General features: G+C 43.0%; 2 protein-coding genes across 4 annotated transcripts in view; one reads left to right on the top strand and one right to left on the bottom strand.

Moving 5' to 3' along the window:
- taf1 (TAF1 RNA polymerase II, TATA box binding protein (TBP)-associated factor) overlaps positions 1 to 41,942 on the bottom strand; it is a 240,835-nt gene extending 198,893 nt beyond the window's left edge. For both annotated transcript variants that reach the window (XM_084319907.1, XM_084319908.1), the window contains exon 1: positions 41,632 to 41,942. The gene's annotated coding sequence lies outside the window, so the exon portion shown is untranslated. The remainder of the gene's footprint in view (positions 1 to 41,631) is intronic.
- A 33,369-nt stretch (positions 41,943 to 75,311) lies between these two features.
- On the top strand, positions 75,312 to 133,817 carry slc6a7 (solute carrier family 6 member 7). 2 transcript variants are annotated; one of them, XM_084320924.1, is made up of 14 exons: positions 75,312 to 75,476; positions 83,690 to 83,900; positions 97,204 to 97,335; positions 98,218 to 98,428; positions 101,351 to 101,489; positions 104,096 to 104,230; positions 105,053 to 105,156; positions 105,249 to 105,373; positions 116,033 to 116,145; positions 117,052 to 117,189; positions 119,069 to 119,168; positions 126,838 to 126,956; positions 128,033 to 128,206; positions 132,487 to 133,817. In XM_084320924.1, exons 1-14 carry the CDS (start codon positions 75,342 to 75,344, stop codon positions 132,655 to 132,657), a joined length of 2,007 nt encoding a protein of 668 aa, XP_084177050.1. In that variant the 5' UTR covers positions 75,312 to 75,341; the 3' UTR covers positions 132,658 to 133,817. The 2 variants fall into 2 exon arrangements, with proteins under 2 accessions (XP_084177050.1, XP_084177051.1); XM_084320925.1 differs by lacking the exons at positions 75,312 to 75,476; positions 83,690 to 83,900 and adding an exon at positions 94,939 to 95,071.
- Positions 133,818 to 144,179: the final 10,362 nt, after the last annotated feature.

The following is a 144,179-nucleotide window of genomic DNA, read 5'->3' as shown; positions in this document are numbered from 1 at the left end:
TTAGCGATTTTTTTTGTCTGGTAAAAAATCTGTTTGGCTGGTAAAAAAAATCAGATACTCGCCAGTTGGCTGGTAAGCCAAAAAGTTTGTTTCCTCCCCTGGGTGCGCGTCTTCTGAGTGCTCGCTTTGTTGACAGTGCCATGAGAGCACTGCACAAGACCTGCGGACATATAATGTTTAATAAAAGTTTGTGTGATACTGGCCAACCCGCGGACATATAGAATGTTTAATAAAAGTTCCTGCAGTACTGGCCAACCCGCGGACATATAGAATGTTTAATAAAAGTTTGCGCAGTACTAGCCATCAGTCAAGGGAGCACTCGCAAACAGATCACGTTAAACACAGCAGAAGATGGAAAAGAGACAGTCTGACCAACGGGGAACTGCATCCAACCCTAGTACAACCCTCGAGTATAAGCAGGGAACAAACTTAACTTTTTGACTTACCAGCCATTTGGCTAGTACATTTTAAAAACTAACCAGTCGGGCAGATTTTTCACCAGCCAAAAATTATAAATAGCTTTTTAGTATATCGCCATGTGTTATTATTACTATATAATACTCTCATATGCTATTAGGGCTGTCTTAAATACTTCGAAGCTTCGAAGCTTCGTTCGATGGCACAAGCTTCGAACATTAAAAAAAAAATCGAAGTTAAAAATAAATAAAAAAATAAATAAAAGTTTTATTTTTTTAACTTATTTTTTTTTCTGTTCGAAGCTTGTGCCATCGAAATAACGTGTATCCATTCAACTAGCTGCTGTACTGCTATGGTAGCTAGCCTAGCCGCAATGCTATGGCCGATCACATTCACGTTAGCATGTAAGCTAACAACAAGAGCTTTACTGTAGGTTTAGTCTCTCGCTTTTTGAGAGACATAAACTCTCTGCTCTTGGTGGTAGTACGTGGTACATTGTGTTGATGACTCTGCACCCCCCCTTAACAACCGTTTGTATTGAGCCGTATTGTATTGTACCCATTCTGCAATGTTAAATAACGTTTATCCATTCAACTAGACAGTTAAGGAAGTTCAGAGTATCGGGGAAGATACTCCAGTCCTTCTACTCAGGAGCTGTAGAGAGCATCTTGACCGGAAACATCACTGCCTGGTATGGGAACAGCACGGCACAGGACAAGAAAGCCCTACAGAGAGTGGTGCGCTCAGCCGAGCGTACCACGGGTATTGCGCTACCTCCCCTGCAGGCTCTATACAACAAGAGGTGCAAATCCAGAGCCTGCAGGATAATGAAGGACCCCCACCACCCCAATAACAGCCTGTTCCAGCTGCTGAGGTCAGGCAGACGCCTGCGAACTCCAGCTACTAGGACGGAGAGGCTTAGGCTAAGCTTCTTCCCCCAGGCCATCAGAGCCTTGAACAATGAACATTGAGAGACACAGAAACTGAACTATCCACACACAAGCACATACACGACACGCACGCTGAGCACGCTCACACACTAGCAGCCACTTTAACACTCATGCCGCACACACGCACACTTACGGCCAGAGGAAAGGCCACTTAAAGTAGTATAGCATCAGGAACAGTGTATTGCACTACTAAAGCTACCTAGCATGTCCTATATGCTCTGTAAATACTAATGTACAGATACCGAGATGGCACACCATGTACCTGTTTATTGCACTGTTTTATTGGATTCTATTAATATGTTGTACCACTGTATTTTATTGGATTCTATTATATGTTGTACCACTGTATTGCACATCGTCGCGGGCAAGACCAGCCGCATTTCATTGTATACCTGTATGCCGTGACAATTAAAACTCTTGACTTGACTTGACTTGAACTAGCTGCTGTACTGCTATGGTAGCTAGCCTAGCCGCAATGCTATGGTCGATCCCATTCACGTTAGCATATAAGCTAACAACAACAAGAGCATTGGGTCTCTCGCTTTTTGAGACATAAACTCTCCACTCTTGGTGGTACATTGTGTTGATGACTCTGTACCCCCCCTTAACAACTGTTTGTATTGAGCCATATTGTATTGTACCCATTCTGCAATGTTAAATAACGTTTATCCATTCAACTAGAGCTATACTGCTATGGTAGCTAGCCTAGCCGCAATGCTATGGTCGATCCCATTCACGTTAGCATGTAAGCTAACAACAACAGGTTTAGTCTCTCGCTTTTCGATTTTCATTTTTTATTTGTATTTTTTACTTCGATTTGTGTGTGTGTGTGTGTGTGTGTGAACAATCCACTTTATTTATAGAGCACATTTTAAAACAACAAAGTTTACCAAAGTGCTGTACAAGTCCCACAACATAAGATAAAAAAATTAATAATTTTTTTTTTTTTTTTAATCGAAGCTTCGAATTAAAATCGAAGCTCGGCCCCGAAGCTTCGATTGCCAAAAAAAGCTTCGAAGGTCAGCCCTATATGCTATTTTCAATTAATATCATAAACAACATAAGGAATATTAGCATAATTTTGAGTGGACTGAAGGAATGAGTCAGCGTTAATAGTTTTAAATGCAAATAATTTATTGAAACATAGAAGTGGGGTCGGAACACACACACACACTGTTTCAACTCACCACCCCCGCATGATATTGTAGTCTGTCTTCAAACTTCCACTCCTCTCGAAACTTTTTTATATTTGAATATCAACATTATCTGTCCATCCTCAGTAATCCTCAGTTTACTATAATATACTCCTGTCCTGAGTCCTGACTAGTGACTTCGTCGTCTTTCCAAACGCACGCACACACACACACAGGGAGGGGGAGAGTGCCCCCCCATTTCCCTTTCCCCTATGGCTCTGCGCCTCTGCCTCTGATCAGGATTAGCTTGTTAGCTTACGCTAACGTTGTAGTGATTGTAATGGTACATAAATGTTAATTTCGGGCGATGTGGGCATAAAGGAATGACGACGGTGCAAAGCATGTAGATGCATTTGAACCGTTGTGAGAAGAAAAAAAACACCACAGACTTATTTCGAGTCTGTAGGCGCACTGCTGTGTTAACGCTGCTCTGCTTTCAGAAACACGGACTGGGCGGATATCATATGACTCGCGGAGTTGCTACAGGTTTTTCAAAATAAGAGTATCATATGAACCTGAACGTTGCTAGCTGCCAGAGCCCAGATATTATGACTGGAGCTGCGCTTGGGGCGGAAATGAGACCTGCACAGGATTTTCAAAACAAGAGTATCGATATGAACTACATGCCAGATGGCGGGCAGACCTCTCATTGTTAGTCGCCAAACAATTAAATCTACAGGCCATTGGCGCTTGGTGGGTGGTTATTTTGTTCCCTGCCTAGCTAACATGGGGCTCGCTGCTTTGAGCACACACACGCGCACACAGGGCTAACGTTAGCTAGCAAGCAGCTATAGCTAAAACACTAACTAGAAGCTAACCACTGTATACAGTTCCAATAGACTAACATTACACCTCTGTGATTTAAATGTGTCCTTAGTAACTTATAGCTAGGTGTATCTGTTATGACTATAATGTTTCCAAAAACGCACCGGACTACGACGTAAGGTTAGACATTTTATTTCATGCTCAAAAGCCCCTGGCTTGCACATCGCAGTCACGAAAGGGGCTAGCTCAACCAGTGCACAACAGCACACCAACCCAACTGACGTTACCACAACACTTGACGGTACTTCACAGCACTGTCGTAAGACCACTGTGCCGTCTTAAAGGCACAGTGAACACTGTTGTGATGCCACTCATGCATACACAACATTGACCCGGCTTGACAACCGAGGTTCAAAGTTAACTTGATTGATTGAAAACTTTATTAACAGATTGCAGAATGGGTACAATTCAGTACGGCTCAATACACACAATTGTTAAGGGGATGTTGCAGACCAGAGAAAGACTTTAGTCTTGTTTACATCAGGGTCCCCCATTTTCAATTCATAATAACATATGACATACACGACATACAGATAGACAGTACTGCTACATCTATACATTTCACATCTATCTATACACTTCACAACATACTTCGGTTTTTTCATTCACTGCCCAACCCAGTCCAACCCAGAATCTTTCACTGCCCAGTTCAGCCCAACCCAGTCCAGAATAGATCCCTCTTTCATGTTAATATGTTTTATGCTAATATTGTGAAGAGTAGAGACACTGTTATTAATGTTTTATGCTAATAAATATTTGAAAGAGTAGAGACACGGTGTGATTTATTACTATGATTGAAAATCAATTTAGACGAAGACATACAAAGAAGTAATTATCACAATTAGCGATACATTTTTGGCTGGTAAAAAAAATCAGATACTCGCCAGTTGCCTGGTAAGCCAAAAAGTTAGTTTCCTCCCCTGCTACCTAGCTAACGTTATTGTTTAAACAAAAATGACCCAGTCAACTATTCACTTTTAGTTTAATACATGAGGCATTGTCTAACGTTATCTAGCTGGCTAGCTACTGATGGCTCCTGATATCAACAAATGCTCCGGCAATAGTCGAGTGCATGGTACCTCCGTTAGCTAGGTAGCTAACGTTAGCTCACGTTAGCTCACTTTTTAAACGAAATGACCCAGTAAACTAACTAGTTCACTTTAGATTAATACATGATGCGTTGTCTTAACGTTATCTAGAACCAGGGGTTCTCAACCTTTCTGCCCTGTGTTCAATAAAATATTCCAGGGCACCCCTACATACGATAAAGACTTTTCTGGTCCTGTCTTTTTTGCTACAATGATGACAAAAGTGCTTGCTTTCAAAATACTGTTTGTTTAAGAAACCGGGAAACACATTTGTGTGTATATGCAGGCTATATAATGCATTATTAACAGGTGTTTCAGGTCTAAATGGCTTAGTACTGTTGACATTACACTGCTTGTAGTAAATCAAATAGCATATTTCTTTAAATAAAATTACAGAAAATTATCACTAAAGTGCTATCTGTTGCAGCTGCACACTTTTCCATAAAAATAGCATATTTGGATAAGTGTGACCATTTCTCAAAAACTGAAAATCATATATATTTTTTTAAATACAGAAAAGGATCACTAAAGTGCTATCTGTTGCAGCTGCACTGTTCTCCATAAAAATAGCATATTTGGATAAGTTTGACCATTTCACAAAAACAGAAAATCATGTATTTTTTTTAAATACAGAAAAGGATCACAAAGTTACCATTTCTCCAAAAATATAAATAAATACAGAAGATAAGCACTCATTCACTCAGTGGACATTTCTAGCTCAATGCGAGGTCTGCTGCTGCTGGCTAATAAATAATACGGTCAATACGTGGGGAGATCTTTGACAACAACACGCATGTCATCCTCAAAGCTCAACTTGGCCCTACATTTTGCTTTCAGAGCTGTCATGGATGAAAAGCCAGCTTCACAGATATGTGGTGCTGAATGGTATTATCAACACCTTAACTGCTGCATCATGACTCATGAGATACTTGGCACACAGCACCACACTACTAGCTCTCCAGGTGGAGGTGGTATCAGATGAGATTTCAATGAGTTCTTCCAAGAGTTTGGATGGAGATGTGTCAGGAAGCTTTGTCTCAATGTTGTCTGTAAAGTTTTTTTTTTATCCAGAGTAACATGGTAATCCTTTTCTGTGTTTTATTAAATAATGATTTTCAGATTTTGAGAAATGGTCAAACTTATCCAAAATTTCCAAATATGGTATTTTCATGGAAAACAGTGCAGCTGCAACAGATAGCACTTTAGTGATAATTTTCTGTAATCCAAAAAGAAATAAAAAAATATATATATATATTGGCAGCTATCTGCGGCCGCGGCACCCCTGTTGAGAACCGCTGATCTAGACCAGGGGTTCCCAAACTTTTCAGGCCGCGACCCAAAAATAACGGGGTCAGAGAGCCACGACCCCCACTATTCTCCACTTGCACAACCTAAAAGTCGGCACTTCCGGCTGACTTCCGGTTGCCAATGGTACTTCCTGTCCCATCCAAATACATTGGTTTTAGCTACTTTTCTCCCCTTATTTAAACAACTTTGTCGTCACAGAGAGGCAATGAAACGTTTGTATTATTATAGTATAGAATGTATTTAATAAGCAAACGTTTGTCAGCAGGGTTTTTGGGCTGTATTTCATGTAAAAACGTTCACTGTTAGTTTACTTGCTCACGCTAATTAAGGCTAATACTGGCTAACAGAAGCTAGCGCAAGAAACGACGCCGCAAAGTATTGTTTATAGTGCATTTCTTGCCACCTTATAGCATTTGTACATTTGTATGACAGTCTATAATGCTCCCGTGAGGTTTTTCCGGACGTTTTGGTAATGATTTTCACTATAAAATCATATTTCTAAATGACAGGAAGTTGATAAACTGTCCGGAATAGCTTTGAGCTAACTATCTTTGCCGATGCATTGCAAGAAACGACGCCGCAAAGTATTGTTTATAGTGCATTTCTTGCCACCTTATAGCGTTTGTACATTTGTATGACAGTCTATAATGCTCCCGTGAGGTTTTTCCGGACGTTTTGGTAATGATTTTCACTATAAAATCATATTTCTAAATGTAAAAAAAATCAGATACTCGCCAGTTGCCTGGTAAGCCAAAAAGTTAGTTTCCTCCCCTGCTACCTAGCTAACGTTATTGTTTAAACAAAAATGACCCAGTCAACTATTCACTTTTAGTTTAATACATGAGGCATTGTCTAACGTTATCTAGCTGGCTAGCTACTGATGGCTCCTGATATCAACAAATGCTCCGGCAATAGTCGAGTGCATGGTACCTCCGTTAGCTAGGTAGCTAACGTTAGCTCACGTTAGCTCACTTTTTAAACGAAATGACCCAGTAAACTAACTAGTTCACTTTAGATTAATACATGATGCGTTGTCTTAACGTTATCTAGAACCAGGGGTTCTCAACCTTTCTGCTGCCAAGGCACCCCTGTGTTCAATAAAATATTCCAGGGCACCCCTACATACGATAAAGACTTTTCTGGTCCTGTCTTTTTTGCTACAATGATGACAAAAGTGCTTGCTTTCAAAATACTGTTTGTTTAAGAAACCGGGAAACACATTTGTGTGTATATGCAGGCTATATAATGCATTATTAACAGGTGTTTCAGGTCTAAATGGCTTAGTACTGTTGACATTACACTGCTTGTAGTAAATCAAATAGCATATTTCTTTAAATAAAATTACAGAAAATTATCACTAAAGTGCTATCTGTTGCAGCTGCACACTTTTCCATAAAAATAGCATATTTGGATAAGTGTGACCATTTCTCAAAAACTGAAAATCATATATATTTTTTTAAATACAGAAAAGGATCACTAAAGTGCTATCTGTTGCAGCTGCACTGTTCTCCATAAAAATAGCATATTTGGATAAGTTTGACCATTTCACAAAAACAGAAAATCATGTATTTTTTTTAAATACAGAAAAGGATCACAAAGTTACCATTTCTCCAAAAATATAAATAAATACAGAAGATAAGCACTCATTCACTCAGTGGACATTTCTAGCTCAATGCGAGGTCTGCTGCTGCTGGCTAATAAATAATACGGTCAATACGTGGGGAGATCTTTGACAACAACACGCATGTCATCCTCAAAGCTCAACTTGGCCCTACATTTTGCTTTCAGAGCTGTCATGGATGAAAAGCCAGCTTCACAGATATGTGGTGCTGAATGGTATTATCAACACCTTAACTGCTGCATCATGACTCATGAGATACTTGGCACACAGCACCACACTACTAGCTCTCCAGGTGGAGGTGGTATCAGATGAGATTTCAATGAGTTCTTCCAAGAGTTTGGATGGAGATGTGTCAGGAAGCTTTGTCTCAATGTTGTCTGTAAAGTTTTTTTTTTATCCAGAGTAACATGGTAATCCTTTTCTGTGTTTTATTAAATAATGATTTTCAGATTTTGAGAAATGGTCAAACTTATCCAAAATTTCCAAATATGGTATTTTCATGGAAAACAGTGCAGCTGCAACAGATAGCACTTTAGTGATAATTTTCTGTAATCCAAAAAGAAATAAAAAAATATATATATATATTGGCAGCTATCTGCGGCCGCGGCACCCCTGTTGAGAACCGCTGATCTAGACCAGGGGTTCCCAAACTTTTCAGGCCGCGACCCAAAAATAACGGGGTCAGAGAGCCACGACCCCCACTATTCTCCACTTGCACAACCTAAAAGTCGGCACTTCCGGCTGACTTCCGGTTGCCAATGGTACTTCCTGTCCCATCCAAATACATTGGTTTTAGCTACTTTTCTCCCCTTATTTAAACAACTTTGTCGTCACAGAGAGGCAATGAAACGTTTGTATTATTATAGTATAGAATGTATTTAATAAGCAAACGTTTGTCAGCAGGGTTTTTGGGCTGTATTTCATGTAAAAACGTTCACTGTTAGTTTACTTGCTCACGCTAATTAAGGCTAATACTGGCTAACAGAAGCTAGCGCAAGAAACGACGCCGCAAAGTATTGTTTATAGTGCATTTCTTGCCACCTTATAGCATTTGTACATTTGTATGACAGTCTATAATGCTCCCGTGAGGTTTTTCCGGACGTTTTGGTAATGATTTTCACTATAAAATCATATTTCTAAATGACAGGAAGTTGATAAACTGTCCGGAATAGCTTTGAGCTAACTATCTTTGCCGATGCATTGCAAGAAACGACGCCGCAAAGTATTGTTTATAGTGCATTTCTTGCCACCTTATAGCGTTTGTACATTTGTATGACAGTCTATAATGCTCCCGTGAGGTTTTTCCGGACGTTTTGGTAATGATTTTCACTATAAAATCATATTTCTAAATGTAAAAAAAATCAGATACTCGCCAGTTGCCTGGTAAGCCAAAAAGTTAGTTTCCTCCCCTGCTACCTAGCTAACGTTATTGTTTAAACAAAAATGACCCAGTCAACTATTCACTTTTAGTTTAATACATGAGGCATTGTCTAACGTTATCTAGCTGGCTAGCTACTGATGGCTCCTGATATCAACAAATGCTCCGGCAATAGTCGAGTGCATGGTACCTCCGTTAGCTAGGTAGCTAACGTTAGCTCACGTTAGCTCACTTTTTAAACGAAATGACCCAGTAAACTAACTAGTTCACTTTAGATTAATACATGATGCGTTGTCTTAACGTTATCTAGAACCAGGGGTTCTCAACCTTTCTGCTGCCAAGGCACCCCTGTGTTCAATAAAATATTCCAGGGCACCCCTACATACGATAAAGACTTTTCTGGTCCTGTCTTTTTTGCTACAATGATGACAAAAGTGCTTGCTTTCAAAATACTGTTTGTTTAAGAAACCGGGAAACACATTTGTGTGTATATGCAGGCTATATAATGCATTATTAACAGGTGTTTCAGGTCTAAATGGCTTAGTACTGTTGACATTACACTGCTTGTAGTAAATCAAATAGCATATTTCTTTAAATAAAATTACAGAAAATTATCACTAAAGTGCTATCTGTTGCAGCTGCACACTTTTCCATAAAAATAGCATATTTGGATAAGTGTGACCATTTCTCAAAAACTGAAAATCATATATATTTTTTTAAATACAGAAAAGGATCACTAAAGTGCTATCTGTTGCAGCTGCACTGTTCTCCATAAAAATAGCATATTTGGATAAGTTTGACCATTTCACAAAAACAGAAAATCATGTATTTTTTTTAAATACAGAAAAGGATCACAAAGTTACCATTTCTCCAAAAATATAAATAAATACAGAAGATAAGCACTCATTCACTCAGTGGACATTTCTAGCTCAATGCGAGGTCTGCTGCTGCTGGCTAATAAATAATACGGTCAATACGTGGGGAGATCTTTGACAACAACACGCATGTCATCCTCAAAGCTCAACTTGGCCCTACATTTTGCTTTCAGAGCTGTCATGGATGAAAAGCCAGCTTCACAGATATGTGGTGCTGAATGGTATTATCAACACCTTAACTGCTGCATCGTGACTCATGAGATACTTGGCACACAGCACCACACTACTAGCTCTCCAGGTGGAGGTGGTATCAGATGAGATTTCAATGAGTTCTTCCAAGAGTTTGGATGGAGATGTGTCAGGAAGCTTTGTCTCAATGTTGTCTGTAAAGTTTTTTTTTTATCCAGAGTAACATGGTAATCCTTTTCTGTGTTTTATTAAATAATGATTTTCAGATTTTGAGAAATGGTCAAACTTATCCAAAATTTCCAAATATGGTATTTTCATGGAAAACAGTGCAGCTGCAACAGATAGCACTTTAGTGATAATTTTCTGTAATCCAAAAAGAAATAAAAAAAAATATATATATATTGGCAGCTATCTGCGGCCGCGGCACCCCTGTTGAGAACCGCTGATCTAGACCAGGGGTTCCCAAACTTTTCAGGCCGCGACCCAAAAATAACGGGGTCAGAGAGCCGCGACCCCCACTATTCTCCACTTGCACAACCTAAAAGTCGGCACTTCCGGCTGACTTCCGGTTGCCAATGGTACTTCCTGTCCCATCCAAATACATTGGTTTTAGCTACTTTTCTCCCCTTATTTAAACAACTTTGTCGTCACAGAGAGGCAATGAAACGTTTGTATTATTATAGTATAGAATGTATTTAATAAGCAAACGTTTGTCAGCAGGGTTTTTGGGCTGTATTTCATGTAAAAACGTTCACTGTTAGTTTACTTGCTCACGCTAATTAAGGCTAATACTGGCTAACAGAAGCTAGCGCAAGAAACGACGCCGCAAAGTATTGTTTATAGTGCATTTCTTGCCACCTTATAGCATTTGTACATTTGTATGACAGTCTATAATGCTCCCGTGAGGTTTTTCCGGACGTTTTGGTAATGATTTTCACTATAAAATCATATTTCTAAATGACAGGAAGTTGATAAACTGTCCGGAATAGCTTTGAGCTAACTATCTTTGCCGATGCATTGCAAGAAACGACACCGCAAAGTATTGTTTATAGTGCATTTCTTGCCACCTTATAGCGTTTGTACATTTGTATGACAGTCTATAATGCTCCCGTGAGGTTTTTCCGGACGTTTTGGTAATAATTTTCACTATAAAATCATATTTCTAAATGACAGGAAGTTGATAAACTGTCCGGAATAGCTTTGAGCTAACTATCTTTGCCGATGCATTGCAAGAAACGACGCAACGTTAGTTGTTCAAAACATTACCCGTCTATATAATTTGTTCCTCAACATTAGCTTCTAACTGTAGCAGGCTGCAGCTTGCTGGCTAACGTTAGCTTCTAACTGTAGCAGGCTGCAGCTTGCTGGCTAACGTTAGCTTCTAACTGTAGCAGACTGCAGCTTGCTGGCTAACGTTAGCTTCTAACTGTAGCAAGCTGCAGCTTGCTGGCTAACGTTAGCTTCTAACTGTAGCAGGCTGCAGTTAGTTTACAAAACATTACCCGTCTATATAACGTTGAGGAACAAATTATATAGACGGGTAATGTTTTGAACAACTAACGTTACGTTTAGAATGGAATGTATCGGCAAAGATCGTTAGCTCAAAGCTATTCCGGACAGTTTTCATCAACTTCCTGTCATTTAGAAATATGATTTTATAGTGAAAATCATTACCAAAACGTCCGGAAAAACCTCACGGGAGCATTATAGACTGTCATACAAATGTACAAATGCTATAAGGTGGCAAGAAATGCACTATAAACAATACTTTGCGGCGTCGTTTCTTGCAATGCATCGGCAAAGATAGTTAGCTCAAAGCTATTCCGGACAGTTTATCAACTTCCTGTCATTTAGAAATATGATTTTATAGTGAAAATCATTACCAAAACGTCCGGAAAAACTTCACGGGAGAATTATAGACTGTCATACAAATGTACAAATGCTATAAGGTGGCAAGAAATGCACTATAAACAATACTTTGCGGCGTCGTTTCTTGCAATGCATCGGCAAAGATAGTTAGCTCAAAGCTATTCCGGACAGTTTTCATCAACTTCCTGTCATTTAGAAATATGATTTTATAGTGAAAATCATTACCAAAATGTCCGGAAAAACCTCACGGGAGCATTATAGACTGTCATACAAATGTACAAATGCTATAAGGTGGCAAGAAATGCACTATAAACAATACTTTGCGGCGTCGTTTCTTGCGCTAGATTCTGTTAGCCAGTATTAGCCTTAATTAGCGTGAGTAAGTAAACTAACAGTGAACATTTTTACATGAAATACAGCCCAAAAACCCTGCTGACAAACATTTGCTTATTAAATACATTCTATACTATAATAATACAAACGTTTCATTGCCTCTCTGTGACGACAAAGTTGTTTAAATAAGGGGAGAAAAGTAGCTAAAACCAATGTATTTGGATGGGACAGGAAGTACCATTGGCAACCGGAAGTCAGCCGGAAGTGCCGACTTTCAGGTTGTGCAAGTGGAGAATTATAGGAGGCAAAAAAAAAGAAAAAAAAGAAAAAAAAGAAAAAGAAATTAATTTTAATTTTAATTTTTATTTTATAAATGGAAATGTATGGTTGAAACATGCACACATTCAAACGCACACACACTAATAAGCATTGGAGGCTTTTAACCAGGGCCGGACTGGGGAAATCATTCAGGCCAGGAAATATAGTGCAAAATATAGCCCCAGTCAGGCCACTTTTTAAGCAGGGGGTCTGGGGGGCGTGAATATTTTAGGCAACCAACTTGCGTCTAGCCATGCCCCCGCGGCAGAGCGGAGCGGTAGAGCGGAGCTCTGCCGCGGCAGCATTATGTAGCCGAAATTCCCCCTCTTTTAACATCGACGACTAGCTCAACTGGTTCACCGCCTTGCTGTGGATCCTGCGGTGCGTTGGTAACAAGTTCGAATCCCTTAAATTTTTTTTTTTAAGGTGCATTCTTTCGCCGGTTAAGTTTAGGCATTGTTTCGGAGTTGGTTAAGGTTAGGGTTAAAGGGGAACTCCAACATTTTGGGAAATTAGCTTATTTAACATCTTCCCTGGAGTTAGACAAGAAGATACATACCTTTTTTGTCTCTGTGCGTGCATTTTAGCTTTGGGAATAGACGCTCTGTTAGCATAGCTTAGCTTCATCACTGGAAGTGAGGCAGGACAGTAGCCTTACAGTGCCTTACAGTGTATTGCAAGGTCTGACATTGACCAAATTTGATATGCATGACCTTGGTGGGCTCTAGGTCAACTCCTGAAAAGGGGGTCAATGTCAGACCTTGCAATCAAAAGTTAGGGGGCGCACTGAAATTATGGCAATGGTTATTAGCCCCCTAACTTTTGATTGCAAAGTCTGACATTGACCCCCTTTTCAGGAGTTGACCTAGAGCCCACCAAGGTCATGCATATCAAGTTTGGTCAATGTCAGACCTTGCAATACACTGTAAGGCACTGTAAGGCTACTGTCCTGCCTCACTTCCAGTGATGAAGCTAAGCTATGCTAACGGAGCGTCTACTATTCCCAAAGCTAAAATGCACGCACAGAGACAAAAAAAGGTATGTATCTTCTTGTCTAACTCCAGGGAAGATGTTAAATAAGCTAATTTCCCAAAATGTTGGAGTTCCCCTTTAAGGTTAGGCATTGTTTCGGAGTTGGTTAAGGTTAGACGGGTTAAGTTTAGGCGCTGTTTCAGAGTTGGTTAAGGTTAGAGTTTGTCTTAGAGCAGTGGTGCCCAACCAGTCGATCGCGATCGACAGGTAGATCGCGGGCTGATTTCAAGTAGATCTTGATTAATAAAATTTGATTATTTAAAAAAAAAGCAAAAAAAAAAAAAAAAAATTTTGCTGAATCAACTCTTCCTCTCCTTGTTAACTACAACAAGCAATGCTGTTTGTTATTTAAGATGAGGTCGGACTCGGCACTGACAGATTTGTGTTCATTATGCTGCTTTTATAAAGCCTCAAATGACTGCTTACAATATACAATTTTGGCTGGTAGCTCTCGGGCTAGGTGGTAAATAAAAAAGTAGATCTTGGTTCAAAAAAGGTTGGCCACCCCTGTCTTAGAGCATGGCAATATTCTTTCGGAGTTGGTTAAGGTTATGGTTAAGTTTAGGCATTGTTTCGGAGTTGGTTAAGGTTAGGGTTAAGGTTAGGCATTGTTTCGGAGTTGGTTAAGGTTAGAAGGGTTAAGTTTAGGCGCTGTTTCGGAGTTGGTTAAGGTTAGAATTTGTCGCAGAGAATGGCAATAGAATGCAGCCTATTTCCGCACTGCAGCTCTCTCGCGCTGCCGCGGTCACATGGGCGTAGTGGCCAATCAGAGAAACGCTGAACACAAGTTGGTTGCCTAAAATATTCACGCGTCTGGGGGTCCCCCACCAGGATATTTCTTGTTACAAAGACTTCATTTCCTGCATTCTGGTGCAGGCATTTTTTTATTTGTACCCTTTAAATGCCAGTGTTTGTGATGGCATCACAAATGATTGTTAACACTTTAAGTGCCGAAAACGTGTTTAGGCGTCTTTCCTAGCCATGCTAAAGTTGCCGAGGACGCCCTAACTCGTCTTTAATATCATATTTCCCCTCTGCAGCCTTCACACACAGTTCTGAGCTCCTCTCAATCCTCTAGCGGTTCAAGAACGCCATCTGGTGGCCGATCGGCAGAAGCGCCAAACAGGAAGTCATGTGGATGAAGTGGTGATCACCCATATTACTTCCGGGCACTCGCTATAGGTCCCGGGACTCGAGCTCGACACAATACATAGCGATCCGTTGCCAATAACTCGATAAACAACATGATTTGGACGTATATACTATTATACAACCTGGAAATGGACCGGGTATTTCGACATCCCATAATGGAAAACTGTCTACCCCACGCTGATCGCCCAACGGCCCGAGAAGACTGGGGTGAGTTTTAGCGTGTAATATTACCGTGTTCGATACTAACTGATCTGATGAACATATGACCCACATTAGATGAATGGTATAACGCTGCCCACGGAATTATAAACGCCCCCTCGCCCATCCGGTCAACATCAGATGACGTGTAGTAACTTCCAGAAGTCCGTCCAGTTGGAATTTTTTATATCGCGCCGATTGCTATCAAACTGTATTTCATCATCAATATAATGCATTTGGGGCTATAAATCACGTTCTGGAGAAAGCTGCAGAAAGAGATGAAAACATACTTATACCTTAGACCATATTTTAGTATGAATATGTGAATGAAAAAGTTTAACGTTGCTACACCATGAACAATACATATAGGACCTTGAATGGGCCCTAATAATGGCAATCTAGCAATAGAATTTAAAAAGTTATAGCCCTGCAAAGAAGGGGAACTTCTCCATGTTAAATAGAGCTGGCAACGGATGGTATATCATGAATTTAGCCTTAGGCAATCAAAACAGGCTAGCATATGTATGATTAGCAACAACACTGATTTTTTTTCTTTTAGCATTTTTACAGCTTTATTGGTCACACAGGGCCAGAGGAGAGGGCGAACGGGAGGAGAGGTGGGGAGGACATGCGACAAATAACGACGGGAGCTGGGATCGAACCCGGGTCGGCCGCGTAGGTGCGCGAGGCACTATGGTATGCGCCACAAAGGCGCCCTAATAGGCCTGCCACGATAACACATTTTGCTGGGAGATTAATTGCCCCCGAAAATATCGCGATAAGCGATGTTATTGCGACCGGTTAGAGCAGGGGTGTCAAACTCATTTTCACAGAGGGCCACATCAGCATTATGGTTGCCCTCAAAGGGCCAAAGACCGTATAAATGTTAATGTAATGTAAAATAAATGTAGCTACACATTTACATATTGTTAAACATGGTGTTTCTGTATTTATTACTTATTCAAGTTATACATATTGCATATTCATTTGCATAAATGTAAAAATATATGTTAGCTTATGTTATTTTAACAAATAATTTTAGTTTATCAGAACCCCATATTACTCCACCAATCAATGATCAAACCATTCAAGTAAATAACAAAGAAGAATATCATCAAATACAAGCTATGACAATAAGTTTGTTCAAAACCTTTTTGTCACAGTCAAGATGGGCAGAACTAACAACTGTGAGCTGCAAAGAACACGTGGGACAGATGTAGCAGATGTTACAAAAACAAATGGCTGCACACAACCTTGCAGAGGCCATACATCCAACTAATGGAAGATAGTTTAATTAACTTTATCGACTTGTTTACATCAGGGTCCCCCATTTTCAATTCGTAATGAAATTGCTATTATGTGTCTGCATGAACACACAACTGTAACTGTACTCAAAAATAACAAAATAAGGGTTGTCTCAGTTCACAACTATATTGGTCAAGTTTTGGGTGGGACTTGTTTGCGTCCCTACAGCTTCTTATTCAATTGAGCGAGATGCTCGGTTATGTCACACAGCCAGTTTGCATCTGACAGTTCAGACAATATTTCTTCAACCCTTTGTTACCTATTCCGCCTGGATCTTTTTTGTATTTTGGGCTGTAAAATTGTCAAAGAATGTCTGAGGAGTAAGTGCTTTTGGCTTTTTTCCTTTGTTACCTCAGATGTTCAACATACATGTATGTGTAAGAATGTGTAATAACTAAGGCTGTCAAAGTTAAAGCTTTATTAACGCATTAACCCACAATTATTTTAACACTGCTATTTTTTAACCCAATATTAATGTAAAAAAAAAAAAAAAAAAAAAATTTTTTTTTTTTTTTTTTTACCTGAGCTCTTGGGGGGCCACATCAAATGACGTGGCGGGCCGGATTTGGCCCGCGGGCCGTGAGTTTGACACCTATGGGTTAGAGAATTTTTTTTTTGAGAAATTTATTTCCCAAAAGTTCTCAATTTTCTTTGAAAAATTCACTAATATAATGATAATAGCATAATAATGCAAGGACAGTTTCAAAGTGCAATAAACTTTTATTTAACATTGGAAGACATTTTAAATATCCTAAATAAAAAAATTCTCAGTTTGATTGTTTATTATAAAACAAACTGAAACTGGAAACAAGCCCTCTGTCTGGCTTTTTGTGTCATCCTTTTAACATGTACATGTATTATTAATGTACCTTGCGCCGCGGTACCATGTACAAAATGTTACAACAATAGATCGCTAACGCTGTGGCGTCCTTGACGAAGACGGACAGGAGCACTTGGATTGGTCCCCTGGCGCGGCTCACGTTGACGCCTGTCTGCTCCTGGCTGCCCTTGGGGGGGAAGGACGACGGGATGGGTTAATCGCAGATACGAATCGCATGCATGCATCGCATGCGTGCCGATTGATGACCTCTGAGCAGGTCCTAAATTATTATTATTATTATTATATTAATAAAGTGTGAGGAAGAAACTGGAAACGTAATAAATAAAAAGGCAGTGAAACAATAATCAAATAAACAACAAAATATATACGATCTCTATTGGAATGGAGACTTCAGCACAGGATAAACTATGGATGGGCAAAAATAATCCAGACCGATTGATCACATGATGTACTCGAGTACTCGTGGAAGGAAAACGCTGTACAAAATAAACGTATTTTCCGGTGTTTTAGACTTTTATTTTGAAGCCAACCGCTCCATCTTTTCCGGTGTTTTAGACTTTTATTTTGAAGCCCACCGACCGGAGCGGAAGTATTGTTGTTATTATCCTAGCAGCCAACTTGTCTCGTCCGGTTCTGTGTTTTTGAGCTAATGATAAAACAAATGTTGAGATTGTTGGTGAACAACTAACTTTAGGTTAGTTTTAACGTTAGCTACTAACGTTAGATGCAGCTACTACAGGCAATCAACGATGAGGAGGAAGCGTCAAAGCCGTATATAATAGAATAGCCGTGGTGCGTAGGCACGGGAGCGCAACTCGATTACCTGTTATAATACATTTATTCATGTTTAACTTGTCCCCGTGTCGACGACGGCGTGTCGTCCTTTGACTAGCCCCACCCGTTCATTGTAAACAATGATGCATGTAATTGTATTAACGTTATTCTGTGTTGTAGCTATGCTATACGTTGTACTTCGTTTGTTAGCTATTTAGCTAATGTTGTTAGCATTGAATGAGTGGTGGTGTAGACTGACTAGGGGCAGGTTGGTGTAGACTGACTAGGGGCATGGTGGTGGTGTAGACTGACTAGGGGCATGGTGGTGTAGACTGACTAGGGGCATGGTGGTGTAGACTGACTAGGGGCATGGTGGTGGTGTAGACTAGAGCCATATGGAATCCGCAATCACGGAATCGCGGACAGAATCGCGGAATTGAGCAATAAAAATGGAATCAACTAAAAAAATAATAAAAAATGTCGTGGGACTTGTACAGCACTTTGTTCAACTTTGTCAGCGCTGTAAAGTTTAAACCTTTTTAAATCTTAGACAAACAAAACACTTTGCTTTCATGAAATATTGTAAGCCGTCATTTGAGGCTTTATAAAAGCAGCACAATGAACACAAATCTGTCAGTGCCGAGTCCGACCTCATCTTAAATAACAAACAGCATTGCTTGTTTGTAAAAAAAATTGTAAACCCAGATTCGTTTTGGCAGTCTGAGATTTGTATGTTGAGTTGTTTTTTTGTGGAGGACATCTTCGGTTTTGCAGGATTTTTGGAGAAGGCATGGCACGTGAGACAAAACACACTGTATCCTATATAATTGTATTTGAATTCACCTTGTTTTTCTGTTTATTTACATTGAGTACAGCTTGTGTTATATTACGTTTTATTGTATTTTCTTGTATTTTTTTATGGCCATCTTGGTCTATGTCATTTGTTAAGTAATTGGTAAAGTATATTATTATATACTTATTGTTATGTGTCTTGTAAGCCCATATGGGCTGGGCATACATCTGTATGTAAGACACGAAAATAAAAAATATCAAATCAAATCATCAAATCGCTTGTTGTAGTTAACAAAGAGAGGCAGAGTTGATTTTACAAAAATATATATAATTTTTTTTTTTTTTCATATTCGAATCCCATGCCCATCGAACGAAGCTTCGAAGCTTCGAAGTATTTAAGACAGCCCTATTAAATGGACTGTTATATCTTATTAAATTGTGGACATTTATTCATTCCCACTTATTAGACACTATTTCTGATGGTAAAATGAGCGTACAAAGCAAAATACAGAATTCTGAAATATTAAAACAGAAAAAACGGAATTTGGAAAAAAATTAAATGGAATTTGGAAAAAAATAAAACGGATTTCATATGGCTCTAGTGTAGACTGACTAGGGGCATGGTGGTGTAGACCGACTAGGCGCATGGTGGTGTAGACTGACTAGGGGCATGGTGGTGGTGTAGACTGACTAGGGGCATGGTGGTGGTGTAGACTGACTAGGGGCATGGTGGTGGTGTATACTGACTAGGGGCATGGTGGTGGTGTAGACTGACTAGGGGCATGGTGGTGGTGTAGACTGACTAGGGGCATGGTGGTGGTGTAGACTGACTAGGGGCATGGTGGTGGTGTAGACTGACTAGGGGCATGGTGGTGTAGACTGACTAGGGGCATGGTGGTGTAGACTGACTAGGGGCATGGTGGTGGTGTAGACTGACTAGGGGCATGGTGGTCATGTAGACTGACTAGGGGCATGGTGGTGGTGTAGACTGACTAGGGGCATGGTGGTGTAGACTGACTAGGGGCATGGTGGTGGTGTAGACTGACTAGGGGCATGGTGGTGTAGACTGACTAGGGGCATGGTGGTGGTGTAGACTGACTAGGGGCATGGTGGTGTAGACTGACTAGGGGCATGGTGGTGGTGTAGACTGACTAGGGGCATGGTGGTGGTGTAGACTGACTAGGGGCAGGTTGGTGTAGACTGACTAGGGGCATGGTGGTGTAGACTGACTAGGGGCAGGTTGGTGTAGACTGACTAGGAGCATGGTGGTGGTGTAGACTGACTAGGGGCATGGTGGTGGTGTAGACTGACTAGGGGCATGGTGGTGGTGTAGACTGACTAGGGGCATGGTGGTGGTGTAGACTGACTAGGGGCATGGTGGTGTAGACTGACTAGGGGCATGGTGGTGGTGTAGACTGACTAGGGGCAGGTTGGTGTAGACTGACTAGGGGCATGGTGGTGGTGTAGACTGACTAGGGGCATGGTGGTGTAGACTGACTAGGGGCATGGTGGTGTAGACTGACTAGGGGCATGGTGGTGGTGTAGACTGACTAGGGGCATGGTGGTGTACTGACTAGGGGCATGGTGGTGTAGACTGGCTAGGGGCATGGTGGTGTAGACTGACTAGGGGCATGGTGGTGGTGTAGACTGACTAGGGGCATGGTGGTGGTGTAGACTGACTAAGGGCATGGTGGTGGTGTAGACTGACTAGGCGCAGGTTGGTGTAGCCTGACTAGGGGCATGGTGGTGGTGTAGACTGACTAGGGGCATGGTGGTGGTGTAGACTGACTAGGGGCATGGTGGTGGTGTAGACTGACTAGGGGCATGGTGGTGTAGACTGACTAGGGGCATGGTGGTGGTGTAGACTGACTAGGGGCATGGTGGTGTACTGACTAGGGGCATGGTGGTGTAGACTGGCTAGGGGCATGGTGGTGTAGACTGACTAGGGGCATGGTGGTGGTGTAGACTAGGGGCATGGTGGTGGTGTAGACTGACTAGGGGCATGGTGGTGGTGTAGACTGACTAGGCGCAGGTTGGTGTAGCCTGACTAGGGGCATGGTGGTGGTGTAGACTGACTAGGGGCATGGTGGTGGTGTAGACTGACTAGGCGCAGGTTGGTGTAGACTGACTAGGGGCATGGTGGTGGTGTAGACTGAATAGGCGCAGGTTGGTGTAGACTGACTAGGGGCATGGTGGTGGTGTAGACTGACTAGGGGCATGGTGGTGGTGTAGACTGAATAGGCGCAGGTTGGTGTAGACTGACTAGGGGCATGGTGGTGGTGTAGACTGACTAGGGGCATGGTGGTGTAGACTGACTAGGTGCATGGTGGTGAACCCTAACTCAGGTGACCAGGAATACCTGTTTTTTCCAAAATTCAGTTCAAATGCCATCTTGAATAACAAAACAACGATTGTGTGCAGACAATTGAAAATGTTGGGTTCCTTTCCACTTTCTTGAATATAGAAAAAATTTAAATACTTGTTCTAGAACTGTATTTTTTGCACTTGTTTGTTAAGTTACTGGGAATACCCTTTCCTTGTTTTTGCTCATTTTAACAGACAAAACACAACACATTCTAGTAATTCTGGTTTACACCTAACCCTTATTATTGCTGTTATGATTTCCAAAAATAAAATCTCACCAATCTTTAGTAAAATAGGAGATTTAAGTGTTTATCTGGAATTGTGAGGATAGGTAACCTGCGATCAATATGTGAAACGTAATTATCTCCTAAAATAATTGGCCACAAAAGACGAAACTCATTTTGGTTGTTCATTGGGGTGCCAAGATCATGCCCAAAACATATCATGCATCTGCCATGAAAATTAAGCCTTTTATGTTTGTTATCAATTGAAGGCCATGAACTATGTTGACTCATATCTAGGCCTGCCGCGATAAGCAATAAATCGATTAATTGCTGCGATAATTAAAATGAATGCAATGATTTTGACGGGCGCGATTAATTGCTATTTGCGCGTTTGTTTTAATGAGGCGGAACCAGTGCCTTGTCAGTCACTGTCCGTGTTGGGAGGCGGGCCGCTGACGTTACTAGAGTACAGCACGGGAGCTCCGTGGGGCAACGCCACATAGACATTTCTCAATAGTGTTGCTCCTTTTAACCAAGTAGCATTATTTGTAGTGTAACGTTAGCTATTTTTAGACCCAAGTAGTTACTCGCTACTGCCCGGAGAAACTGGACTGCTAAATAAAGATGAAAGATAGAGCTTTGATTCTAATTCCATGCTAACAACATTAGCTAAATAGCTAACAAACGAAATACAACGTATAGCATAGCTACAAGTACAACACAGAATAACGTTAATACAATTACATGCATCATTGTTTACAATGAACGGGTGGGGCTAGTCAAAGGACTGGACACGGGGACAAGTTAAACATGAATTAATTTATTATAACACTCCGGTAGTTTCGAGTCATGCTGCAGTGCTTACGCACCACAGCTATTCTATTATATACTGCTTTGACGCTTCCTCCTCATCGTTGATTGCCTGTAGTAGCTGCATCTAACGTTAGTAGCTAACGTTAAAACTAACCTAAAGTTAGTTGTTCACCAACAATTTGTTTTATCATTAGCTCAAAAACAGGGAGTAGGATTTTGCAGAACACCGGACGAGACAAGTTGTCGGCTCATAGTTTCTGCTTAGGATAATCACAACAATACTTCCGGTCCGGTCGGTGGGCTTCAAAATAAAAGTCTAAAACACCGGAAAAGACGGAGCGGTGGGCTTCAAAATAAAGGTTTTGGGAAATACATTTCTCAAAAAAAATTCTCTAACCGGTCGCAATAATATCGCTTATCGCGATATTTTCGGGGGCAATTAATCGCCCAGCAAAATGTGTTATCGTGGCAGGCCTACTCATATCCCATACCCGGATTTTTCCTTCAGATTCAGCCAAATTAGAATTCTCTAATAGAGAGAGAGAGAGAGAGAGAGAGAGAGAGAGAGAGAGAGAGAGAGAGAGAGAGAGAGAGAGAGAGAGAGAGAGAGAGAGAGAGAGAGAGAGAGAGAGAGAGAGAGAGAGAGAGAGAGAGAGAGAGAGAGAGAGAGAGAGAGAGGTAGATAACAAATTTAGCTTTTGTTGCTGGTTGATTCTCCTCAGCTTCGAGTCTGGTACTAAGAGAAGATAAATATAACACTTTTAAAACCCTTTGTTTATCTTTAGATCACACATTTAAAAATAACTGTTCATCTCACTTCAATCATTTTTATTGCAAATGCAGAACATGGTATTTTCTCAAGCAGACAGATGTAAACACTGTAATCTGTGTTGCATGTACCTCACAAACTGAACAGTTAGTAACAGTTTTTATTTAAAGATAACGAGAGCAAGCGAGAGAGAGAGAGAGGTATCGGTAGATAGAGAGAGAGAGAGAGAGGTAGCGGTAGATAGAGAGAGAGAGAGAGCGAGAGAGAGAGAGAGAGGTAGCGGTAGATAGAGAGAGAGAGAGAGAGAGAGAGAGAGAGCGAGAGAGAGAGAGAGAGCGAGAGAGAGAGAGAGAGAGAGGTAGCGGTAGATAGAGAGAGAGAGAGAGAGAGAGAGAGAGCGAGAGCGAGAGCGAGAGAGAGAGGTAGCGATAGATGGAGAGAGACAGAGAGAGAGAGAGAGAGAGAGGCTATGCTCGGAGCATTTTAGTAACGTTACATTTTCAACAAGATTGCTGCCATTTAAACACTTGATGGAAACGGGGTAACGTTAACCTTATGTCGACTGTAGTATTGTATGACCTCGACATAACGTTTAAACGTTAACGTTACTCCGTTTCCATGCAGTAATTATAACGGTGGCCAGCTAAGCTAAGGGAGCTAACGGCTAGCAGTAGCTAACGTTAGCTGGTAGCTGTAACGTTACAACGAATCAGCTGTTGATATTATGCGCCATCAGTAGACAACGTATCATGTATTAAACTAGAGTTAATGGTTTAATGCTTCAGTCACAGTGACGTTGAAAGAGCAGCTGTCACGAACCTCTTTCATTTATTTATGGAGATCCGCGCTGGCACTGCTAAAATGTTTATTTACAAACTGAAGACGGCTCTGTGACTCTGTGAGGGGGAGGGCTGGAGCAGGCGGAGGGGCAAGCGCGCTCTGAACAGCGTGTCAACAACTTGCTGTAGAACACTCGCCAGCTGGTACCGATACTGCAGAAAGTATCGGTATTTCGGGAAATGAGTATCGAAGCCGCTTTAAATATTCGGTATCGATATGTATCGATACTTCGATATTTTTGACAACACTACGCCCTAACAACACTGATTTTTATGGATTTTCAGTTTTTTTGTAATGTCAGATTGGAAATAATACAATCTTTTATTCAACTTCAGCCCTGATCATAACACCACATATTGATTTTATAATTCTGTTTGCAGATAGCGAGCATTTTGACTTGTTGCGTGGTGGCAATGTCTCGCAGATAATACAACTACAAGTATAATTATATAATATATATATATATACATTTTTTATTTTTTTTTATAAAACCAAAAACGATCGGTTTCGGCAGTGTATCGGCCGATATGGCTCATAGACGATCGGTGATCGGTGGCAAAAAAAACATGATCGGGGCATCCCTACTCTCAAGTGGTACTTGGTGTAAAAAGGTTGAGAACCACTGATTTAGACAACTCCAGTAGGGCCTGTGCTGACTGCCCCACTTGTGGGATATCCTCTTGACGTGGAAGCATTGTGGCTTAGGGAGCCCCGAGGCATTGATTTCTGGTTTTAAATAATCTGGTTTTCTATTTAAAGTGGCTTTTTGACATCTGGTTTGAGGTGGTTATCGTTTTAGAGGGCGATAAACAAATGTTAACAAATATCCAGCTTCTGCAAATAGTTTTTTTTCTTTTATGTTATTTATGTAAGCCTGGGGGGTGTTCAGGATGGCGTGGAATTGGGGAGCAGGGGTGATGGGTGGGGTACTTACTGGAGTGTAGCAATATGATTTCATGTTATAATTTCTTGTGACATTTTGATGAAATTAAGAAATTATTATTTGATGAAATGCATCTACTGTATGTTAGTCCCAGTCAGGACAACACTGGTAAAGTTAGTAGCCTAGACCAGTGTTTCTCAACTTGAGTGGTTCGCGGATGTGTGTAATAAAAATCTAAAAAAATCGAAATAAATCTTTTTTTCAAGATGGCCCCGTGACCACCAGTTGAGATTTATGTAGCACTTGTGTCACTAACAGTAACAGCTGTTCGCCACGGGCACAGTTCTAGGTTCAAATGAGGAGAGGAGTAATATGCACAATTAAAAGAATAGTAGACCAGAGACAGAGTTATAACAATGACCGGTGTTTTAATTAAAAGCGTGCTAGCTAGACAGTAATAATACATACAGACGTAAAGTACAAGTAGTAGTGATGCACCGATGTGAAAATTGTGGCCGATACCGATAACCGATATTAATATTGCTGTTCTGGCCGATACCGATATTTACCGATGTCGATATCTCTGTATAGAAAACACTTTTTTATGATAATCAAATAAAGAGCTATTTTCCAAAACGCATAATTTTTTTACTTTTGTAACTTATTTTCAGAAATTACTGATATTTTGAAACTATTTAAGGCCAAAACATGTAAAAAGAAAAAAAAAACATAAAAAAAAAAAAAAAAAAAAAAAAAATTTAATATCGGCCCTATCTTGATATCGGTCCGATACCGATGTGTAAAAAAACGGCCATATCGGCCGATATTATATCGGCGGCCGATATATCGTGCATCACTAACAAGTAGTGGTTTGAAGTATCCCTTTTTGGTTCTTTCAGTAACCTCTCCTTTCGGGAGGGTTAGTTCGATATCAAGTCCTAGGTTGATTGGATCAACACATTAGGGTTGGTTCTGACGTCTCTGAGGTTCTTTCTAGCTAAAAGCTAGGTTCAAGGTTGGATATTGGATGTATCCTTTTATCATTAGTAAACACTATATCAGTTTATCATTTCAATAGGTAAATGTTTAAACATATTAATTTAAACCTTTAAGTGTGCAGGGAATGCAAATACCTTATTAGGTGAAATGCTCCTTTAAACTCTTCCTTTGAAGGTGTAACACAAACAAAGTACCAATAGAAATATTCTGGGTTATAGGAATGCAAATACCTTATTAGGTGAATTTACCCTTTAAACCGTCTTTCTTTACAGGAGAACCATCAGTGATTCAACTATAATCAATATGTCATCAATGGGATTCAAGTATGTTACTGGGTGTATTTACCCTTTAATTCTCCCTTCTTATAGGAGAATATCAGTACCCATATCAAATTCAATCAAATCAAATACAAAATACAATATCAAAATAACAAAAGGTGAACGGGGTCGAAGCCCTTGGAAGTCCTTGTATTCTCGTTCAATCAGTTCAATCCTACCGGACTGTTGGTGTAACAGGAGTTGAGCAACAGGGGTATTCACATCAGGCTGGCATTAGCCTTGAGCTATATCAGAGGTTCAGGGGTTGGCTTGCCATCTGGTATCGGTCCGGCACACCGCCTCGTCCCACGTGGGCACACCAGCGTTTCCGTTAGCCGGTAATTACCGGTATTTGACCGGCAAAATCTGTTGAAGTCCGACATATTTAATCTCTCCGGTCATAATGTCCGGTGAAAATAATTCCCTCTAAACACAATTAGATTATTTGAATTGTATTAAAATAGGCTAAAATTAAATAGCCTATGCGATGAACGAAACAATCATTACATTTGTCGTTGCTTCACCAAGCAGCCGGTCTAATAATGACATCCTGTTGTCAGCGCGAGCTGGCTGCTGATATATTTGCGAGAAGCATGGCTTGGCAGGGTGCAGTACTCCAATTCAGCCATTGGCAATTCAGCTGTTGGGTGGGGGCGCTGCTGACACCGCTGCTCTGCTCTGCCTGCTCCATGCTTCACGTAAATATATCAGCAGCCAGCTCGCGCTGACAACAGGATGTCATTATTAGACCGGCTGCTTGGTGAAGCAACGACAATGTAAATGTAATGATTGTTTTGTTCATCGCATAGGCTATTTAATTTTAGCCTATTTTAATACAATTCAAATAATCAAATTGTGCTTAGAGGGAATTATTTTCACCGGACATTATGAACAGCACCAAGTCGTTGGGAGGTGGAGATATACATCACGGCGCAAACCCACGATAATGTTGCCGTCTCTCTCTGCCAAATTTCTCAGTTCTTCGCTTGATATAATTAATACAAATGTCCAATATAACGGAATTCGTTAGCTCATAAAAATGTGATTATAACAGACTGCTGTTTATTAAGGTCGGGCAGACTGCCCACCGACACCTCAAGTCGGCAGCAGCACGAAGTCTCGAGGGACTTATTTTATTTGGAATATATTAATGACTGTTAGGCCTGCCACGATAACACATTTTGCTGGGCGATTAATTGCCCCCGAAAATATCGCGATAAGCGATATTATTGCGACCGGTTAGAGAATTTTTTTTTAGAAATTTATTTCCCAAAACTTTTATTTTGAAGCCCACCGCTCCGTCTTTTCCGGTGTTTAGACTTTTATTTTGAAGCCCACCGACCGGACCGGAAGTATTGTTGCGATTATCCTAAGCAGAAACTATGAGCCGACAACTTGGGCTAATGATATGATGTTTTTGAGCTAATGATAAAACAAATTGTTGGTGAACAACTAACTTTAGGTTAGTTTTAACGTTAGCTACTAACGTTAGATGCAGCTACTACAGGCAATCAACGATGAGGAGGAAGGGTCAAAGCAGTAATATAATAGCTGTGGTGCGTAAGCACTGCAGCACGACTCGAAACTACCGGAGTGTTATAATAAATTAATTCATGTTTAACTTGTCCCCGTGTCCAGTCCTTTGACTAGCCCCACCCGTTAATTGTAAACAATGATGCATGTAATTGTATTAACGTTATTCTGTGTTGTACTTGTAGCTATGCTATACGTTGTATTTCGTTTGTAGCTAATGTTGTTAGCATTGAATGAGCATCAACGAACGCTAGATCTTTAATCTTTATTTAGCAGTCCAGTTTCTCCGGGCAGTAGCGAGTAACTACTTGGGTCTAAAAATAGCTAACGTTACACTACAAATAATGCTACTTGGTTAAAAGGAGCAACACTATTGAGAAATGTCTATGTGGCGTTGCCCCACGGAGCTCCCGTGCTGTACTCTAGTAACGTCAGCGGCCCGCCTCCCAACACGGACAGTGACTGAGGGGCACTGGTTCCGCCTCATTAAAACAAACGCGCAAATAGCAATTAATCGCGCCCGTCAAAATCATTGCATTCATTTTAATTATCGCAGCAATTAATCGATTTATTGCTTATCGCGGCAGGCCTAATGACTGTATATACGCAAAAATAGCCTAGTTTTAAGTTAAAATATTATAAATGCCTTGATGATGTCATTCTTTATATAGGCCTATCAATTGTTTTTAAGCTCAATAAACTCTGACCGGAATTTATCCCATTTGTCCGGTAGATTGAAATCTACCGGACACTCAGACCTGCAAAAAAAAATTCTAACGGAAACCCTGGGGCACACGTGGTGATGGGTGGTCTGGAACTGCTCCCAGGGTGGAACGGGGTGTTGGAAAACCCTGGCCTTTCCACAGCAAAACGGTAGGCAAGGCACCTTGGTTGAGAAATGCAGGTTTCAGTCTATGTTGTTTAGTCTATGCAGTCTGTTGAGTACTGTTTCAAGATGCAAAAACTGCCGTTCTTCTTCTTCTTTTGAATTTCCGGCAGTGTAGACGCATCGTGGCGTATTACTGCCCTCCGCAATTCTTTTGATGGGCTCTTCTTCTTCTTCTTCTTCTTCTTTTTCCGCAGTCTACTGGAACCCGTCATCCCCTACATTGTCCATTGGAGTGCAGCTATTGCTGCTACTTCCTGTCTGAGCCCCCCTTTGCGGGACACTCCTTGCCCCCTGCGATCTTATCTGAGGAAACGCCCACTTATATTAGAGACCCAAATGTTCTAGAATGTTCGGTTATGACTAGGGGTGGGAATCACCAGTTTCATCACAATACGATACGATATCGATTCTTTGGACAACGATACGATATTTGCCGATATCACAAAGTCTGCCACGATACGATACGATTCGATTCAGGTGCCTGCGATCGATATGAGGCGATATTATGTGCCCATTTAACACAATCAGTAACATTTAGATCAACTAAAAAAAGGCTACGGAAATATCAATTGATGTTTTTATTTTTGAGCTCTTCCAGACATTTAAATGAAAAACAATCTATTGTTTTTAATACAAATAGACCTCCTGTTAACTTTTTATATATTGAGCTTTAAACTTTAAGTAAAATGTTTTGGAACTCACAACACGCAAGCTAAAACCCTTTCCTCTCCCAAACTTCCTACAATTGTTTTATGTTGCATGATGATCATGTTATGTATTCATGTTTAAATATCAACATTATCTGTCCATCCTCAGTAACACACACACACACACACACACACACAGAATGCCCCTCACGCAACCCAGTCCCCCACAGAAAGGTAGACTGCCCAGTGCCCCCACCCTTGCTCTTTCCCAAGTCCCCTCTCCTCTCCTCTCATGGTTAGCTGCAGTGCTTAGCATAGTTAGCTCACGCTAACGCAACGTTCATTTCGGTATTTAACGCGACATATTGGGCATAAAGGAATGGAGAGGATGGAAAGCATGTTAGATGCATTTAACCCCTTGTGGGGAAAAAACAACAGGCACTTATTTCGGGCAAAATAGGCGGACTCTGAAGCAATACTATCTAACGTCTACACTAGGGATGGGTACCGAATTCGGTACTTTTGAGGTACCGAACTGAAACACGTCGGTACTACCGAGTATCGAATCAAGTGAGAAACCAAAAAAAATATTAAAAGAAAATTAAAACAAAATGTTTTTATTAATTTTTTTTTTAACTTTTTTAACTTTTTTTTTAACTTTTTTCTTTTCATGTCAACGTTCACACGCACAATATATGCTTTCCTAGGATTTGACTTGATTCAACAACAAAGCAGTCGGAGCAATGACAAGCCGAAAACTGTCGAAATTGTAGTTATTTGAAGTTTGGGTTTTTTTTTTACGACTGAGGTAGGTAAATTAAATTTCTTGAGACTAAAGTACCGAAAAAAGGTACCGTTGGGTACCGGTATCGATTCACAGGTACCGGTATCGGTTCAAATGTGAAAGGTAATAAGTTATTTAGGAGGCTTCGCGCAGTGGGCGTGTCAACACGCAATTGTCATTTCATAATAAACACATATCACCGAGGCGCACAGCAAGTTTCAATTTCAGTTCCTGGCATTTTTAACCAGTGGAGAAAGGTAAGAGATGTCCCTATCGTTTTTCTTATATGAATTATTCTATGTTAATAAAACATACCTGGTGATCAACTACAGTTTGCTGTAAACATTATGATATGCGTGTAGTGTTATGATAACGACGGCTGCAGCGGGAGCCGGGAGGACGGCAGTCCTCCACAGTGGATTTGCGAATAGCATGCAGCTGCAGAGCCGCAGAGCCAGCGGCGCTTTCAGGTCAGGTCCGCTCAACAGCGCCCCCCCACCCAACGGCTGAAAGCTGTGACCAGACCTGAAAGCGCCGCTGGCTCTGCGGCTCTGCAGCTACATATGCTTCTAGCAAAATCCAGCATCCAGCCTGGCTGTTTGCAATGGGAGCAGCACGGACTCGGGACTTATTTTATTTGGAATATAATGACTTTATACGCAAAAGTAGCCTAGTTTTAAGTTAAAATATTATAAATCTACATGCCTTGAGGATGTCATTCTTTATATAGCCTGCCTATCAGGCAAAAAAAATTATTCTAACAGAAACACTGATACCGTGATATATACCGTTTATACCGTCTATGCTTCAAATTATACCGTGATATAAATTTTAGACCATACCGTCCACCCCTAATGCCTCATGTATTAAACTAAGTAAATAGTTGACTGGGTCATTTTGTAACGGTAGCTAACGTTATCGCCACCACGCAACAAGTCAAAATGCTCGCTATCTGCAAACAGCTCCACTGTCTGTGTGTATGTCGAGTAGCCTCCAGCTCCAGCAAGGATTCTCCGGCGCTGCAGCTGGACCCTACTGGAGCTAACGTGTACTAGGTAGCTACCTATCCAACGGAGGTATTATGCACTACTAGAGAGCATTTGTTGCTATCAGTAGCTAGCCGGCTAGATAACGGACAATGCTTCAGTATTAAACTAAAAGTGAATAGTTGACTGGGTCATTTTGTAACAGTAGCTAACGTTAGAGCAGTCAGCAGACTGCCCGGCCCGACTCTAGCCTCTCTGTTTACATGGGGTTGGGAGGGGCTGGAGGAGGGAGAACAACAAGCTGAGAGACTAGGAAGGCCAGTCAGATCGCCTGTCACATTATCCGCTTCCATACCCTCAAAGAAAGTTAGGAAAGGATCCCAAATATTGTGGACTTTTTCGGTACAACCTCTGACAGTATACCTGATCTTCTCCAGTTTAATATGATACATGACCTCTCTCATCCAGTGGCCGTATACTAGGGATGTGCATCTCCTCACTGAGGCCGATGCGATGCGCATCTCGATACGGTGCCAACGATACAATACATTAACGATACATTTGAAGCACCGGGCGATGCGATGCGGATGCGATACACCCCCTGTTGAGATACTATACGATTCGATTTGATTCAACATAATGCAATTCGGGGCGATGCGATTCAACACGATGCAAAATAATGATACAATTTTATGGTATGACAGAGGATTTGGTTGTATTCCTTATATGCAGCTTATATTATTATTAAAAATAAAATAATCTACTGTAAGACAATTTATATAAAAACTCTTGGGTGCCTAAGAAGACTTTTGCATAAACTGTCTTTTCTATCCACTTTAGCTAAAAACACACACGAGAGAGAGAGAGAGAGCGAGAGCGAGAGCGATAGCGAGAGCGAGAGCGAGAGCGAGACCCTCCCCGTCTGAGTTGCCATCGACAGTTGATGATGTCACACACACTAGGTCACTAGGATGCGTCTATACTTTCCGACCGTAGCCGCATCAACAACACGGAGCCAGGCTGGATGGATGCATGAAGGCAGCGATATAATTAAGAAACGAATAACCAATAAATGTGAAGTTATCTTTGTCAAGCGTCTTCAATATACCCCCCCCCCCCTCCTCACTAATGGTACTGGTGTTGCAGAGTGACGTTAGTTAGTTAGTTAGACATAGGGCTGGGCGATATGACGATATTATATAAATATCGGGTACAGTTCATTAACGATACACTTTTTAAACGTATCGTGGATATCGTGATGTTTTGCCCAAGAGGCTTGTGTCGCGTCAATCTGGTCCACACGTTGACACTTTTGAACAGCGCCGCCCCACACACACACTAGTCAAAAGTTACTACTTATGATTAACAAAGGCATTCGTTTTGTGGCATTAACGTTATATAGTTACACTTTCAATAACATCAGCGTATTTACATAGCAACGTCCGAGGTCGACCTAGATATAGCAAGCATTAGTCGTTCATATCTCAGCCCGTGCTGACTCAGTTGTGCCCATTCTGCGGTCTGTTAATAAAGTTTTCAATCAGACAGATGTATGGAAAGGCTTTTATTATAACATCCGTTGCAGTAAAATCATTATGCCTCCAGTCGTTTAGTCATTCTGCGGAGCTAAAAGCTAAACGTCGGCCGCGGCGAGCTACCGCTGCCATTGTTGTTGTCATTGAGCTCTCCAATGGCGGAAGTAAAAAATGAATACGCGCTTGCCGATTGGTGCTAAGAACAGCAGGGCGGGTGCAAGCGATGTGACGTAATTGGCAGACGCGACTGTCAATCAAAATGATTCTGTTTGCCGTCTGATGAATGAAAACGTTATTAACAGATTGCAGCATGGGTACAATACAGTACAGCTCAATACAACAACAGTCAACAGTGGACTGGAGGATGCAGACCAGAGAAAGACTTTCGTCTTGTTTACATCAGGGTCCCCCATTTTCAATTCATCATATTTCATATCTAAATCATATAATATCTCATTGGCGTTGGGAGGCGGGGATAGTCATTGGATTTGGCAAATCACGCTACGTTTAGACTTCATTTGACAGCAATATATATATGCGCGCACTGACAGTCAGCCAATTGACATTTCCTGTGAAAAAAAAATCGTCTCCGTCCCGGATGTCCCAGCAAAGATTTCTGTTCGACCCAAATCAATATTTGATCGTCCCCGGGACGACGGGACATCGTTAGTCTCGGGCCCTGCCTTCGTTGTTTACTCAAACCCGAAGTACCTCCAAACAGCACTTCTGCTGTTTTCTTTATCCACAAGCACAAGTTGCGGAGGCTCTGCATTTGCCATCTACTCAGCTAAAATGTTTATTTACAAACTGAAGACGGCTCTGAGGGGGAGGGCTGGACTCGGAGCAGGCGGAGGGGCAAGCGTGCTCTGAACAGCGCGTCAACAACTTGAGGTAGAACACTCGCCAGCTGGTACCGATACTGCAGAAAGTATCGGTATTTCGGGAAATGAGTATCGAAACCATTTTAAATAATCAGTATCGATATGTATCGATACTTTGATATTTTTGACAACACTACAAGCTACTGCATCAAAGTTACTACTAAATATTCAACATTCTCTTTTGAGACTCCGCTTCAGACTCTTATCATTTGGCACTAAAAGCTAAACATTGTCACCGATATGGCTGTCCGCAACATGTCATTAATTGTGTACGCGAGGTGGTCGCTCAGTGACGACGCTAACATGAGCTAGGTTAGCTAGCATGAGCTACCGGGAGATAGAAGACTAACGTTACTGGTGAAAATGTGATTTACGTTGGAATACTCCTTTGCCAACTTGCTGTACTTTGCTTGCAGGTCTGCAGCCATTATTGCTGGATTATGAATAGCCCCAACTTTAGCCAAGGTAACGTTATGGCTAAACCTTTAACGTTAGTTAACGCTAGCTTTCGGTTAGCTGTTCAATGCTATTAATAACACAACCAAGCGAACCCATCACAGCTCCCCGTCAACACCCCTCTCTCGGGAAGATGGCATTTAAGAAAGTATCTGCTGTTAAAATGACACAAACATTCGTTTTGTGGCATTAACGTTATATAGTTAGTGTTACACGTTCAATAACATCAGCATATTATTTACCAGAAGATAGCAATTAAGCAGGGCATTACTCCGTTCATAGCTCAGTTCCATTCCGTTGCTCATTCCGTACCCAACTACCCATTCTGCAATCTGTTAATAAAGTTTTCAACCAGACAAATGTATAGAAAGGCTTTGTTTTATTATAACATTTGTTGCAGTAAAATCATTGTGTCTCGTTTGGTCATCCTGTGGAGCGCGCTGGTCGTTAAGTTTGTTGTGCTCTCGCAAGCAGATCAATGGCGGCATGCCCGGAAGTAGAAAATGAATAAACGCTTGCCGATTGGTGGTAAGAACAGCAGGAGGTGGGTGCTAGCGGTGTGGCGTAATTGGCCGAATCGACTGTCAATCAAAATGGTTCTATTGCATTGGTTGAAAGCTCTGGTTGAGAGAATAGTATCCATCTGCAGGCCGCCAGACGATACTGGGAGAGGGATAGTGCTACATGGCATGGCTGAATTAATACCATAAACATATTTCTTGATGTTAACTTTTTTAAAGTAAGTAAAGAGGCCTACAAATACAAACATACAAATATACAGTAGTTTAATAAAAAAAAAATTAAAAAATATTAAAAAAATATATATATTAAAGAAAATTACAAATACTTATTTTTTACCACAAATATCGGTATCGGTATCGGCCGATTGTGTTAGTTGAACAATCGGTATCGGTGGCCAATTTTCATATCGGTGCATCCCTAGTAGTAGCGAAGCAATAGTATCTGCTGTGTGTGTGTGTGCAGTCACAGTGTACTGCTGACAAGTGGATGAGAGGAAATTATATGAATGCATCGGTTTTTGACCGATGCAAAGACGCTACAACAAGATGCATCGCGAGTTCAGCCTGACATTTTGCCGATGCGCACTTATTCCACCGGTGCACTCGCATCGTGAACGTGTATGCCGGCGCACCGATGCAAATCGATGAATCGTCACATCACTACCGTATACAGGTGGACCTGGGTCTTTCCATTTGAACAGTATTAGCCTTCTGGCCAAGAGTGAACAGAAGGCCAGCATTCTAGATTACCACCATCTAAAGTGGATGTCCGTTGGGGCCACTCCGAAATAATGCAATATATGGTGATGGCTCCACTACCTTTCCAAATATCTTAGAGAAGGTGTCAAAGATGGCCTGCCAATAGGTGTGCAACTTTGGGCACGTCCAGAATAGGCTTTGGCGATATGACGGTATTACGGTATACCAGGATATTTCTAAATCCCGCCGGTATGATTCTCAATACCGTGACGTCAGACTGCTATTAGACTGACACGGAGTTGATTGTAGTGCACAGCACGTGCCAGCAGAGGGTTACGTGGCTATCGTTCTGGGAGCTAACGGTAGTAGCTGGCTGGCGCTGGCTAACTAACGTGGCTATCGTTGGGAGCTAACGGTAGTACCTGGCTGGCGCTGGCTAACTAACGTGGCTATCGTTGGGAGCTAACGGTAGTACCTGGCTGGCACTGGCTAACTAACGTGGCTATCGTTGGGAGCTAACGGTAGTACCTGGCTGGCGCTGGCTAACTAACGTGGCTATCGTTGGGAGCTAACGGTAGTACCTGGCTGGCGCTGGCTAACTAACGTGGCTATCGTTGGGAGCTAACGGTAGTACCTGGCTGGCGCTGGCTAACTAACGTGGCTATCGTTGGGAGCTAACGGTAGTACCTGGCTGGCGCTGGCTAACTAACTGGCTATCGTTCTGTGATTTGTTTACTTGGTAACACGGGTAGCTAAGGAATTTAGGTTTGAGGTTGAAGAAAGTGCACTTTTAGGTTGAAAGAACGGCCCTAATGTCAACATGTTTCAATATAAGCGTTATGTATGGTGATAACGAGTATATTGTTAGCCCCCCCCCCTGATGAAATGAAAGTGATGAAAAAAATTATACCGCCCAAGCCTAGTCCAGAACATGTGGAGCAGAGTGGCTGGAGCCTGTCTGCAGCGGTCGCATAGAGCAGTGGTTCCCAGTCGGGGTCGCGACCCAAAGGTGGGCCGCGAGCAGCCACGGGAGGGCCGCGAGATGATTTCACCCAAAAAAAAATAAAAATTAAAATTTGGTCAGGCCACTGAACTTAGAAGCAGGCCAGGACAGTGTTTATAGTTGTATGAAAAAATTCTATTCTATTGTATTCTAAAATGTGACTATATGGTTTTATATTAACTTAATAAATAAACAAAAAACTTATTTCAACGAACATTTCAAACTAAATAACAGATTATGCACATAAAACACTGAAAACAACCGAAGCAACAATAGTATTTTAATGAGGCTATTATTATTATCATTATTATTTTGCAACAAGTTAGCCCTCTCATAAATAGCACATATAAATGAATAACTAACTTGAACTAACTTAATAGGATTGAAGTGATATTTGGCTTAAAAAATCGGTCGCCTGGCAAAAAAAAAGAAAAAAGCCTGACGATGTGCATTGGGCCGCGGCTCTCTGACGCCTTATTTTCTGGGTCCCGGCCTGAAAAGTTTGGGAACCCCTGGCATAGAGGGTCTATGTCGGGATATATTTTAGAGATCCTGTCTTTAGACCAATGCAGTCGGTGTAAAATGTTTTATTGGATAACAGCATGTTTAAGGCATATGGAGGAAGAGAAAATCCCCTGTATTATTTTGTCCCATGTGTCTTCTGTGATTGGCTCATCTAAGTCTGTCTCCCATCTGCCCCGAAGGAGATCTAGAGGTAGAGTTGCTTCCAGTGTTTCCCCTAACCGCCCCGCCAACGGGACTCACCCGCACCCCCTGAAAAGATTATAAAGAAAAAAAAAATGTATTAGCTTTAATCACAGTAACGTTGGCGAGCTAGCTAAATAATACATAAATCGGTTTTCATATAAATCAATCTTCACTAAAACTTTAAAACAGTGGTGCGGCACGGTTCTCTCTCTCTCTCTCTCTCTCTCTCTCTCTGATGGTGTAAAATGAATTAGGTATATTGTTAGTAAGTTAGCCATGTAATAAGCGGGATAATGTATAGCTATACTCTGTAATTGTCGCAAAATAATTGACCTTCACTGACTGTTGTGAAGGGCCAGATTAAACCGAATATATATATTTATTTATATATATATATTTAATTGTATTTGTATATTCTCTAATATTCCCTGATATCCCTTGTATATTCCTTGTACAATATGCATTGAATATCCATTCTAGCCTACTGAACATCCCATAATAGTCTCCATTCTACTATTGGTCGAGACCTTGGTGCCAGGCTGCCATACCCCTCAGACCCAGTTCAAACGTACCGCTCAACATGTACGAACAAGTCCTAGTTCCGCGTAGGAATCTGGCTACCGCACCACTAATGGGACTATTTGTTCATAGTGCGTATATATACTGCGCTACTAAAGTAGGACTTCCTTTTCAGTCCAGTTTCTTACCCTCCAATAGAGTCACAGACGTAAAGCCTCCCCGCGACGCCACGTGTGGGAGTAAGGCCAAGTTCGGCTTACCATCGGTATTGAGACATCGTGTATATTAATATTTGAATAGTCATATTTGGCACTATATCGTCGAGTTGGACGTAGTCTATTAAGCTAATAATAGTCTGTTAATATATAGTGCTTCGTGCGGTGAGAATACTACCGTAGTCAGTACCCCATCGTTTCGGGCAGAGAACTGGCTGCTTATCCAGGGTGGTTGACCCCACGTGAAGCTGCACCCGAGGAGCCCCAGAGCCGACGAGCGAGTGGACCTGTATACCGGATTATTCTACCGACGACAGCCCGCCTTCCCAGGCACGGATTATGCTTTGTATACGTTGATTATTCCATGGATAAAGACCCCCGACACTGCCGTGTGTTGGAACCCCCCCCCCTGGAGAGGACGCAAGGTGAGGAGACGCTCTGCAAGACGAGGTCGCTTCACGTCTCTCCTCCGTGGACCGGAGGATGCCGGCCCACAAAGAGTCCATCTGCTTTCATCTGTGGTCCAAGGATCGCCGGCGCATTGAACGGCACTACAGTGGGTTCACCTGGGATACCCTTGGCCGGATGAGGCAGCCGGATTCTACCCCCCCCCCCCTTCCTACTCCTGTCGGCTTACAAGCGACCGGATTAACCCCCCCTAGTGTATCCAGCCTATAATCATTAAAGTATCATTGCTGTTATTCCTTAACTATTCCAGGTCGTATATGTACCACCTGCGCCTTCAGAGATTGGACATTCTCTATTGATATACCGACGAATACTCTTGCCATAAAAGTGCATACTAATTCCCATTCATAAATGTGATTGATTTGATTAAGTGCTTGCTCTACACACCATCGCTGTGTAGAAATAAAGACCTATTTCTAATTCGTACATTTGTGTTGGATCCGTTTCATCTACGTGACAGTGTTCATCATAATATATTTATGCCGAGTACTGGGTGGCCGAATATTAAGTACAAAGGTAGGGCCTAACAAAAATAATAGTTGGTTTCAGGTTGGTTGTCAGTTTGGCCATGGGTAGGTAGGGAATTTATTTTATTTTATTTTTTTATTTTATTCTTTCCCACGGCGACTATGGATAGGGAATTTCTTTATTTAATTAAAATGTTCACAACAACATGGATGCATGTACTCTGCCAGCATGTTTAATATCCATAATACTAAATGTTTGACTAAGATTTCTATGAAACTTTATTATATAAAAAAAAAAAAAAAAAAAAAAAAAAAAACATTTTTTTTTTTTTAATATATAATTTTTTTTTAAAACTCATAAAATATATTGGGTCGCACCTAAATCGGCAGGGTCGGTCGGCAACCTGAAACCAACCATTATTTTTGTTAGGCCTAGTGGTAGTAAGTATCATATCTAGTAATACAGTCAGGGAATTGTACCCCTCAGTTACACTGACGTTTAAAACACCTCTGCGAGGCGCCTCTGTGTTCTAAACTCTGTCGGTCAATTATTTTGCGACAATGACCTCGTAGCTATACATTATCCCTTACATAACCCTCTTAAATTATACTTTCCTTCTCTTGGTTTAAAGAGACATTGAATACAAACTGGTAGGCTTTACTCTTAGCACGAAAAAGGATTTCCAATTTTTTTTTTTATGTACACCATATCTACACATTTTAATGTGCAGGACTTTATGAATAATGGATTTGTCGATTCAAGGTAACTAGCTTTGTTTATTATTCTAATAGCTATTTTCTGTAGTTTAATAATCTGTAGATCCAAAGAGGACAAATGTCTAAAATATCCTGACTTCAAATTGTCTGAAGATTTTCTTGGGGTCTGTGAAAATGTAAAAATAATATCTTGGACATTTTATAAATGACAGATGATGATATATACAGGCAATGCCGCAGGATGTATGCACAAGCGAACACTCACGCAAGTTTAGTACATTGTGTACAGATTAGTGATGCACGATATATCGGCCGCCGATATAATATCGGCCGATATGACCGTTTTTTTACACATCGGTATCGGACCGATATCAAGATAGGGCCGATATTAAAAAAAAAAAAAAAAAAAAAAAAAAAAAATCTTTTTTTTTTCTTTTTACATGTTTTGGCCTTAAATATCAGTCATTTCTGAAAATAAGTTACAAAAGTAAAAAAAATTATGCGTTTTGTAAAATAGCTCTTTATTGGATTATCATAAAAAAGTGTTTTCTATACAGAGATATCGACATCGGTAAATATCGGTATCGGCCAGAACAGCAATATTAATATCGGTTATCGGTATCGGCCACAATTTTCACATCGGTGCATCACTAGTACAGATGGAGTGAAACGTGAAAGTGTCTCTGTTCAGAGCATATTGTACACCACTATATACTGCACACAAGTGGTCAAACTACAAAAAAAGCAAGTTTGCAGAGACTTCAAGTAGCTTATAATGATATCATCATGAGAATATTACTAATGGTGTAGTGCAAGTGAAATGTTTGTGGCTGCACGTGTCAATCAATACCTTCCAAGTTGTTTTAAGAAATCTCATGTGGAGTCATTTAGACTCATGTGCGGCTAAATGACTCTGGAAATTAGATCATTCTGGTTTTAACAGACATTAGGTTCATTGCCACACGTTACCACTCATCTATGGAGAGTGGAGACATTGGCACAGGCTACAGCTGTATATTTGTGGGACATTGATGTGTATTTTAAGTTATGTTATTTTTGCCTGTTGTGTGTACTTTTATATAGGTTGTGTATGTTTTATTTTTTTATCTGGACCATGAGTCTGTATTAAAGTTTGAATTGAATCTGCACCCCTTTTTAACAATAAAAAAAAATAGCATGGTCCATATTGTCAAGCAAGGCATTGCCTTGCTGTTAATATCCTGTCAAGCAAAACCATTGCCTCAGTTGGGTTATACTGGTCATGCACTGGGTACCTTTTTGGACCAATGTCGTAGAACAACATTGTCCAAGGAGTTGTCCCAACATTATTCCATTGTTTACATTGCAACTTCTTGTTCGCAATACAGATTCTATTGTGAATTTTGCCCAGTGTCTCGCTTCAGTTCCTGTTGGCAGGCACACTGACCCTTTATGTTCCCAAAAGATTCCCTGCTACGGCCTATAACACACAACAATAAACTATGATGGGTAGCTGGTGCCCTTGAACAAGGCATTGAACCCCCTGGCAGGAGCACTCATTCAAGGGTACTACGACTATGCCTGCACCTCATGGTACAAAAGCACCTCAAAGGCACTAAAAACCAAATTACAAACATCTCAAAACAAACTAGTCGGACTACTGCTTGACCCGACTCCTAGAACCCACCTCACCCCTGCCCACTTTGACAACCTAGGATGGCTTAGAGTAGACTACAGAGTACAGCAACTTGCAATGGGCCTGGTCTACAAGATACACTACACAACCAAGGTACCCATGTGTTAAAATACTTCCCAAAGGTCAGTGAATACCACGATCACAAGACCAGAGAGAGCTCCACAAATCCTGTTAAACCCAGATTCGGCTCAAACAAGGGACTAAACACGTTTCACAATTATGCCACATCAATGTGGAACACCCTACCCAAAGCTGTAAAGGAATGTGAATCACTACCCACTTTCAAAAACACTCAAAGAACACCTACAGGAGACTGCAATTCGAAACTGGCCCCTACAAATGTCCTAACCCAGTTGTACAGTAAATGACCAAGTATGGCTTTGTCAGTATTCCAATGTAGTGTCCCCCCCCCCCCCCCACACCTACAATGTACAGCCCCCACCCACCCACCCACCCAACCCCACCTACCCAATGTACAGTTTTTACGTCAAATGTATATACACTCTTTTTCTGGACACTTTTTGTATCACAAACAGTACTGTATTTGCAAATCTGGTATGTCATAAATGTATAGATGTAGCAGTACTGTATCTGTATGTCGTGTGTCGTATATGTTATGATGAATTGAAAATGGGGGACCCTGATGTAAACAAGACGAAAGTCTTTCTCTGGTCTGCATCCCCTTAACAATTGTATGTATTGGGCTGTACTGTACTGACTGTACCCATTCTGCAATCTGTTAATAAACTTTTCAATCAATCAATCAATCAACCCTGCACTGCCCTCTGACCTCTCTGAAGAGATGCATCAAAGTGTGGGGGGGCTGTGTGTGTTGTAACATAACTTATAACTACTGTAACTAGAATGCAAAAAGACAAGTTTAAATTACCTTGAAAATATAGTAATATGTCTACTTTATAAAGCGGAAATGTATTAGACTGATGCTATACAGACAGATGAGTAATAATATTACATCGTATGTTAGTAAGCAGCTATATGTAGGCAGTATGGTGAGGGTCATTTGTGACTTGCAAAAGGAACAGAGAGTGGCTTGTAATATTCATGCCTTGAAATAGGTTTAAGCCTAAAATGCAAAAAACTAACGATTGAGACATGTGTAGCTAATTCTGTTTCACATGCCTCTCTGCTAACGTGTTAGCGTTATAGCTAACGTAAACACATTAAGATATCTCTAGAAATTGTTATAATGCAGAGATTAAGCGAGCTTTTAATCTAAATTAATAAAAAGAAAGAAACGCACCTTTGTCGACTTCTGTTCAGACGCAGTGTCCTTAGTTGTATGCCAGCTTGATATTTCCTGAACGCTCTGGCAAAGTTCTTGGTCAAGCTAACATCACTGTGTTGATCAGATGCATTCGCTTGCTAGCCAGAAGCTAACATCTCAACATCTCTTTTCACAGAGCCAAAGTGAGCATGCTCGCATCGTTACGTTAGCTTATCCAGTTCAGTGTGTAAAATGTTAGCTAGCTATAGGCATTAAACGAAAATAAAATAAAAATGCAATAGTTAAAAGTCTTGTTTCAAAAGAAATGCATTTGACTGCTGCTACACATCGCCGCGCAAACAGGACACAACATGGGGCAGATGAGAGTAAAAACTTCCGGTAGAGTTGAGTTCTCAGACTTCAAAATAAAGGTCCTGTTTGGGAGAAGAGGGGGGAGAGGGGTCTTCAAATCAACATAATTCACTTCTGGGTACTATTACAGAAATAATCCAGCAGCACAGACAGATTGATTGATTGAAAATGTTATTAACAGATTGCAGAATAGTGAAGTTTGCGGACGACACGTGGTGGTGGGGCTGATCTCTAACAATGACGAGACGGCCTATCGGGAGGAGGTTGATGAACTGGCACGCTGGTGCCGGGATAAGAGCCTACTCCTGAACATTGGTAAAACCAAAGAGCTGATTGTGGAATTTAGGAGAATACAGCAGGGGACACACACGCCACTGTGGATAAACAGGGCTATCGTGGACAGACAGGGTGAGCAGTTTCATGTACCTGGGAGTCCACATCAGATCCACACCAATCTGGCTTCAGAACATCCCACTCCACTGACACATGCCTTCTCTACTTGAACGACCACATCAAACAAGAGGTGGACGCGGGCAAATACTGCGACATGGTCATGCTGGACCTACAAAAGGCCTTCGACACTGTCAATCACACCATTCTGATTGACAAGCTAAAAGCAATTGGTTTTGATAGTTTATCAGTGAGCTGGATACAATCCTACCTAGAGGGGAGGGAACAGATGGTGGAGGTAAACGGTACCCTATCCCCCCCCCCCCTCACAGTGAGCTGCGGTGTTCCACAAGGAAGCATACTAGGACCGCTACTATTCCTAATTTATGCAAATGACATGTCGTCAGCTTGTGACTGCAACTTGTTCCTGTTTGCGGACGACTCAGCCCTGCTGGTCTCTGACAAGAACAAGTTACAGGTTGAAAAAGCCCTCAGCTCGGAACTAGGCAAAATCTGCATATGGCTCGCCGACAACAAACTATCATTACACATGGGCAAAACAGAGTCCATTCTCTTCGGTTCAAATAACAGACTCAGCAAGACCGACGGCTTCTCGGTTACAGTGGGTGACAATATTGTGACAAGGAAAGATGAAATTATCTACCTGGGTTCCATCCTAGAGGCTAATCTTTCCTGTGACAAAATGGCATCCAATGTAATAAAAAAAAGGCAATCAACGAACTCGATTCTTTTACCGGATCTCCTCCCTGGTAAACAAGAATACCCTGAAGACTCTGGCAGGAGCACTCATTCAAGGGTACTACGACTATGCTTGCACCTCATGGTACCAAAGCACCTCAAAGGCACTAAAAACCAAATTACAAACATCTCAAAACAAACTAGTCAGACTACTGCTTGACCTGACTCCTAGAACCCACCTCACCCCTGCACACTTTGCCAACCTAGGATGGCTTAGAGTAGACGACAGAGTACAGCAACTTGCAATGGGCCTGGTCTACAAGATACACTACACTACCAAGGTACCCATGTACATGTCAAAATACTTCCCAAAGGTCAGTGAATACCACGATCACAACACCAGAGGGAGCTCCACAAATCATGTAAAACCCAGATTCGGCTCAAACAAGGGACTAAACATGTTTCGCAATTATGCCACAACAATGTGGAACGCCCTACCCAAAGCTGTAAAGGAATGTGAATCACTACCCACCTTCAAAAACACTCTCAAAGAACACCTACGGGAGACTGCAATTCAAAACTGGCCCCTACAAATGTCCTAACCCAGTTGTACAATAAAGACCAAGCATGGCTTTGTCAGTATTCCAATGTACCCAACCCCCCCCCCCCCCCACCTCCAATGTACAGCCCCACCCAACCCCACCCCACCTACCCAACCTCCTCCAATGTACAGTTTCTATGTCAAACGTAGGTCAGTATTCCAATGTACAGTGTGTCCCCCCCTACCCAACCCCCCCCCCCCCCCCCCCCCCCCCTCCAATGTACAGCCCCACCCCACCTACCCAACCTCCCCCAATGCACAGTTTCTATGTCAAATGTATATACACTCTTTTTCTGGATTTTTTTAGTATCACAAACAGTACTGTATTTGAAAATCTGGTATGTCATAAATGTATAGATGTAGCAGTACTGTCTATCTGTATGTCGTGTGTGTCATATGATGAATTGAAAATGGAGGACCCTGATGGAAACAAGACGAAAGTCTTTCTCAGGTCTGCATCCTCTTAACAATTGTATGTATTGAGCTGTACTGTACTGTACCCATTCTGCAATCTGTTAATAAACTTTTCAATCAATCAATCAATGGTTTGGAAACAGCACGGCACAGGACAGCGTGTAGCTTTTCTCCAACGCGTCCGTGTTTCCGGGTTCCCGTTTTGCGCTCTGATTGGCCAGGTCATGTGACATGTGCGCCAATCGTGGGACGGCAAGTTCTGCGCCTATTTCCGAGTCGAACCTAAAGCCTAGTTTATCACTGGTTAAGCTTAGGCGACTCTTTCGAAGTTGGTTACGGTTAGAGTTTGGAATCAGGGCAGGCGTTCTATCGCCATGCTCTAAGACAAACTCTAACCTTAACCAACTTCGAAAGAGCGCCTAAGCTTAACCAGTGTAAAAACTTGCGGTCCCACGATTGGGCGTACATGTCACATGACCTGGCCAATCAGACGCGGAAACACGAACGCGTGGGAGAAAGGCTTCAAGCCTACGGCGATTGCACCAGGGCCGGCTCTGACCAATTGGCTGCCCTAGGCAGGATTTTATCTGTTGCCCCCTTGCATCACAGTTTATTCACTACCAATAATATGCACTCACCCTTTTGTTTTCACATTTTTATTTTATTGAAAATAACCCACACAGTTAACATCAAAACAGTGAACAAGTGACATTATTATAATACATATTTACAATATATTATCTTAATATTACTGCCATAAATAAAGTAAGGTCAAATATAATTACAATGAACTTAAATAAAGTAAAATAAAGAAATAAATAATTGCACACAAGTACTGTACACAAACACAAAAGGCACACAGCACAAGGCTTCGACTTGTAACATACTTAGAAGCCCCCTCATCAAGCTCACTTTACTCACTTACAGTCTTACTTTGCTAACCTTTCTTGCAGCAGTCATCTATGATGTCATCATAAGACAACTGTTTTGAGACCACATGATTTATGTTTATGATGGAAAGTCCACGGAGACATTCTTGCACCATAGTAGATCTCAGGTAAATTTTGGTGAGCTTTAGGGATGGGTACCGAATTAGGTACTTTTAAAGGTACCTACCGAATCATGAGATCTGTCGGTGCCACATTTCGGTAATTTTTTTTATTTTACGTCAACATTCACACGCACAATATACGTTTACCTAGGATTTGACTTGATTCAACAACAAAGCAGTGGGGGCAATGGCAAGCCGAACACGGTCGAAAGTGTGGTTATTTGAAGTTTGGATATTTTTTTCACAACTGAGGTAGGTAGATTACATTTTTAGAGACTAAAGTACCGAAAAAAGGTACCGTTGGGTACCGGTATCGATTCACAGGTACCGGTACCAGAACATTATACTCTGTTCCACTGTTCCACTAGTCAACAATTAATTTCATCACATTCACGTTACTGTACCTCTGCCCTTTTTGCGTTGTTCCTCCGCTTCTTTTTCTTCCCTGAGCACCGGACTGTTTTAGTCTTTTCGACATGTTGATATTACTGTAGAATATCCTGTTAACGTTAGAAAGCCCTTATATGGTCCGTCCATCACTTCGCCCTCGTCTGTCGGCCTAACACTGTATTTTTTACACATCGTTGGAAAGCTAAAATGGCCGCAGTTCGATTGACACCCTACTCAACCTATTACGTGCTTCCAGTCTCGGGTTACAAGGCCGAACAGCGAACAACCAATGAGCGTCGGTTCCAGACAAGTGACCACAAGTAATTGACCATTTTTGTAACCAATGAAATTCTGGAGCTAATGGTATATTACGCGAGGGCTGTTCTGCTCCATACGGTAAAGGGAGAGAAGAAGACGAAGAAGTTGTTTGTTTGGAGAATTTCTCACTCCGTCCAAATGAATGAACCATTGTAAAACACTCATTTTCCATGGGATTGTTATAAATGTTGGACCTGTACTATAGATAAGACTTCAGTATTTCGAAATAACTAGTAGTATTAGTCATAAAAAAAATATATATGGTGGGTGGTGGCGCCCTTAGCATTTGCCTATACTGCCTATGCCTAGAAAAGGCCCTGTATTGCACTACCACCCCTACAGGACTTATATATAACAGGAGGTGCAAATCCAGAGCCTGCAGAATTATGAAAGACCCCCACCACCCCAACAACAGCCTGTTCAAGATGCTGCGGTCTGGCAAGCGCCTACGGTCACACGCTGCAAAAACAGAGAGACTCCGGCTCAGCTTCTTCCCCCAGGCCATCAGAACACTGAATACTGAACTCTCCACTCACAAGTACACATGAGAGCACACACACACACACACACACACACACACACACACACACACACACACACACACACACACACACACACACACACACACACACACACACACACACACACACACACACACACACACACACACACACACACACACACACACACACACACACACACACACACACACACACACACACACACACACACACACACTCACACACACACACACTCATGCGGCAACCGCTAAAACAATCTTAAACAAAATGTCACTTTAAAAAATAGAAAGTCACTTTAAAGGAAGGAGGTACTAATGGTATAGTTTAGATACATTAAGAGTTAAAATTGTAAATTGTATATTGTATAGTAGTGTATATAGGAACCAGTTTCTCAGGAACTTAGCATGTCTTTTTTTTTACCATGCACATCTTGTGTCTTACCTATTTTAGTTTTTCTATGTTTATTTTTTTCTATGCTTATTTTTATTATTGTATTTTGCACAATCAATGCGGGCATGACCACCCGCATTTCACTGTATGCCCTGGTATGTATGTGACAAATAAATCTCTTGATTCTTGAATGGGTACAATACAGTACAGCTCAATAGTTAAGGGGATGCAGACCGGAGAAAGAATTTCGTCTGGTTTACATCAGGGTCCCCCATTTTCAATTCATCATAACATATATGACATACGTGACATACATGAGAGAGAGAGAGAGAGAGAACCTACGAGAGGCTGCAATTCGAAACTGGCCCCCGTAAATGTCCAAACCCCCCCCTATGCTAGCACCTTGCACTCCCTCCTAATGTACATTTCCCTCCCCCTCGTATGTATATATTTACTGTTAGGATTTGTTTAACAGTACTGTATATTTGCATATCTTGTATGTCACAAATGTAACAGTACTGTATGTCATGTATGTCATAAATGTCATGATTAGATTAGATTATTATATCTGTATACTATATCTGTATGTTGTGTATGTCATAAACGTCATTATGAATTGAAAATGGGGGACCCTGATGTAAACAAGACGAAAGTCTTTCTCTGGTCTGCATCCCCTTAACAATTGTTTGTATTGAGCTGTACTGTACTGTACCCATTCTGCAATCTGTTAATTAAAATGTTCAATCAATCAGAGAGAGAGAGAGACTAGAGGCACAGGTGACTGACAACCAAATTAAACTTGTATATTTTTTTCTTGTAAATAATAATAATAATAAATTTTATTTGTATAGCACCTTTCATACAGAAACTGCAGCTCAAAGTGCTTCACAACAGAAAAAAGACAGGCATAAAATGAGCACATAAAGTGCAGACATATAAAATCAGTTTTTCACATTAGGATCTAACATCGCAACAGGCCACCTAGTTTATGGTTTGATTCAGTTTTAAATAGACAATAATAAAAGGAGCAAGATAAAATAGACAGTAAAATAGTGCAATAGTGCAGTGCAATAAAATTGTAGAATAGAATAGATTAAAAAATATATATATTTTACAGTGCAATAAAATAGTTCTGGATTACTGTTCAACAGTTCAACGTTGTACAATGGTAACACTGTTCTGAATAATAATAATAATAATAATAATAATAATAATAATAATAATAATAATAATAATAATAATAATAATAATAATAATAATAATAATAATAATAATAATAATAATAATAATAATAATAATAATAACTTTATTTGTATAGCACTTTTCATACAGAGGTTGCAGTTCAAAGTGCTTCACAACAGTAAAAAATACAGGCATAAGCGAGCATAAAAAGATAGACAGGTAGAATCACAGTGTTTCACATTAGGATCTAGCATCCCAATAGGCTCTCCGCTTACAGTTTTCAGTAACACAAATAGTAAAAATAGTTTAAAATGATTCAGTTTAAAAATAGTAAAATAAAAATAAAATAAAATAAAAATTATAAAATAGAACGGACATAAAAAATACAGGCATGAGCGAGCATAGCAAGATATGGCAAGTGACAACAATGCATAAAGTTTACAGACAATCCATGCTGATTGATCTGCCATAAGCAAGTGAAAGTTTACAGACAATCCATGCTGATTGATCTGCCATAAGCAAGTGAAAAGTTTACAGACAATCCATGCTGATTGATCTGCCATAAGCAAGTGAAGATTACAGTCTGTTCTAACAAACCAAACTGCCATGTATTAAAGTTTACAGACAATCCATGCTGATTGATCTGCCATAAGCATAAGATTACAGTCTGTTCTAACAAACCAAACTGCCATGTATTAAAGTTTACAGACAATCCATGCTGATTGATCTGCCATAAGCATAGTGTTTCACATTAGGATCTAGCATCCTAATAGGCTCTCTATTCAGTAATTAAAAAGTGCAATAACCGACGGACATAAAAAATACAGGCATGAGCGAGCATAGCAAATAATAAGAATAGTTTAAAATGATTCAGTTTAAAAAAAAGTCACCAGTAAAAGGTAAAAAGTGCAATAACCGACACATGAATTTGATAGGCAGTGTAAAAGAGTAGGCAGGGTAAGAATAAATACAAGTTGTGTCAGGATATCCCTGATGTTTCCTCTTGCCACTAGGTGGTAGCAGATATCTATCAGTGAAATGCCTGAGCAAAGAGATAGGTTTTAAGCTGTCTTTTAAAGATGTCTAGCGAGTTGGCTTCCCTGATGTTTTGGGGTAGTTTGTTCCATAGTTTTGGGGCATAGTTGATAAAGGCTGCATTACAGATCCTCTTTTGACTGCTTCTGGGAGCCTCTAGTAGTCCAGCAGCTGATGATCACAGTGTTCTTGCTGGTGTGTAATTTATTAGAGTGTTGGCGATGTAGCTAGGTCCCTGTCCATTTAGAGCTTTGTATGTAAGGAGAAGGACCTTAAAGTCAATTCTAAATGTTACAGGAAGCCAGTGTAAAGCGGACTAAAGACTGGACTAATGTGCTCTCTCCTTTTGGTTCTAGTTAGCAGTCGGGCTGCAGAGTTTTGGATTAGCTGAAGCCTCTCTGTGGTTTTCTTAGGGAGACCTGTGAAAAATGCATTACAGTAGTCTAACCGGCTAGATATGAATGCATGAATTAGCTTCTCAGCATCGTTCTGATTAATAAATGGTCGTACTTTTGCTATATTTCTGAGATGGAAGAACGATGTTTTCGTCACTTTGCTAATATGAGAATTGAAGTTCAGTTCTGAATCTATGACAACCCCAAGACTAGTGACCTCAGATTTGATCCAAGGGGTTAGTCCCCCCAGGTTCTTTATTAATGTTTCTTTTTTAGTTTTGGAGCCGATAATTAGAATTTCAGTTTTGTTCTCGTTTAGTTTCAGGAAGTTCTTACTCATCCATTTATTTATTGCCAGTAAGCAGTCTGTAATGGAGCTAATCGCTGTATCATTTGGTTCAGCAGATATGTACAGTTGTGTATCATCCGCATAGCTATGGAAATCTACATTATGTTCTCTGATGATATCACCCAGCGGTAACATGTAAAGGGAGAAGAGTAAAGGACCTAAGCAACTCCCTTGTGCAACTCCATAGTTGTTGTCGTATATATCAGACATGTGCTCTCCTAGTCTAACATAGAATTTCCTCCCTCTGATGTATGTTTTAAACCAGCCTAGCACATGGTCTGAGAAACCGACATGGTTTTCAAGACGATTGATTAGAATATCGTGATCGATTGTATCAAATGCTGCACTGAGATCTAACAGGATAAGGATGGAGATCTTATTCTCGTCAGAGTTTAGTCTGAGGTCACTGATTATTTTGGTGAGGGCAGTTTCAGTGCTATGATATTTTCTGAATCCTGACTGAAATTCTTCTAAGATGTTGTTTTCTTCAAGAAACTGAAACTATCTTTTCAAGTACTTTACTAATGAATGGTAGGTTGGATATTGGACGATAATTTGCCATTTCATTACTATCCAAGTTAGTTTTTTTTAGTAATGGCTTTACAACTGCTGTTTTAAAGGCATCCGGGAAAATACCAGTCCTAAGGGAAGTGTTTATGATATCTAGCACAGGGCTTGAAACACTATTAAATACCCGTTTGAAGAAAGCTGTAGGTATAGGGTCAATGTCTGAGGTGGAGGAGTTACATTCTGAGACAGTTTTGCAGAGTACATCTAATGTGATGCATGTGAAACTTCTCATGGTTACATTGCACGGTTTGCCGCAATCAACTTTATTTCCATCATGAGTAATGCTGGCCCTGATCAAGGTTATTTTGTTGTTAAAGAATAGTGCAAGTTCTTCACACTTAACCGTTGATGACTGAGGAGGTGTAGGGGCAGTGTTGAGTAGTACATTAATAGTGGAAAAGAGGATTCTGGAGTTTCCAGCATTTTCTGTAATGATTTTAGAGAAGTAATCTTTCCTTGCTAAGCGGATGGTTTTATTATAAGCAGTTAAAGCATCTTTGTATATATCACAGCATATGGTGGTTTTTGTTTTTCTCCATTTTCGCTCCGCTGCACGACATTTCCTTTTTTCTTCGTTGACCGTATTATAGTTTAACCAGGGCGAGGCTCTAGTTTTCTTCTTTTTCGTTTTGAATGGGGCGACAGAATTTAATATAGATGACATTGCATCATTGAGATTTTCTACCATTTCATTTAGAGAGCTGTCATGATTGTGTGGTTCATGTAGTCTGATAAGATCAATGAACTTTGATTCAGCTTTGTCGTTTAGGAGCCTCTTTTTAACTATGATTTCTTTTTTTGTTTTAGTAAGGGTTATTTGAGTATCAAAAAATATACAGTGATGGTCGGAGAGAGGTAATTCAGTTATTGAGATATTTGTTATGCTTAGCCCGGTTGTTGTTATAACTAAGTCTAGTGTATTCCCAAGCCGGTGAGTTGCATTTGTTATATGCTGTATTAGGTCAAAGCTATCCAGTAGATTTTTTAGTTCCATAGTTTTTCCATAGAATGTTTCAACAGTTCAAAGCCGTCCCAAACCTTTGTTTGGTATCCATAAATCAAAACATGACAGTCTTCTCTTCTGCCTGACACCACAATGCACATTTTAAGGCAAGCCATATCAGACAGTATTAAAGCTGACAGTCTCCCCTGCTCATGACAGTCTCCTGTTGCCTGACACCACAAATGCACATTTTAAGGCAAGCTGTATCAGACAGTAGTCTCCTGCTCATGACAGTCTCTTCTGCTCGATACACACAGTTCAATAGCCGACAGTTTTGAACCTGTAATAAACAATAGACAGAAAACTGTAGCCCAGTGCAATAAAACCTGACAGTTTTGAACCTGTAATAAAAAGCAATAGATAAAATAATACAGCGATATTAAAGAAAAATAAGAATTAATTACATTACACTGCTATGACAATGACAACTTAAATAAAACAAGTTAATCTGTGTATGTAATGATGGTGATTTGCCAGCATGTGCTGATACATTTGAGTGATAATAATCTTCACTGAAATATTTCCTGGTAAAACAGCGCCCACTAATGAATGTCTTTGGAAAGTGTTTAGGATGTTTGTAATGACCCCAGAATGTCTGTAGGAGGCAGTCTTGAGCAGGTGCCTAAATCTGTTTTCCTGTTTTTAGTGTGACTGGCAAACTGATGAAAAGTACGTTATTTTTAATAACAGGGAAGGGTGTTATCATACCTGTCAACCATCCCGTTTTTCCCGGGATTGTACCTTCCTTCCCGAAGTCATCACGTTAAAATATTTTCCCGTATTTTTTTATTTAATAAATTTTTTTTACAAAATGGCTGCAATTGCCCTACGTGACGACAGGTGGCAGCAGCGTAGATTAGAACGTTAGCACAGAAAGTCAGACCGGAAGACGGTTGAGACCCGAAGAAGAAGAAGAACAGCGACCGGATAAAGGAGTGGTTTAGCGCGAAATGTATTACATTCTACAACGAAAGGTTATGACTATAACCTAGTTATATGAGTACTGGCTGAGCGTCTCGCTCTTCGCCATACCGAGATATATCCTTATCTCCAGTACCTACTGTACTTCATTAACGAAAACAATGCACCCATGCACTTGACCAGGCCCCACCCCAGTGTCCCCCTATAAGACACCGGACATGGTCATACTTGCCCTTCCTCGGGAAAAAGTTTCCATCATAGAAAACCCAACCAAGGGACCTCAGGGCGTGCTAAGAGCGAGACGCTCAGCCAGTACTCATATAACTAGGTTATAGTCATAACCTTTCGTTATATAGCGTACTGGCCTCGCGTCTCGCTCTTCGCCATACCGAGATATGGGGCAGAGCAGACGCATGGCCCGACAAATGTACCCCCTGAGGACCCGCCAGCCCTACCACCAGGGGGGAGGGGAGTCCCGTCCACCCGCCCTTCCTAGTGACAGTCAACTCCACCAAAGTGCGAAAAAAGAGGGAACTAGAGACCCCTAAAAACGCACAGCACAGGCGGGACCACGTGTGACACATCACCCCGTGGCAAACACACACACAGCCCTGCTAACTCACCGAAGGGCGGGATGCAGGGGAGGTCCCAGACCTCAGAACCGCCTGGGAGACAGAACCCCCAGTCATGTCCATGAGGTAAAACCTAACGAAGGGACCCGGGGAGGACCAGGAGGCCGCTCCACGAGTGGAGTGCGCCCTGACACCCCCAGGGGGGGCCAGTCCAGCCAACGTGTAGCAAAGGGCAATGCCCTCGCACAACCAATGTGACAGGCGCTGTTTGGACAGTGCCTTACCAGCGCGAGAGCCACCATAACAAACAAAGAGCTGATTGGTAGCCCTGAAGTCCTGAGTCCGACTGAGGTAAACCCCCAAAGCCCGGACGGGACACGACAGGTGAAGGCTCGCCTCTAACTCACCAGCGTGAGGAGGCGGATGAAACACCTGAACCACAATATCCCTGGAGCGAAAAGAGCTCCGGATATTTTTTGGCACGAAGACTGGATTAGGCCTCAGTCGCACCGCTATTGACACGAATAGACAAGCACTCAGGCCGCACCGAGAGAGCACACAGCTCACCCACGCACTCAGCGGAGGTGATGGCCGGCAGGAATGCAGTCTTGAAGGCTGTTCCAAAGACGCCTGCTCAAGAGGCTCAAACGGGGCCTCAGACAACCGGCCGAGGACCAGTTGGAGGTCCCAACTCGGAGACAGAGAACGTTCCACCGGCTTAAGACGCCGGATAGCGTTAATTACAGAATAGCCAAGACGCATCCCCACCAGATTCACACTGACAGCAGCCAAGCCTAGAGGCTGCCCCAGAACAGGAAGGCAGAACAGAGTTCCGCGTGCCTGAGAGACGCTGGCTTGCTTCGCCCACAGAGATTGGATCTCGTTGGCCAGAGCTGTCACTGCTGGTGACCCTGACAATAGGGTCTGTACCAAACCTGAAAACGGGTGGGGTTGTGTAAACACAAGTCCCCGCCTCAGCGTTCTCTCCATCCACCTCGACATATGGCACTGCTGTAGCCATATGTGATGATAATCCCAAGCGCACCCACCGCTTGGCGCTGGTCCGCCAGAAACCGTAGATAGGCGGCCCAGTCCCGCCCGCTGTGCGTAGCCAACCCTGGACCCGCTAACCGCGCGAGCAGAGCGTTCCGTGGAGTCGGGACATCGGACCCTGACACTACCCACGAGGCAATCGCACCCAAAGGGGGGACCCCGACAGAAAGGGCCGGTTTGTGGCGTGGGAGCCGCTTGACAGCACAACATTCTCACGGACAGACCCAGTTTCAGCCATTAACTGGGTGTCAGCCCCTGTCCCCATGAGAAGCGAAACGTGGGGCTGCTTGCGCTTCATTGAAGACACGCAACCCGCAACCAAAGGAAACAAATCAGAGCCCTTATCTCGCTGGTGTTGGGGGGGGGGGAGTGACCGGAGAGCGAGCTGCACACAGCTAGACGGCGACGCTTTTTTAGGGCGTGCTCATCTAATGTAGCCGATCCCTCGACCGCCAAGGCTGTCGGCCTTGCGGTCACTTGTTGACGTTGTGCCCAGGGTACCTCAGGCGGGGGAAACATGGCCGCTGGTTGAGGGCCTCGCCACAGCCGCTGGCGAGGCCGTGCTCTCACCTCTGGCTGCGCGTGTGAGGCGGTGTGGGGCCTAGGTCAAATACCGCCCGCGCTCCTGCGGAAAGACCAAAGTCCCTCTGCGGAGAGGGGAGCCCTGAGGAGGGAAAAAACTTCTCACCCCCTCAAAGGGAGACTGATCCAACCAAGATGTCTGTAAACAAGCGTCGACAGCATCCTAGCCCTCCCTGCGGTTATAGCTTGCGGCTAGGTCAAAGCTAATAACGTCAAAACCTCACACGATGTTTCGACGTCGGCTGGCCTTCAAGGCCCCGCCACCCGACACCATTTTTGACAGAAAAAAACAGCAATTCGAACAATGTTACTAATCGCTGCTAATTCTATACCGTGGCGGTATAGGCTTAACAGCCCAACAGCCACCTGCCGGGCCGACTCACCTCATGGCGTCGGCCGGGCGGGGCACCATTCCAACATGCCAGAGGCAAAGGACTGATGCCACCTGCTTCACGAGCACGGAGCACCAGTGGTGGTTGCAACCAGCAATCTCCACTGTGGTGTGCACCCATGAAGGGGTAAATGAATAAATGAACTAAAACTCCACCAACACACTGCAGAATGGGCTAGCCCATACAGAAAATGTTAAGGGGATGCAGACCAGAGAAACACCAGTCCCGCACACAATTCATAGATTCACAAAAAGCACACCAGCCCTAGGTCTCAGCCCATTCACCCATGAAAAAGGTAAACAAGCCCCCGTCAAAACTCCCAACAGTAGACACCGATTGACCGTCAGCATGAATGGTTAAGAGGAGGGAAGACCTTTTTAAAAAGACAGCCCTCAGCGGGGAATCAAAACAGTAACCCAGCATTGTAGCATAGCATTAGCCGCACGCTCCAGGATAGCCGGGAAAACGACAACGTTTACCCAGATATCCTGCCCCTTGCGCCAATACACAACTCGGTTGTCTCACGGGACAACGAGCAGTATCACTGTTATCACATTGTTATGCCTGGTGGCGCAGGCCCTACCTGGGCGTGACCTAGCCACGACAGCTAGCCACCGCGCGACGTCCCTCGATCCGGTCAGAAGACGAGGAAACCCCAGGACAGGCCCGATGCGGTCAGAAAGTGCAGAGAAGATTCCAGGGGCTGGCAAATCTCCGGCGAAAAACCAACATTGTTCAATTTCTCTCTGCATTTCATAACAACTAGTTCATGGAGTGCACTGCAACGTCCATGATGGAAACGGAAAAAAGAGGAAGGGCGAGTATGACCATGTCCGGTGTCTTATAGGGGGACACTGGGGCGGGGCCTGGTCAAGTGCATGGGTGCATTGTTTTCGTTAATGAAGTACAGTAGGTACTGGAGATAAGGATATATCTCGGTATGGCGAAGTGGGAGACGCGAGGCCAGTACGCTATATAACTACCTACCTTCTTCTTCTTATTGGGGTTTTACAGCGGTCGGCCACCATCTGCGGGGGCATTGCTGCCGGCTGCCGACCGGGGGATCGGGCCAGTCTGCAGGCTGCAGAGAGGTCTTCTCTTCTTCTTCTTTTTGGGGCTCCAGAGAAGTGATACCGGCAATGTGGGGTTGTTCCCGGAGAGCTCACTCTCGGCCGTGGTTTCTCAGTGTATAATGTATGGTGCTCTCCCTCAACATGCAAGTAGGGTGAGACAACACCATTCTTTAGTCCAAATAATACCCTACTTTATACTATATTATTGTCATTTGTTTAATGTAAAGTCAGTCTTACATTGGCACTGCTTTAACGTTGCATTTACCCATAATCCATTGTTGTATTAGACCCATGTGCCAATATAAAATTCAATTTACGTGCCCCCCTTCCCACGGTGTATATAGAAAGAGACAATAAACACAAAAGTAACATAGGACACAATATACAACACACAGGACTATGTACAATATAAACAGTGCCTACAATTAAATTAATGAATGAATTAAATAAGATGTAAAAGAGAACTCAGTGTAAATATTCTTTCATTTGTGTCAACGTTATAAAAATACTATTGTATTCAACAAATTAATTATGATACACCACAATGTGCCCTTTCTATCTATTCTAAATCTATGGCCTCGCGATTCCACGGCTGCGCAGTGCAGACAATATATATATATATATATAATATACATACGGGAGGCATAAAGATTTTCCCTAACACACTTTCAGTTCCGCGTTCAGGTTCCGCGATCTGATTGGCCACTGGCGTTTCTCTCAGCGCCAATCGCGTTACGCCTAGTTCTGCCTCTAACTGCCTGCTAGCTAGCTAACGCCTAGTTCTATCACTGGTTAAGCTTGGCGACTCTTTTGAAGTTGGTTAAGGTTAGAGTTTGGAATCAGGGCTGGTGGTCTATCGCCCTGCTCTAAACCAAACTCTAACCTTAACCAACTTCGAAAGAGTCGCCAAGCTTAACCAGTTGTAGACACCTGAATATGTCTAACAATAATTCAATGTGTCTAACCTAATTCCTTGTACTCTACTGTGTTCAGGATAACGTTGTGTAAACTCACCTCCTAATATTGACATTTAATAGTGGGACATGATACTGGACTGCCGCCAGGGGGAGCTGGTGTGACGTTGGGCAGGAGAGACAACAGGTGAAGAAGGGCTGGCTGAAGGCAGCGGGACTGCCTCTTCATCGTTTTTCCACAGAAGCAAGTGGACGCGTAGAGCCGGAGCTCTAGACACTAAAGACACGCGGGATATGACCCCCGTCACGGGGCGGGTTAGTAATGTCGTATGCGATAGCTTAGCTTCTAGTTAATGCTAAAGAGACATTGTGAACAAAGAAGCAGACGTGCTACTGCCAAAGAGTGCTGTAGATATTGCACACGTTGCGTTCTAGTTAAAGTATAAGCGACAGGACAGGGGGTCGTCCCGACCCACAGTTTAGCTTCAGTTAGGCCTAGCACCACAGTTTAGGCCGCGTGTCGCTCCACCTCCCCAGCCCAGCAGCGGACCCCTCAACAGACGTCGCCGGACTACACTTGTTAACATTCTCCAAAACCATTACTAATGCCAAAGCTTCTTTCTTTCACCATAGGATCGAGGCCTCTGCCAAGAATCTTCGCAAACTGCATGCTACCATGTCCTCCCTCCTCACTCCCCCCCCCACCTCCTCCTCCCTCATCTTTTTCTGCCGAAGACTTTGCGATCTTCTTTGAGGAAAAAGTGGAGAACATCCGAAGCTCCTTCTCCCAACCCCCACCCATTCCAAACGCTGAATCGAGAACCTCATCCTTCACTCTGTCATCTTTCTCTCCCATTACAGAAGCCGAGACCCTGACACTGGTAACGTCGAACCGTCCGACTACATGCCAGCTGGACCAGCTACCCTCCCCACTCCTCCAGACCATAGCACCGGACATCCTCCCATTCCTAACTGCAACCATCAACTCCTCACTCAACTCGGGGGTGGTCCCCACCTCCCTAAAACAAGCCAAAGTCACTCCCCTCATAAAAAAACCAACCCTGAACCCCACCGTCATAGCCAACTATCGCCCTGTCTCTCTTCTCTCCTTCCTTTCTAAAACACTTGAACGTGCTGTATCCAACCAACTTACTGCTTATCTCTTACAGAATGACCTCCTAGACCCCAATCAGTCTGGCTTCCGGACTGGCCACTCCACAGAAACGGCCCTCATTGCGGTCACAGAGGCACTTCACTTAGCAAAAGCGAAAGGCCTCTCCTCTGTCCTGATTCTCCTAGATATATCTGCAGCCTTCGACACAGTCAACCATCAGATCCTCCTCGCGGCCCTCGCAGGAATGGGAGTGGCTGGATCTGCGCTGACATGGCTGACATCATACCTCAATGACCGCTCCTACCAAGTGTCATGGAGAGGGACTCTGTCGGCCACCCGCCCCCTCCGGACGGGTGTCCCCCAGGGCTCGGTCCTAGGACCCCTTCTCTTCTCCCTCTACACTAAATCACTGGGTAACATTATCACATCTCATGGCTTCTCATATCATTGTTATGCCGATGATACTCAACTCTTCCTCTCCTTCCCTCCCTCAGATATCCACGTCTCTGAGCGGATCTCGGCCTGTCTGTCCGACATCTCCGCCTGGATGACGACCAACCACCTCAAACTGAACCTAAGCAAAACAGAATTGCTCCACCTGCCGGCCAAATCCTCCCCCCTGACCGACCTCTCCATCACAGTCGAGAATGCAGCTGTGACCGCGTCGCCGACCGCCAAGAACCTTGGTGTTGTCCTCGACGACCAGTTGAACTTCTCTGCTCACATCGCAGCGACAACCAGAACCTGCAGATTCCTCCTGAGCAACGTCAGAAGGATACGCCCCTTCCTGACAAAAGAAGCCACCCAACTCCTCGTCCAATCAACAGTCATCTCCCGCCTCGACTACTGCAACGCACTGCTAGCTGGCCTCCCGGCCACTGCCACCAAGCCTCTTCAACTCATTCAAAATGCAGCGGCCCGCCTGATCTCAAACCTACCGAAGTCAGCCCATGTCACCCCACTTCTTAGGGACCTGCACTGGCTCCCCATTGCTGCACGTATCCGCTTCAAGGCCCTCGACCTAGCATACCGTGCGGCAAAGGGAACCGCTCCCGCCTACCTCCGGTCAATGGTCTCTAACTACACACCCTCAAGACCCCTACGCTCTGCGTCTTCTGGCCGCCTCAGATCTACTCCTATCCAAGCTCCCGGAGGGTCATCAAAGAGAAGCCGCCTATTCTCAGTCCTTGCCCCACAATGGTGGAATGAACTACCCATCCCAGTTAGGACAGCCGAATCCCGTCCAATCTTTCGCCGTCGACTAAAGACTCACTTCTTCAACCATTATCTGAAATGATAAAAAAAAAAAAAAAAAAAAAATCTAACCCCGACTAACCTTAATGTCATGCACTTGTCCTAATAAACTAACCTACACTGTAACACGCAACACTTTGATGAACATTGTTACTCAGCTGATAGAGTTATACCCTTCTTGCTGTCTTGTCGCACAGAACTTGTAAGTCGCTTTGGATAAAAGCGTCAGCTAAATGACTAAATGTAAATGTAAATGTACACCCACCTCCAGCCGTCGCCTGCCTAACGTCAACCCAGCCCGCCTCTACCTGTCACAGGTGACAAGCACAGGACCGTTCAACGGCCATCTCGCAACACGGACATTCGTTGCGGGAGCAGGCCAGCCCTTGGTTAAGTACACACGAGCCAGTTACAGTGAGCACTCCGAGTGCTGGAACCTGGGGTAAACATTCTCTTTGTGCGGAGCGTGCCCTTTAAGGGCGAAGAGAATCAGTACTTTGAACTGGCACGTGTACCAGTGATTAGGGGCGCCCAACGTTTGTTATTTTGGGGAATGCCGGCTTAGACAGGCTTTTTGTTTCAACTGTGGGCCCACTGTATTTTCTGGTTACATGTGTTGTGCGGTTAATTTGTGCAGACAGCACGTGTGGATAATAATAATCTTTCCCATCGAATAGCTCGCGGAGCTAGCCAGTACCCTCTCTCTCTCTACCTACGGGTGAATGAAAAGTGTCTTAACCCTTACGGGGACCTGTTTCATTACAGTAGAGTGTGCAATCTAAGTGCCATGCATTGTGCCTTGTATTGACTGCATGATAACTTATATAGTTTAGTTTCTTTAATAGTTGTCATACAGAAGTACAGAATACTTTCATACAAAATGCTTCTTACTGTTACGCTCCAGAGACTGTGCTAGACAAGATAGTATCAAACATAGTATACGTGTAATTTAGAAGAAGAAAAAGAGGTCACAGTGTTCGGTATAGACATATGTACAATGTTCTGAGTTACCATATAATATACAATACTATGCAGTGTACTAATGTACAGTACTATCTAGTGCAAAGCAGAAATGGGATGAGGTACAATTTAGGTACAATTTACAGTAAGGTGTACGAGTTGTAGTGCAATCCTTCATCAATAAATATAAAGTGTGGGGAGTGGGTGCTACAGTGTGTTTGTTTAAAGTGGGTGTGTGCTATAAAGTGTGTGGAGTGGGTGCTACAGTGTGTTTGTTTAAGTGAGTGTGTGCGTGTGGATGTGTGTGCTATGTGCGTTTGGTGGTTGTTGTTGTGTAGTGTTCATTCATTGTTCGTTTAGCAGCCTGATGGCCTGGGGATAGAAGCTTCTTCTGAGTCTTTCTGTGCTCGCCTTGAGACTCCGGTATCGCTTGCCTGACCGCAGCAGTTCAAAGAGGCAGTTGTTCGGGTGACTGGAGTCTTTAATGATTCTCTTAGCCTTGCCCTTGCAACGCTTGTTGTAAATGTTCTGGAGGGTGGGGAGCCCCCCTCCAATTGTGCGTTCGGCTGAACGTGTCACTCTTTGTAGTCTGCTTCGGTCTTGTGCAGTGCTATTCCCAAACCAGGAGGTGACGTTGCCGGTCAAGATGCTCTCTATTGTACATGAGTAGAAGTTCTTAAGGATCTTCTGACTGACTTGGAACTTCCTTAGGCGCCTGAGGAAGTAGAGGCGTTGTCGTGCCTTCTTCACAACACTGTCAATGTGTGTGGTCCATGTCAAGTCCTCGGATATGTAGGCTCTGAGGTACTTAAAGCTGTTGACTCTCTCAACCATTGCCCCGTCGATGCTGAGGGGGCTGTAGTCCTTGATATATAAACGAGAGGCGTACAAATGGGAGCACTGTGTGCGTGTCTGTTAATGTGCATTCTGTTTAACCCCTTCCTTTCCGGGTAATGCTCATTATTGTTTAACCCCTTCTTAACCCCTTCACGGCCTATACATCATTGGGACAGGTCTCTGCTCATCAGCAAGGAAAAGGTACTGCTTTGGGGAGAAAGTATATCATCTATCACTACTGCCACCGGGTGTGGGAGGGTGCGGGAAGTATTAGGAGAAGTGTGGGTGTGTGGGGAATTACTGTGAGTCGCCCTGAAGGGCAAGAAGGACCAGCGCACCACCTTTAGGTTAGTAACCAAATTTGTTTTTGGTTAAATACCAGCTTTTTCTCTGTTGGAATCATTCTGATGACAACAGCAGAGAGGGTAGGATCTTTTAACTGAATAATACTGTGTACATCATTTTGAAGTGTGTGACTAAATTGTGTTGTGGAAATTGTTTGTAATTAGTTTCACCCAGCTGACAGAAACTGGAGGTGTGGCCTTTTGCTGCAGGTGTCACTCATCAGTAATTAGTGATAGTGATTTAAAGACTTGCTGGCTTAGCATCAGCGAAGCGTCGAGAAACGAAGAGGAACAAAGAGGAGGAGTTTTCCTGGAGTTATCCGCAGAGGGATCCACCGATCCACCCAGTGCTAAGTACACCATAATCCTATATTTCCCTCCCACTCTGCTATTTCCCTACTATCTCGCTTCCTCCCTACAACCTTTTCCCTGCCACTCTTGACACCACAATGTGCCTCATACCTATATCCACAATCTGCTCCTCCAGAACAGACTCAACCCATCCACGCCAGTTTGCTAGCAACCCGGCTAATCTCTCCTACCCTCCTACAGCCACTAATACACCTGTCACAGTACGGGGAGGCTTATGGAATTGTCAATCAGCAGTCAAGAAAGCTGACTTCATTACTGCCTACGCCCATAGTCTAAATCTGCAGCTCCTGGCTCTAACTGAGACCTGGATAACCCCCAATAACTCATCAACACCTGCAGCATTATCTACAAACTATAACTTCACTCCCACACCTCGACCCTCCAGACGGGGTGGAGGCACTGGCCTCATGACATCTCCTTCATGGGCTACAAACCTAACACAACTCCCAGAACTGTCACTCTCCTCCCTCGAATATCATGCAGTATCTGTCTCTAATCCTTTCAATCTCACCATTGTTACACTCTATCGCCCTCCAGGTCCCCTCGATCACTTCACAGATGAGCTGGACATGCTTCTAAGCTCCTTACCGGAAGATGGTATCCCGCTCCTTCTATTGGGCGACTTCAACCTGCCTGACTCATCTCAGTCGGTCCCAGTGGTCTCCCTCCTACAACAATTTGACCTGACTCCCACTGCCATGCCTCCCACCCACAAAGCAGGCAACTCCTTGGATCTCATATTTTCCCTGTAACTCCAGCATCATTAACACCACGGTAACTCCCCTACATGTATCTGACCATTCCTTCATATCCTTATCACTAACTCTCATGCTTAACCGAAAGGTCTTCACCCCAACTCAAACCGTCTCACTCAGACGTAACCTGCCCTCCCTATCCCCCTCCACCCTCTCCTCTGACATAATATCCGCTCTACCTTTGAGTGACACCTTCTCTGCTCTCCCCACAGAGATGGCAACCTCCACCCTCCTCTCAGCCCTTGCAACCTCCTTCGACAAGCTCTGTCTCCTCGTTGAGAAACCTGCCCGCCATTCCCCACCCAGTCCATGGCTGACGGATGCAGTGAGAGAACAAAGACAGGTCCTGAGAGCGGCTGAGAGGAAGTATAGAAAGTCACGCCTCACTGCTGACATCGACACATATCACAACCTCTTGTTAACATTCTCCAAAACCATTACTAATGCCAAAGCTTCTTTCTTTCACCATATGGATCGAGGCCTCTGCCAAGAATCTTCGCAAACTGCATGCTACCATGTCCTCCCTCCTCACTCCCCCCCCCACCCCCTCCTCCCTCATCTTTTTCTGCCGAAGACTTTGCAATCTTCTTTGAGGAAAAAGTGGAGAACATCCGCAGCTCCTTCTCCCAACCCCCACCCATTCCAAACGCTGAATCGAGAACCTCATCCTTCACTCTGTCATCTTTCAGGTGTCTACATATCCATTACAGAAGCCGAGACCCTGACACTGGTAACGTCGAACCGTCCGACTACATGCCAGCTGGACCAGCTACCCTCCCCACTCCTCCAGACCATAGCACCGGACATCCTCCCATTCCTAACTGCAACCATCAACTCCTCACTCAACTCGGGGGTGGTCCCCACCTCCCTAAAACAAGCCAGAGTCACGCCCCTCATAAAAAAACCAACCCTGAACCCCACCGTCATAGCCAACTATCGTCCTGTCTCTCTTCTCTCCTTCCTTTCTAAAACACTTGAATGTGCTGTATCCAACCAACTTACTGCTTATCTCTTACAGAATGACCTCCTAGACCCCAATCAGTCTGGCTTCCGGACTGGCCACTCCACAGAAACGGCCCTCATTGCGGTCACAGAGGCACTTCACTTAGCAAAAGCGAAAGGCCTCTCCCCGGTCCTGATTCTCCTAGGTCTATCTGCAGCTTTCGACACAGTCAACCATCAGATCCTCCTCGCGGCCCTCGCAGGAATGGGAGTGGCTGGATCTGCGCTGACATGGCTGACATCATACCTCAATGACCGCTCCTACCAAGTGTCATGGAGAGGGACTCTGTCGGCCACCCGCCCCCTCCAGACGGGTGTCCCCCAGAGCTCGGTCCTAGGACCCCTTCTCTTCTCCCTCTACACTAAATCACTGGGTAACATTATCACGTCTCATGGCTTCTCATATCATTGTTATGCCGATGATACTCAACTCTTCCTCTCCTTCCCTCCCTCAGATATCCACGTCTCTGAGCGGATCTCGGCCTGTCTGTCCGACATCTCCGCCTGGATGACGACCAACCACCTCAAACTGAACCTAAGCAAAACAGAATTGCTCCACCTGCCGGCCAAATCCTCCCCCCTGACCGACCTCTCCATCACAGTCGAGAATGCAGCTGTGACCGCGTCCCCGACCGCCAAGAACCTTGGTGTTGTCCTCGACGACCAGTTGAACTTCTCTGCTCACATCGCAGCGACAACCAAAACCTGCAGATTCCTCCTGAGCAACGTTAGAAGGATATGCCCCTTCCTGACAAAAGAAGCCACCCAACTCCTCGTCCAATCAACAGTCATCTCCCGCCTCGACTACTGCAACGCACTGCTAGCTGGCCTCCCGGCCACTGCCACCAAGCCTCTTCAACTCATTCAAAACGCAGCGGCCCACCTGATCTCAAACCTACCGAAGTCGGCCCATGTCACCCCACTTCTTAGGGACCTGCACTGGCTCCCCATTGCTGCACGTATCCGCTTCAAGGCCCTCGACCTAGCATACCGTGCGGCAAAGGGAACCGCTCCCGCCTACCTCCGGTCAATGGTCTCTAACTACACACCCTCAAGACCCCTACGCTCTGCATCTTCTGGCCGCCTCAGACCTACTCCTATCCAAGCTCCCGGAGGGTCATCAAAGAGAAGCCGCCTATTCTCAGTCCTTGCCCCACAATGGTGGAATGAACTACCCATCCCAGTTAGGACAGCCGAATCCCGTCCAATCTTTCGCCGTCAACTAAAGACTCACTTCTTCAACCATTATTTGAAATGATATAATTTTTTTTTTAAATCTAACCCTGACTAACCTTACTGTCATGCACTTGTCCTAATAAACTAACCTACACTGTAACACGCAACACTTTGATGAACATTGTTACTCAGCTGATAGAGTTGTACCCTTCTTGCTGTCTTGTCGTACAGAACTTGTAAGTCGCTTTGGATAAAAGCGTCAGCTAAATGACTAAATGTAAATGTAAATCCTAGGCCCCATCCACTCCCTCTGCTAAAGCTCCACTCTAATACTCCTGCACTACAGTCGGGGACTCAGCCGGACTCAGATCTGCTGCGTTCCCACTACCTGGTGACAGTGTACATCTACTCTCATAAAGTAGGGATAATCCACCCTGCTACATTTGGCGTCACGAACAGGATCAACATCCTAACCTACTTCCTTGACCTTGACCAGTAGAGAGACCAATGATGTCAGAAGAGCAAACCCGCGCCGCGCAGGAAATGGCGGTAAGGTGCGAGGCGCTCCAAGAGAGGTGCGACGCCCAGGCGGCCCTACTGGAGCAACGAAGCGCCCAGCACGCCTCCGCCGGGGTAAAAGAAGAAGAAACCGAAGCGATGAGAGACTTGACCGAACAGGTGCAATATCTGAAGGCCAGGTACCACGACCAGGCAGGTCACCTGGACCGACTGACGGTGCTCATGGAGCAGGCCCGGAGTGACCAGAGGGAAGCCCTCTCCTTGGTCAAGGCCGTCCTCGAGAGAAGCACCAACGCTCCTCAAGCGACCCCCTCGACTGTGTATGTCCAGCGGGACCGAAAGTGCAGCGAGTTCCGGGGGGAAAAGGGAGAGGAGAGCTGTCGGTCGAGGATTGGATCCGTGAGATGTCTCATTTCCGGGCTAGCAAAGTGCCGGCCGACGACCAGGTGGAGGTATTACAACTACATCTGAAAGGCGAGGCTAAGCAGACGGTGAGATTCATGATGGAAGAGGCCTTCCCGGACGGCCTGCTCGCGGTGCTAGAGGCGACCTATGGGGACAAAGCCCCTGTCGGTGTCCGTCTGGGGGAGTTTTATGAGCGCAAGCAAGCCGTGGGAGAGACCGTGAGGCAATTTGCGTACAATCTACAAGAGATGCTTCGGCGTCTACAGAGGCGGGCGCCCACACAGGTCCGAGACACCGTCACCTTACTGCAGGAGCAGTTTGTCCTAGGCCTGAGAGACGGCGTGCTGCGACGAGAGATGAAAAGATATATAAGGGAGAAAGGGACGCGGACGTTCCTCGAACTAATGCTGGCAGCGATCGACTGGTCTGAAGAGGAGGGGGCCCTGTCCACCGCTAAGAGTCACGATCGGGGCACGATATACACCGCCGTCGCGGAGGGGCGTGAACCCCCTCTTAGCTGGGACGAGTTATGGCAACTCCAAGTGGAAGACCCGGAGGTGGGGCCCGTACGAGAGGCGGTGATGAAGGGGATCTGCCCGAGGCGGGAGGAAGCGCGCACGGATTCCCCAGAGGAGTACTAGAGGTCGGTTCCCTGCTGGGTATCGTGACGACTATGTGCTCAAGAGTGTGTTTTGTGAACAGGGTTTGCTAATTGTGAAAAGTTGTGCGAAATTGTGGGTCTAAGGACCGTGTACATGTATGTGTTGGCTAATGGTGTAACTCTGCTACACAGGGGGTTGTGTAACTTGCAATGGGACTTGGCAAGTTTAAAGTAGGGGGATATGTAGACACCTGAATATGTCTAACAATAATTCAATGTTGTGTTGGGGTTTTGCATGAACAGTATTACGTCGTCCGCATATAAACAAATTTTGTGTTGTGTGCCCTTGATTATGATTGGTTCTATGGATTGGGATTGTCTTATATATTGTGCTAAAGGCTCTAATGATAGATCGAATAGTCCGGGACTAAGAGGGCAACCCTGTCTGGCTGAGCGTGAAACCGGAAAGATTTTGGAGATGATTGTACCTGTTGTAATCATGGCCGATGGGTCTTTGTATAATACTTTAATCATATCAATGAATCCTTTTCCTAACCCCATCCCATCTAATACTGCCCATAGATACGACCATTCCAACCTGTCAAAAGCTTTCATTGCATTAGGTGTGTTGTCTTCCTTGTTGGCATCTAGTACGTGTAGTAATCGTCTTATGTTATCGGTGATCAAGCGACCTCTTATGAAGCCAGTTTGGTCCGGGTGAATTAAAGATGTCATATGCTTTTGTAGTCTGATGGCTAATACCTTAGAGTACAGTTTGATATCGGTTCCGAGGAGGCTTAAAGGTCTATAACTACCGCACTCGGTGGGGTCTTTGTCTTTTTTAAGGAGGACTGTTATGAGTGCAATATTGTCATTCTTATGGAAGTTCCCCTCCTTAACTGAGTATAAAATCATATTTAGTAATAAGGGTCCAATTATGTCCTAACAAGAGAGGTACATTTCTGGTGGGATACCGTCTCTTCCAGGAGCCCTACCACTTTGCATTTCAGATATGGCCTCCCTAAGTTCATCTAGTGTGATCGGTGTTTCTAACTGTTTAGCGTCATCCTCTGAAAGTTTAGGGAGAATAATTTGATTAAGATATGTGTCCATTTTGTTTTGATCGAAGGTCGTTTCTGATTTATATAAGTCGGAGTAGAATTCTTTGAATGTATCGTTTATTTTTTCAGGATCTGTTTCAAGTACTTGTTGTGCTCTAATGGTAGTTATATCTGCAAATTTTGCATTAATTCTTAATCGCATGGCTAATAGGTGACTAGGTTTAGAACCTTGGGAGTACTGCTGTTGTCTTGTGCTACGTATTTGTATTTCCGATTGTTGTCTGTATATGGCATTGATCTCTTTTTTTAGTACCTTAACTCGATTTTCTAGTTGAGTTGAGTTGTTGTATTTTAAAGAATTAAATAATGTTGAGTAAAGCGTTTCCAGCTCAGCCAGTTTTGTGCATCGATTCTTGCGCATTTTGGAGGAAAAGCTATCAGTGAAATCTTTGATCATTCCCTTTACCGACATCCATATTATTCTGGGGTCTTGCACCGAGTTTGCATTCTCCCGTAGGAATACTATAAGAGCTTCTTTGAGTTGTGTAATGAATTCCTTGTTATTAAGCAGCATCGAGTTAAATCGCCATCTTGGGGCTCGGGAAGATAGTATACCAAATGTTCCTTTTAGGAGTAAATAACAGTGATCTGATAGTGCATTGGGTATCATTTCCACTTCATAGTTATCAAATAGTCTCGGGGATGCAAAGACATAATCTATTCTGGATAATGTGTTATGTCTCGCAGATCGACAAGAGTACTTTCGGGTCGTGGGATTAAGTGATCGCCATAAGTCATTTACACCTGTAATCTTCGACCAATCCTTTAATGCATTCTCAAGCTGATTGAGGACTTTGGAGATCTATCGGGATTTAGGATAAATTGGCCGAAGTCGGCCTTCCTCCCACTTAACGCCCCTGCAAAAAGAAATATAACCCTCCCAAAAGAGATACAGATGGTAAAACAATTTAGATGTTTGGGAGTTGAGATATTCCCCACCATAAGCCAAACGGTGAAGCACAATTACATAAAAATCCAAAACAAAATCAAATACGACCTTGTCAGGTGGTCGAAACTTAAAAACTCAGTACAGGCACGTATATCAATAATCAAGATGGACGTCCTACCTAGAATCAACTTCTTCAGCTCAATGCTACCGTTACCCCCTCCAAAGGGTTACTGGAAAGAATTACACTCCTCCACATACAAATTTATTTGGAATAACAAACCACCACGTATAAAAAGATCCACCGCACAGAGAAACAAAGCAGACAGAGGTATGGCATTTCCAGATTTCTACCACTACTTTAAGGCGTACACTTTAAGACCACTAACAACATGGTTTGATCCCCAAGCATTAGTATCCTGGAGAAATTTAGAAGAAAATATAGTAGCTCCACATAAGCTGAAGGGCATAGTATACACCAAATTACCAATTAAGCAATGCGAACGAAAATTTGGCCCCATAATCACTCATGCGATCCGGATATGGCGCGAAACACAAAAAAAATATTCTACCCTACATAAATGGCATAATCATACTCCCTTATTCAATAACAATGCACTCTGGATAGGAAAACAACCTATAAGATTTCCTAGATGGGAAAAGCAAGGCATACACTCATTAGGAGACGTCTTCAATAAACAGGGTTTTTGTAGTTTCAATGAAATACGCAAAAAATGTAATCTCACCAAGTCCACATATTACTTTTACGCACAGTTATTGGCATGTTTGAAGGCTCACGGTGTTCCATTAAATATACCAATTGTACACCACAGATACCACAAATTCTTCTATGAAAGAGAGACATCAAGAGGTTTTGTTTCAGATTTTTATCATCAATTACTAACGTCCTCATATGAAACCCTCCACCTAGACTCCGTCTGGAGGAGGGATATACCAGACCTGGAAAGCAATTTTGATTGGCAAGAAGCCTGGGCAAATATTCGATTTACATCAAGGAACCCGGACCATCAACAAATCAATCTTAACTATATTCACAGGACATACTTGACTCCTATAAGACTGAAAAAAAATGGGTCTTATACAAGACTCCAAATGCTCCTTATGTACAAATGGGGACGAGGGGACATTTATGCACATGTACTGGGACTGCCCACCAGTTAAGATATTCTGGAAAGAGGTGACCCAGCAACTATCTAATCTCTTAACTTGGAATATACCTGTACATCCCTCTGTACTACTGCTGAATGATGTTTTTGAGTGTGCAGTACATCCACAGCTAAAGAGATTGGTTTTATCGGGTATCACAGTGGCTAAAAAGCTGATAGCATCACGATGGTTCCAACCGGAAAAAATGTGCCGAAAGGTCTGGATTATTACATATCTTGATGTGATCTATCAAGAAATATCTACAGCAAGAATTTTGGGTCTTAATGAATCCAAAATGACATTGTGGTTAGAAGTGGTGGAGAAAATAAAAGCTAGCATATAATGGTAATGTCTGGTTTAGGAGCGAGGGAAAATGGATGGATTATCCAATGGGGGGTCCGGAAGGGGGGGGTACGAGCTGGAGCATATGTGTGTAGGTTTTTAGATAACAGGTATTAAGGGTATATCCTATATAAGACAATTAACTAAAATGTGATTTCATTGGATGTGCACTGACAACTAATGCTTGTATATCTTATCGTGTGTTGTCATGTTTGTTTATGTGTTTGTTTAAAAAATAATACAAAAATAAAATACAAAAAAAACAATAATTCAATGTGTCTAACCTAATTCCTTGTACTCTACTGTGTTCAGGATAACGTTGTGTAAACTCACCTCCTAATATGTAAGGGATAATGTATAGCTACGAGGTCATTGTCGCAAAATAATTGACCGACACAGAGTTTAAAATACCGAGCCGCCTCAGCGAGGTGTTTTAAACGTCAGTGAAGGTCAATTATTTTGCGATGATGACCGAGTATAGCTATACATTATCCCGCTTATTACATGGCTAACTTACTAACAATATACCCAATTCATTTTACAAAATCGACAAGACGAGATCAAATGCAGACGCAGTTGTTCTGTGGCTCTGTCAGCCCAAATAAAGTGATTATTATTATCGCCGGCAGCCCGGGCGATGTGTCTTGCACTGAAACAGTGTGTGTCAGTGGGGCTTGATTAATCCAGCTGCGAAAAACAATAATCACCGGTGGTTATCGAAAAATTATTCACCGCTGTCGGGGGCTATTGACCAATCACAATCAAGCATTTCGGCGAATGTTAAAACGCCATGTAATAATGACATTTAATAGTGGGACATGATACTGGACTGCCGCCAGGGGGAGCATTAGGTTGGTATTCCAGGCATGACTGTCCTAACCACTTCTATTAGTTTTAAAATGACATTAGGCCTACTGGTCACCACAACACATTCAGGGAGCTGGGGAAGAGCTTCTTTTTTTTATACCGGTAATCTCATATGTGAGGTCATGCTCTAGTGCAGGGGTCGGCAACCTTTTTGATACGAATTGCATTTTAAAATGTTCTTGTAAATCAGTGTGCCATATGGCCCATATCAACATTAAGGTTAACATTCAGTTGAATTATTACACCATATAAAAATGTAAATCTCCAAAAGCTGTAATTATATTCCATCCATATAGGCAACGTGCATAGCAATAGTTTTAATAACCATTTTCCTCTCATAATTATATAAGAGCACTATACAAGAATGCTGCCGTCTTTATGAAATGCTTGCTTGCCATACCTGGAACGTTCAGCATCATCCTGATGGGTTTTTAGTTCATTGATCTAGTCAAATTTGATGTAAAATGTCTGATATCTTATATCTGTGCTTGTGCAGGCTGCAGGCTGCACCCTGCTCTCTGTCTGTGTCTCCCTCCCTGCATGTGGCGTGACCTGCTGACCTCTGGCTGTAGGCTCCTTCCACACACACCCACACACACAGGGCCCCCTGTACATCCTGACTGTCTGTGGCTCCCTCCTCACGCACACGCACACACACTCACGTACACACGCGCACACATCTCCCCCACCCAGCTGTCACGGCCATGATTTGTGGAGGTGTTGTTCGAGAATAGGGGTCTTCTACATCTGGAACCCATTAGCCCCCCTTCTGAAACAAGCACACACACAGCCTAGCACACACACACCACACACACACCCATACATACACACACGGATACATATACACACATACACCCCTCCCCTCCTCCTCTGTATAAATATGTCATGTAATGTGGATATTCTGCCCTTCTACTGGTGTGCGAGGAGCTGAGCCCACGGGCTGCAGGAGAGATCTCTTCTCTGTGTGACCAACAAATAAAAGCTCCGTTTGAAATACTCTGTCTTCCGCGAATCCTTTGGTCGACTGGTCCACTAACCATATCAATTCAAGAACTCACGAGGGACAGGTTATCCCTTTCAATCCTCTCCTCATCTTTGGTCTCAAAATGGCGTTTAACACTCAATGTTCGGCAAACAACAAGACTGACCCTTCTGATTGGCTCTGATCCTGAAATATCCCTGATATATCAGTCAACCTACCATAAATAACAGGCTGAACGAGGTTACAATGGCTGTGAAAGAGGTAACTCGGCATGGGGATGCCATTGGTTTAGATAGGCCTACCACATGCCAATGGTGGCACTCATGCCTAAGGTTGCTGACCCCTGCTCTAGTGTGACATCTAGGGGCTGAATGTTATCTATAGTACCTTTAAATTGAGTGGCACCCCAATTTAAACAGTTAATTTACTATTTTAGCTTAAACACCAAAGTACTTCTTTAGCCAGACTAACTTTACTGACATGGTGCTACACATTCCTGAAACTGTGAAATCTCTTGCTCAGATGTTAGCGACATGCTTCTCTTGTACCTGAGTCATTCCAATAGGTTGTGCCAGTCCACATGATCACAAGTACTTTCCAAATCACACTCTCATTTTTGTTTTGTATGTGTATGTAATATGTTCCATTATGCAATAATTACAAACTATGTTGAAAATATACTGAGACTAGCATAGTTTTGGAAGCTATCAATTACTTCACACTATTATATAATGTTAAATGAGCTCATATCTCCCAGAATCAAAATTATTGAGTCCTGTGCAATCTGTTATCTTTGAGGTTGATGTAATATATTTTTTATGAATTTCTTCACACTATATAATACTATATACAGTTATACACACTTTTCACTTTATTTTTTTATTTTTTATTATTATCTTTTCGCCCCTTCTTTTTCCGTTTTTCTCCCATCCCAATGTTAGTCGTTATGCCAATTCCCAATCCTGGTCGTTGCGCACTCTACCCCCTAGCATCGGTCTGGGAGGGTGAAGACTATCACATGCTTCCTCCGACACATGTGTAGCCAGCCCACCGCTTCTTTTCACCTGGCAGCGCGGACTCTCACTGGGAGAGTGTAACGTGTGGAAGGTCACACTACCTCCCTCCAGATCCTTCTCTTGCTGTGCAGTAGCCCCGACCTAACTGTAGGAGTCGCTGTTTACAACGACCAGGACCCACCCACGCCGGCTTCCCACCCGCTAACACTGCCAATTGTGTTAGTGTGGACGGTCGGCCAAGCCGGAGGCACCACAGCCGGATTCTATCCCACTGTCTCTTTGGTGGTAGACAGACGCTTAGTCCGCTGCGCTACCCCGCCGTCCCTACACTTTTCACTTTCAATTGAGTGCATGCGGCTTGTTTTAGAATCACAACACTTCATTTTGTGGTATGTTTTACTTGTTTATTACATAGCAGATGTACTTTAGTCTTTATATATAAAAAAACATACCACAAAATAAAGTGGCAGGATTCTAAAACAAGCCATATGCCACTCAATTGAAAGTGAAAGTGAGAGCATAGTGTCCTCCTCACGTTAATAGCTATTTACCAGAATGCAAACTTGTAAAACGTGTTTATCTTGAACTGGCCCGTTTTTCCCTCGACCATTTAGACATAATCAACTTTACATGAAAATGGAAAATCTCAGATGACAGGGAGAGGGGTCGGGCTCAAAGGAGGTTTCATTCAAAAGAGAGAGGCAGTGGTAAAATAACAGCCCAAATTGTAGTTCCATGAGTTAACTACGCTTCAAAATGTTAAAACTAAGACATTTATTGACTACTATGCCAATTCTACCAGCAAGCTACTATAAAATGACTAATTAAATTACATGTCGTGAAACTACTTTCCTACACTGATATAATCATATTAAAAATAGAACAGCCCACTTGAAAAAAGAAGTTTTTTTTGGCAATCATGTCATAATTCTTCCGTTGTCCATAATTTCATATTATGCATCAGTGTGGTGCACAACTGTGCTTTGTGTGGGTACAAAATAGTAGTTCATACTATATTTGTACATGTTTTTTGTCATAATATTTGATTGTCACATATTTTATGTGGGTTGATCAAAGAGTCGTCAGGGCAGTCTTCTGATTGATTGATTGATTGAAAAGTTTATTAACAGATTGCAGAATGGGTACAGTACAGTACAGCTCAATACATACAATTGTTAAGGGGATGCAGACCAGAGAAAGACTTTCGTCTTGTTTACATCAGGGTCCCCCATTTTCAATTCATCATAACATATATGACATACATGACATACAGATAGACAGTACTGCTACATCTATACATTTATGACATATCAGATTTGCAAATACAGTACTGTTTGTGATACAAAAGTGTCCAGCAAAGGAGTGTATATACATTTGGCATAGAAACTGTACATTGGAGGAGGTTGGTTGGGTGGGTTGGGTGAGGGCTGTACATTGGAGGTGGGGGGGGGGGGGGGGGGTTGGGAAGGGGACACACACACATTTTACACTGTACATTGGAATATTGACAAAGCCTTACTTGGTCATTTACTGTACAACTAGGTTAGGACATTTGTAGGGGCCAGTTTCGAATTGCAGTCTCACGTAGGTGTTTTTTGAGAGTGTTTTTGAAGGTGGGTAGTGATTCACATTCCTTTACAGCTTTAGGCAGGGCGTTCCACATTGATGTGGCATAATTGCGAAACGTGTTTAGTCCCTTGTTTGAGCCGAATCTGGGTTTTACATGATTTGTGGAGCTCCCTCTGGTGTTGTGATTGTGGTATTCACTGACCTTTGGGAAGTATTTTGACATGTACATGGGTACCTTGGTCGCGTAGTGTATCTTGTAGACCAGGCCCATTGCAAGTTGCTGTACTCTGTCGTCTACTCTAAGCCATCCTAGGTTGTCAAAGTGGGCAGGGGTGAGGTGGGTTCTAGGAGTCAGGTCAAGTAGTAGTCTGACTAGCTTGTTTTGAGATGTTTGTAATTTGTTTTTTAGTGCCTTTGAGGTGCTTTGGTACCATGAGGTGCAAGCATAGTCGTAGTACCCTTGAATGAGTGCTCCTGCTAGAGTCTTCAGGGTATTCTTGTTTACCAGAGAGGAGATCCGGTACAAGAATCGCGTTCGTTGGTTCTCTCCGTGCGGTTGGCTCCACCCAGAGCTCCACCCTAGAACTCTCTGGTCTCCACTCTGGGACGGTGACGTAATAGACGAAGTAAAAAAAAACGTATCGTGCAGTGCACCCATGGGAAAATTTATATAGGTCAATCTAACAAAGCGGTTCGTTTTGTCGGAAATAACTTTAGACCTTAATCTTTCGGTTGCTACCGCTGACGTTAATGTTAGATTTGATTAGATTAAAATGTTGTCATCATACAGCACAAGTACAGTACAACGAAAGGAGATTTGGCATCTAACCAGTGTGCAAATGTAACAGTAAAGTGTAATAGTAATATGCAATGTACATGTTATTAAACTAGATAAAGATATGGTGCTATACACGACCTTTTATGTGACAACACCAGATGCTTTAGTTTGACTGTAGCCAGGCCTACATCATGTAAAAACCAGTCCGCTGACTCCACTAGGCTCTGTGGGCGATTTTTAACTGCGCCCATATTAACCTACTATACCTACTCGCGAATTCACCCACAAGAAAGTAAAGTATGAAGACCGACCGACTTCTCTTTGAACCATGAATTGTACACCTCAGGCTGTCAGTCAACACATCCGTCACCGCACCTGCGCCCTGAGCGCTCGCCGACACTTAGCCACTAGTCTATTTCCTGATTACTGTGAGAGTTGATCATGATGCTTAACTCGGACCGACGGGCGTTTCTTTAGAAATTAACATGTATTATGAAGAGGCATTTACCTGACTACAGTACAGAGCAAACAGAGGCAAGAAATCAACTTGGAGAGATGACGAACGAGGAGCCCAAAACAGCACATGGGAACACCATTTTAGAGAAAGCAACAGCACTAACGCTACAGGTAAGCAAGGGCATTATTCGGGCATTATAATCAGCATCATTAGGCAATTCAGTATAATTCATTATGACGCGATGAGTGATCATTTAAGTTATATTATAATAAACCACTATAATAACGACGAGGTTGGCCAAATGAGATGAGTCGGTGAACCTGTACCTGGCTGTAACCCAAGCCAACCTGCAATAATGGGACCTCAAAGCACCGAAAACCTTGATAGGAAAATAATTCTAAGCTATTTGGCAGTGAGCAGGTATGTTTCCACGGGCATAGGTCCAAAAGACGTGTAATAAACATATGATAAGTTTTCAATAGAACTGAAAAGTGCTTTAGTAGAAAATGACAAGACGACAGTAATTAAATAGTGAATATAATGTAGGCAATGCAATGGCATACAGCTGTAAATAGGCATTTATTTGTGTTATTGTGTTATAGTACAATGTGAGTAATCAATCGTTTTGGGCTCATTGTAATTGTTCATTTGGTTTTATCTGTACTGTCGTTTGTAGTGTATCTTTTTTTATTTGTTTATTTATTATTATATCTTGTCTTCATTATGTATTGTAGCCAGTACTCAAGTTTAGATAGTTTGGATGACAATCTATTGTCTTTCAGGTGTAATTTTCTTTTTGGAATGAATTTAACCCATGTAGCGATACCCATATTTAGTTTATGCAGTTTGTGGGAGTATAGTATGTTCTGTGACATATATTGAATAGCATTTGTCTATATTTTGTGGATATTATTGCAGTTTGATTGATCCAGTAGATTGTGCCAGTCCACATCATCACAAGCACATTCCAAATCAGAATCCCATATTTGTTTTGTGGTTGATTTCTCAGGTGTAAGTCTGTATAATGTTTTCTCAGTTCTCAAAAGTATACCGGTAATTATGTGAGGTCATACACCTGAAAGGGTTCATATGAAAATGGTAGGCTTACAGTAGATCTTGACTGGCACACCCAGGATGGTTTTATGAGCATGGTAGGTTAATCTGGTTCAGAATCCAGTTGGCTACTATGAACGTTTAGGTATAAAAACTCATAGCTATAATGTTCGCAAGGATTGGGTGTTCTAGACTAGAGCATAGGACAAATGTAAATTCTTAACCTCTTAAGCCAAGCCATATTTTCAGAAAATTCGCCTAAAAGTACATAGGCTACTAACGTTTACATATACAGTAAATGGAGGTTGCTCCACTTCTACAAGGACCATTTGCATGTTCTTGGTATCTAGGGACATCTATGGACCTCAGGGAATGTATTCTATGTTACTATGCTTGAGTAAATGGTAATGAACCAAAGGAGAATATACATTTAAATTTTTTTAATTTATTTTCCATCTTTGACGGTGAATAACACCATGCTAACATTGACCAGACATGAAAAATTGCCACTAACCTCATTCAGCACATTCTTGAAATCAAGTGTACAAAAAAGCTAAGCAAATTAATAAAGGGGAGATGATTTACAGGGGTTTTTGTAGATGCAGTACTCAATTTTGCCAACTGGGCACACGTACAGTAATTTTAAATATGAATATAGAATACCAGGGCTATAAATGACCTTATTATGGCCAAGTCATACATCTATGGATCGGGCCAAAACTCCTCTTTCCAATGGCAGAGTCTGAATTTGGGTTTAGTACCAAGGGCAGCAGTTACAGGGCAGCAAAGACCGTGAATTAAATCTACTTTAAGTACAGTTACTTTTTCATAATGTCCATTTTTGTCTCCGCCATTTTTAATCACTGCATTGAGACAATTTTTTTTCTAGACGTTCACAGAAAGTTTTTTTTTATCCACTTTTTCTCCCATTTTTCTATTTTTCTCCCATCCCAATTTTTCATATCGTCAAATTCAACCCTCCCCTGTCTTCGAACGTTGTTTCTTGCCTCCCACAAGCCGGCTGCAATGTGTACTAAGTCATACATATAGTCATACGATACTCGAGGTAACAGCCGTCGCATCTTTTCACCTGCGCGGCTCGATCTTTCAGCGTCGGGGGTCTGGGCTTTGGAGGGGCCCCGCCCCCGTCGCTTCTTGATTCTACTGCGCAGGCGCACCAACCGACCTGTAGGAGTCGCTGTCCACAACGCCCGATCCTCACCCTTCAGTTTCCCTCCCCGTAATACGGCCAATGTGTATTACTGTGGACGACCAGCTAAACTGAAAGCAATGTGGAGAGCGGGGCTCGAACAGGAGGCATCCTGTTCGAGCCCAGTCTCCAGCATTCGTTGCGAGCGCCTTGCCCACTGCGTCACGTAGCCGCCCGACGTTCACAGAAAGTTAAAGAAACAAACTCTGTTCTATTCTATGGCAATAACGTTCAGGTTTGTTCGACCCGTGAGAAAATAACGTTAAAAAATATTTTTCATGTCAAGCAGCTTCCAAAGCGGCTGGCGTGAGCTGGGTATTGTAGTGTAGTTTTAGGACATTTCAATGTCCACCGCAAGCCCTCTGTCTCCTCTCTACTACAACTTTTTTTCTTCTTTTTTAAGATTTGTTTTTGGCATTTTACTGCTTTATTTCGGACAGGCCCGACAGAGAGGAAGTTGGGGGAAGACATGCGGCAAAGGTCTCCGGGTCCGGGAGTCGAACCCGGGACGTCCGCGTTGCACTGCAGCGCAGCTACGTGGTGCGCCACCACCCTGGCGCCCCATCTCTCTACTACAAACATGAATGGCGGTGTAATTTCCTCGTGTCTAATTTCATCGGGTTTCCGCCGGGATATTTATGAACTCAGATTTCCCTAATAAGTAACACTTAAAATCATTGGTAAACAAATGTAGTGCTGAAAATATACACTTTGACTGCTGTTTTGATAGGGTTAGGGTCTTTACTCTTGGCTACATTTGAAAAAGAAATGCAACATGAATTAATACGGACTGTAATGATCTATTTATGACATGATATTCATTTCATACCGGTACCGGACCGCTCGGGCCTAAGGGGTTACATTTCATTCCCAATTTAAATAGTTCATTTTCAATTTGAGCTCAAACACCAAACCAGTTCAGCTAGACTAACTTCCTGTTCGTGACCTGAATTTAACTCATCCGCTTGGTCGGACAGTTTACTGACATCATCATACCTGAAACTATGAGACTTCTGTATGCCCTCACTCAGACAATGGAGGAAGTTGCTCACAGGGCAGAAGGGAATTGGATGCTTCTGTCGTGCCCTTGTTCTGCCTTTATTCTCCCCCAACCCTTCTCACACATGCAGTTAGTTAATTTAGAGAAGTGAACATTCTAATGACGTGATGTCACAACAGCGAATGACCGTTGAAAGCCAGAGTTTATTAAACTTGATAACCCTGATGATATGCTGGCTCTCATTGCCTATCTTTCTACACGTTGGGTTGTGGTGGTCATGGGGGGCCATATGTTACGGTATGTAGCATCGGTATTGTCAATACCTGGAGCTCACTTTTTAACCATTTCCTGCTTACCTACCAGGTGCATATCCTATTACCCCTTACCCTAAACTGAGTTCATATTGTGTGATAATGATCCCCATCACCCCCCCCCCCCCCCCCCCCAAACAATCTCCCAGCCATGTTCCAACCTTCCCCATTCATCCACCTTTGTCTCTCACCAAAGGAACCCAAAACAATGGACACACCCACTCTGTGTATCGGGAGCTCTCTGTGGGTACTGGGTACGTCCGTCCAGTATCCACTTTGAGTCATCCGCTATAACTCTGATTTACTTGGGTATAATAAACCTGTGTTTAACCAAGTCTATATTTGACAAGTACATTCATTGATCCGTTATATTCCTCCACAGTATCCTATTCCCTACCCCTACACCCCTTGCCTTACACACCTTACCCTAAACTGAGTTTGTATCCTATTCCCTACCCCTACACCCCTTACCCTAAACTGAGTTTGTATCCTATTCCCTACCCTTACCCTAAACTGAGCTTGTATCCTATTCCCTACCCCTATACCCCTTACCCTAAACTGAGTTTGTATCCTATTCCCTACCCCTACACCCCTTACCTAAACTGAGTTTGTATCCTATTCCCTACCCTTACCCTAAACTGAGTTTGTATCCTATTCCCTACCCCTATACCCCTTACCCTAAACTGAGTTTGTATCCTATTCCCTACCCCTTACCTTACACCCCTTACCCTAAACCGAGTTTGTATGCCATTCCTTACCCCTATACCCCTTACCTTACACCCCTTCCCCTTACCCTAAGCCCTTTACCCTAAACTGAATTTGTATCATATTTCTTACCCCTACACCCTTTACCTTACACCAAAACAAGGTTTGTATTCTACTTCCCTCCACACACACACACGCACACGCACACACACGCACACACTCAGTTAGACCAAACATGAAAACATAAATATTCTAAATTGGTCCAAGTTTATTCTTGTTGCAGTGTTACTGTTTGCTAATACAATAGCTGACTTATATATTTAATTAACACACACATATATATACATATGATGACCTTTTTATTTGACCTGTATGAGTAACATAGTTGTGTGGAAAGGGGATTGAGTTTGTTCTTTGAGCGCTTATCCTTATCATTAGGGCACAAGTATCTTGTGTTTTATTATAAATTCAAATGTCTCTGTTTATAGCTATTGAAATTTAAGATAGGCTTATGAGAAAACGTTCCAGAAAATGTACACCTGAATAGGAGTGTGTTGATCATTGTTGAACTGCTGTTCCACATTTAGTTTATTTTGCTATGTATGCAAATACGTTCTTTTTCCCTTTGTTCGGGGAGAAAGGGAAACAACACTTGCAAATTAGATTAGATTGAAATGTATTGTCATTTGTCATCATACAGCACAATTACAGTACAATGAAAATAAGCAAATGTAATTACAGCGGAGCAAATGGACAAATGGAGGCTACACTGTTCACAGAGCCTCTGTAACAGTGTTCCTCTGTACAGGGCCCTATTCCCCGTACTTGGTTCAACTAAGTCGATCAAAAGTCCCATTAGCCAGATTCAATTAACCCGATGTTTGAATCCAGGCTTTCCCTGTTCCTCGAATGCTGATTCAGTCTCGTTAATTCGAACCAGACTTGATACTCAGGATAATTGCGCGCGGCCGCCTCACCTGAAAAGACAGCCGGTGTTGATCGCAGAAATCCTGATTTTCTAACGGCATTGATTGATTGATTGATTGATTGATTGAAAACTTTATTAACAGATTGCAGAATGGGTACAATACAGTACGGCTCAATAGCCTTGCCGACAAGTTAAATGCATAATCTATAGGCTAATTTTAAGTCCCTCATTACCCCAATCAATCAGATTATATTTCTTTAAATGTGCCTGCTGGCAGTAGGCTTAATGGAATGAATAATCGAATGAGATCTTGCTAGCGAAAATAATTAGTTCAACTCTTTCAGAATAAGTAGATAAAAACAAGCCCAAAGAGTATCTAATTGATACGAATTAATAGATACTTATGAGGTGCTTAGGTATCATGTACTATATAAATACATGGTTCCCAAAGTTTTCAAGGCGCGACCCCCGAAATAACGTGTCAGAGAGGCTTGGAGGCTATACAGTTTCACTATTAATCAGGTTTTAATCTGTTTCGGACATCATCCATACATGCATTGAATTGATTAACCTTTGGTTTATACCAGTGACACCAGTCATGTTCATCACCCTCTTGTTCATCATCAGATAACGCAGTGCTTGAACAGATAAATGCATTTTCTCATTCATTCATCAAAACGTCAAAGGCTTGCAATTGCTCATTCATTTTCTCAAGTCACGGCCACGTCATCAAATCCGTCAAACAGCGCATCTCCTCAGACATTTTAATCCCAGTTACAATATCACAATAACGTGTGAGTGACAGTGATACAATTCAACAATCCTCAGATTCGTCGTAATTCACATCCACAATCCACGCATAAAGGCTTAAATTTATGCTTGAATGAAACACAATCCGGGTGCTCCGTTAAGCAAATACACCCACAGCGGAGAATATGAAACGAATCAGAGCCAAACGCCCGATAGGTTTCATTCATTAAAAATATCCCTGCGGGATTCACATTTGCAATGCTCCGTTATTAAAATAAGTTATAACCACAAGTTCAACATAGTGTGTCTCGCGACTCGCGAGCGCCGTATCCGTATAACTATGACATTATTTAGGACAAAGTAAATCCATAGGCTGAATATGATTTATTATCATCATTTTAGGTCTATTATTTTACATTTCAAAATCCCCGTCTAGAAAAACGAAGCACAAAAACATAATTCAGAATGGTATAATGGGATCTGTGAGGAGAGCTGGCATTTCTTTGCGAGGGCGTGGCCAGTTTATCCAGCAAACTGAACTAAACCCTGCGCTGGAGCAGGTTCAAACTTTCTGATCTGTTGCCATAGTGATTTAGACAATCGCGCATCGGGGAACCAAAATGTCTAGCTTATGTCAAGTTATCCTGAAAATGATCCAGCTAACTTAGTTAGCCAGGTATGAGGAACAGGGCCCAGGGCATTATGTCACAATGTGCAAACTGCACTCAGCCAGCCTCCAAAACAGCACCTATATCCAATCGCTCGGTCAATAAACCACCTGTTGGTTGGTTTAAGGGCTGTCATTCTTACCTCGCTAAGCTGCTCTTACAATGTGGTCACAACAAACAAAACACAAAAATAGAATTCCAGGTAAATTTTTTCGGGAATAATACTTTTAACACTTTAATCGCCATGGGTTAAATTCATAATTAATTTCCCATCCCTCGCCAGCTCTATTTGTCTATGGAGAAGTTCCCCTTCTTTGCAGGGCTATAACTTTTTAAATTCTATTGCTAAATTGCCATTATTATGGCCCATTCAATGTCCTATATGTATTGTTCAGGGTGTAGCAACGTTAAACTTTTTCATTCACATATTCATACTAAAATATGGTCTAAAGTATAAGTATGTTTTTATCGTTTTCTGCAGCTTTCTTCAGAATGTGATTTATAGCCCTAAATGCATTATATTGATGATCAAATACAGTTTGGTAGGAATCTGTGCGAGATAAAAAATTTCAACTGGACGTGGTTCTAGAAGTTTCTACGCATCATCTGATGATGACCGGATGGGCGGGGGATCGTTTATAATTCCGTGGGCAGCGTTAGATGATTCATCCAGAGTGGGTCATATGTTCATCAGATCAGTTAGTATAGAAGACGTTAGAAAATAACGCTGAATCTTACCGTGGCTTCCTCGCGCCGCTGGCAAATGAGCGTGGAACAGAATTCTTTCTATTATGGGATGGAGAAATGCCCGATCCATTTCCAGGTTGTATAATAGTATATACGTCCAAATCATGTTGTTTTTTCGAGTTATTTGCACCGATCGATGTTCACTGTGTCAATACGGAGTCTCTCTAACGATAGCGAGTGCCCGGACCACATATGGATGAGCACTACCGGTTCAAAGGTTAATTTCCGGCTGGCGATCTGCCGATCGGCCACCAGATGGCGCTCTTGAACCGCTAGAGAGTTGAGTGGAGCTTTGCAGTGTGTCTCAGGGCTCCGGAAAGGAAATATGATTGCGATGACAGATTTTTGAAATATTGACATCAAAGACGAGTTACGGCGTCTTCGGCAGAATGAGCATGGCTAGGAATGACGTGTAAACTCGTTCACGGCGATCATAGTGTTAAAGACCTAAACAATCCAAATGTAAACAACAACACCAACACAATAACAATACAATAAAGGGCTCTGGCGGCCGGAGCAGCCGGTTCTGCTGCCAGAGTTATCACGGTCTCAACTCGGGACATGAGAACTAGAGACTCGCATCAACGACAACCTTGGTTCTATCTTGATTCTTTGCACTAGAGACTTCATAACACTGGTCTATCTTGTGTTTGTAGTTTTATATTACTATTTTATATTATATATTACTTTATTTATTACTTTTTATATTACTTTATTATTATTTATTACTATTATTATTATTATATTTTATATTACTATATTGTACTGTACTGTGAATCTATGTACCCCCCCCCCCCCCATGCTGCTCTGACACCTGAATTTCCCATAGGGGATCAATAAAGGATTATCTTATCTTATCTTATCTTACAACAACCACAAACGGACAGAAAGCAAACAACCTATGATTGAAGCAGCTCAGATCGTCCCTTTTGAAACGTGGAAAATAATATCTCTTTGTCGAGTTGGCTTTGACGAGGAGAGATTTTTAATGATGATTGTATTCCCTCCTAGAATTCAGTGCATTTGAACGGGAACGCCGTGACTCATGATGTTGCCGACCCCACGCCCCGGCTTGACCCGCCCCTCGCACCCGCGCCGGACACACCCATTCCGAGGGAGCAGTGGGAGGGGAAGTACGAGTTCCTGCTGTCCTGCATTGGATACTGTGTGGGACTTGGGAACGTCTGGAGGTTTCCCTACCTGTGTTACCGCAATGGAGGAGGTCAGTCACCCGCAGGACATGCAGGTTAAAGGGGCACCTCGTCGAAAAACCATGCAGATTTATTTTGCACATAATCTTGCATGTATCCCGAGGCTCTAAACCGTTTTGCACACATTAATTTAGTTTTGACAGTTATCGAGAGTTAATGAGTCTGAATATCTCCTCCTGTGATGTCAAAAATTTTATTGTCTGTCAACTGCACTGAGCTACCGGATACCTGAATTTCCCCAAGGGGATGAATCAATCTGTCTGTCTGTCTGTCTGTCTGTCTGTCTGTCTGTCTGTCTGTCTGTCTGTCTGTCTGTCTGTCTGTCTGTCTGTCTGTCTGTCTGTCTGTCTGTCTGTCTGTCTGTCTGTCTGTCTGTCTGTCTGTCTGTCTGTCTATCACTGGATAGTGTTAAAGGTGCTGGAGAAGTCGAGGAACATGATTCTCACTGGTGTGAGAATCCAGGTGTGCATAGGCTCTGTGGAGCATGTACTGTAGATGATGGCGTCCTCCACCCCAGGGCTTAAGGTGTTGCAGGACCAGCCTCTCGAAGGTCTTCATGACGTGTGACGTCAGAGTGCCTGGCCTGTAGTCATTCAGGGTGCTTGGGCGTCCCTTCTATGGCACTGAGACAATGCAGGAGGTCTTTCAGACTTGGGGCACCTTCTTCAGCCTCAGGGAAAGGTTGAAGAGGTACTGGAGTGGTACTGCCAGCTGCACACCTTGAGTACCTGGGGTTGGTGTTGTCTGGTCCTCTGGTCTTGAGTACCCTGGGATTGGTGTTGTCTGGTCCTCTTCTGATCTTAAGTAAGGGTAGTAGGCTGGGGGTGGGGTTGATGCTGGTTAGTAGGCGGGGAAAGAACAGGCTGCTGCTGCTGTCTGGAATGGGGTCGACATCTGAGCTGATGGTGGGGAGGGGGGGCTCACCTGGTCAAACCTGCTAAAAACTAATTTACCCCTCCATCCCCCTCCACCCCCCAGGCCTGTTATTTTCTGGCCCGTGGGTCTTACTTTGGGCAACCCTACTTGAAACTCGCAAAATGGTCGTTACCAGTCACATTGCAGGTGTATTCGAATAGAAACCGCCACCCCTAAACTATTGAGTCGATCTCTCACCTCTGGCACAATGTAACTACTGTAATCCCTTATCCCATAAGAAGAGACAAATAATGGCGTAGGGAGCCTTGCAAAACTAGCGGAGATGAGCTTTCAGAGAGTGCAGCTGCTGTGTAGATCATTCTCCTGTGGTTAGATAAAAAGAAAATCCTGTCATGCATTTTCATAAAATTTGACTGTTATTCTAGCAGGCCACGTTGATAGCTGAAAAAGCAAGCTTATAATTAAATCGTTATTGGTCTTTTTAGAAATCAGACCTGCTCAAGTCAAGAATTGATTTTTTTTTAAACGGATGACAACCTGTTCGTTTTTACATTTATAGATGATTGGATTTAAAAAATAAATAAAAAAAAGTGAAGGGACATGATATGTCCCCCTGTCTGTCCCTAATGCAGAGACATGTATCAGAGATGTGAATCTTCAGATACAAAGCCAGGGCTATATTCTACAGGAGAACACAGGAATACTGGTTAACAAGCTCTTTACTAAGCGATGGAATCTCCATTTGAAGCAGACTAATAAAAGCAATGCAGATAATTACTAATAACAATACATAGGTTAATGAATTAACAGAATACCATTATACCTGTGGACTAGATTAGCCGCTTCTTCACACCCAAGTCTGATGTGGAATAATGAAATACTGTCTATTTCATTACCCCTGTGGACTAGATTAGTGCAAATTGTATCTAAAAGTAGGGATGAACATTTGCAATTATTTTCATATTTCATTCTCCTATTTAGTTTGAATTGACATCTTCATTAGGATCCTCCGTTAGCTGACGCCGTAGTGACCTCTGGTCTTATTGGGGTCCAACGTGCAACAAGATTATTATACATATGAACTGAGATGAGAAGACAAAGTAACGAGTAGCAAACTATGTATCTTTTAATGTCGGAGCCCATGCTTTGTGGAAAAACATCACCCCAGATCTAAATTCACTGCACCCTCTCTCTTAACCTTTTCACTGCCACACGACAGAAGGTTAACCCTTTACTATCACACAACCGACGGTCGTGTGATGTGAAAGGGTTAACCTTCTGTGTATTGTCGCAGTGAAAGGGTTAACCGTTTGGTGGTGCGGCAGTGAAAGGGTTAACACACATCAGTTATTAGTCCCCCTTCTTCAGTTTGACCTGTTAATCATTGATTGAGTGTATTGGTCTGTGGAGTTTGTTTGTCTAACTATAGGCAGGGTTCATACAGTCCTGAAAAACTTGGGAAACATTTTGGAAAAGTCATGGAAATGACTTTTCCAGGACCGGAAAAGTTATGGAAAACAAAACGTAATCCATTCCAATAATCCAATCCAATGAAATCTCCTTTTTCAGCCAGTAAAGTCTGTAATTTAGGTTTGGCTGTAGATGGATATACCGGTAGATACCTTTGACGGAATAACAACCCAAAATAACATGTTTTCTGATTACAAGAGGCAGGGGAACTATGTGAGAATGCTATTCATCGACTACAGCTCGGCATTCAATACCATAGTCCCCTCCATACTCATAGCCAAGCTCAGGGACCTGGGCTTGGGCTATGACCTCTGCCAGTGGGTCTTGGACTTCCTGACTGGCAGACCCCAGGTGGTGAGAGCAGGCAACTGCACCTCCTCATCCATCACCCTCAACATAGGGGCCCCCCAGGGCTGTGTTCTGAGTCCCCTCCTCTACTCCCTGTACACACACGACTGTGTGGCTCAGCGGAGTAGCAATACAATCGTCAAATTTGCTGACGACACAGTGGTGGTGGGCCTGATCTCTGCCAACGACGAGAGGGCCTACCTGGAAGAGGTCAAGGTCCTGGCGGGATGGTGCCAGGAAAACAGCCTCTCCCTGAACGTCAGCAAAACAAAGGAGATGATTGTGGACTTCAGGAGGTCGGGGGTCAAGGACTACAGCCCCCTCAGCATCGACGGGGCACCGGTTGAGAGAGTCAACAGCTTCAAGTACCTCGGAGCCCACATATCCGAGGACTTGACATGGACCATACACATTAACAGTGTGGTGAAGAAGGCACGACAACGCCTCTACTTCCTCAGGCGCCTAAGGAAGTTCCAAGTCAGCCAGAAGATCCTTAAGAACTTCTACTCATGTACAATAGAGAGCATCTTGACCGGCAACATCACCTCCTGGTTTGGGAATAGCACTGCAAAAGACCAAAGCAGACTACAAAGAGTGACACGTTCAGCCGAACGCACAATTGGAGGGGGGCTCCCCACCCTCCAGAACATTTACTACAAGCGTTGCAAGGGGAAGGCTAAGAGAATTATTAAGGACTCGAGCCACCCGAACAACTGCCTCTTTGAACTGCTGCCGTCAGGCAAGCGATACAGGAGTCTCAAGGCGAGCACAGAAAGACTCAGAAGTAGCTTCTATCCCCAGGCCATCAGGCTGCTAAACGAACAATGAATGAACACTACACAACAACAACCACCAAACACACATAGCACACACATCCACACGCACACACTCACTTTAAACAAACACACTGTAGCACCCACTACACACACTTTATAGCACACACCCACTTTAAACAAACACACTGTAGCACCCACTCCCCACACTTTATATTTATGGATGAAGGATTGCACTACAACTCGTACACCTTACTGTAAATTGTACCTAAAATTGTACCTCATCCCATTTCTGCTTTGCACTAGATAGTACTGTACATTAGTACACTGCATAGTATTGTGTATTGTATATTATATGGTAACTCAGAACATTGTACATATGTCTATACCGAACAACTGTGACCTCATTTTCTTCTAAATTCATGCTATATTATGTTATTATGTTATTTGATACTATCTTGTCTAGCACAGTCTCTGGAGCGTAACAGTAAGAAGCATTTTGTATGAAAGTATTCTGTACTTCTGTATGACAACTATTAAAGAACTTGAACTTGAACTTGAACTTGAACTACAAAAGCTTATGGGGATAGTTGCAAAAAAAGAAAAGCTATAACCCAAAAGGTCTTGGTTATAGAAGTTGCGCTATACTACCATATATCATGGAATAGTCAGGGAAGAAGTGATTAGGGAAAATGTGTATGAACCCAGTATAGGTCTGTCTGTATTGACTGATTAGCTAGGGCTGTGCGATTCATTTACTGAATCAAATAAATCAATGAATCAATTACAGAAAATGATCAACATTATACAAATTTCCATATCAATGCTTCCAAATTTTTCATTGGTGGCATACACCTGCATATGACCTATATAACTCTGTATAATAGCATGTACAATAATGCTGTATAATATACCGTATATATACATTTATACTTACCGTATATATTTATTCACATCTGTCTGTCCATACCTGCATATAATCCTTTTTACATACCTGTAGACTAGATACTATATCTATATATGTACCCTGACCTACTCTTACTAGTCACACTGCTGGCCAGTATGACTTAGTATAGTGATGATCATAGTGTCTTTGTACCTGTATCACTGTACATATTAATAGGGATGCCCCGATCACGTTTTTTGCCACCGATCACCGATCGCCTTGAGCCATATCGGCCGATACCTATCCGATACCGATCGTTTTTGATAAAAAAAAAAAAAAAAAATGTTATATAAATTTATTTATTTTTTATAAAATATATATATTATATAATTAGACTTGTACTTGTATTATCTGCGAGACATCGCCACCACGCAACAAGTCAAAATGCTCGCTATCTGCAAACAGCTCCACTGTCTGTGTGTACTCGAGTAGCCTCCAGCTACGGCCAGGATTCTCCGGCGCTGCAGCTGGACCCTAGTATTGGTATAAATTACATTCAGCAAGCCCTCAGCTCGAATACGCATCGAATCAATGTTATAAGACATTGATATCAGGAGCTATCTGTAGCTACTGCTAGCCGGCTAGATAACGTTAAGACAACGCCTCAGTGAATTATTTAGTTTAGAGCTAACGTGAGCTAACATGAGCTACCGAGTCAACAGAGGTAACTTATCATGCACTCGACTATTGCTGGAGCATTTGTTGATATCAGCAGCTATCAGTAGCTAGCCAGCTAGATAACGTTAGACAATGCCTCATGTAGTCACTGGGTCATTTAGTTTAAACAGTAACGTTAGCTCGGTAGGTACTGGTAGCCAACGTTAGCTCACGTCGCATCATGCACCAGACTATAGCAGACTGCGAGGCTCTTGTTTACATGAGTGCGGGAGGGGCTGGAGAGGAGGAGGTGCCGTACGCTGCAGGCAGCTGTGTGTCTGAGAGAGAAGTCAGCAGTGACTGTGAGATCTCCGCTAAGAATTGGATCATGTTTTTCTATCGGTTTTGACGATCGGCGAAAATAAAGCATTATCACCGATCACCGATCGCATATTTATACTGATTATCGGCCGATACCGATTGGTGGCCGATCGATCGGGGCATCCCTACATATTAATACTACAACAACTCTGTACATACATCAGCAATACTACTCAGTAGTACTAATTTATATATTTTATACCCAGTTTAATCAGCTGTACATTATATATTACTATTGGACTTTACTGTTACATTTGCACTATGGTTGGATGCCCAACTTATTTTTGTTGTACTGTACTTGTGCTGTATAATGCCAATACATTTGAATCGAATCGAATCTATTCTAATCTAATCTAATCTAAAAGTGTCTGGTCTGATGGAAATATGTGTAAAAAAAGACCCTGTAGTGCATCATGCTTGAGCTCAAAGTCATTGCACATTCATGGCAAAAAGCTAAACACAAGTCATTTAAAAGTTTTAATCTAATCAAATGTCAACTTCCCATTTTTATAATTTCATTGTCTGTCCAATACTGGTACTCAATTGTCTGTGTCTGTGGAGTATTTTAGCCTGGTAGGCACTCCTCTAACCATTCACTGTCTACCTGCATTTCATATGAGGTGCTCTATAATAGACCACCGCAACACTTCCGGTATTCTGAAATCATGGGAGAGAGAGAGCGGGGGAGAAAATGAATGAATGTGGATGAGAGCCTTGTAGTGTTGTCAAAAATATCGAAGTATCGATACATATCGATACTGAATATTTAAAAAGGCTTCGATACTCATTTCCCGAAGTACCGATACTTTCTGCAGTATCGGTACCACTGCTGGTGTTGGCGCAGCAGCCATTTTCAGCAAAGGTCTAGACAGCCTTGGGCTACTACGGAGGAATAAAAGACGCCACACACTTCATTGCAGTTTCACACACCACTGACCGAATCCCACAAGTGAGCCGGCAATGATCCCTTTATTGGAACCAGCTGCGTAATTGTCAAGCTGACAAGTATGACGTCAGCATAAGAGCATTAAAGAGATGCATCGTTCACGACTGTTCAACACCCCCACTTGATCTTATTCTGATAAAACCTTTGACATACATTTACATTTTCTTTTCTTTCATTTTTAACCTTCAACACCAAAAATAAAATACACAAACTTTTCAAGCATGACCTTTGTTGCAGGTTTGGTTAACATATCAGCTACCATTTCTGTTGTTGGACAGTATTCAATAATAATGTTTCCATCATTTACTGCAGATCGAACAAAATGATATTTAATGTCAACATGTTTACACCTTTGGCGACACACAGGATTCTTTGAAAGTGCAATTGCCCCTTGGTTATCCTCAAAGATTGTCACTGGTGCATAATCATTTTCACTATCCATTCCTTTTAATAACTGCACAAGATAAAAACGTTCCTGTGTAGCAGCTGCCAAAGCCATATATTCTGCTTCACATGTGGATAAAGCAACTGTAGGCTGTTTCTTAGATTTCCAGGAAATAACAGGTCCTGTCTGACATAGACTAAAACAGTACCCAGTTGTGCTCCGTCTGTCATCACAAGTTTTAGTTTTGAATCACTTCTCTTGTAACACAACTCCTGGTCTACAGTTCCCTTCAAGTATCTCAACACATGTTTTGCTGTTACCATATGCTGTTCTTTTGGTTCGGATAAGTGTTGAGACAACTTACTAACAATAAAACTTAGATCAGGTCTAGTACATGTCATTACATAAATCAAGCTGCCTACCACTTCACGATACCTCTTTTGATCAACAGATTCACCTTCATTGTCAAATTGTTGTTTATACTCACATGGAGTCGATCTTGCCTTGCAGTCAGACATGTCAAACCTTTGCAATATTTTCATGATGTACCTTTTCTGGTTCATCTTTATTTCACCATCTGTCTGTGTGAAATCAATGCCTAGAAAGTTCTTAAGTTTGCCAAGATCTTTCATCTTAAATTTGGCTCCCAAAATGTCTTTTACATTTTGGATTGTTTGACTGTTGCTTCCTGCAATGATAAGATTATCAAAATAATCCTTTCACCTTTAGATGTTAGTTTATTGTAAACACAATGGTCAGCCGGGTTTTGGATAAAACCATTTTCACTTAGATAATCATGGAGCATTTTATTCCAATTCCGTCCTGATTGTTTCAGACCATACAGTGATTTGTTAAGTTTACAGACCAGTTTCTCCCCCTTCTCTGACTTAACCTCAAATCCTTCAGGTTGCTCCATAAACAACTCACAGTCTATAGGAGCATGTAAATATGCCGTTTTAACATCCATTTGATGCAACTCCAAATTATGTTCTACTGCAATTTGCATTAGACTACGTATAGAGGTCATATTTGCGGTTGGAGAAAAGGTTTCCTTATAATCAATACCAGACACTTGACTATAGCCTTTTGCTACATACCTGGCTTTGCATGTTTCAACTGGGTTCTCTTTCACTGTGTAAACCCATCTGCCCCCCACTGCATGTTTACCTTCTGGCAGTGTGGTCAGGGTAAATGTGTCATTTTCCCTCAGTGAATCCATTTCCTCTTCCATAGCTTTAGTCCATAATTGAGAATTTGGTGATGACATAGCCTCCTCCAATGTTTGGGGCACATCACAAATAACTCTATAACAGTAATCAAGGGTTAGTTCTTCTTGGTCATCAGATTCGACTTTACACTCATAATCCTTCAAATATTGAGGAGGTTTTCTTTCCCTTTGTGGATAAGATTTACTCTGGAAATATTGAGGAGGTTTTCTTTCTCTTTGTGGATAAGATGTACTCTGGCTACTTTGGCCTTTACCTGTCTCAATGTTATCACAAATCTCATTCTCCTGTGACTCTTTTGTGAGTACATTTGCCTTTTCAGTTTTTGGTAGGTGGTTTACAGCTCTCCTCATACTGAAATCTTCATCACCTGTTTCCTGCTCTGTTTGAGTCTGATTCTCAATTACACTCTTGGTGATGAATTTGACCAACCTATTTTTAAGTACTTTTCCTGTGTCAGGATAAAACACCAAATAAGCAGGGCTGTTCTTATCATAGCCTACAAAAATACCCTTTTCACATCTTGAATCCAACTTTTTCTTGTTTTGCTTGTAAGCATAGCATGGTGACCCAAATGTTCTCATTTTTGAAAGGTTAGGCTTCTTTCCTGTTAACATGTAGTATGGAGTCTGTCCTACACGCTTGTTGTAACACCTATTTCGAATGACAGCAGCAGTCATAACTGCATATGTCCACAACTCTTTTGGTAGGTCACTCTCAATTAGCATGCATCTTGCCATTTCAAACAATGTTCTCCAATTTCTCTCAGCTGTCCCATTTTGATGGGGTGAATAAGGAGCTGAGGTCTCATGTCTGATGGCATTTCTACTTAGCAATGACTGAAATTGACCAGAAGTATACTCTGTACCATTATCAGATCTCATGCATTTGATTTTTCCATAAGGTGAAACGTCAGCAATGTACTTCTCAGTAGCCTTGACTGTGTCACTCTTTGATTTAAAAAAATAAACAAAAACTGCTCCTGAATAGTCATCAGTAAATGCTAATGTGTATCTGAACCCATCTTTAGCTGTAGGATCTATAGGTCCAGACAAATCTGTGTGTACGAGCTGCAGTGGAGCCTTTGCTCTTTCATCTGGCTCTCTGCTCCTGCTCTGAGCAAATTTACCCTTTGTGCACACTTCACATGTCAAATTAGATGTATCAGTTTTGCCTTTAATTGTCATACCCTCTGTGACTTTTTGCAATTTTAACACATCTTCGTAGTTACAGTGACCTAGAATTTCGTGCCATGTTTTGATATCATAACACCCATGACATTCATCAACATTTTCATCATTAACTGTGTTTAGATAAAACAATCTATCATACACCTTAATATCAAATGTCGTACCGTTCTCATGAATGAGCTTGTTCTGTCCTTCCTTGAATACAACCGTGGCTCCGTTGGTCGTCGCTGCCTTGACCGAGAAAATGTCTTTGGGAAAGGATGGGACGTACAGCGCCCCCGTCAGCATCGTCTCCACCTCTCGACCCGTATTGTCTTTCAGCCAAACTTTGGCTGCACCTCTCTTCAGCGCTATGCCAGAGGCCCTCACTCCATCAGCCAACTCCAGGACATGTTTTCGTGGCTCGAAACTCTCGTCAAAGTCTTTGAACTTGCTCACGTCAGTCACTATGTGCGATGTAGCACCGGTGTCGACCATAAGCCCTCTTTGCTTCAGGCCATTGCCTGGGTCGCCGTCCACCTGTCTTTCGCGGGCCTTGAAGGCGAATGTGTGGTGGTGGTCGTGGTCCTCTTCATCCGCGGCCTGTTTTACGTTGTCTCGTCGTCCTCTCCGCCTGCAGTTTGCATCTCTGTGCGTGGAACTTCTGCAAAAACGGCACCACTGTCTCTGTTGTTCCCCGTGACCAGCAGCCTTGCACTCGCGGGCCATATGGCCCTTTTGGCCGCAAGCATAACAGGTCAGCAGCTTCACATCAAAGTCTTTGCCTCTTACTTTCATCACGCTGTCATCAACTGAGCTCCCACTGAACTTCTCAGTGCTCTCGTAGCTCCTCAGCTTGGTTTTGAACTCGGCGAAGGTGATCTTCTCATCACTTTGTGTAATGTGGATAGAAAACGGTTTAAACGACGCTGGCAGCCCCTTCAGAATCATCGCTATCAATAAACCGTCACTTAAAATCTCTTCTGCATTCCTCAGTGCTGTGATAGCAGTTTCTGCTCGTATAATATAGTCTGTAATGCTTTCATTAGCATATTTCTGGAGAGACGTAAGCTCTGTGTACAAGCTGATCACACGTGGTTTTCCTGTACTTGCGTAGTGATCCCTCAGAATCTTCAACGCCTTTCTCCAATCGTCCGCTGCATCTCTCATGACCAGAGACAAACTTGTGTCGTCCAACAATTGGATAAGTTCGGCGTAGACTTCTTCATTTTTGTCAGCATCTTCTGCGGCTCTTGTTGCGGCTGCGTCTGCGTCTTCTTCGTCCTCGTCACTGTTAGGCTTTTTCAATATGGTGCTTTTCAGCCCATGTAGACGCAGGTGGCCAAGAAACTTTGTTTCCCACAACTCATATTTTCAATATGGTGCTTTTCAGCCCATGTAGACGCAGGTGGCCAAGAAACTTTGTTTCCCACAACTCATAGCTTTTCTCATCTCCGTCAAAGCACAAACGATTCCATCGGCTTCCAAGATCCTTTCTGGGCCCATAACCTGTTGGCGCAGCAGCCATTTTCAGCAAAGGTCTAGACAGCCTTGGGCTACTACGGAGGAATAAAAGACGCCACACACTTCATTGCAGTTTCACACACCACTGACCGAATCCCACAAGTGAGCCGGCAATGATCCCTTTATTGGAACCAGCTGCGTAATTGTCAAGCTGACAAGTATGACGTCAGCATAAGAGCATTAAAGAGATGCATCGTTCACGACTGTTCAACAGCTGGCGAGTGTTCTACCGCAAGTTGTTGACGCGCTGTTCAGAGCGCTCAGCGCGCTTGCCCCCCGGCTCCTCCGAGTCCAGCCCTCCCCCTCACAGAGTCACAGAGAGCCGTCTTCTTCAGTTAGTAAACAAACATTTTAGCTGAAGATGGTAAATGCAGAGCCTCCGCAACTTGTGCTTGTGGATAAAGAAAGCAGCAGAAGTGCTGTTTGGAGGTACTTCGGGTTTCAAGTAAACAACGAAGGACAAGCTACAAATGCCCCAATGCTATTTGCAAGCGGTGTTAATAGCAGTGCCAGCGCCGATCTCCATAAAGAAATGAAAGAGGTTCGTGACAGCTGCTCTTTCAACGTCACTGTGACTGAAGCATTAAACCATTAACTCTAGTTTAATACATGATACGTTGTCTACTGATGGCGCATAATATCAACAGCTGCTTCGTTGTAACGTTACAGCTACCAGCTAAAGTTAGCCCCCTTAGCTTAGCTTGCCACCGTTATAAATACTGCATGGAAACGGAGTAACGTTAACGTGTAAACGTTATGTCGAGGTCATACAATACTACAGTCGACATAAGGTTAACGTTACCCCGTTTCCACCAAGTGTTTAAATAGCAGCAATCTTGTTGAAAATGTAACATTACTAAAATTCTCCGAGCATAGCCTCTCTCTCTCTCTCTCTGTCTCTCTCCATCTATCGCTACCTCTCTCTCTCGCTCTCGCTCTCTCTCTCTCTCTCTCTCTCTCTCTCTCTCTCTCTCTCTCTCTCTATCTACCGCTACCTCTCTCTCTCTCTCTCTCGCTCTCTCTCTCTCTCTCTCTCTCTATCTACCGCTACCTCTCTCTCTCTCTCTCTCGCTCTCTCTCTCTCTCTATCTACCGCTACCTCTCTCTCTCTCTCTCTCTATCTACCGATACCTCTCTCTCTCTCTCGCTTGCTCTCGTTATCTTTAAATAAAAACTGTTACTAACTGTTCAGTTTGTGAGGTACATGCAACACAGATTACAGTGTTTACATCTGTCTGCTTGAGAAAATACCATGTTCTGCATTTGCAATAAAAATGATTGAAGTGAGATGAACAGTTATTTTTAAATGTGTGATCTAAAGATAAACAAAGGGTTTTAAAAGTGTTATATTTATCTTCTCTTAGTACCAGACTCGAAGCTGAGGAGAATCAACCAGCAACAAAAGCTAAATTTGTTAAAAAAAAAAGAAAAAAAAAATATATATATATATATATAATTTTTTTTTTTTTTTTTGGTATCGAAATGGTATCGAAGTATCGATACTTTTCAAGGTATCGTATCGAAGTCGAAATTCCAGTATCGTGACAACACTAGAGCCTTGACATAAAGTGGTTGTAGGTACGGCTGTGGGGGTGCTGGAGACATGATCCAATATACTTGTATACGCCTGAGTGTCCTGAACATGGAGAGACCAATCCCAAGTCGATCGGCACTTTCTCGGCCGAGCGATATTCACCTTTCCGCATCTACTCCCGAACTCTGCAGGAACGGTATGAGATTGTGATGAGAAGATGTCTGAGGAATTGTCACGGTTTCACAGTGTTATGACCTTCATCTGGTCATTTATTTTGTGAGGGTAAAACACATGAGCCTTTTATATTTAAAAGTTGTTTGTTGTTTGTTTGTGGTTGTTGTTGTTGTTGTTGCTGATGATGTTGTTTTTGTTGTAGTATTTGTTGTTGTTAGTATTATTGTTGTTGTATTTGTCACATTGCTTTTGGTTTTGCACTAAAAGTTCTATATCTGAACTTGGCTCTTACAAAACAAGCTAAAATAACAGAGCATAACATAGCATAGAATACTGGGCGGCTACGTGGCGTAGTGGGCAAGGCGCTCGCCACAAAATGCTGGAAACGCTGGGCTCGTCAGTTCGAGCCCAGCGCTCCACATTTGCTTTCAGTTTAGCTGGTCGTTCATACTAATACACATTGGCCGTATTAGGGGGTGGGAAACTGATGGGTGGGGATCGGGCGCTGTGGACAGCGACTCCTACAGGTCGGTTGGTGCGCCTGCGCAGTAGAATCAGGAAGTGTCGGGGGCAGCGTGAGCCTCCCACGCGTTACTCCTCGCCACTAAGAGATCGAGCTGCGCAGGTGAAAAGATGCGACTGCTGTTACCTCAAGTACCGGAGGGGACTTGTGCTATGTATGACTTAGTCCACATTGCAGCCGGCTTGTGGGAGGCAAGAAACAGCGTTCGTGACAGGGGAGGGTTGAATTGGATGATACGAAATTGGGATGGGAGAAAATATAGAAAATGGGAGAAAAAGTGGATAAAAAAAAACATAGCATAGAATACTATGTAGCTGTAGCTTCTAAAATACATAATATGGTAAAGAAAATGTGATCAATTCCTGGTGCATTCAGAGTACTTCGCTACCAGAAGAGTAAGACAGTTCTGATTGTGAGTGTGCCCCCCCCCCCCCCCCCTCAGGTGTGTTCCTCATTCCCTACTTCATCATGCTCTTCTTTACTGGCGTCCCCCTGTTCCTCATGGAGCTCAGTCTGGGCCAGTATGGAGCGGCGGGACCGATCACTGTGTGGAAATGCTGCCCTCTCCTCAAAGGTAACAGTAATCCCCGCCCCCCCCCCCCCATGCTTTTTAGCCCAGTAATTTCTAACCCTTGTGTAAAGGTGGCGGTGCACTAAGTATATCAGAGAGAGGCATTTGAAAACGTTGAGAAATAAGTAATACTTTTGTAACTGAATGATTGCAAGTGTTGCCTTAGATAGAGGCCTGTCTTCCACCATGGCTGCCTGTAACATAACAACCATTGTTTTGTACATAGGAATGGAAGAGACAACAGTTGCTATGTCCAAAACAACAGTTGCTATGTGTTTATATATTAGAAAAAACTATCATTTCAGTATTTCAACTACTAACCCTGACCACACAGTAGTTCAACTAATAACCCTGACCACAGAGTAGTTCAACTACTAACCCTGACCACAGAGTAGTTCAACTACTAACCCTGACCACACAGTAGTTCAACTAATAACCCTGACCACAGAGTAGTTCAACTACTAACCCTGACCACAGAGTAGTTCAACTACTAAACCTGACCAGAGTAGTTCAACTACTAACCCTAACCACAGAGCAACTACTAACCCTGACCACAGAGTAGTTCAACTACTAAACCTGAGCCTAACGCCAGAGTAGTTCAGCTGTTGTTGAAACAATATAGTCTCTGTAGTGTTATTAAAGGTGTGTGCATAGGGCGCCAGAGCCTCGTCTATTTTTATTTAGCTCTTGGGACAATAATAGTATTTCCTATAACAATTTGAATGAATGAGTTTTCAGAATTTCAAAGTAACTACTACAGTTGCAAAGGGACCAACATTTCCCCTCTAAGACAAATGAATGGTGCTGATTTTCAACCCCTCAGGTGTACATATAGATTCCCCCCCCCTCAGAATCTAGAACCCTTTTTTTTGTTTCTGTCGGTAGGAATTGGCATCGGGATGCTCTGCGTGTCCTTCTTGGTGTGCCTCTACTACAATGTCATTATAGCGTGGACCTTCTACTACCTGGGCAGCTCGTTCCAGAGCCCCCTGCCCTGGTCCTGTGACGCCCCGGCCAACTGGGCCCTCTGTAACAGCAATGCCACTGGGAACAGCTCTTCTGGCCGGACCCTCAGTCCCACCGAGGTCTTCTGGAAGTAAGGAAACCTCAGGGGGTTTATTAGTAGTCGACTAATTTTCTCACCCGATAGATACAAATACAGATACAGATACAGATACAGATTAATGTTGAATTAATATTGATAGCCAATATATAATACAGATATTAAAGGGATCAAGGGACACCTTTGAAAGTGGTCATGCCTTTTGGAGCTCCTTTGTTTGTATATGTATGTAAAAGTATGTAACAAATTGGGAATCGAACCCGGGTCACCCAGACCACAGGCGACAACGCTGTAGACCGTTGATTAATTGAAGTGGATACGGATCTGATCTGTATCCACTTCAATTAATTTGTGCTAAGCTAACATGTGTCTCTGTGTTGTTCTTGCAGTACTGTGTACAGTTTTCTTCTCTCTCGTTTGAATTCCTCCAGCGATCACAATGCCGATTGTTTGCAGTGATCGACAAGCTGTTGCAATGAAAGAGCTGTGAGCTCTCTGTCGTACTACACCCATTTTGTTTAGTGTTTGGGCAAATGTCTGATTGATTTCCCAATTCACACATCCTGAATTACAACACATGAATTCACCCAACACATAAGCGTGTTATGAACAGCTGAAGAGAGCTGACAGTTCTGTTCTCCTTTTGATGACGCCTTCACGGTCAATTGTAAATCCAGCCAAACCACTTTTCACCTAGTCGGTTTGCATTTATTTAGCCGCTTGTGAGTCACGGTTTACACATGTTAGGTGTGGCGAACAGACCAGAGTATTTTAAGAACTTTGACAGATACTGTAGATGCCTGTAGATGATTACTAAGATAAAAAAATATAACGTTATTTCATGCACGAAAGCCATTGATGCTGAACAGCAGATTCATTCTAAGTTGATGATAATCAGACCTCTCACCATTGTCACCAAACATCAAGATGCTGTCATACTAATCACCTCTTATGTACAGTAATAATGATAGTCTGAAATAACGTTTTAGTGACACATAATAGTCTCATCACTTCTACCTGATTTGACTTTCATCTTTCAGATTAAATTCACTTTAATCACGTATTAGATAATGTGACAAATGTGTGACAAATACAAATTCTGGAAGATCATACACGCACGCACACACACATGCACGCACGCACGCACGCACACACTCACTCACTCACTCACTCACTCACTCACTCACTCACTCACTCACTCACTCACTCACTCACTACTCACTCACTCACTCACTCACTCAGTTAGACCAAACATGAAAACATAAATATTCTAAATTGGTCCAAGTTTATTTCTTGTTGCAGTGTTTGCTAATACAATAGCTGACTTATATATTTAATTTTAGATGGCTGATGGGAAATAAACCAAAGCTGTTCCCTACAAACACAATGCCATTGAAAAGGTCTATACTTGGAGGTCATTCCAGTGGCAAAAATGGTTCTACTCTTAAGAATAACCAGTACATAGTCTGTCCCTGACTCATGAATATAACCCTTTCCCTTGCAATGGTCATCAAAAGTAGCCTTACTAACAGACAAACTTTAATGTTTTCTTGTCATCAGTTCTCTCTCTCTCTCTCTCTCTCTCTCTCTCTCTCTCTCTCTCTCTCTCTCTCTCTCTCTCTCTCTCTCTCTCTCTCTCTCTCTCTCTCTCTCTCTCTCTCTCTCTCTCTCTCTCTCTCTCTCTCTTTCACACACACACCACATGGCTGTCATCACTCACTGTAGTATCACAGAGAGAGAGACACCTCTGATTGGCAGATGTTTATATCAGCGTTTCCTATATTGAAGTATGCGTAGATTTTCTCAGTGAAGGTGTGTTTATGAGTGTAGATGTGAGTCATGTTTTCAGGGTTGTAGGACACCTCCCCCTGTCATAGCCCATCTGTACTCTGATCCTCTGGAGGCTCCTCTTCACTGTGAAGGTCTCACCCAGCAGATTATAGTACTTATTATAGTATTTATTTACTATAATTACCACAATTATAATCTGTAGCCTAGAAAGGATGCATGATGTTTTCCCTTCCTGTCAACTAACTCTTTAGCTACACCTATAAGCATAGACATAAAGGCTAGATGACTCACCCGCGCTGCTGGCCAATGGAGACCGACGTTTCCACATGGCGGCCACAGCCCACTCATAACATGAATGTCTATGGTGCATGTACTATTGAAATAACCATAGCTGGTTCTGGTTTGTCCCTGTAGGAGGAGCTTCCAGGATAAAGCCGGGGATGGAAGCTCCTCTCAGGGGGAAGTAGAAGCCGGCTTGGAAGAGACACAGCCGTGCTGGAGCTAGTGCCCTTAGCCAAGGGCCTGGTTGTGGATATTTTGTTGATAGATAGTTTGATTGTTTTGTATTTTTGTCATCTAGTTGTGTTAAATATGGTTTTCCCACTGGGAAGCATAAGAACATTTGAAAATAAACACCAACCACCGGGTGATGACAACCTGTCTCCGACTACAGTTTTTCCACTGCTTGGCCACATCCTCACAAGGTCAAAGGTTATCTGAATGTAGTGATGAGTGATACATTTTACAAGTTGTAATTCAAGGGTAGAGAGATTTTATACCCAACCCTACTCCCCCCACGACACCTGGGCGAGATGTGAAGCTACAGTAAATAAACAATAGATAATCTTGCTAGACAAACGACTGACGGACGGACAGACAGGCAGACAGACAGACATGGACTTACATATTGGTACTTGTACAGACAGACATGGGCTTACATAGAGGTACTTGTACAGACAGACAGACAGACAGACGGACAAGCTTTCTTTTTTGGTGGAGTGTTCCTTTAATTATTCAAATGAATTAAATATATTGCACTATCAATATCCAAATGTAAATCAACAAATCGGGGTTCTCCCCCACCCCACCCCTCTCTGTATTCTTGTATCAGTCTACTTACTTGTGAGTGTGTGATTAGTGATCAGTTTGCCTGTGTGTTCCCAGTGAGCGCGTGCTGGGCGTGGTGAACAGCCAGGGGCTCCATGACCCCGGCCCCGTCAGGTGGCAACTGGCCCTCTGCCTCCTGGCTGCTTGGATCATCATCTTCCTCTGCATACTGAAAGGCATCCGCAGCTCTGGCAAGGTGAATACAACACTGTGTTCATGTTGTCAAAACACTCATCCCACTTCTGCCACCACAATACACACATACATATACACACTAGTGTTGTCAAAAATATCGAAGTATCGATACATATCGATACTGAATATTTAAAAAGGCTTCGATACTCATTTCCCGAAGTACCGATACTTTCTGCAGTATCGGTACCACTGCTGGCGAGTGTTCTACCGCAAGTTGTTGACGTGCTGTTCAGAGCGCTCAGCGCGCTTGCCCCCCGGCTCCTCCGAGTCCAGCCCTCCCCCTCACAGAGTCACAGAGAGCCGTCTTCTTCAGTTAGTAAACAAACATTTTAGCTGAAGATGGTAAATGCAGAGCCTCCGCAACTTGTGCTTGTGGATAAAGAAAGCAGCAGAAGTGCTGTTTGGAGGTACTTCGGGTTTCAAGTAAACAACGAAGGACAAGCTACAAATGCCCCAATGCTATTTGCAAGCGGTGTTAATAGCAGTGCCAGCGCCGATCTCCATAAAGAAATGAAAGAGGTTCGTGACAGCTGCTCTTTCAACGTCACTGTGACTGAAGCATTAAACCATTAACTCTAGTTTAATACATGATACGTTGTCTACTGATGGCGCATAATATCAACAGCTGCTTCGTTGTAACGTTACAGCTACCAGCTAAAGTTAGCCCCCTTAGCTTAGCTTGCCACCGTTATAAATACTGCATGGAAACGGAGTAACGTTAACGTGTAAACGTTATGTCGAGGTCATACAATACTACAGTCGACATAAGGTTAACGTTACCCCGTTTCCACCAAGTGTTTAAATAGCAGCAATCTTGTTGAAAATGTAACATTACTAAAATTCTCCGAGCATAGCCTCTCTCTCTCTCTCTCTCTCTCTCTCTGTCTCTCTCCATCTATCGCTACCTCTCTCTCTCGCTCTCGCTCTCGCTCTCTCTCTCTCTCTCTCTCTCTCTCTCTCTATCTACCGCTACCTCTCTCTCTCTCTCTCTCGCTCTCTCTCTCTCTCTCTCTATCTACCGCTACCTCTCTCTCTCTCTCTCTCGCTCTCTCTCTCTCTCTATCTACCGCTACCTCTCTCTCTCTCTCTCTCTATCTACCGATACCTCTCTCTCTCTCTCGCTTGCTCTCGTTATCTTTAAATAAAAACTGTTACTAACTGTTCAGTTTGTGAGGTACATGCAACACAGATTACAGTGTTTACATCTGTCTGCTTGAGAAAATACCATGTTCTGCATTTGCAATAAAAATGATTGAAGTGAGATGAACAGTTATTTTTAAATGTGTGATCTAAAGATAAACAAAGGGTTTTAAAAGTGTTATATTTATCTTCTCTTAGTACCAGACTCGAAGCTGAGGAGAATCAACCAGCAACAAAAGCTAAATTTGTTAAAAAATATATATATATATATATATATATATATATATATATATATATATATATATATTTTTTTTTTGGTATCGAAATGGTATCGAAGTATCGATACTTTTCAAGGTATCGTATCGAAGTCGAAATTCCAGTATCGTGACAACACTAATACACACTAGGGATATAATGGATCGTAGTTTATCCGTACGGGTCACCCGCCATGGTTTGGCATGTGATTACAAAATTATTTACAAAAAGAAATAGTGAGCTATATATATCGCATGATATTAGGAATGTCTGAAGTGTGCCTGACTCTTAACCACCAAGACCTGCACGGACTACAACGTATGACGTATATCATGCCAGTTAGGGTACCTTGTACATACTGTTTACTCATAGTATATGTTCAGATTCAAATATTTTATTGCCTATATTTATTGTAACATATAATATAACCGATAGGGCTTACAGGGTTTATTTTTCTCATATTTCTATATTCAGAGTTAATTATATTGTTTACACTGTTTACCTTTCTCATATTTATATATTCAGATAAAATTGTATTGCCTATATTTATGTCTTTCTTCCATTACCCTGCCCATACCTGTACCTCTCCTCCCCCCCTCCATGCTTCTATGACACCCGGATTTCCCCAAGGGGATCAATAAAGGAATATCTTATCTTATCTTATCTTATCTTATCTTATCTTATCTTATCTTATCTTATCTTATCTTATCTTATCTTATCTTATCTTATCTTATCTTATCTTATCTTATCTTATCTTATCTTATATTCTCCAGCATCGCTTAAGTCTGCTGTTTGGGCGCATTACATATTTAGTTTAGTCTATCATAGAGATGGGTTAAACATTACAGATTTAGTTTTGTCTATCATACAGGTTGATTAAACATTACATATTTAGTTTAGTCTATCATACAGGTTGATTAAACATTACAGATTTAGTTTTATCTATCATAGAGATGGATTAAACATTACAGATTTAGTTTAGTCTATCATAGAGGTGGATTAAACATTACAGATTTAGTTTTGTCTATCATAGAGATGGATTCAACATTACATATTTAGTTTTGTCTCTATTACTATGACACCTGTTTCTATTACTATGACACGTGTTTCTATTACTATGACACATGTTTCTATTACTATGACACATGTTTCTATTACTATGACACGTGTTTCTATTACTATGACACATGTTTCTATTCCTTGTGTTTCTAGGTGGTGTATGTCACGGCTACCTTCCCCTATTTCGTTCTCTTCGTTCTGATCATCAGGGGCGCAACGTTGGAAGGGTCTCTTCAGGGTGTGGCTTTTTACCTCACACCCGACTGGCAGCGATTAGCCAGCGCACAGGTACGGTTGGTAGTTCAGTCAACCTAGTGTAGCTGAGATTGAAAAGTGATGTGGTTCTTTGCAAGGGTTCAATTATGCCTCATAACAATACAATAAAGTACATGTGTCAGTTGATGAAAGAGACACTGTCATCACTGGAGACGCCTGTCATTGTTGCTGTTGCTGTTTAGTGTGGTTAAGGTTATGGTTAGTTTAAGGTAACAGTGTGGTTAAGGTTAGGGTTAAGGTTATGGTTAGTTTAAGGTAACAGTGTGGTTAAGGTTAGGGTTAGGGTTATGGTTAGTTTAAGGTAACAGTGTGGTTAAGGTTAGGGTTATGGTTAGTTTAAGGTAACAGTGTGGTTAAGGTTAGGGTTCAGGTTATGGTTAGTTTAAGGTAACAGTGTGGTTAAGGTTAGGGTTATGGTTAGTTTAAGGTAACAGTGTGGTTAAGGTTAGGGTTAGGGTTATGGTTAGTTTAAGGTAACAGGGTGGTTAGGGTTATGGTTAGTTAAGGTTATGGTTAAGGTTAAAGTAACAGTGTGGTTAGGGTTTGTTATCAGAAAAGTGTGTCTTGGTATTCTTGAGGTAAAGGCACTTGCCTCCCATGTGAGCATCCTGGGTTTGTTCTCAAATGTTTTCTGAAAACATTAAAAGTAAAAAAAAAAGAATAAAAAAAAAAAAAAGTCTTACATAACGCACAATATGTACCTTTTTCCTGTGGTCGATAAGTACTTTATTTACATATTTTAAGCGAGACCGGGCTGTAATGAGATGAAAGATGGGTGTCTCCCAAAGTCAACATTTCATCACATGACCGATTTGCTGTCGTTGTCATCTCCAGGTGTGGAATGACGCCGCCTCCCAGGTATTCTACTCCCTGGGGATCGGAGTGGGAGGGCTGCTGTCTATGGCATCCTACAATAAGTTTGACAACAACGTCATCAGGTTAGTATGTGTGCTCCCTGCTAACATCTGGCGCTATGGCTACAAAGCATGAATGCAAATCGGAATCTCTAACATGACACTGTTGATTTCAGGGATACATTGATTATCACCATAGGGAACTGCAGCACCAGCTTCTTTGCGGGCTTTGCTATTTTCTCAATCCTAGGTCACATGGCCTGGAGGAAGGGTGTGCCCGTCGGGGAGGTGGCAGACACAGGTAGCTACTCTGATCATCTCACTCAGTGGTACAGACACACAGGTAGCTACTCTGATCATCTCACTCAGTGGTACAGACACACAGGTAGCTACTCTGATCATCTCACTCGGTGGTACAGACACAGGTAGCTACTCTGATCATCTCACTCAGTGGTACAGACACAGGTAGCTACTCTGATCATCTCACTCAGTGGTACAGACACACAGGTAGCTACTCTGATCATCTCACTCAGTGGTACAGACACACAGGTAGCTACTCTGATCATCTCACTCAGTGGTACAGACACACAGGTAGCTACTCTGATTGTAACTGAGGGGTTACAAAACCCTGACTGTATTAAAGATTGTGATATATTAAACCACTGCTAGTTATGTACTTTAATTACTGGCCAAACAGTACATCAAATATTGATGGTGAACACTCACAAGAACACGGCATTGACACAGAAATTCTATTGGAGGGTTATTTATTATTATTAGGCAACGTTAGGTTACAGATTGAGAATTAGGGTTGCGCTTGTATGGCGAAGAATATACTTAAAGTCAGTCAAGAGCATAAGTCAGAATAGTAGGAATACTATGATGGGTCTAAGCTGACGCCACCTGTGGTACAGTAGCAATTATATAGGGCAACACCGGTACCAACTGGAGACAATGGGTAGAGGAAAGTTCGGGTACTCCGTCTGAGTCAACGAGGAATAAAGAGGCTCCAGGTACAGGAGTCGGTGCTTGTACTCCCTTGATCAGCAGACAAAAGCAATAGTTGTAATCCAAGATGCTCGACAGCATTGACGACAGCTAGCCAGCCCCTTCCAAGAGGCAGGCCCGAGTGGTAATCCTCACGAGGTTAAATCCCAAACGACAGTGGAAATCAACGGTGCTCTTCTCCGGTGGTCACGGTCCCAAAGCAATATAATCCAACCAGGAATGGTTCTGCAATCGCCGGTGCCGATTCTCCTGTGCACTATACTTCACATTAAACTAGGTCGAACTTGACGTTACTTCACTAAACTCTGACATTTTTACTATTCTATTCGCACATGTTCTAAATGCTCTATTTAGACGCAAGGTTGCTCACTTCACTGCACGTTGACTCGTGGTGAAGGTGGTAAGGTTTGAACTAGTTACTGCTGTTTACACCTGCGCCGTATTTATACTTAAGTGAATATCTAGTCCCAACCTCAGTTCTTGTCTCGTATTACTACGCAGACTCTGGGCATGTTCTGACATGCCCGGAGTTGTCTTTGAACTTGCCGTTGGGGGCTTGGTCGTTGGCGCCTGGGGCCGCTGTCCAATAGGAGAGCGAATATTACTCTGGTCTGTACGCAGGTAAAGGGATATTCCGTGTATATATATAAATAATATACAAAGTATATCAAACAATACATATATATATTCAGTTTAATCTGGCCCTTCACAACAGCTGCCTCCTAATTAGTCCGCACCTAATTAGTTAAAGGAAGACAGATTAATAGTCTAGTCAACTGCTCAATGTCTGTTGTGAGGAGTAGGTCAATCTACAAAGTCAGTGGGTCATTGTCGTCATCAGGGGAGTCAGGGAGCCTCGGCAACTCTATCAGCCTCGCCACAGGTCGGGTGTAGGTCCGCCCCTGGACAATAACTTCTGCCGCTCTAACCTTTCCGTCGGCACCAGTGATCACTTTGCTTACGCGGCCGGCCGGCCACGCAGCTCGGGGTAGTGACTGGTCTATGATCATAACGACTGTGTCCACTTTTAAGTTGTCCCTGTCCTTGACCCGCTTCTGACGGGCTGGAAGGGATGGTAGGGAGCTTAGGAGGAAGCGGGCCTGAGACTGGCTGATCTGTGCTTGGCTGTGTCTCCACATCCTCTGTCTGTTCCTCTTGTTCGGTCTGTACCCCGTCTGAGGAGGGGCCGGTTCCGGCCGCCCCATCAAGAAGTCGCTTGGGGTGCTGGGTTTGAGGTCAGCTACGTCGCTTGGAGCGCAGCTGAGGGGGGTGGAGTTCGGAACTCCCTCTTCTTGGGCCCACGGTTCTCTCACAGGCCTCTCGTCTAATGTCAATAGCCTCTCAACGGGCTGTACGAGAGAGTGGCCGGTGTCGCTCACCTTTGTGTGCAGGCAGCGTGTAGACGTGGGTTGACTGTCAAGTCCGTAGAGGGGGCCCTGGAGCGTCCACCCCAGTCGGGTCTGAACCGCGACTGGGCATCCTTTGGGTCCGATGTGGGCCGCCTCAATTGGGAGAATGAGGTCCGCGTGGTCGGAGCCTATGAGCAGGGTCGGTGTGGCGCCGTCGATAAGCGGTATAGGTAGTCTGCGTAGGTGCTCGTACTTCGCCATCAGCTGTGGGATGGGGTAGTTGTACCGTGACAGGCCTATGTCATGGCTGGTGAAGACGTTAGTGATGCTATACTGCTTCTCGGGCTGCTCGACCGCTGCTATCGTGAAGGAGACATTTTCACCCTTTATGGTCTTCCGGTCTCTTCTAATGGTACGGATTGTCATTGTTTCTTTGGCACCCCGCAGGCCCAACTGGGCTGCGGCGGAAGCGAGGAGGAGAGTCTTTTCAGACCCATCGTCTAGGACGGCGTAAGTGTCCAGGACCTTGTCCTCGTAACTCAGGAGCACTCTGACCACTTTGATGAGCACTCGGGGGCTCCCGCTATGCTGGTCTATGTGGAGCACTCCTGTTGGTGGGTTGCCTTGTCGGGCTAGTCCTTTCTTGTGGGCCTCGCGCAGTGTATCGCAGCGAGCGTGGTCCTGTGTGTTCGTCCTACTCCACTGATCCATTTCGGCGGGGGTCAGTTTCTGGTAGGCTTCACACCGTGACATGGAGTGTCCGCTGCGGCAGTAAGTACACCAGGGGGGGGGCCTATGGATCTTCTGTAGTGGTGACACCGCCTCTGCCTGATACATCACCGTGACGGGCCCACTTTGGTTTCCTGGCGGACGCTTGTTGCTGTCGTGCAGGACCTCCAAGTGGGCGCCGTCGCACTTGCTGCATTTCTTCTTTAAACGGCACTCAGCTGCCATATGGCTGCGCGCGCAGCGGAAGCAGCGGCGGTTGGCTTTGATCCACTGACTCACCTCGTCAGCGGTCAGCTCCTTGAAAGTGTCACATTGAGACAGCCAATGTTCCTTTTCACAGTACTGACAGACAGCTTTCCACTTCTCCTTGACGTGGGTGTTGTGGCTCGTCTGCCGTGGCTCAACCTCGGCTTGGTGCATAACTGTCACGGACCGGCGGTTGTCATTGAACCTCCGCGGTCCATCTCTAGGGCTAGAGTCACTCCACACGAATGTGTCCAGTCGTAGACTGCTGACCTCCCTGGCGAGGAAATCAGCTAGGTCTAGGAGGGATGCTTCTGGGCCGTTGGGGTCGCGGTGGTCTCTCTGCCGCCGAAAACGCTCTTGGCGGGCTGGAGGGAGCTTCTCCAGTATTCGCTCCACATTAGAATTTGCATACAGTTCATGTCTCCCCTTCTCCTTTTGGGACCCCAGCATCCCCACGAGGGATTGTACCTTGATAGAGAGGTCATCCAGTGCTCTATTGTCTTTGGCTGGGGGGAGGCGGTCGATATCCCGTATTTCTTGGATCACGTAATCCCATATGCGTCCATAACGCTGGTCGAGAGCCACCAGAGCCGCGGAGTATGGGGTGCTTGAGTTGGAATATGCCAGCGCTATGTTATGCGCTCTGGGCACCTTGAGATGCTTGAGGAGGATGGCATATTTGTACGACTCGTCGGGGACGTCGGACATCATAGTCTCCAAACACATGCGTAATTCCGTGTACTGTGCTCTGTCCTCGCGCGTAAAGTCTGGGAACGTCGGTGTGCCAAGGTACGATGCCATGGATGGCTGGCACATTGGTGAGCGTAGGGGAAGAGGCCTCCTGGGCGAGTCTCCCGGTACGTGTGGTCGTGGGTTAGTACTTGGTGGGTACCAGAGGCCGGGTCCCCAGGTGCTGTTCCTCGGTGCTGACTGTACGTCAAACTCACCCGTGAGTTGGGTCGGGGGTTTGTAGTGCAGTGACTCAGGGCTGAAGTCGGGGCTGTACTGGGCCTCTTGGTCCAGAGTACGTTGCTGCTGGTGGGCTTGACATTCCTCCTCTTCCTCTTCCAGGTCCTGGAGTCTTCTATTCAGTCTTTCGGCGACGTAGGCCGGTTCTTCCCGTAGGCTGGGTCTCGTATGGACCGGTCGGGGAGGGGGCTCGGAGACGTAGACAGGTTCCTCCTGTTGGCCGGGTCCCGGGTCGCTTTGTCGGGTAGGGGAAGGTGCCCTAGACCCTTGTCGTGATGATCTCCGGGAGCTCCGTGCGGAGAGAGGGGGTGTCGCCCTGGCAATCAATTGTTCTATCATCTGCGCCTGCAGCCGGTCGCGCTCTGCTTCGCGCTGGGCATTGGCGGCGTCGCGCTGTGCATTGGCGCGGTCTCGTTCGATGTTCTCTTCCGTCTGAAGGCGCCTCTCCTCCAGTCTTATGCGGTCGTCCTCACTTCTTTGTTGCGCCTGGAAGCGATCTCGTTCGGTTGCAGAGTGTTCGCGCTCACTAAGGGCTTGCGCTTGGAGTTGCGCGTGAAGGCGCTCTCGTTCCGCTGCAGAGTGTTCGCGCTCGCTTAATTGTTGCGCCTGGAGGCGCTCTCGTTGTTCGCGCTCGCTCATCTGTTGAGCCTGGAGGCGCTCTCGTTCCATGGCAGAGTGTTCGCGCTCACTAAGGGCTTGCGCTTGGATTTGCGCGTGCAGGCGCTCTCTTTCCGTGGCGGAGTGTTCGCGCTCACTAAGCGTCTTTGCTTGAAGCTGGTCGCGTTCACCCTGAAGTCGGTCTCTTTCGGTGGAGGCTGTCAGTGTGGCGATCAAGGCTTGCGCCAGTATCTGGTCCGCCTTGCTGGGGGATGACACTGACGGAGGTGATCGGGTGCTGACGGGGCTTGTTGGAAATCTGTTCTCCTGGCGCGCTCCGAGGTCTATCTCCTGGGCGCGGTTCTCTTCTCTTGGTTGTGTGTCGGGTTCTATCCCTGGAGCGCTTTCTTTATCCTGGAGCGCTCCGGGGTCTATCCCGGTGACGCTGTCTGGAGGTATAGTCATGTCATGTCCCACCTGGTCCCCCCCGTGAGCTGAGTCAATTTGGTCTGAACCCACTGGGGTCTCTACTGGCAGGGTCGCCAAGTCGATAGGATTGGACATGCTTTGACTATCCGCTTTATCCGTATTTAACGTCTGTTTAGATAAGCTAGGGCAGGGGTGGCCAACCCGCGGCTCGCGAGCCGCATGCGGCTCTTTGCCCGTCAATGTGCGGCTCTTCCATCCATAAAAAAAAATAAAACAAATTTTTTTTTTTATTTTTTTTTTACTTTTTTTTTTTTTTTTTTACCTTTTTTTTTTTTTTATGTCACTCATTCCATAATGACGTAGAATAAACATTTACAATTTTTTTTAAATGGTCCATTTGCATGTTCTTGGTATCTGAATCTAGGGACATATATGGATCAGTGTCAGAAATAGTGTCTGTTACTAGGCTTGAGTAAATTGTAATGAACCAAAGGAGAATATCAATTCTATTTAAAAAAAAAAAATTATCTTTGACTGTAAATAACACCATGCTAAAATTGACCAGACCTGAAAAATCTAAGCAAATGAATAAAGGGAAGATGATTAAACAGAAGGTTTTGTAGATACAGTACTGAATTCTGCCATCTTTTTTATAATGTAAATTTCTCCACCATTTTTCATCATATTGCAACACCGTTTTTTGCAAGACGTTCACAGAAAGGTAGAGAAACTAACTGCGTTCTGTTTTATGGCAATAACGTTCAGGTTTGTGGGAGATAATCCCAAAAAATAAGAGAAATTAAAAAGTAAATACAGAAGTCAGATGATTGACAGGGGCTGGTGTGAGCTGGGTAGGGTAGTTTTTCGAAATTTGAAAGCCCTGAGTCTCTTCCTTCAAAAGACTACACTCACTTTTGGCTGTGCCACTTCCTCCTGTCAATATGCGCCGGTTTCCGACTCAATGCCCTGAGATTTCTATAATCTTATATTTCACTAATAACAGTTAAAATAATTCTGAAAATATACACTTTTACTGTATATCTCGGGCTTAAGAGGTTAACCCTGTGAGGCCCAAATTAAAAAGAAATTAGCAACTTCAGAGGCCAGAGGGTGGGACATATAAACACATTTACTATCAAATAGCATTGTGAGGCTGAACAACAGGACCAATTGACTATACATGTGCTTAAAGGGGAACTATCTTATAAATGGCTTTTTTCAGTGTTTACCATTGTTTCTTAGCTATGTGGACTTATATTAATAGGATATATGTCTCTAATTCTCATATTGGCGAATTCTTCCAATTCTCCTCTCACAATATTCACCCTCACTGAACTGAGTCATCTGAAAATGTGCATATCTGTGATGTCAGAGATTTCTCAGCTGCATAATAATGTGGCAGTTGATGTGGCAGTTGGCACCAGGCCACACAGTGGTTGGAGCCCAGCCTCAAAACGGCTTAAGATCTTGAGGTAGAAAAATGCGGTTTTTAGTACTTGATTAGAAATACAAAACAATGCATTTTTTTTGAAAAAAACCTAGGTGTTCCATAGACTCACAGGAATTGTGTAAAAGTGCCCAAATAGTGAAAGAAATAGTAAAATAGTTCCCCTTTAACATTTTTTAAATAAACATTATTTTTTTAAATGGCTAAAAGTGATTTTGTAATTTTGCAACCGTGGGTCTCACAGGGTACTTTTAACCCTGTGAGGCCCAAATAAAAAAGACATTAGCAACTTCAGAGGCCAGAGGGTGAGACCTATAAACACATGAAGGGTGCCGTGACTGAAAAAAAAGGTTGAGAAACGCTGGTATATGGTGTGGCTCTTTGTGGTACCACAGTCATTTTTTTGTGGCTCTTAGTCTCTGACTGGTTGGCCACCCCTGAGCTAGGGGGTAGAACGAAAGCGAATTCCTCTAGATATGGAGGTGGCTGACGTTTGCGCTGCAGGCGTTCTAGCTTGGGAGAGCCGCTTGGGGAGTGTTCACCGCTGGCCATGGTTAATATTAATATTATATTAAATATTACACTGATACCCTCCGGCTCGAAGGACCAATTGTAACTGAGGGGTTACAAAACCCTGACTGTATTAAAGATTGTGATATATTAAACCACTGCTAGTTATGTACTTTAATTACTGGCCAAACAGTACATCAAATATTGATGGTGAACACTCACAAGAACACGGCATTGACACAGAAATTCTATTGGAGGGTTATTTATTATTATTAGGCAACGTTAGGTTACAGATTGAGAATTAGGGTCGCGCTTGTATGGCGAAGAATATACTTAAAGTCAGTCAAGAGCATAAGTCAGAATAGTAGGAATACTATGATGGGTCTAAGCTGACGCCACCTGTGGTACAGTAGCAATTATATAGGGCAACACCGGTACCAACTGGAGACAATGGGTAGAGGAAAGTTCGGGTACTCCGTCTGAGTCAACGAGGAATAAAGAGGCTCCAGGTACAGGAGTCGGTGCTTGTACTCCCTTGATCAGCAGACAAAAGCAATAGTTGTAATCCAAGATGCTCGACAGCATTGACGACAGCTAGCCAGCCCCTTCCAAGAGGCAGGCCCGAGTGGTAATCCTCACAAGGTTAAATCCCAAACGACAGTGGAAATCAACGGTGCTCTTCTCCGGTGGTCACGGTCCCAAAGCAATATAATCCAACCAGGAATGGTTCTGCAATCGCCGGTGCCGATTCTCCTGTGCACTATACTTCACATTAAACTAGGTCGAACTTGACGTTACTTCACTAAACTCTGACACTTTTACTATTCTATTCGCACATGTTCTAAATGCTCTATTTAGACGCAAGGTTGCTCACTTCACTGCACGTTGACTCGTGGTGAAGGTGGTAAGGTTTGAACTAGTTAATGCTGTTTACACCTGCGCCGTATTTATACTTAAGTGAATATCTAGTCCCAACCTCAGTTCTTGTCTCGTATTACTACGCAGACTCTGGGCATGTTCTGACATGCCCGGAGTTGTCTTTGAACTTGCCGTTGGGGGCTTGGTCGTTGGCGCCTGGGGCCGCTGTCCAATAGGAGAGCGAATATTACTCTGGTCTGTACGCAGGTAAAGGGATATTCCGTGTATATATATAAATAATATACAAAGTATATCAAACGATACATATATATATTCAGTTTAATCTGGCCCTTCACAACACTGATCATCTCACTCAGTGGTACAGACACACAGGTAGCTACTCTGATCATCTCACTCAGTGGTACAGACACACAGGTAGCTACTCTGATCATCTCACTCAGTGGTACAGACACACAGGTAGCTACTCTGATCATCTCACTCAGTGGTACAGACACACAGGTAGCTACTCTGATCATCTCACTCAGTGGTACAGACACACAGGTAGCTACTCTGATCATCTCACTCAGTGGTACAGACACACAGGTAGCTACTCTGATCATCTCACTCAGTGGTACAGACACAGGTAGCTACTAGTGTTGTCACGATACTGGAATTTCGACTTCGATACGATACCTTGAAAAGTATCGATACTTCGATACCATTTCGATACCAAAAAAAAAAAATATATATATATATATATATATATTTTTTTTTTATTTTTTTTTATTTTTTTTAACAAATTTAGCTTTTGTTGCTGGTTGATTCTCCTCAGCTTCGAGTCTGGTACTAAGAGAAGATAAATATAACACTTTTAAAACCCTTTGTTTATCTTTAGATCACACATTTAAAAATAACTGTTCATCTCACTTCAATCATTTTTATTGCAAATGCAGAACATGGTATTTTCTCAAGCAGACAGATGTAAACACTGTAATCTGTGTTGCATGTACCTCACAAACTGAACAGTTAGTAACAGTTTTTATTTAAAGATAACGAGAGCAAGCGAGAGAGAGAGAGAGGTATCGGTAGATAGAGAGAGAGAGAGAGAGAGAGGTAGCGGTAGATAGAGAGAGAGAGAGAGCGAGAGAGAGAGAGAGAGAGGTAGCGGTAGAGAGAGAGAGAGCGAGAGAGAGAGAGAGGTAGCGGTAGATAGAGAGAGAGAGAGAGAGAGAGAGCGAGAGCGAGAGAGAGAGGTAGCGATAGATGGAGAGAGACAGAGAGAGAGAGAGGCTATGCTCGGAGAATTTTAGTAATGTTACATTTTCAACAAGATTGCTGCTATTTAAACACTTGGTGGAAACGGGGTAACGTTAACCTTATGTCGACTGTAGTATTGTATGACCTCGACATAACGTTTACACGTTAACGTTACTCCGTTTCCATGCAGTATTTATAACGGTGGCAAGCTAAGCTAAGGGGGCTAACTTTAGCTGGTAGCTGTAACGTTACAACGAAGCAGCTGTTGATATTATGCGCCATCAGTAGACAACGTATCATGTATTAAAGGGGAACTATCTTATAAATGGCCTTTTTGAGTGTTTAGCATTGTTTCCTAGCTATGTGAACTTATATTAATATGATCTATGTCTCAAAATTCTCATATTGGCGCATTCTTCCAATTCTCCTCTCACAATATTCACCCTCACTGAACTGAGTCGTTTGAAAATGTGCCTATATGTGATGTCATATAGTCACTGCTGCATGTTAATGTTCAGGCGAACATGACGCGGCGCAGTGGTTTAGGAGCCGCCCTGCAGCCCAGGCTCAAAACAGCTCGAGATCTTGAGGTAGAAAAATGCTGTTTTTGAGGACTTGATTAGAAATACAAAACAATGAATAAAAAAAATATATATATTACAGAGGTGTTCCATAGACTCACAGGAATTGTGTAAAAGTGCCCAAATAGTGAAAGAAATAGTAAAATAGTTCCCCTTTAAACTAGAGTTAATGGTTTAATGCTTCAGTCACAGTGACGTTGAAAGAGCAGCTGTCACGAACCTCTTTCATTTCTTTATGGAGATCGGCGCTGGCACTGCTATTAACACCGCTTGCAAATAGCATTGGGGCATTTGTAGCTTGTCCTTCGTTGTTTACTTGAAACCCGAAGTACCTCCAAACAGCACTTCTGCTGCTTTCTTTATCCACAAGCACAAGTTGCGGAGGCTCTGCATTTACCATCTTCAGCTAAAATGTTTGTTTACTAACTGAAGAAGACGGCTCTCTGTGACTCTGTGAGGGGGAGGGCTGGACTCGGAGGAGCCGGGGGGCAAGCGTGCTGAGCGCTCTGAACAGCGCGTCAACAACTTGCGGTAGAACACTCGCCAGCAGTGGTACCGATACTGCAGAAAGTATCGGTACTTCGGGAAATGAGTATCGAAGCCTTTTTAAATATTCAGTATCGATATGTATCGATACTTCGATATTTTTGACAACACTAGTAGCTACTCTGATCATCTCACTCAGTGGTACAGACACAGGTAGCTACTCTGATCATCTCACTCAGTGGTAAAGGAGAAACCTCATCTCACCCAGTGGTACAGTAGAACTCCATCTCACTCAGTGGTATATCTTATCTTATCTTATCTTATGGGCATAATAAATCAGCTTTATCTTTTTGGTGTTTTCCATTTCCAAATTCCATTTCAGAGGAGTCTAGATCAGTGAGGTGTACAGTTTTCTATTTGCTAGTTAGTTAGACATGTTTATTTTCTTGTGCCTCATGGATGTATTCTTGTTTCCTTTTCTCTTGATGCTCCAGGTCCTGGGTTGGCCTTCGTTGCTTACCCAGAAGCCCTTGCTCTACTGCCAGGCTCCGTCTTCTGGTCCATCCTGTTCTTCCTCATGCTCTTCATGCTGGGAGTCGACACCCTGGTAAGACCCATGATACTCTCTCTTAGGGCTGTCTTAAATACTTCGAAGCTTTGAAGCTTCGTTCGATGGGCACAGGATTCAAACGGGAAAATAAAATTTGAATATATTAATACAAAAAAATTGATACAAAATAAATTTTTGTATCCCCCCTCCCACCTGCAAAATCTTGCGCCTCCAATGCAATGAACGAAGGTTGCAACATAATTATGTAATGTAATGTTGTTGGCTGTGTAACGGAGAGCAGCCGCCCACAGCGCCCAGGCAGCGCAGCTCCCGACTCATTATTAATTTATTAATCCAATCCAATCCACTTTATTTATAGAGCACATTTAAAAACAACAAAGTTGACCAAAGTGCTGTACAAGTCCCACAACATAAGATAAAAAAAATATATATATAATATATATATAAAATATAATATTATAATTTTTATTTATTTATTTTTATTCGAAGCTTCGAATTAAAATCGAATCTCGGCCCCGAAGCTTCGATTGCCATGAAAAGCTCTCTCTCTCTCTATATATATCTATGTATCTCTCTCTGTCTCTCTCTATCTCTCTATGTCTCTATCTCTTTCTATGTCTCTCTCTATCTCTCCCTGTCTCTATCCCTCTCTCTCTCTTTATGTCTCTCTCTGTCTATCTCTGTATCTCTCCCTCTCTGTCTCTCTTCCGCTCTATCTGTCTCTCTATGTCTCTCCCTCGATCTCTCTCTGTCTCTCTCTGTATCTCTATGTCTCTCTCCCTTGATCTCTCTCTGTCTCTATCTGTATCTCTATGTCTCTCTCCCTCGATCTCTCTCTGTCTCTCTCTCTATCTCTCCATATCTCTTTCTCTCTCTCTAGAGAGACATTGTGTGTTGCCCATCACCTTCCAATACTTTTAACCCTCTCATGTCATCTGGCAGTTTGGCAATCTGGAGGGAATCACCACAGCGGTGTTTGATGAGTTCCCACAGCTCAAGAGGAACATGAAGTACAAGACTCTCTTCCTGGCCGGCCTGTGTCTCACCTTCTATCTCATGGGACTCCTCCTAGTCACCGATGTGAGTGTGTGTTATGATGAACCATGTGAGTGTGTGTTATGATGAACCATGTGAGTGTGTTATGATGAACCATGTGAGTGTGTTATGATGAACCATGTGAGTGTGTTATGATGAACCATGTGAGTGTGTGTTATGATGAACCATGTGAGTGTGTTATGATGAACCATGCGAGTAGCCAAGCTCAGGGACCTGGGCTTGAACTATGACCTCTGCCAGTGGGTCTTGGACTTCCTGACTGGCAGACCCCAGGTGGTGAGAGCAGGCAACTGCACCTCCTCATCCATCACCCTCAACATAGGGGCCCCCCAGGGCTGTGTTCTGAGTCCCCTCCTCTACTCCCTGTACACACACGACTGTGTGGCTCAGCGGAGTAGCAATACAATCATCAAATTTGCTGACGACACAGTGGTGGTGGGCCTGATCTCTGCCAACGACGAGAGGGCCTACCTGGAAGAGGTCAAGGTCCTGGCGGGATGGTGCCAGGAAAACAGCCTCTCCCTGAACGTCAGCAAAACAAAGGAGATGATTGTGGACTTCAGGAGGTCGGGGACTACAGCCCCCTCAGCATCGACGGGGCACCGGTTGAGAGAGTCAACAGCTTTAAGTACCTCGGAGCCTACATATCCGAGGACTTGACATGGACCACACACATTGACAGTGTTGTGAAGAAGGCACGACAACGCCTCTACTTCCTCAGGCGCCTAAGGAAGTTCCAAGTCAGTCAGAAGATCCTTAAGAACTTCTACTCATGTACAATAGAGAGCATCTTGACCGGCAACATCACCTCCTGGTTTGGGAATAGCACTGCACAAGACCGAAGCAGACTACAAAGAGTGACACGTTCAGCCGAACGCACAATTGGAGGGGGGCTCCCCACCCTCCAGAACATTTACAACAAGCGTTGCAAGGGCAAGGCTAAGAGAATCATTAAAGACTCCAGTCACCCGAACAACTGCCTCTTTGAACTGCTGCGGTCAGGCAAGCGATACCGGAGTCTCAAGGCGAGCACAGAAAGACTCAGAAGAAGCTTCTATCCCCAGGCCATCAGGCTGCTAAACGAACAATGAACACTACACAACAACAACCACCAAACGCACATAGCACACACACCCACACACTCACTTTAAACAAACACACTGTAGCACCCACTCCACACACTTTATAGCACACACCCACTTTAAACAAACACACTGTAGCACCCACTCCCCACACTTTATATTTATTGATGAAGGATTGCACTACAACTCGTACACCTTACTGTAAATTGTACCTAAATTGCACCTCATCCCATTTCTGCTTTGCACTATATAGTACTGTACATTAGTACACTGCATAGTATTGTATATTATATGGTAACTCAGAACATTGTACATATGTCTATACCGAACACTGTGACCTCATTTTCTTCTTCTAAATTACATGCTATACTATGTTATTTGATACTATCTTGTCTAGCACAGTCTCTGGAGCGTAACAGTAAGAAGCATTTTGTATGAAAGTATTCTGTACTTCTGTATGACAACTATTAAAGAAACTTGAAAACTTGAAACTTGAGTATGTGTTATGATGAACCATGTGAGTGTGTTATGATGAACCATGTGAGTGTGTTATGATGAACCATGTGAGTGTGTGTTATGATGAACCATGTGAGTGTGTTATGATGATGAATCATGTGAGTGTGTGTTATGATGAACCATGTGAGTGTGTGTAAAAAAACAATAATTTAAAATCACATTGTATTGAATTTCAAGACAGAAATTGTGATGTATGAAAATAATGGTTGATAATCTAAACGTGAGGTTCATGGTGATTCCCACCTGTGTGTGTGTGTGTGTGTGTGTGTGTGTACCCATGTATCATGATGTCTGTCTCTTCACAGGGAGGGATTTACTGGTTCACTCTGATCGACTCCTTCAGCACTAGTTTTGGCCTCATCATCATCACCCTCTTCATGTGTCTTGGCATCTCCTTCTTCTATGGTAGAAACATCTCACACGCCTCACTACAGTCTGCATGTTATTCTTCTTCTATGGTAGAAACATCTCACACGCCTCACTACAGTCTGCATGTTATTCTTCTTCTATGGTAGAAACATCTCACACCCCTCACTACAGTCTGCATGTTATTCTTCTTCTATGGTAGAAACATCTCACACCCCTCACTACAGTCTGCATGTTATTCTTCTTCTATGGTAGAAACTAGGGCTGTCAGTTTATCGCGTTAATTAGATTAATTAATTACACAGCAAATGATCACGTTATGAAAATTAACTCAAAATTAATAATTTTTTTTTTTTGTAATTTCTTTTATTTTTTATAATATTTTTTTTTATCTCATTCATTCCATAAGAACTTAGAATACACATTTACAGAATTTTTTTTAATATGGTCCATTTGCATGTTCTTGGTATCTGATTCTAGGGACATCTATGGATCTTTGACTGTGAATAACACCATGCTAAAATTTACCAGACCTGAAAAATCTAAGCAAATGAATAAATGGAAGATGATTAAACAGAAGGTTTTGTAGATACAGTACTTGAATTCTGCCATTCTATGGTAGAAACATCTCTAATCCCTCACTAGTCTACACGTTACTCTTCTTCTATGGTAGAAACATCTCTAATCCCTCACTATTCTACACGTTACTCTTCTTCTATGGTAGAAACATCTCTAATCCCTCACTACAGTCTACACGTTACTCTTCTTCTATAGTAGAAAGTTACATCTCTAATTCCTCACTACAGTTCACACGTTATTCTTCTATGGTACTAGAAAGAAATATCTCTAATCCCTCACTACAGTCTACACGTGATGTTATTCTTCTTCTATGGTAGAAATATCTAATCCCTCATTACAGTCTACACGTTATTCTTCTTCTATGGTAGAAATATCTCTAATTCCTCACTACAGTTCACATGTTATTATTCTTCTATGGTAGAAATATCTAATCCCTCATTAAAATTCACATGTTATTCTTCTTCTATGGTAGAAATATCTCTAATCTCATTACAGTCTACACGTTATTCTTCTTCTATGGTAGAAACATCTCTAATCCTTCACTACAGTTAAACATATTTGTACGTAGGCCGTGTCACTGCCTCATCTCCTCACTGTCTGGTGTACCTGGCCTCTTCTGCTTTTGCACGTGTTTAAAGGATCATTCCACACAAAAAAATAAACCATAATCTCACACATATCCCAAAACGATGAACTATCTTGTACAAATTCCTTGGAAATGTTATATATATATATGTGTTAGATCCTGATCAAACTGGCCAGTATCACGTCTTCATCTGTTTTGGCTCTCCATCCAATTCCTCTGCGTTGTGTCATTTTAATGGTCCTGACGTCTCTCCGACACTGGCTGATAAGATCCTTATCTCCCCCGTTAGTGCAATCCATAAACCATACTAATTCTCCACCTCCGTAAGAATTCGACACTTCGACACCGTGAAATACCTTATGAGGAAAAGCGTTGTTTTATTGCTATAAACAGAACCTCATAATCAGATGTTATCAGATGTTATCAAATTGTATCGTCCTTGAAGAGTCTATTCTAATGATCTTTCGGTGTGTTCGTCTATCGTCCTTTTGTTATTCAGTCCAATAGTGTTCAGGCCTGGTCTTTAGCCTAACCCTCCTCGCGTTAGCCGAAGCTAATGATGATGTGGCATTCTTCCTCCCCCCCCCCCCTCTCAATGAGAGGAGAGAGTGTCTTCTGTGTGATCTCAGTCCTACTCGCTCTTGGTCAGATTCTAGTCTGCCTTACACCCGGAAACACCGTTCGACTTATAGATCCTCGCCATAGCAACGATAGCCCACCCCTTTCTGGTTGTCATGTGCCGCGTTGTCATGACAACTGCGTTAATAACCTTTCACACCATTAAATGTTTCATTCACTGTTGCATTAAAGAGGTCACCCCTCTCCCTCCTGCTCTGGGAGACACTCGCTCTTATCTCAGATGTTCTTACAAGGAATGTCAACAAACACCCTCGCTGGCAGTGTATTCAATCCACTGGTCACCGTTCTATCACCGTCTTCCATGCACATTTCGATCTCACCGTTTTAGCTGTGGTCACCTCCCCCCAATCTATACATCACATACATTGAAAAAGCACCCCAAATCCTTCATTCCCCCCTTTGATTCTTAATCAACCTTCAGAATCAACAGACTACTTGGTTTTTCAATTAATTATACACAAAAATAGACTCATAACAATGAGGGCCCCGCCGTCTGCTGTTCCATTACCCGCATCACACCCAAACCAGAAAGGATAAACAACGGTCATGGAGGAGAGAGAGGGAGAGAGACAGAGAAAAACACAGATTGCAACTTTTCAGACGACACACCTAAACCCTTCGGCCCCCCTATTAGGTACCCCACGTCCAAATCGGAGCGCTCCCTTCCCTCTTACAGTACACCTCCCATCTTGGGCCGGTCCCGTCTTCTAGGGCAAGGGCCCCTTTCAGTGACTGCTCCTTTCCTGAGCTGGTCCCCCTCCCAGGGCGCGGTCCCCTAGGCAAAAATGTCCCCCCTGGTCTGCTACTGCTCAGTATCCCTGGCTGTCCTCTCCACATCTGCTCCTCCACCGCCGCCGTCTCCTCTCTCTCGTCGTGGATGATCTGTGTACCAGGCTGCGGTGCCTGGCCCCTGCGGCTTCCTCCTCCTCCAGTCTGTCTCCTGGTCATCTCCATCGCTGTCGGTGTCATTCCCCCCTTGAAAGCAGAAACACAACACTGACTTCCCTTGTTTTGCTATTAGTCTACCACCTTCTCCACACCTATTATCTATCTTACAGGGCGGTTCCCTGTTTGTTGTCTTCCGGCATGACACTTGCAGCTTCCGATACCCACTCCGCGCAACTCTTCATCCCAGTTTGACCCCCAGCGCGCGCCAGTTCTTCTGGTGACGTGTCTTCTGAAGACCCTGCCTATCTATTAGGTGTGAGAAGGCCCCACTGGAATTCAAACTCCCTCTTTATTCCATAATTAACCCATTCTCTATAGCTGCACCATCTTTCTGTGCAATTCTTATTTAATCCATTGTATAATTAAACTATATCTAATATTATTATTATAATAGATCCACTCTCTGTGCTGCAGTAGATTGACTATTGAATCACTCCGCCACTAGATGGTAGTACAGGCCTATATCTAAATATTCCCCTATGGGTAATGAAAACTCCCCAGCACTACCCCCTCTCCGCCACTAGGTGGCGACCTACTCCTCCTCTATGGTGGTTTAGTTGACGTGTCACTTCCTGGTTCTTATCTGTTGTTATCTCCTCGTGGCGCTCACGGCCATCTTGTATCATCCTCCTCGTGGCCCCTTTCGCGGCCATCTTGTCTCGCTCATAATGGCTACTCTCTCAAACAAACGAACGCTGCCCTTCCTTCCAAGGCCTAAAAACACAGCTGTTTTTCCTCTCTTTCCTATCAGGGGACGCTTTCTCAGACTAATACTCTTGCCTGATCGGACATAATACACACTGGTACAATCTCCTTTCGACTTTCCTTCTGTTATGAAAACAGTCCCGCCATTAACAATTTTTCGATCTGGTTCAAGCGTTCCCCCCCCCCTTTCCTCATCTCGCATTTACCCTCCTTAAACCAAAACTGTGCAGCCTGCCTCGTTTGCTTTCATTCTCTGTAGATAACACCCTCGATTTTCACCATGGCTCTCTGCTCATATTATTACAGCTGGCTTCTCTGTCGCTTCTTATTTACGGATGCACTATCTGTTCGTTTTTATTTGGCTTAAAAGATCAAAACAACCACGTGTGCACAGTGAACTCGCATCTTTCTCCTAAGCGCTGTTTCTCCTACAGCGCTGGTCCGCCTCATGACCACTCGACTCGCCGCTCTCTCCCAGGGCTGGCCGGCCTTGCTCGATCATGATTCTCCCACACACGATGACTGTTGTCCACTGTCGTCCCATTATTGAAAAAGTCTTTTTCCGTTGTTCTTATCTCTCGGCAACCAACTGTTCCCGTTGTTTTAATCTCTTGCAAATCCGGCTGTCATCGGCACCAACTGTTAGATCCTGATCAAACTGGCCAGTATCACGTCTTCATCTGTTTTGGCTCTCCATCCAATTCCTCTGCGTTGTGTCATTTTAATGGTCCTGACGTCTCTCCGACACTGGCTGATAAGATCCTTATCTCCCCTGTTAGTGCAATCCATAAACCATACTAATTCTCCACCTCCGTAAGAATTCGACACTTCGACACCGTGAAATACCTTATGAGGAAAAGCGTTGTTTTATTGCTATAAACAGAACCTCATAATCAGATGTTATCAGATGTTATCAAATTGTATCGTCCTTGAAGAGTCTATTCTAATGATCTTTCGGTGTGTTCGTCTATCGTCCTTTTGTTATTCAGTCCAATAGTGTTCAGGCCTGGTCTTTAGCCTAACCCTCCTCGTGTCAGCCGAAGCTAATGATGATGTGGCATTCTTCCTCCCCCCCCCCCCCCCCTCTCAATGAGAGGAGAGAGTGTCTTCTGTGTGATCTCAGTCCTACTCGCTCTTGGTCAGATTCTAGTCTGCCTTACACCCGGAAACACCGTTCGACTTATAGATCCTCGCCGTAGCAACAATAGCCCACCCCTTTCTGGTTGTCATGTGCCGCGTTGTCATGACAACTGCGTTAATAACCTTTCACACCATTAAACGTTTCATTCACTGTTGCATTAAAGAGGTCACCCCTCTCCCTCCTGCTCTGGGAGACACTCGCTCTTATCTCAGATGTTCTTACAAGGAATGTCAACAAACACCCTCGCTGGCAGTGTATTCAATCCACTGGTCACCGTTCTATCACCGTCTTCCATGCACATTTCGATCTCACCGTTTTAGCTGTGGTCACCTCCCCCCAATCTATACATCACATACATTGAAAAAGCACCCCAAATCCTTCAATATATATATATATATATTAGGGGTGTAACGGTTTTGAAGTCACGGTTCATTTCGGTACTGTGGGGGAAAGTTTGCAGAACGTGGCTTTCCATGTTCTACTCGGGGGTAACACAGTGTCAACGAATATTCTATATTCAAATTAATAATCCACTTGTACAAAATAAATAAAAAAAACATACATTCGATTTGTAAAGTTAATATTAGATTGTGGAAAAAAACAGCCCCCGACTGTCTTCCTCTCAGTCTCAACTCCTCGCATGGGCCTGAATGCGCTGCATCACGGATAAGAGACACACAACGTCTCTTTCATTAAGCTGAAGAATGTGCCAGTAGTAACAACCATGGTGTGATGGCAGATAATTCAGAACCCAACTCAGTCGCGAAGACAGTGATTTGCAATCTAAAAGCCCTGTTTGGAAATACTTTGGATTTTGATCAATTGTCGTAGCATTTTTATGCTAATGCTATTTTGGGCGTCAAGAATCTAATTATCCTACTTTTCCGTTTTTAGCACTTTATTGTAAATAATCAAACTTGTAGATATTGAATAATCAATAGAGACAGAAGCGTCACGCAGGTCCTTAATGGTTTGGTTACTATTTCCCATTTCATGCCAAGGAAAATATATCGCTTCAGCCCCTTCTCAATCTAGCACCAATTCCTCCTCACACACTGAGAGAGAGGGTGTGTGTGTGTGTGTGTGTGGGGGGGGGGGGTAGGGCTTCTAGCTCTGGCTTGTCGTTTACGTTCGCCATACTATGAGGTTATGCTAAATTACAGGTAATCTCTCAGTGGTGTGTGTGGGCTGAACAAACAACAGGGCCCTCATTTATCAACAATGCTTAGAAAGTGTTCTATTTTCGTTCTTAAGCACAGAATTTAGAATGTCTACGCACAGAAAAATCGGGATTTACCAACCGTGCGTGCACAGGTCCTACGCACACTGCGTGTTGATAAATACCATTTGTTCTTAACGTCTATGCTTGTGCACGATTATCCATATATGGTCATGAAACACCCCCATGGGATGTGAAATAATGGTCTAACCCGAGCGAACTCTGAGAAACTTCACGAGCGAGATTGATCACCGAGGTCTAACCAACTAATTCAACGTATACAGCATTTCCCGTTGTGAACAATCTTATTTGGAAACATGACACACAGAATAATAGTATTTAGCGTTTTATTTTAAACAATATTTAATCGTATGATTATAGATATTTTTAGAGAATAAATAAATCCAATGAAGTTGTCAAGTTCACAGACAACTCCGCTGAGGAGGAGGGAGCGTGCAGACTGCAGACTATCTTCGGTGCGCCGGTAGCCAAGGATGTTGACTGACCCAGTCCTGCTACAGAAACAGCACATTGACAGAAATAAATGACAAGCTGACCCGACATTAAGCACTGTAATGACTGAAATTAAATCAATTTCAGCAGGCCAACTCTGCGCTCTACAATGCCTATTGTGCGCTCGTGAGCCCGTGGTTTTGGTCAGAGTTATTATGGCTTCAGTGGATAACCCTGATCTGCATTTAAGTGATGTTTTAATTATAGATACCAATAACATTACAATTGAATTAAATACAATTAGGCCTGAATGAGTCGTGTTCCTCCCAGCCACCGGCAACAACATTATCAGCCAAATTTGCTCCACGCTCCAATGTGGGTCTCGAATTGCGGTACAAATCAAGGAGAATGTGTCTCGGGTAGCGAACTCTACTTAATATTATTATGTTCCCTCTCTGCAAATAGACATGCCCTATATCTCTGAAAACATCTGAGTGCACACGGCGAGAAGTATTCCTATAATAATGCTATGAACCAGGCTGAATTAATTCGGAAATACCTATTCCAAATGCCATTTAGGGTTTGACAATAATTACACTAATGTCGCTATTTTACAATGCACTATAGTGAATTACGGGTCATACAGAACACGTCATTGTTGAAACTAATGCATGAAACTGATGAAAGCATAATGCCGTCCGTCTGCAGTCTTCATATTCTACCGCTGGGCGCCAGATACGCACGGCCTGAGCTGTGCGTAAATATATGCACAAAGTCAAGCACACGTTAAAATTGATAAGTCCCACACTTTGCTTAGAAATGATCGTACGCACGGGTTACGCATATATCTGTGCATACGCACCATTGATAAATGAGGGCCCTGGCCTTTTGCACAAGTTAGATTTTGGGAAGGGGGGGGACTTGGAGTTTTAAATTACCGGTAAGTTCTGCACGCAAGAAAAAGGTACATGGTGTGTACTGAACCAAAGCTCCCATACTGAAACGGTTCAGTACAAATACATATATCGTTACACACCCCTTATATATATATTGGAATATGTGTGAGATTATGGGCAGAATAATTTCGCTTTATTTCTTTGGTGGTGTGTTCCTTTAAACTGATATTATTTTTGGATAATGCTCATAATGGCTCTTGCCACATGTTTTGTTCATTCTAAACTTCAGTCGTTGGTACAGGCCTTGGTATTTGAAAAATGTATTCTACACAGAATGTAATGAATCTTAAAGAGCGGGGAAATCAGGTAGGGTGAGAAGGTCGAGCAGTAACAGACACATTTCTTGTCCACCCGTTTCTTTGTTTTTTTTTAATTAACCTTGTTATTCATCAGACCTATTCAACATGTTTCTCTGTGCTGTAGTTTATCCAGATGTGTTGATAAATATTTCTATTTGTGATGATATGTGTTTTTATATCCAGGTGTGAACCAGTTTTGTCAAGACATCATCGACATGATTTGCCGTTGCCCTCCATGGTGTAGCAAAGTGCTTCTCTACTTCAAAGCATGCTGGGTATTCTGCACTCCCTTTCTGCTACTGGTGAGCTAAATGGATGATGACTAGTTAGAAGTGGGCACCAATTCAAGGTGACATGAATATAGGACGACATAACCAATATTCATATTCAATTGCTTATTTAAATGTTTTTGTAAAACCAAAACAAACCCGAGCACCCCTTGCAAATGGTGCCCCCTTTTATCTGATCCTGTATTTACAGCCCAAGTGATGCCTCGTCTTCACTAGGCAGGGTTTAGCGCACAGTGAGTCTTTAGAATCTGGCCAAACCTGGCTGGACCCTGGCTGAGACAGCCACCTTTCACAACCTGGCCAAAGTCAGCTGAGACTGTTGTATCATCATAGTTTGGTGTGAATTTTGAAAGGTTGCCTAGTAACCGGAGAGTTTACAAGAAACACAATGGAGACACAAACCCAACCATACCATGCTAGACCATGGCTAGCCCCAGCCAGGCTGAACATAGCTAATGGAGACATGGCATACGTTTTCTGAGCATGTGCAATATAGTCTGGTCAGCCTCCCAACATACCCTGTGCTAAATATGAACAAGAGCCTTGTTTGCACCCGGTAAGAGGAGTGTTTTAATAAAAATAATGGTTTACAAATTAATTATTAATTGTGTGACTGAGGACCCAATTTATGTCCTAGAATAACATTACAAGATGAATTGTGTGAGGACCTAACTCATCATATCCTAGAATAATATTACAAAATGAATTGTAAATTCATTGATTGAAATCCAATCCAAAATTCCATTCCATCCACATTCCCCCCATGTAGCATTCCTCTCTATAGCCTGCTTCCTTAAAGGGGCCCGGTTATGCTTTTTGTGTTTTCCCCTTTCCTTTAGTGTGTTAATAATAATAATAATAATAATAATAATAATAATAATAATAATAATAATAATAATAATAATAATAATAATAATAATAATGTCCGAGGGAAGCAACATGTTGTGATTGGACGATCAGGAAAAGAGGGTGGTGTTTGAGATAGGTCAATTTGGGGTTTTAAACACCTTGAGTTGCCATCATGTTTTTGGTTTGTTGAAATGACATATTCCACTTCCTGACATTGTGTGTGTTCCTTGTGGCTCCAGTTCATCCTGATCTACATCTTCATTGAGATGTACAACACGTCACTCCACTACGGGTCCTACGTGTTTCCACTCTGGGGCAAAGCGCTGGGCGTGTGCATGGGCGCCACCTGCTGTCTGCAGATCCCCATCTGGGCCATCGTTGCCATCTGCAAGGAGTCCGGAACACTGAGAGACGTTAGTATCATTATGTAACTCGTATTGATGTCAGTAACTCTATTTTTAAATGTATATAAGTTAAAGATACAGTACAATGATGTTTTAATCCGCTTATTTTGGACTATTAATGTCATAAGTATAATCTTTTCAGCTTCAGAAGTATAATTTAATTTGTTATAAGGGTTTTAGGTCACCCTCTCTGAGCACAGCTAACTCTCAGTAGGCTGAGGGGGCATGGCATTATGTTCACTATACATTTTATGTACATGTTTTGGGTAATTCTACATAAAAACAACAACCAAACCACTAATACAGTGAATACTTGATGGTTTATATCCTAATCTGATTAAAATCTCCACTTTTTTTTAACACTGTTTGTATACAAACCTAAACCTAACCTTAACCTCACTGGAGATGTCGATAAAATATATACTACTATACTATAGAACATATTCAATGAAACATAATATAGAAACCTTGGGCCACAACTAAAGACTTGCACACAATAGGTGGTGCACAGGAAACAAAACAGCTGACTTACAACAACGAACACTGGCAGAATACTAGCGAGGGCTGCTACAACACGACCAAACAACTCTCAGATGTACCCATTTATAATCCACGCTCAAATGTATTTGAAAAGCATTCCCAAGCTTCAACATTCCGTCCGATTCCAGTTTAAAAACCAGCTACACTGTATCACACAGCCAAATAATAACAAGAGCACACCGTCATGTAGTTGGCAAAAAACAACCCTTTATTTAAACTCAAAAGGAAACTGAGGTTTCCCTCATTTACAGTCACGTCGAGTAACAGAAATACAGAAATTAGCATATAAAATCATGACAAAGACAACAAGGCGAGGCAAAGAGCAAGGTTAAAGGAAAACTCCAACATTTTGGGAAATTAGCTTATTTAACATCTTCCCTGGAGTTAGACAAGAAGATACATACCTTTTTTGTCTCTGTGCATGCATTTAGCTTAGGGAACAGTCGCTCCGTTAGCGTAGCTTAGCTTCATCACTGGAAGTGGGGGGGTTTTAGAGCCTGACGTTCCCTACAGTCACCAAATACACTCCAAATACAACTCCAAAACGTTCCCGTAAACATGTTGTGACCTGTGTATTTACTAGGGGTGGGACGGTTCACAAAACCCACGGTTCGGTACGTACCTCGGTTTTGTGGTCACGGTTTTCGGTTCGGTTCGATATATTGTTTTTTTTATTAAAAAAAAAATGTAACTCCAAAAATACCAGATTCAGCATAAAATATATATAGCCTAAAAATAATCCAACTTTTCAGTTATTCTCAAGGACGTAGTCATGCAAAAACTGAAAGAATGAGGCAGTTTGACATCAGGCACATCATTTTACCATGAGGAGGAAGTGTTTACAGCCTTAAATAATGTTTGGCACACAAAGACCGAACTGACATACATCAAACTAACACACACACACACACTGTACTGTTTAAAAACAACACTGCTCTGTTCATTCTATTTTTAAAATACGTACATTATCTGTCTAAACTAACGTTATAACTAACCTAAAGTTAGTTTAGGTTCGTGTTAACGTTAGATAATGTACAAAATAAACGTATTCCGCTGCTATAGACGTCGCTCTTTTATTTTGAAACCCCCCCCCCCAGAAAGGAAGTCATTATATTAGCTTTAGTGTTAGCTCCGGTTAGCTCCGAGCGTGCAGTAGTTAATAGTATATTATCAATACCAGCCATTGGATTACTGTTTTCTAAATTGGAGAGTCTTTTAATCGTCAAGGTAAGAGGATTTTAAGTCATGGTATCCATAAACTTCAATCGGTTCGGATCCTTTGAATGAATGAATGAGAATGTAAACAAACGCGGCTTCCACGTAGAAATCACTGACTGCGCCCAGAGACGAGTCGTTCGGCAAAAAATAGTTCCGAGTATATCTCCTTAGAAAACGTAATTGTCGAATTCAATTATTTTTTATTTCTCCACGTGGTAAATACACAGGTCACAACATGTTTACAGGAACGTTTTGGAGTGTATTTGGTGACTGTAGGGCACTGTAGGGAACGTCAGGCTCTAAAACCCCCCCACTTCCAGTGATGAAGCTAAGCTATGCTAACGGAGCGACTGTTCCCTAAGCTAAATGCACACACGGAGACAAAAAAGGTATGTATCTTCTTGTCTAACTCCAGGGAAAATGTTAAATAAGCTAATTTCCCAAAATGTTGGAGTTTTCCTTTAACAAATCAATTAAAACATGTATAACTTGATTGACAAAGGTTGGAGATCAAGGTTTTAAACTCTGCAAGGGGGGAGAATCTCAGGCTTTAAGGATTGTTGAAGTTCATTCCATGAGCTAGGGGCTCTGAGCATATCGTCCCAATCAAGCTTCCGGATCTCCTTTTCAGTTAGCGTAAATTTATGCATAAGCATGAAGGCCTCCAACCTGTCATTCTGTCCTTCAATATGGAAAAACATTCGTCCTTCACTTGACAGTCTAACGTTAGCAGCCTGGGAACCCTGGGAAAAGATGATTAGGCTATTTATTAAGAAGTACAAATATATGGCCGAGCGGAGATTGCGTTCGTCACCAACCCCGGAGCTGTGAGCTGGATTCGCCTGTTCGAATCCAGCTCACAGCTCCGGGGTTGTCACCAGCTTGGCTGGCCGTCTGCACTAATACAATTGGCTGTATTAGAGGGTGGGAGAAGCTGGCGGGGTGGGTCCGGGTCGTTGTAAACAGCGACTCCTACAGTTCGGTCGGGGCGCCTGCTAAGCGCGGATAGGACTTGAGGGGGATAGTGTGGTCCTCCCACACGCTACGCCCTCTCGATGAGAATCCGCGCTGCCAGGTGAAAAGAAGCGGTGATTGGCTGGACATGTGTCGGAGGAAGCACGTGGTAGCCTCCACTCTCCCAGATGATCTGACTGTGGGGGGTAAATGCGCAGCGACCAGGAAGGGACTGGGAATTGGCATACGACTAACATTGGGATGGGAGAAAATCGGAGGAAAATGGAGGGAAAAAAAAAAAAAAAAAAAGTACAAATATAAAAGGGTCGGTATAAAATGTTTTGGGCCAAAATAAGTCATTTCAAATAAAGTTATGTCAAAATGATTAAAACTTTTATTTATGTAATCATATATTCATCTTTTTTCTTTTGAGCGGTCCATAGCTCAGGCAGCCCATCTGGAATTTGCCCGTCTTGCCAGATGGCCAGGAATGTTGTCTCATAATGGATAATGAAATCAGAACTGGTCACTGAGCTTGCATTGAACTGTCAAATGTGGCGTGATTGGATGTTCAAATTCCGATTCCAGAAGTTGCATGAAAAGACCAGTGTAACCATAGCCTTATATGATAAGATTTGGATAATATTTTATTTGTCGTTTATTTTTACATTCCTAGAGCAGGATTTGTATGTAAAAATAGGAAAATGCTATTTTTTTTCTATGTTTTGGCATGCATAGGCATATAGCTGTACAGTACATCCAGCAACATGACAAAAACTTGTTGCTGCTGGCCAGTACGACTTACTACCATAGTGTCTTTATACCTTTATCACTGTACATATTAATACTACAACTCTACATACATCTGATTAGCACTATTACTCAGTAGTGCTATTTTTTTTATCCACTTTTTCTCCCATTTTCTATATTTTCTCCCATCCCAATTTCGTATCATCCAATTCAACCCTCCCCTGTCACGAACGCTGTTTCTTGCCTCCCACAAGCCGGCTGCAATGTGGACTAAGTCATACATAGCACAAGTCCCCTCCGGTACTTGAGGTAACAGCAGTCGCATCTTTTCACCTGCGCAGCTCGATCTCTCAGTGGCGAGGAGTAACGCGTGGGAGGCTCACGCTGCCCCCGACACTTCCTATAGGACCTGTAGGAGTCGCTGTCCACAACGCCCGATCCCCGCCCATCAGTTTCCCACCCCCTAATACGGCCAATGTGTATTAGTATGAACGACCAGCTAAACTGAAAGCAATGTGGAGCGCTGGGCTCGAACAGGCAAGCCCAGCGTCTCCGTCATTCGTGGCGAGCGCCTTGCCCACTACGCCACGTAGCCGCCCCTTATCAGTAGTGCTAATTTATACATTTTATATCCAGTTTAATCACCTGTACATTGTATATTACTATTGCACTTTACTGTTACATTTGCACTCTTGAATCTAATCTAATCTACTTCATGGGCACTTGAGATTGCGACCCACCATTTTATTGTACAAGATTAGATATAAATTATAGCTTGATACAAATTGTCATCACTAAATCTTCTTCTCTCTTGTCATCATTCGCAGCGTTTTCATAAATCAATTTGCCCGCTTAATTCCTGGAGGGTAAACAACCTGAACAGCATCGGCAGAGAGGCGGAGCAAGTAGAGCCGGAGAGAGTGGACGGCCCGTACACGGTCACCCTTACAGACGCTGATTTCACAGCTATGACTTGGGAGGAGGGAAGCGAGGCGTGACCGGCACTCCGAGCACAGTGGGTTCTAGATCCCATCACGCGGGAAGGACCTTGGGCTGTGACTGGGAAGTGGGTCGTCACCTGTCGGCCCGAGCTGCAAACGATTGCCTTTACTTAACCCTAACCTTACTGGACACAGCCAGTGACCTGCTGGGATCTAGATTCTAGACACTACCCTCTTGAGTACAGCTGAGTGAACTGTGTCATCACAAGACAAAAGTCATTTTATATTACTCTGGTACTATATGCCTCAGCCAGGATCTGGTGGCCAGGTATCGGCAGACTACCTTGTCCTGTCCCTCAGGGCAATATTTTTATAGTTTTTATTTATACTTCTTTGATCTTTGTCTTTAACTATATATTGTTTGTGTGTGTGTGTGTGTGTGTGTGTGTGTGTGTGTGTGTGTGTGTGTGTTAGGGATGCCCCGATCACGTTTTTTGCCACCGATACTGATCACCGATCGTCGTGAGCCATATCGGTCGATACCGATCCGATACCGATCGTTTTTGATTAAAAAGAAATTAACAATTATTTTATATAATTTTTTTTTTAATTAAATATATATATTATATAATTAGACTTGTACTTGTATTATCTGCGAGACATCACCACCACGCAACAAGCTCCACTGTCTGTGTGTACTCTAGTAGCCTCCAGCTACGGCCAGGATTCTCCGGAGCTGCAGCTGGACCTATACTCGAGTAGCCTCGAGCTACGGCCAGGATTCTCCTGCACTGCAGCTGGGCCCTATTGGTATAACGTTACTGTGCTCAGCAAGCCCTCAGCTCGAATACGCGTCGAATCAGTGTTATAAGACATTGATATCAGGAACTATCTGTAGCTACTGCTAGCCGGATATATAACGTTAATACAACGCCTCAGTGAATTATTTAGTTCAATGGGACATTTCGTTTTGAACAGTGAACTAACTTGCGCTAACGTGAGCTAACAGAGTATCATACACGTATCTACTAGACTATTGCTGGAGCATTTGTTGATATCAGGAGCTATCAGTAGCTAGCCGGCTAGATACCGTTCGGTTAGACCATAGGTGTCAAACTCATGGCCCGCGGGCCAAATGTGGCCCGCCACGTCATTTGATGTGGCCCCCCAATAGCTCTGGTAAAAAAAAAAAAATTTTTTTTTTTTTTAAACATTAATCATAATACATGTATGTTGAACATCTGAGGTATTAATGAAGTAACAAAGGAAAAAAGCCAAAAGCACTTACTCCTCAGACATTCTTTGACAATTTTACAGCACAAAATACAAAAAAGATCCAGGCGGAATAGGTAACAAAGGGTTGAAGAAATATTGTCTGAACTGTCAGATGCAAACTGGCTGTGTGACATAACCGAGCATCTCGCTCAATTGAATAAGAAGCTGTAGGGACGCAAACAAGTCCCACCCAAAACTTGACCAATATAGTTGTGAACTGAGACAACCCTTATTTTGTTATTTTTGAGTACAGTTACAGTTGTGTGTTCATGCAGACACATAATAGCAATTTCATTATGAATAGAAAATGGTGGACCCTGATGTAAACAAGTCGAAAGTCTTTCTCTGGTCTGCATCCCCATAACAATTGTGTGTATTGAGCTGTACTGTACTGTACCCATTCTGCAATCTGTTAATTAAAGTTAATTAAACTATCTTCCATTAGTTGGATGTATGGCCTCTGCAAGGTTGTGTGCAGCCATTTGTTTTTGTAACATCTGCTACATCTGTCCCACGTGTTCTTTGCAGCTCAGTTGTTAGTTCTGCCCCTCTTGACTGTGACAAAAAGGTTTTGAACAAACTTAATGTCATAGCTTGTATTTGATGATCTTCTTCTTTGTTATTTACTTGCATGGTTTGATCATTGATTAATGGAGTAATATGGGGTTCTGATAAACTAAAATTATTTGTTAAAATAACATATATTTTTACATCTATGCAAATGCATATGCAATATGTATAACTTGAATAAGTAATAAATACAGAAACAACATGTTTAACAATATGTAAATGAGTAGCTACATTTATTTTAAATTACATTAACATTTATACGGTCTTTGGCCCTTTGAGGGCAACCATAATGCTGATGTGGCCCTCTGTGAAAATGAGTTTGACACCCCTGGGTTAGACAATGCCTCATCATGTATTAAACTAAAAGTGAATAGTTGATTGGGTCATTTTGTAACGGTAGCTAACGTTAGCTCAGGGAGACGCCGTCCTCCCGTCCCACTAGACTAGACCCGTGTTTACATGCCTGCAGGAGGGGCTGGAGGGAGGAGCAGACGCTGCACCACCCGGTGTCTGAGACAGAACTCAGCGAGTGAGATCGGTTTTGACGATCGGCGAAAATAAAGCATTATCACCGATCACCGATCGCATATTTATACTGATTATCGGCCAATAACGATCGGTGGCCGATCGATCGGGGCATCCCTTGTGTGTGTGTGTGTGTGTGGGGCCGTGTGTGTGTGTGTGTGGGGCCGTGTGTGGCCTATAAGGTTACAGAGACAAAGCTTGAAGCAGCAGGAACTGGCTGAACACTCGATAGAGTACTATGTTACAGGATATTTTATTTCAAATGTTGATAACTAGGGAAGAAAATGTATAATGTTATTTATACTACCAACTGATGAAGACTTATTTTTGTTGTAGTGTATAGGGGTGTTATTAAAAATGTTTAATAAAAAGAATAATAGCTCTACATTCCGACAGCTGGTCAGTAACGAGGGTCTCCCAGTCCCTCCGCTCTGCAGTAAACACGAAATACATTTTCTTGTATCTAGGGATGCACCGAAAGTTTTCGGCCGAAAATGGCAAAAAATTGTCTTTCGGCTTTTGGCCGAAAGAGTTTTTTTCACCGAAAATATATCACCGAAACAGAAACAACCTGTAACCTAACGTGTGTTGTTGTGATGTCACTGAGTGATCTAATATGCATATTATTCAGAGCGAGAGGGGGGGGAGATTGTGTTTCTCACATTGACGCTGTCTGTCTGTCGCGCGTCTACTGTGCCAAAGTCAAGAGAGCACATTCATCAGTGGGGACTAGAAAGGTGCGCTCAGTAGAGCACAGATGTCCGCTGCGGCAGCCAGAGAAAAGATGGAATTAATGTACTGTATGCATTCAGAAGTGCTGAATAAATGTTTTATGGACCCATAATAGTGATTATTTATTATTTAAGTTAAGTTTTGCCATAATAATATATTTTTCCATAATCATAATGTTCCACAACATTGGTAAAAAATAATTCTATTCTATGAATCATTTTCGGCCTTTCGGCTTTCGATTTTCGGCCAACTGTTTTCTATTTTCGGTATCGGTTTCGGCCAAGAATTTCCCATTCGGTGCATCCTTACTTGTATCCCTTTACCCTTTATCCAGGAGAGAGCTCTGCAAAAACATTTCTGACAAAAATAAGAAATAAAAACTTGTTTTAAGCCATGTGCTTGAAGCAAATAAGATAATCTGCCAGTGCAGTAAGCAAATTTGGCTTGGCAAGATTTCTTGAAATAAGTAAAAAATATCTAGGGTTCTTTCTCCTGATAAAGTGGGTACGGGATACTAGAAATAATATTTTCTTTTTACTACAGAGCGGAGGGACTGGGAGACCCATGTTACTGACCAAACACTATATCAGTGATGGCTGTTGGAATGTAGAGCTATTTACGGTAACACTTATTTTCACAAAGAAATACCGCTCACTTTAACTGGGAAAATGACTGGTTCTGACTCGGCTTCAAATAATATGTAAAAACGGTTACGTGGTCCGGCTCTAATCCACCCATTTGACCTGGAAATAAAGTTGGTTCATATTATATCTGGTGACGAGGATGAAGATTATGATGTAGTGGGATGTTACTCTACATATTGTAGATTCATTCTGGACCGGAATTGAATTAAGAATCATTATATTTTTCGGGGTGCTCCAGTAGCACACCATGTTACCGCGCTCGCGCAGGACTCCGTGCTGCGTCACGGATCTGGTTGACTCCGAGTTCGATTCCCGGACTCGCCGTCATTTGCCGAATGTCTCCCCCTGCTCTCTCTCCCGTTTCACCCTGCAACTGTCGGTCATGCTTGACCAGGAAAGCGATAAACGCTAAAAAATAAAGTTTAAAAAAAAAAATCATTATATTTTTCTATCGTTTTATCTTTTTTTTTGTAATCTTTTATTTTGAAGTTTTGATGAAATAAATGACATTTCATGAGCTCTTTCCTCTCTATGGCTATGTTCACACTGCAAGCCTATAGTCAATTCTGATTTATTACTCAGATCTGATCTTTTTCGTTTGGCTGTTCACATTATTTTATAAATGCGGCCAATATTAGATTTCAGTGTGAACTGGTCACACTCTTGAACTGACCCGCATGCGCAGATTAACAAAAGAGACAATCAGACAAAATATCGAACTAGAGTAAAGTAATTAAGTTGCAGGAAAGTCACATGACTGTTCAGACTGAGGTCACATTGCAAATAAATCTGACCTGTATCTGATTTAGGACCCCATATGAATGAATTGAAAAGATCAGATTCCATGTGATTTGTGATGTTCACACTGTTGTGAAAAAAACAGATCGGAGTCACATATGAGCTAAAGTAATCTGATTCAGACCAATCTGCAGTGCCTGCAGTGTGAACATAGCCTATCTTCCTAATCAGACTGTCCCCTGGTTGTTCTCAAGACAACGGTATGGCCATGGCAACCAGCTAGTCTTCCTGGTGTTAGTAGCACATGTGGGACGACCGCCTGGCCCTCTTGTCTCCTGCTTCCACGGCTTTACACACTGCAGCCTCTCCTCCGTCTCACCGGGTCGCCCCGTGTGTTGCACCTTTTTAACCTTCTGTAGTGTGGTAGTGAAAGGGTTAATACAGACCTTTTCTGACATGACAACATGCACATTCTAAACAGGCCCCTTTGTGTTTCCCGTGGCAATGTTTGTTAATACGGTCGCTGAGAGGAAAGAAGCTGCTCCCTAAGCAACGGAATAGCATCAGAATACGACCTTGTTTTTTACAGATTGTCCCACATCTATAATTCTTAATTGACTTATTTCACTATCCCATTACTATGTAAACTACTTGCGGAGGTGTGTGTGTGTCTGTGTGTGTGTGTGGGGGGGGGGTTAGCTAGTCAAAATGAATGGGGATTTTGGTGTTTTTAGCAATTCCAATGGCTATTTGATCAAAGGCTTACACATGACATTTATCAATTGATTTTATAATCATTAAAACTGAAATGAAGAAAAAATCTTAATAATTTGGCTATTTTACAATGGTCATTTTAATACATCTATTTTAATGTTCAAATTAGAACAAGTGGCATTTACCTCCTTCTCATGTGACAAAGATATGTACGCTGTTTACATAGTGATGTCATAGTGAAATAGTACTGATTGGCCAGGTTACATCATTGTAGTCTGCCATATGTGGTCATAGTGGAGGCCAGTATCTCCTATATCTTGTGTACTCATTTGACACGAGTTGATTATGGGTGGAATTAAACACTGATGCTATCTGTAAAATGCTAATATGCGACAATATCAGGGCAGTAATAAACAGCATTGGAACAGTGTTTTTCCTCTGAGCTCATCAAATTTTATATTCGACAATGACTGAGGTAAAAATTCTGAATGTTTTCTTTTATATATGTTGAACCAATAGAACAACACATCCAATGTGTCGTGTCTTTCAAGTCAGCATCAAGCACACGTGGGACATATGAATTGTCTGGTGTTTTAAAAGGCCCAGGTGTTCTACACGGCTATGATTATGTCCATGTCACTCAGACGTCATCTGTCATTTTATGGGTTTTGAACAAGACATCCTATTAAAAATGTTGACAATATGAGCCACCACCCTGCCGTCAGTGACTAGACAGAGAGGGGCAACAGCTGGTCTTTCCGGCCCACTTTTAATATGCAAATCAAAGGAGAAATCTGTATATTCATACATGTCTTATTTGGGAGACTTGACACACTGAACATGCACTGTTCTAATATATATAAACATTATTAATAATAATAATATTTATTTATTTATTTATTTTAAAGCTGTTGCAACTGTTTCACCCAGGGTTCAGTGAATGAGTCTCAGAGATTGGAAGCTGTGTGTCTCTCATCTAAGGATCACAGATAGTTGTGCTAAGTGCTTTGATTATTCACCATTAAAGCACACGTTTTCCTTGTTAATATGATATTCTACAATTGAATACTTGAGACAAATATAAGCTTTTGGATGAACAATTCTTTCACACCTAATTCATAAAGATTTATCGGGGGAAAAAAGAAAGATTTATCAAACCATAAAGATGGTAGGTTGGAGTGTTGTGTACATATTGAAAGACAGAGGTTGAGTACTTATTATCTAAAGATGGTACGTTAGAGTGTTGTGTTCATTCATAGTTAAATACAGTAGAGGTTGAGTACTTTCGGGTGATGTAACACCCTCAAAACTATTTGGATTGACTTTAACAGTCAATAACCAAAACATGTCAAAATGGACGTATGTGGTTCTTTGTCTCAAGGGTTGAATTGTTGAATTAGGACAGCAGGTCAAATTGTATGTAGGCTGGTGTGAATTTGTGTTCCAAACATTCACTGTGAAGTAAGGCTGAGAGAGAGAGAGAAATGCTTCAGGGCTTCCTGGTGGAAAGAATAAACATTCCACTCCTTGTTCTGCTCACCTGCTTGGTGGAGCTCACCAGAGGGCCCTGTGAGTGAAGTAAGCCGATACAGGCCTAGTTTTAAAGGAATGTAAACCTTTGAAATAACTACCTTTGCATATTCAGATTCACTGTCCAATCATAAAAGTGCTATTCAGCGCAAGAATGGGGCAGGGGGGAAATCCCCACTGGCTACTCTTTTGACTACAACCTCTCTGTTGATTTATTTTTGTGGGGGCCATAGAGAATATGTTTCCCAAACAGAATAATATCAAGCATGCTGGGTACATGGCTTGAATACTGTGGCTCCTGTCTCAGGGGAATTCCACAGAAAAATCTGGAGAAAATATAACTTTTTCATCAAATTTTCACACAATTATTTATTTGTTGTTGTTTTGGACTGTTGAGTTATAAGCTCTCAACATCAAAAGGAAAATGCAATCCTATGACATCATCAGATTGCTATTCCAGAGACTTGATGGACAGTCATGATTGGTTCCGAACATACATTAAACATCTATAAACAAACAAACATGTAATTATTTATCAAAACTATCCTGACTCCCAGAGCTCAAAACTCGAAGGAAAAAAATATTGGCAAGAACATTTTACAGAATTACAACCTGGAAGCTAATTTGGGATGAATTCCCATTTTAATTAGTTTTATCTGACATGTTTCAGGCCCTCAGTGATTATTGTTAGTTTATACTAGGGTAAATTCCGAATGTTTGAGACCTAGCCCTTTCAGAGTAGCCCCATATACATTTATGCTCAGAAATAAAGGGAACACATAATCATTACAATGTAACTCCAAGTCAATCACACTTCTGGGATATTAACCTGTCCAGTTAGGAAGCAACACTGATTGTGAATCAATTTCACCTGCTGTTGTGCAAATGGAACAGACAACAGGTGGAAATTAGAGGCAATTTGCAAGACAACCCCTATAAAGGAATGGTTCTGCAGGTGGTGGCCACAGACCATTTCCCTGTCCTCATCCTTTCTGGCCGATTTTTGGTTACTTTAGCATTTTGCCCGAGCCCTCACCACTAGAGGTAGCATGAGGCGGTGTCTGCAACCCACAGAAGTTGCTCAGGTAGTACAGCTCATCCAGGATGGCACATCAATGCGCACTGTGGCAAGAAGGTTTGCTGTGTCTCCCAGCACAGTGTCAAGAGCATGGAGGAGATACCAGGAGACGTGGAGGGGGTTGTAGGAGGACAACAACCCAGCAGCAGGACCACTATCTGGTCCTTTGTGCAAGGAGGAACAGGAGGCCCTGCTGGTCTCTGACAAGAACAAGTTACAGGTTGAAAAAGCCCTCAGCTCGGAACTAGGCAAAATCTGCATATGGCTCGCCGACAACAAACTATCATTACACATGGGCAAAACAGAGTCCATTCTCTTCGGTTCAAATAACAAACTCAGCAAGACGACGGCTTCTCGGTTGCAGTGGGTGACAATATTATCACAAGGAAAGATGAAATTACCTACCTGGGTTCCATCCTAGAGGCTAATCTTTCCTGTGACAAAATGGCATCCAATGTAATAAAAAAAGTCAACCAACGAACGCGATTCTTGTACCGGATCTCCTCTCTGGTAAACAAGAATACCCTGAAGACTCTAGTAGGAGCACTCATTCAAGGGTACTACGACTATTGTTACGAAGGATCAGATTAAACCGAATATATATATTTATTACTTGAGATATATTGTATAATATTTGTATATCATCTGATATCCCTTGTGTATTCTTTGTACATATACACGGAATATCCCTTTTACCTAGTACAGACCATAATATTTCGTTCTCCTATTGGACAGCGGTCCATTAGGCGCCACTGCCATACCCCCAATGTCTAGTTCAAAGTCACCGCCAAAGACATGCCTGGACATGACCGGCTCTGCGCAAGAATACGAGACAGAAATAAGGCTGGTACTAGATTGTTCACCTAACGTATAAATACGGCGCAGGTGAATACAGAAGTACTGTTACCCAATAAGTTGAAGCCTCACACCACGATACAACGTGCTGTGAAGTGGGCCCGTTTTGCCCCAAAATAGAGCCTTGAGACCGCGTGCGAATTGATAGCTGAAGTATCAGAGTTTAACGCTGTACCGTCGAGTTCGACCTATTCTATTATTTCAGTAATAGTCTATTTATGTATAGTGTATCGTGCGGCTACCGTTCTACAGTGACCAGCATTACCAACGCTTCCTCGTACCAGCTAGTGTGCTTATCCAGGCTGGGCGGCTTAACCTGGCGCCGTCATCCGAGGAGCCCTAGACGAGGACCGTGTGGATATGTACACTGGATAACCTACCCGACGACTGCATAGCCCTTTTCGGCTGGATTATATTTGCTTTGGTCCTGTATCTGATGGAGCGGAGAATCGTCTACACCCACAATTGTGTGGGATTTACCCTGTGAGGAGCAACGTCGAGCCCGCCTCTAGGACGCCTGAGGCTGGCTAGCTTTCTTCCATGCGGAGCTGCATACCGGAGAATAGCTGTTGTTCGTCTGTGGATCAAGAGATTATTGCACTGTCTCCTGTACCTGGAGTCTCCTTATTCTTCGTTGACCCAGACTTTCGTTACCGACAAATCCTCTCCCCTGCTGGCCTACAACCGGAGGGACCCTACTAGTATCTCCCGCTGCCCTACTAGTGTACCATAGATATAATTCCTAAGATACAGGTGGTATTCATTATCTCCTGTGCAATATTCTAATGGACTTACGCTCTTGACCTATTCATGCACATTCTTCGCCTTACAAGCGTAATGTAATATAATATTATTGCTGCTCATAAATATTCTTCTAAACGAGTACTTGTGTGAAACCATGTTATTGTGGATGTGTTCATCTCATATACCCGTGTACTGTATGGCCAGTAGTAATGTACATAAGACAGTAGTGGTTTAATGATACCATACTTATTCAATACAGTCAGGGAATTGTACCCCTCAGTTACAATTGGTCCTTCGAGCCGGAGGGTAACTAGCGTAATATTAATATAATATATTAATATTGACATGGCCAATGATGAACACTCCACAAACGGTTCTCCTAAACTAGATCGCCCGCAGCGCAGACGGCAGCCACCTCATTACCTAGAGGACTACGCTGCCAGTCTACTACCTAGCTCTCTACAGACGTTAAACGCGGAAAAAGCGGATAGTAAAAGTATGTCAAACCCTACCGACCAGGCGACCCCGCCAGTAGAGACCCTAGTGGGTTCTAACGTAACTGACCAAGCTCACGGGGGGGACCAGGAGGGACCTGACATGACTTTACCCCCCGCCAACGTCGACGAGGCAGTCCCCGGAGAGCTCCAGGATAAAGAAAGCCCTCCAGGGACGGAGCCCGACCCACCACCAGAAGAGACGCGCACCCAGGAGATAGACCTCCTCGGAGCGCGACAGGAGAACGGATCTCCAACGAGCACTGCCAGAAGCCGATCACCTCCATCAGTGTCTTCCCCCAGCGAGGCGGACAAGATGCTGGCGCAGGCCTTTATCGCCACCCTGGCAGCCTCCACTGAACGCGATCGACTCCAAGCACAGACGCTTAGCGAGCGCGAACATTCTTCCATGGAACGAGAACGCTTCCACGCGCAACTCCAAGCGCAAGCCCTTGGTGAACGCGAACACTCTGCGACCCAGCGAGAGCGCTTCCAGGCGCAGCAAAGGAGTGACGACGACCGCATACGCCTGGAGACCAGACGCCTCCAGACGGAAGAGAATATGGAAAGAGACCGCGCCGATGCACAGCGCGGAGCCGCCAATGCACAGCGCGACGCAGCCCAAGCCCAGCGCGAAGCAGAGCGCGACCTCGCTCACATCAAGCGCGAAGCCGAGCGCGACCGATTACAAGCGCAGATAATGGAGCAACTGATTGCCAGGGTAACCCCCCCTCCCTCCGCACAGGGCTCCAGGGCCTCGTCAAGACAAGGGTCTAGGGCACCCTCCCCTACCCGATCAAGCGACCCTGAGCCCGGCCAACCGAGAGAGCCTATACCCCTCTCCGAACCCCCTCCCCGACCGGTCCATGCGAGACCCAGCAACAGGGAAGAACCGGCCTACGCCGCTGAGAGACTAAATAGAAGATTACAGGATCTAGATGACCTGGCAGAGGAAGAAGAAGAGGGAGAGGAGGAAAGTCAAGCCCAACAGCAGCATCGTACTCCACAGGACCAGGAGGTCCAGTACAGCCCAGACTTTACCCCCGCGGCTCTGCGCTACAGACCCCCGACTCAATTCACGGGTGAGCTTGACGCACGACCAGCCCCGAGGAACAGCACCTGGGTACACGGGCCTTGGTACCCGACAGGTACCAGCCCACCACGACACGTAAGAGGAGACTCGCCTAGGAGGCCTCTCCCCCAACGCTCACCGATGTGCCAGCCATCCATGGCATCGTACCTTGGCACACCGACGTTCCCGGACTTCACACACGAGAACAGAGCACAGTACACGGAGCTACGAATGTGCTTAGAGACAATGATGTCCGATGTACCAGATGAACCGTACAAGTATGCTATCCTACTCAAGCACCTGAAGGTGCCCAGAGCGCACAATATAGCGCTGGCATATTCCACCTCTACTACCCCATACACCGCGGCTCTAGCAGCCCTCGACCAACGTTATGGACGCATATGGGACTACGTAATACAAGAGATAAGGAATATTGACCGCTTACCCCCAGCCACAGACAATCGCTCACTAGATGACCTCTCTATCAAGGTACAATCCCTGGTAGGGATGCTGGGGGCACAGAAGGAAAAGGGTATGCACGAACTGTACGCGAACTCTAATGTTGAGAGAATATTAGAGAAGCTTCCGCCCGCCCGACAAGAGCGCTT

The sequence above is a fragment of the Notolepis coatsorum genome (genome assembly GCF_963971535.1).
Source record: "Notolepis coatsorum genome assembly, chromosome: 8".
Lineage (NCBI taxonomy): Eukaryota > Metazoa > Chordata > Actinopteri > Aulopiformes > Paralepididae > Notolepis > Notolepis coatsorum.
Note: the sequence above shows the minus strand (reverse complement) of the source record. Positions and strands in the feature narration are given on the sequence as shown.

Excerpts from the sequence above, each read along its gene's own strand:
- slc6a7 (XM_084320924.1), top strand. The coding sequence starts at position 75,342 with ATGAAGAGGCATTTACCTGACTACAGTACAGAGCAAACAGAGGCAAGA. Across the intron at positions 75,477-83,689 it reads CAACAGCACTAACGCTACAG|AATTCAGTGCATTTGAACGG; the intron begins GTAAGCAAGGGC and ends ATTCCCTCCTAG. Across the intron at positions 117,190-119,068 it reads GACTCCTCCTAGTCACCGAT|GGAGGGATTTACTGGTTCAC; the intron begins GTGAGTGTGTGT and ends GTCTCTTCACAG.